Source organism: Phalacrocorax aristotelis, chromosome Z (assembly GCF_949628215.1).
Source record: "Phalacrocorax aristotelis chromosome Z, bGulAri2.1, whole genome shotgun sequence".
Classification (NCBI taxonomy): Eukaryota; Metazoa; Chordata; class Aves; order Suliformes; family Phalacrocoracidae; genus Phalacrocorax; species Phalacrocorax aristotelis.
The window spans coordinates 45,799,032-45,943,210 of record NC_134311.1 but is presented as its reverse complement, the minus strand read 5'-3'; the positions used below and the strand labels follow the sequence as shown (position 1 = coordinate 45,943,210).

General features: G+C 40.8%; 2 protein-coding genes across 8 annotated transcripts in view; both read left to right on the top strand.

Annotated features, from left to right (window-relative positions):
• Positions 1-2,625, top strand: part of CNTLN (centlein) — a 198,985-nt gene extending 196,360 nt beyond the window's left edge. For all 7 annotated transcript variants that reach the window (XM_075079219.1, XM_075079220.1, XM_075079218.1 and 4 more), the window contains one exon: positions 1-2,625. This exon is cut by the window's left edge and continues 2,873 nt beyond it. The gene's annotated coding sequence lies outside the window, so the exon portion shown is untranslated.
• A 24,628-nt stretch (positions 2,626-27,253) lies between these two features.
• On the top strand, positions 27,254-135,433 carry SH3GL2 (SH3 domain containing GRB2 like 2, endophilin A1). Its single transcript, XM_075078981.1, has 9 exons — positions 27,254-27,457; positions 113,878-113,946; positions 117,761-117,833; positions 122,830-122,973; positions 124,609-124,742; positions 126,048-126,206; positions 127,682-127,785; positions 131,104-131,234; positions 133,961-135,433. The coding sequence occupies exons 1-9, from the start codon at positions 27,413-27,415 to the stop codon at positions 134,158-134,160; spliced, it is 1,059 nt and encodes a 352-aa protein (XP_074935082.1). The 5' UTR covers positions 27,254-27,412; the 3' UTR covers positions 134,161-135,433.
• Positions 135,434-144,179: the final 8,746 nt, after the last annotated feature.

The following is a 144,179-nucleotide window of genomic DNA, read 5'->3' as shown; positions in this document are numbered from 1 at the left end:
ATACTGAGGAAGCATGTGGTTAAGTACTTGATTAAATGTTGGAAACAAAATTATACAGATTTGCAGGTTTTGCATTATTTTAGCTACCTTAGGTCTGCATGGCATTGCATACCCAGCTGCTGCTTCAGGATTTTGAATGGGGTTACAGTCTTTGGCCTCCTCTAGCAACTAGTCCTCAAAGAGCTGCTCTGGAGGTGTGGTTGCTTTCTTAGGCTGTAGGTCTTAATGCTTGCTCATCCAGTAGCAGAGTGAAATGAATTCTCAAAATAAATCATGGCCGCTATAGTGCTGCTTTTTCAGTTTCTAAATTTAGAATTAGAAAATACAGTCCATTTCTACCATTCCTGCTATTCTGCTCAGAGAAGCTGGTGCACATGAACTTTGTGAGCCAGCAAAAATGCAAAATGAACAGTTGCCAGGTCTGTTGCCTCAGTCCCTCAAGAGCTTGCTTCTGGCTGGTGCTTTCTCTCTAATGGAAATGTATGGAAAGATGCAGAAGAAATTTCTCACTACATTTTAGTTGCTACACCAACTTGTTCCTTCTAATGTAGAGTGGATTAACCTAAACAGTGTATTTTAAGAAATGGTTTTTAAAATCCTACTCCCAGCACTAATATCTTGTTACTTTGGCCCCTCTGAAATGTAAAAAGAAAACATTTTGAAAATAGGAGCACACAGACTAATGGACGTCTCCCCTCAGATTCTGGTGTGTTCAGTGTTTCTTCCACAGCATTTGTCACTTTCTTGGGTCAGTGATGGGTTGTTTATCTTACAGATCATCTTCCAGCCTCCAAGAGCATCAAGCTGGGGCACCAAGGCTCAGATTATAATTTACTGTCTCAGTTGTGCAGTGAAAATGCTTGATCAGCCCACTTAGATCTAGACTCAGCGTATACCCTGGGAGCTTGGTGTCTCCCTCGCTGTGCCTCGGGTGCCTTTGCTATGGGAGAGATGGGGCCTGGGCATCCGTGAAATGGCTCAAGCTGTGGCTTTTAACCTCCAGCTCAAACACCTGCCTATAGACAATGCAGTAGCACCCGCTGCAGCAAGACATAGGTTGCTATAGCAAACCAGTGTAGGTAGCAGTTGTGACACCAGCCTTTAAAGACCATGAGATGCCAGTCATCTTCTACTTAAGAAATTCAGCAGTAAGTAAGTTTATCTTTTCCTCTCTATACATGGTACTGAACAGGGTATTTTGAGTCACCAAGGAAAATGTTTCCAGGGGAAGAATACATGCATTGTCAGGTACCACTTTGTCCCTGTAAAAGCCTCTGGGGTGACTGGGCTGGGATGGGAGGGTGATTATACCTTAAGATAAAACCAATGTGTCTGCTGAATGCCTCATTACTCTCCTAAAATTTTCAGGCCTACTGTGACAAAGATTTTCTTTTTTCTTACATTTTAAATGGTGGTAGGTAGAGTTGCCTGCATTTTTGAAAGAGATTTTTAGCACAGGTTTTTTTAGGGTGAAAATGGAACCTAAGTATCCTAATAAGAAAAGGAGGGGGGGAAAAACCAAAACCATAAATTATATATTACAATGAAGAAATAAAAAAACTGTCACTACTTCCCAGGTGCTCCTGAAATTATAGCACTGCTAGTCTTTCTGCAAACTTTGCTGGAAAGATTGCCAAATATCTTTGAAGATGTTTCTTAATCTTTTAAAGGTATTTTAAAGGTATTTCCGTTCAACTTTTCTAATTTATTATAAATGAAAATGGAAACATCAGTCAACATTTTTCAGTGAAAAAATTCTCATCTAGTTGAGATATTTTTGTAATACTGGTAGTCTGAAGAAAAATTTTTACCTTTGTCATAAAGGTTGAAATCTGGCTCTGCAATTAACGCATTTGGTTTTACTGCTTATTTAATCATTGCTCCACCAGTGGAAGAAGAGAGAGCTTCTGAAACAATCTTTCTTATTGTAAAAATATTAAAAGTACTTATCTTGATTATGTTTTATAAATATTTAAAAAATCCTTTTTCACTGGAACCAGGCTCAGATTACACATGCATGTTAAAAATTTAGTGAAGAACTCATTCTGTTTTGGGAAGAATTATCAGCTTGACACTTTCAAGATTATATTGCCAACAAAGCTAAACATAGAAGATATTAAAGGCAGTGCTGTTTTGAACTAACTATACCTACTAACACCCAGAAAATTCACTTAATCTGTTCTTCTATTAAGGTAGTCATTGTATATCCTGGTGCTTCCTGATTCGGTCTCTAGATGGCAAACTTCAACAAAAAATGGGTTCAGTGCTGGCCTCTAAGGGCAGCCAGTGGGGGTTACCCGGTGCAGCCTTGATAGGACCATTGATTCCTGCAAGCCCTGAAATACTGTGTCAGACAGACCTGTCACTTGGGCAGCAATAGCTGATATCTCAACATGTGAAATATATTTGCTATTTACAGCCATTATGTACAGTGTCACAAGGGTGAGTCCCTAAAATATAACTTATATATGTATACACACACATGTGTGTGTGTATGCGCACAAGGATGTCTATATACATATATAAATACGAAAGCTTCAAAGTTGTTTAAATGTTCTAACCCTTTCAAAAATCTGCATTATGTACCCAAAAATGTCAAAATTAAAGACAAAGCATCTGTCAGTAGTGACTTCTCACACTATGTTTCTGTAGCGCCATCTGTTTAACCCACATAAATCATAATTTACCTTGATAGGAATCAAAGACATGAGTCTTCCAAAATGCAGATCTCTTATTACAAATGAGATCCATCTGCTTCTGTCCTGAGGATTCTCTGTTAAAGAAGGTACCGTGTATATCTCCCCATGTGTCTCAGCACTTCCTCATTGTCTGAATCGTCTGGTTATCTTCTAGGGTGCAGTTTTTAAGGCTAGGTATTCTTTACGTGAATGAGACTCTGGCTGGTAATTATCGTTATATGATATGACCTAATGGTCACAATAAAGAGGAGTTTGGAGGGGAATCAAAAACATTTCAAAGTGTTCATGTAGGCATCATGCAGTATCTCTATTTTTGGAAAAGAAGAAAACTCTTTACACCATTATTTTTTTTTCTCTAGTGCCTGGAAGTAAAATGCATTACATTCAGTAGAATAAAATATCATTCAAGGTCTACAATAACTTGAAGCCTCTTCTTTTACTTCCATGCTTCACTTTGTTTCATTATGCACTATTCTCATACATAAGATAAGGGTCTGTTTTTTGATATTTCCTGATTTCAGATTGGAGAATTCCCAGGGTATCATTATTTGAAATTTCCTGTGGCATAATGAATTATTGAGAGAGCTGGGAACAATCCCTGACTTCTGCTGTAACCACATATTTAGGAATCAATTCTGTTGTGTTGCTAGCTGTGTTAAGTTTTTGTGTTATCTGCAGGACTGCTGAGAGGCTATAGAGTCAGGGACGTCTGATTTTAATTTTGGCTCTCACTCCTTCAGTCAGGTTAATTGCCTTTTCTGCTTTGCCTCTACAATTTAGCTAAACTATGAACTGAAGTCAGAATAAGGAAAAAGAGACCTAATTTCAATAGCTGTGTGCCATTGTACACAGTTTATGCATCAGCATTGGATTGCTTCATATTATTAAAACTGGACATGAAACTAATATGTGAAAGGAATGTCTCCTAACAGCTCCAAAGGGGCCAGCTTGTTGAGGATATTGGCTCAGTATCTTGATTTTTTTAGGTTGAGATAACAACCCTTCTGAGATAAGTGGATAAGTATTTTCATCTTGCTTAGCTACATAGAAGTCTAGCTTTCTGTGAGGGCCCATGCCTTTGTGAAAGAATGAGCTTACCAGGGTAACAGCCTATTCTGATATCAGATGCTACAGAGAAGAGGCTCAAGTGACTCCAACCTATTGAACCTATTGCAGAGCACAGATTTGACATCTTCCTGAAACAGGATAACTCCCTTGATAAAGGAATCACACATCATTATCTCTAATGCAACCAATCCTAGATTTTGAAGGATGTCAGGTAGATTTCCTTCAAGGTTGGTTGTTGTTGAAAAAAAACAGAACTTCCAGCATAAAACTTTACAATTTGTATTTAAAAAGGTACTCAACCTCGGCTGAAGAATTGTTGTGATGGAGGATCCAGTACAGTAGCCCTATGATCAGTAACTCTCACAACTCCAGATTTCCCACTGAAATTGTCTAGAATCAATTTCAACGCCTGGCATCTATGGCTATCAAACAAATCCTCCCATGCAGGTAATCAAGGCCATGAGCTATACAGAACTTTAATTATAAGTCATGGTGTGAATGTGGGGAGGAGGTGTATGAGAGAACCAGAAGCCCTGTAATGCATCTTTGCTACATCTTTACACACAAAACATCATTCTGCAGAAAAACTGTTTCAAATATGTGCCAAGTAATGGCCTTGCTATGTGATTATTATTCAAAAGGTAGTGCTATGTCCCTATGGTATTTGATCTTTCTCTAGTTATACATGCAAGGAACACATTTATCCTCTTAGCTACAAGCTACAACTTTGGATTAGAAACTCATGTTGAACTGATTAACCCTCATTCTGTAAGTATGGCCAAGGTTTTTTTTCTTTTCTGTTTAAGACCACACCTCAGAAATAAATGTAGTCAACAGGAGCTCTACCTATAGCTTATCAATGTGAAAATCAGGGTTTACAGGTGTTGATTGAAAATACAATGATTTTCATTCTAAAAATATTGATTTTCTCTGTGGTCTATCTTTTACAAATATAAATGGGAGAATAATATTGACCTTACAGAAAAGCTAGGATGAATGGTTAGTTAAATGCTTATTTATGTCACTTACTATCTCTATTAAATTTAATTTAAGGTGTTCATATAGTAAAGCTGCTGATTCTGCACTTGTTTTTCAAAATTAGAGATTTAACTTCTGAAGAAAAATAATACATTAAAAATGAAAATTGCTTGCACTAGCAGAATATTGTATACATAAGGAATTTACTGATTTGGGAGTGCATTGCTGTGTTTTCCATACAGCCTACACTTGAGCAGCTGGCTTAAGACAGGAATTTCCCTTGTCAGTTTCTCTTATTGTCATGCATGTTTTCCCAGCACTTAAAAGCAAGTAAGGCTACTACCTGGCACAAGCAAGACATGAGCTAGCCCCAGGGACCTGTGATCTGTTTCAGACAGATCAGACCAGCTGAATGGCCTGAAAACCCAAAGACACTTTGAACTACGGCTCCACCCTATGGACTTCCCTGGGCCCTGGCATACCTGTGCCAGCTCCCGGTCCCAGACGTGGTGAGGTGGATCCCATAGCACATGCCAGAGAGCTGTGAGGGCAAGGTGCTGACAGCCACCAGTTGAGTGACAGGCCTGCAATCATCAGGCAAAGTGTTGACTCATGCCCAACATCAGACCAGGAAAGCGGAACAATTCAGCAGCAGCAGGAGACAGGACTAGAGATGGGCACTTCTACAGAGTAGCTCAGCTCAAGACTGGTGCCTGAGCCTGAGCTCAGGTGGGCTCTTGAACTGAGAGACTGGGAGTGCTGGGTGAAGGTTCCCATAAGAGCCTCATGGCTCTAAAAGCACTTTTCCTTGATTTTCCAGCAGAGCAGAGTTCAATTCCCAATTCAGCCTATGAGGGTCCCTTGTGTTGGTCCTCTCTTAGCTTTGCTTTGATTCCTTGCTCTTTCTTAGCTCCTGCTCTTGTCCTGATCTGGCTTTCCAAGCTTTCATAGGTAGGATTACATGTCTGTGAAGTTAATGAATGTTCATATGTCATTGACCTAGTTGTTGTCTTCATACACTATTTTAGAAGTAATGCATACTGGATAAGAATGCCCGTGAAGTGTGAGTCTGCACTACTAGAGCTCATTAAAAAAAAACCTAGTACACCAGTTCACCACTGACTAATAAATATAATCTTTTTAAAAAAAAGCAAAATGAAATGCCATGGTCTCTTCCTCTCTCTGTCAGCTCAAATGGAAATATAAGCAATGAAAATTTTCTTAAATATTCTGACAATAAAATATTCTGACAATAAAATATTCTCCTCCAGAGGAAGACCTTAGTGGGGCTTGCTATGGAAGGAAGTGGTTACAGAATAAATTCTCAGCTTTTTAGGATTGAAACAGCCTTGTCCTCCAGATAATATAGACCTCCCCTCCAAACAATGAATGAACAGGGAGCACATTGTTTGCAATTGATCTAAACTCCCACTAAGACAAACAGGATTCAAATGATCTTTTACTTTTTCAGGACATAGAATTGCTCAGATCACTGTGATCCTCTTCCTTTTCTGTATTTAACATTTGAAATTCTATAACTGAATTAAAAATCAAGTGTTTCTAAAAGATTTTAAAGTAGTAAGTTGGTTGGATATTGGACATATTTACTGTAAACTTGGAGAGATAAATCAGGAACTGGAGTATTAGAGATTACTTTTTATAGGTAAATAACCACTGGATGGCACTGAAGTACACACTATGAAGACAAGAAGGGTACAGTAAGTGGCTAAGTTCCATTACAAGGTTTCTTTTTGCATGGAATTATCTGGATAAGGGGTTTTCCTGGTATTAACCTCCCCCAAAATAGCATCTGTATTTAAGTTGCTATGCAAAGAGGATTTAGAAGTCATTTGTGAGATCTGATTCAGAATTAATCCTGGCATCAACAGAAACTCAGCAGATGCTTGGAATAGCGATTATTTAATAATTTAGATTGAGACTTCAAGGCAGAGCGCAAACTCTATCCTGATGCAATGCAGACTAACTTTCTGTGTGGTTTCATATGGCCCTGTCTTACCTACTGACTGACATATGCAGTTTGTTGAGAGCTGAATATATGCTCTCAGTTTAAGAGGGAGATTTCAGTATTCATCAGTGTGAGGGGTTTGCAGTGGTGCAATCCACATGAGGAGGGGAAATGAGCATGTGCAGAACTGTAAGCACACTAGAAGTCCCCTGGGTATTAAGTAGCCCCTTGAATCACTGCTGACTCTGTTGTGGGAAGAATGAGGAACCATGATGCAGTGCAAGCACCAGATGAGCGGCAATGCCTTCCTCTTGCCTTTACCTGTCTGCATCTGTTGTGTATTCTCCAGAAGGAAAATCTCAAAACAATCCATTTGGGAATATTTTTAATAAGTTGTGTTGCCTATATTTTAAGTTTTACTTTTTTGTTAGTCTTAGAACTCTCTTGGATCTTGGCATGCCTTGTGTTTAGCAGAGCAGTCATAGAATCATAGAATCATAGAATCATTAAGGTTGGAAAAGACCCTTAAGATCATCGAGTCCAACCCCTAACCTATCACTGCCAAGTCCACCACTAAACCATATCCTCAAGCACCACATCTACCCTTCTTTTAAATACCTCCAGGGATGGAGACTCAACCACCTGTCTGGGCAGCCTGTTCCAATGCCTGACAACCCTTTCGGTGAAGAAGTTTTTCCTAATATCCAACCTAATCTTCCCCTGGCACAGCTTGAAGCCACTCCCTCTTGTCCTATCGCTTGTTACTAGGGAGAAGAGACTGACCCCTGCCTCGCTACAACCTCCTTTCAGGTAGTTTTAGAGAGCAATAAGGTCTCCCCTCAGCCAGACTAAACAACCCCAATTCCCTCAGCCGTTCCTCATAAGACTTGTTCTCTAGACCCTTCACCAACTTTGTTGCCCTTCTCTGGACACGCTCCAGCACCCCGATGTCCTTCTTGTAGTGAGGGGCCCAAAACTGAACACAGTACTCGAGGTGCGGCCAGTGCCAAGTACAGGGGCACTATCACCTGCCTACTCCTGCTGGCCACACTATTCCTGATACAAGCCAGGATGCCATTGGCCTTCTTGGCCACCTGAGCACACTGCTGGCTCATGTTCAGCCAGCTGTCAACCAACACCCCCAGGTCCTTTTCCTCCAGGCAGCTCTCCAGCCACTCCTCCCCCAGCCTGTAGTGTTCCATGGGGTTGTTGTGACCCAAGTGCAGGACCCAGTGCTTAGCCTTGTTGAATCTCATACCGTTGGCTCCAGCCCATCGATCCAGCCTGTCCAGGTCCCTCTGTAGGGCCTTCCTGCCCTCCAGCAGATCGACACTTCCACACAGCTTGGTGTCATCTGCAAACTTACTGAGGGTGCACTCAATCCTCTCATTCAGATCATCAGTGAAGATATTGAACAGGACTGACCCCAACACTGAGCCCTGGGGAACACCACTCATGACCGGCCGCCAAGTGGATTTTACTCAATTCACCACCACTCTCTGGGCTCGGCCATCCAGCCAGTTTTTAACCCAGTGCAGAGTGCACTTGTCCAAGCCGTGAGCAGCCAGCTTCTCCAGGAGAATGCTGTGGGAGACAGTGTCAAAGGCCTTACTAAAGTCCAAGTAGACAACGTCCACAGCCTTCCCCTCATCCACTAAGCAGGTCAAACCTTATCATAGAAGGAGACCAGGCTAGTGAGGCAGGACCTCCCTTTCATAAACCTATGCTGGCTGAGCCCAATCCCCTGGTTGTCCCGCATATGCTGCGTAATGGTATTCAAGACGATCTGCTCCATGACCTTTCCTGGCACCGAGGCCAGGCTGACAGGCCTGTAGTTCCCCAGATACTCCTTCCAACCCTTCTTGTAGAGGGGCGTCACATTTGCTAGTTTCCAGTCATCTGGGACCTCCCATGTTAACCAGGACTGCTGATAAATGATGGAGAGTGGCTTGGTGAGCTCCTCTGCCAGCTCCCTCAGTATCTTTGGGTGGATCTCATCCGGCCCCATGGACTTGTGAACATCTAGGTGAAGGAGCAGGTCAGTGACTGCCACCTCTTCAACAACTGGGATTTCATTCTGCATACTATCTCCATTTCCCAGCGCAGGGGCCTGACAACCCTGAGGATGACTGGTCTGACTGTTAAAGACTGAGGCAAATAAAGCATTAAGTACCTCAGCCTTCTCCTCATCTTTCCTGGCAAGGTTACCTTCCGCATCCAACAAAGGAGGGAGATTCTATGTTGGCCCTCCTTTTGCCACTGATGAATTTATAAAAACGTTTTTTGTTATCTTTAATGGTGGTGGCCAGTTTAAGTTCCAGCTTGGCCTTTGCATTCCTAATCTTTTCCCTGCATAACCTCACAACATCCTGGTAGTCCTTCTGAGTCTGCCAATGAAAGGGCAGGATCGCTCCCATTCTGAACAAGTCTAAGACCTTGTCAAGTTACCTGTTTGCTATGACACAGAGTCTATTTGTAGGAGGTGGTGACTATCTTTTTTGGTTTGTTTGTTTTGTAAATTATAATAGACAGTATTTTCTTTGATTCATTGTTCTTTTCCAAACCATACTGGTTGATTATGGTTTATTTCTGCTCTTGTCCTTGGATGTGTGCTGTTAATTTTGATCCGTGCACTAACTTGGAATATGATCCTGTATGTAGTCAGAGATACACAAAGTACCAGAGACTGCTCAGTTCTTCAAAAAATCACTTTCCTTGAACAGTAAATATAGCCTACTAATAATTTTAATATTACAATTTTTATCACAACCACTACCTCAATGAAGTCTCCCAGCTTCCTGTACATGCAAAGTCTATTCATCAACAGCTTTCCAGGGGCCTCCAAAACACCTTATTAGTTATGACTTTGAACTGGAGGATGTTCTGTGTTGCAGGTGTAAGCCAATCAAAGCCTAATTCTGACACTCACAATCTAAGAAGCACCTTTGTCCACAAACTATTGAGATCAGTAAGTTTTCATCTACAGAGTTGTATGATGGAGACTGGCATATGGTGGCAGCATCTAGAACCAGACTAGCATCAGCATCTGGCTGGTAATTAATATTTTAACTCAGTGATAAAAAACAATACACAGATATGAGCTATCTAGTCTTACATGTGTCTTACATCCGAGGGACATTTTACACACAAGGAACTAAAATCTGGGGACAAGACAACTGTGTCAGTCCAGACATATGGAATGAATCAGTCATAGTCCAAGTCAGACATAAAAAAACAGAACTCTGTTTTCCAGTGCTGCACCATGCAGGTCACAGATCATAATCAGATATGACAACCTGTGGAGTTCATGTTTGTTTTAGCTGAGATGGGCACCCACACTGCTTTTGCTACATTTTACTACTTCTGTCATGCTGTTTGGCTGCACAGTGTCCTGTGTCAGTAGGTTGTACTTCAGACACCTAAACCTAAATGACTAGTGATTCTGTTTTGAACCTATGCTCAAAGAACTGGAAGTCTGTGCAGATACTACGATAAAGATGGGAAAACTCTGCAGCAAGGAGATAACCTGATAAGCTCTTTTTAGTAGTTAGATTATGTCTCTTACAAACAATTCTAAGAAAAAAAAGACAATGATATAGAACATAATTTTTAAAATATTTTAATCATTCATAAACTGAGATGCAAACCTGTCATAATTCTAACATAACTTTTACATTATCCAGTAATAAAATCTGACATCAGTGACTCACTCCTTCACTCCTTATTCCCTCCAAACTTTTAAGATACTGTGGCAGGGACAAATAATGGCTATTCACTTTTAAGCTCTATTCTGCTGAAACCTGCTGACTGAAAGAGAGTAGTGACTCATTGTTCTTGTGTGTGGCTCGTTACTGCATAACATTTGTTGATAATGTGTGAAATGCTGCACACATAAACCAAAAAGAGTATGCCTCTTGTTATGATCTGTAGTTTGGAGTCATAAATCCTAAAATACTGCTAAAAATACAGTGACTGTCCAAAAAGTGAATGAAAAGCGTCTCACCTTTTAATCAGTTGCTGACGTCCCTAAGTAATCAATTACTTGGTTTAAAAGGAAGTGTGGATGGATAGAAAAACAAACCTCCCTTCTTGTGAAAGATCCAATGGCACTTACTTTACGAGGGTTACACAGCAGTCTATCAAGATAGACAGAGGAAAATAAATCAATTGTAACACATCTATAGATGGTCCCACAAAAAAATCCTGATCGATGCCTATGAAATTTTCAGTAGCATTCAGAAGCAGTAAATTGCTTCTGACATTGCAGTGGTGTATATATCATTTTTATTGGCTTAATGAAATATACATGTGTATGTTCTCCTTTGTCTGCCCTTGACTCTTCCTAATGAGATCATCTTCTTGTAGCCTTCATTTGCCATAACAAACATCTTAATGCAAAAGGAAAATTATAAACCATTTGATAACTGCTGTGAGTTATTAAACTTGATATTAGATGTATTCTAGGTATTAGACATGTTCTAGGCCTCATACAGTTGCCCATTCAAACTACCTGCCCTAATTCTGTTTATGAAAAAATATCAGGTGTCATTGATAAAAAAACATTTTCTTAGAGAAAATTTTCTTACATTTCACTTTTATATAGAGTGCTATCCTCCCTGGTTTCATAGAATTCAGTTGCTGAAGCCCAACTTAACTAAAACACATTTAATTTATCATGTACTTCAAAACCAGCTACAGTCTTCTTTTCTGCTTGCAAAGTTGCAAAGTGAACTTTGGTTTAAAACTTCCAATACCCATCTCTACACACCTGAAATCTGTACCCATCTGCACAAATTTTAAACTATAGTGGGACTTTCAACTGCTCCATCTTCTCCATTAGGGTTTCTTTCATCTCTAAGTGGTGACCAGGCATTGCTCAGGTTGTAGTTCTGGTTACCCTAAACCAACAGAAATGCTGGCTGTCATTAAAAGTGATGATCTCTCCATCACTCCCTGCTTTGGCTGCATGTCCTGCTATTCCCTTTGGGCTAGTGCTAGTGGCTATGTAGGTAAATGCAAACTGAACCTCTTTTTCTTTGCTTTGGTTACTCACCCAGCTTGCTGTAGAGGTGCAGAAATACAGCCAGTCACAGCATGGAGGGGGAGGGAAGGAGGGCAGAAAAAATGCAAACTTGGGGAGGAGGAGGAAGAAGTGGCAGGATCCATATGGCTTATATAGGGCATATCCTCATGTCTTAATGTTTCTGCAAGAGATCTACTTACTTTGTGTTCACCTGTAATAGCCTTTCTATAAAAGGTGCCCTGTCCAGACCCAGATGCAATACTGGGCTTCTAAATTCAGGTTCCCCTATGCAGAAAGAATGAAGATATGAGTCTGATTCTTTTGGCATCAGATGTAAGATCCCCAGTTGATTTAAATAGAATAAAGTTTTCATCTCAGGGAACACAGAAATCAAAGTAGTCCATATTGGTTGCTGTGTGCTAAACATATCTTTCAATCTGCTTAAGCATGCTTAGAGTCCTACGGCTGGAGAAGATCCCAAAAGCAGAATTGATTTGAACTTGTTTTATATACTATGGGCAAAGTAGTATGGGCAAATAGGATAGTCCCACTGCTAAAACACTGAGCTTTATGAAGACAGCCCTCAGTTTTATCTTTGGGTGTACAGATGGTTTCAACTCTGACTCCAACCTTGTGGATATGTGTACACTGCAGATTTCGTCGGTTACCTCACAGCAGTGAAAAGGAAACAGTTTAGCAACTTTTCAGCAACCCCTGCATATTTACCCTCCTGTAGAAATGCCCTGTGAGGTCCTAAATACTGGCAGAAATATTCACAAAGGTACAAATTAGTCTTAAGTTCAACAGAAAAAATGTTGGCTGCAGGAAGCTTTGGATTAAACAGCACCTAAAGCCCAGTTTCAGTAAGTGCTAACAGCATTGCAGGCACTAAAATAGCGAGTGCCCAGTCCCACTTCAAAAACCAAACTGTTGTTACAGCAATGTTCAAAAATATTTTGTGACACTGTTTCACCATGGTAAATGAAAATTGTGTCTGAAGAACTTTTATTCTTTTCAGACCAGTTCTCGAAACACCTAAATAACAGTGCATCAATTTTTTTTCTTGAAGGAAGATCCTAGAGTGTCAGCATCTGTATGAACAGTTACAGTCCCTGCTGTAAAGGCACAAAGAAAGAGAGTGCCTTGAGGTTAGCTAGTGATGTTGAAGTTGCTCTTAATTCAGACAAGGTGTTTTAATTTGAAATCTAAACACAGGACACTGCTACAAAATTTGTAAAGATACAGGGAACAGAAATGAAGGAGAACAATGGCTCATATATTTGTTTTAAAAAGCAAATCCAAAGACTGCCTTTTTCTTTCTTTATTTCCAGCTGAAAAGCATAGGTGCTTATCCATTGATAACTAGATCATAAGGATTCAAAGCTGGCAAACTATTTTTCTGTTGTTCTCAATTTCTTCTCTGGAAAATCCATACAGGTTAAGATTACCGCACTCATCAAAGAGGAGACAGCTTTGGAAATCATCCTGTAATTCTGCCTCCCCTTTGGAAATTACTCTTCACATTTGAACAGATAATATGCCATTTCTTGTATTTGAGGCATCATTTTCAGTAATTGAAATCTCTCACTAATCTTGCCCTCGTCTACTCGGTAAGGCAATGTGTAAATGTCCATCTGAAGTTTCTTCATATATTGGCTTTTATATGTCAGATTAAAAAATATATTGGTAACCATTATCTGATAGAAAGGTACACATGAAAATCTACTCATGGGTTGAATGAGACCAGACACAACAGTAATCAACTTCTTTAAGATAATAATGTATTTGGATAATAAGATAATATCCCCCAGCTTTATCTCTAAAGGAACCCATAAGCACAGGCCGTTATTTTTAAACAAGTTTGTTTGAAGATTTGGACTAACTTCCTTTCTATCCACCGTGAGGAAGAAGGGTATCTTCCCACCAGATGCAGGTAACTTCCTACCACATCCTTGTGTCCAAAGGGAAAGAAATCTAAAGATTAAAGGGCAAAGATGGCATACAGATGCAGTCAAATCTAACTTGGAGAGCAAAAAAGATGTCAAGAGCTGTGAAGAGGAATCAAGGGAAAAGTATAACACGGCACCCAAAAGATAAAATATGCAGAGAAAGAATGATTATGAAACAATAAAAAAAACCAGTAAGAAATTAGTGAATGAGGGTCAGGATGAAATGTACAAGGAAAGACAGCTTTCATGGCTGTGAGTTTGTAAATAACTACTTTGAAAATTTATATGAAAGACTGCTCTTTGGATGATTAATACAAGCTGGATACCTTATCTGATGTACTACAGTTCTTTAGACTCCTTTTGTAGTGAAATAACTGGAACTATCTAAAGACATGATAAAAGTAGTGTTAAAAGCAACGTAATGGAGACAGCATACTCAATAGGAATTGGGAAGATTTGGATTTGGGTTTGGGACTTTTTGTAAATACTCCTTAGAATAACAATTGTGCTTAGCCCTTTCCCACATGCTGTGAATAACGCCAGAAAGCCCAATGCTGAGATTTTGGAAGTGATCTAAAATAAGAACCTGTTAAAAACTGTAAGAACAAGCTGTCTAAATTATAGCCTATTATTCTTTGAGCACAGAATCACAATATGCAGTTGACGGATTTAATTCCTTGGTGGCAGTTATTCTATACATTTTTGCTTTCTAAGCAGGTCCACTCATTGTGATGATGTAAGAGTTTAATGTATTAAAGATTGTTCACTGTTAATGCTAATTCACTGACCTTAAGCAGCTCGAGCTGAAGATATTTATAGTTTTGCACTGCCTGAAGTCTTGGATGTTGAATGGGAAAGCAGTAAGTGCTTCTTCCATTTGTTCATTTCTGACTATCATCTTGAACTCTTGGCATGCCACCAACATCTGGGAGCAGCTGGCCTGTTTTGTCTTGTACACACTAATGTTGACAGAGTATTTAAAATTATATTAGCAAGAATGGTCTGATGACAGTACTGTGCTACATGACCCATTATCCAAGGTCAGTTTCCAATTTTAAAGCATTATGGCAGAGGAAAGTGCAGCGCAGTACCACTTTGAGCAGTTGTGGAGATCCTAGTAGGCTCTCTAAGACCAAACACAGACGGAAAGGAGCATCTAAAGCATTTCTCTTCAGAGCAGGCCTAAGGCAAGTCATTGTCCTTCAGAAAAAGAAACTAAAGTAGGTTTTAATGCTTGGATCAGTTAATTGCAGAATCTGCCTCCTTTTTTTTTTTTTTTTACTTAGCTTCAAGAACCCAAATACAGTCTTGGAGGAAGAGGCTGATTCTTCACTGCTTTCGTCTCCTTTACAACAGGCCTGACTTTCTTATAAGGCTTAAAATACAATTTGAAAAGGAAAGTATGCACAAAAATAGGGATTCTTAAAATGGATTCTTTAATATGGACATTAATTTAAGAAACATAGACCAAGAAGTAATAGAAGCACAGTTCATGGCATGTTGTCGGTACTGTGTTTTACTTGATGTGCTGAGCAAGGACTGCACCCCTGAAAGTTTAAAACCACTTTTTAGAAAGTCCCTTAAGAATGCAGAGAGAGGTACTCCTTTTTATTAGCTAGCCAGACTGGCATATTTGGAAAAAGAAGTCTTCTGCACAAAGTCATTGAAGCTTCTAAATGTACCAAAAACCTGCCTGATTTTCCCAACCATATCCTTTGTTCTAATGACCTACCTATAAAATATGCTTTCTGTGCCTTTCAACAAAATATCGTGGGTACTCAGTTAAATACAGCTCACTTTTGCTGTTTACATACACAATGTTTATCTCTTACAGAAGTCTTGCTGGGACTTCAGCAAACCATATCTGCATTTGTTTAACTGGGATGGGAGACACCATCCATTTCCTAACACATTAACCAGATCTCTTTTTCCTTTTATTAATTCAGCTGCTCTCCCAAAGCATCATCAGCCTGCAATCTTTATTTCTCATTCCCACGCAATATTTCATTTTGAAAGTGAAACACTTTCCAGCATAAATGTAATTTAAAGATGTGGAATATTCTTATTGATTTTGAGAGATTGTTTTGGCAGTATAGAAGAACCTCAGTGTAAATTAGTGTTATATGTAAAAGACAAATCTACTGATCAGTAGTGAATGTGGCATCACTGGCAAAGAGCACAGAGATACATTGCACTGAGTACAAACACCCAAATCATATCTCTTTCAAGCCACACGGAAAGGCATGATTAGAAAGAGAGAGATTCCAAAGTTATCATACATTTTTAAGTTATTGATTTCTTATCTCAAGAACTTTTCTTCCAGATATGATGTAAGCAGCCCTCAGTTCAAGACTTGCCTCTTTAAACTTGCTGTTGGACAGAGTTTATAGATCACTTATAAGTTAAAAAAAAATCAAACATGAGTTTTTCAATAAGTAGCTGCAGTCTTAAAATGGTACATTAGACTAAAGAATATCTGAAATAGCTGCAAACTAAAAAAAAAAAATTAAAAGAGGAACTTACAAATTACAAGGATTCCCCAAATATTATAAAATATAAATTTATAAATATAAATTAAATATAAAATATTTGTATTATATAATAATATTCATTATTATATATAAAATATAAATTAAATATAAAAATTTAATTATAAAATTAAAATTACTCTGTCTCTAATTATTTCTCTAATTCGGTCTTCAGTGTCTCCTTTTCCCCTCCATCATTATGAGGTTTTAGGGTTATTTTTGTAATAATATCTTCATAGTAATTTGCAGAGTCTCTCTGGGGAAGGAATTGTGTCCTGTGGGCTTATCAGGTAAGCTGTGAAACCCTAAATTCTCTGTCTGTCTAGTTATCTTTTACAGGCCATTGAGGTACTGCAATTCATGTCATCTGAAAACAAACACATAAATCATGTATCTTCTGCTCTAGGGGTAAATATTTCTCTTTGTTAATTAAAAATAGAGTCTGTAGAGATAGCCTAGATGTACCCTCAGCAGTGTTTTGGATGACACCAAGCTGAGTGGTGTGGTTGATACTACAGGGCGAAGGGATGCCATCCAGATGGACCTTGACAGGCCAGAAAGGTGGGTCTGTGTGAACTTCATGAAGTTTAACAAGGCCAAGTACAGGGTCCTGCGCCTGGGTTGGGGCAATCACAAACATGGATATAGGCTGGGCAATGAATGGACTGAGAGCTGCCCTGCAGAGAAGGACCTGGGGGTATTGGTGGGTGCAAAACTGAATAAGATCCAGCAATGTGCACTTGTGGCCCAGAAAGCCAACCGTACCCTGGGCTGCCCCAAAAGAAGTGAGGCCAGCAGGTGGACAGTGGTGATCCTGTCCCTCTACTCTGCTCTGGTGAGACCTCACCTGGAGCATTGTGTTCAGCTCTGGAATCCCCAGCATAAGACAGACATGGACTTACTTGAGTGGGTCCAGAGGAGGGCCATGAAGCTGATCAGAAGGCTGGAGCACAACCTTTATCAAGGTAGACTAAGTGAGTTGGTTTTTTAGCCTAGAGAAGACAAGGTTCTGGGACACCTTATACCAGCCTTCCAGTACCTAAAGGTGGCCTACCGGCAAGAAAGGGAGGGACTCTTTATCATGGATTGTAGTGATAAGATGAGGCATAACAGTTTTAAACCAAAAGAGGGTAGATATCAATTAGATATAAGGAAGACATTCTTTACTGTGAGGGTGGTGAGACACTGGAACAGTTGCCCAGAGACATTGTGGATGCCCCATCCCTGGAAGTGTTCAAGGCTAGATTGGATGGGGCTTTGAGCAACCTGATCTAATGGACTTTATCACTGCCCATAGCAGGGGGGTTGGAACTAGATGATCTTCAAGGTCCCTTCCAAACCAAACCATTCTGTGATTGTATGATTCGATGTCTCTAGTGTGTATTTCTAAAGCCAGGTGAGAAGAGTATTGTTCCTCAGTGTTTACAATTTCTCTTTTTTTCTTTGTTTCAATGTGGTAAGTTTACATGAATTTAGAATGTCCTTTTCCTTCTACCTGACGGATTGCCATAGCCTCCAATACTGCAGCACCTTCACACAAATCAGAGTTGTACTTAGAACACAGTGTGGGTTTAGCCTTGTGATATCACACTTGAACACAAAGTAGAGGAAGGCTAGCCCACTGGGAAAACTGCGGAAATGTTTATGAGTTTGCTAAATATGGTGTCTTTGGACTGGATAGTAAAAGGGAGTTTTTTGCCTAATTTATTTCTTTTGTGCAAAGAGTTGTGGTTTGTGCTTCAAATATTACATGGATGACTATATAAGGATAAAGAAATGTGGTTATAGCATGTGGGAAAAAATGCATGGTTCTGAAATTACAGGTAGAAGTGGTTGTGAGTCCTTGATATAGTTGGATATTAAACCTCTGGCATAAGCAGATCCATGAGAACTAGCTTATTTCTTTATTCTCCTCAAAAGCATCACTATTTTACTTTGGAATAAGTAGGGTTTTTGTGGGTGTATATGCTGGAGGTGGGGCAGGAAACACAAAACTGTAATGTTTGGCTATAATCCAGATAGGAAGGAATGCAATGAGCTAGTCAGTGCTTCAAGAGACCATGTATCACAGAATCCTAGAGATGATGTTCTGTTGTAAAACAGAGGCTAGGCTGTAGTCAAAACCTCCTTAGGCTGCTCAGCAAAGAGTGGGTTGAAAAGTTTGCACCATGCTTAAGATTGACTGTTTTCTCAATGACTTTCTGTTCCTATTTCTTGTGGGGCATTTACATTTATTTTTGCAGACTCCTGAACACTTGCACTGCTATCTATTTTATTGCACTTCTGGAGTTAATGAAGTCTAAATACTGGAATTTTTCTAAAAAAACCCATTGTGCTTCGGCAGGAGACTGCTGCCTGCTTTTATGAGGCTCTGTCTCCTCTACAATGCAGTGCAAGCTCAGAGGAGGCATAGAGGAACATTGCCTGTTTCACCCTGCCTGCTCAGGTTGCATTCATTCTCTCATGCAGGAATAGAAAAGGTTATGAGCAAATACAGCTTGATAATACCACAACATTTTTGTGAGATGCTCTGTCATATTTTGGGGAAAAGTGCCTGAGAAGGCCTGTAGCAAAGGAGGGAGGCTGTAGGGAAGAGAGAAGTTATCTTTGTTTGCACAGGATACAAACAGAACTGTGTCTTGGTTTTTGTAGATATTGGAGGCGGAAGACTTGTTTGTTATCTGTTTTGTTCTTGTAGAAGCAGCAAAATCTATTCCTTTTTCTTTTTCTCTCTAGTTTAAGCCTTGAGGTTAGTTGAAACTGTGATTCCTAACCAATTATATAAATCAATTTTATTAATAGAATGACTTCACTGTAGCCACTGGAGATACATAGGTGGTCAATTCTTCACTTTATGTACATGCTCTGTTATAACTTGAGTCTGATCATACAAATGGGACCAAAAACCCTATAGTGGGATTCTGAAAGCTCCTCTTGTGCAGGGAAAAGATGGAATATTAATCATCCTGATAGCTGAGTAAGGGTACTGGTTACTTAATTAAAAGAAAGGAATCTATAAAGTGAAAGCTGTGTGGGTGATGCCAAACTCTGGTTTGGATGCTGTCCCTGTTGCAGCTTCTCTTACCCAGTGATCTGCGTAAGTTTGGTCACTAGAGAGAGAGTAACACAGGACTGAGAACCTGCGGCATCCTAGGCTTACATTAGCACAGGTGCTTTTACAGCACCAAACCAAGTGAGTGTAAGAACATTCCACTCAATGGGGACAGGATGTATGCTGCATAGCAAAGGCCTCTTTCTTCCCAACTTAAACATCGGCCCTAGAGAACTCAAGGCACATGTGTTCGTGGTCTAAGTACTGGGCCAGTACTTAGTTGGGACCTGTTACATAGTACAGCACGTAGCATTCCTAGATGATAATTACCACAAGATTTTTACTGGAGTTGGTAATCCTCACCTAACTAATGGAAAAAAGAAAGAAAAAGAAAAAAGTAAAAAGGAAAAGAAAAAGAGAAAAAGAGAAAAAGAGAAAGAGAAAGAGAAAGAGAAAGAGAAAGAGAAAGAGAAAGAGAAAGAGAAAGAGAAAGAGAAAGAAAAGGAAAAGGAAAAGGAAAAGGAAAAAGAAAAAGAAAAAGAAAAAGAAAGAGAAAGAAAAAGAAAAAGAAAAAGAAAAAGAAAAAGAAAAAGAAAAAGAAAAGAAAAAGAAAGAAAGAAAAAGAAAAAGCAAAAAAGAAAAAGAAAGAGCTCAGAAGGGAGGGAAAGCTGTCTGGGTGTTTCATCCACACTACTAAATATCCAGTATCCTGGGGTGCATCAAGCACTGCATTGCAGCTGGTCGAGGGAGGTGATTGTCCCGCTTTGCTCTGCACTTATGCAGCCTCACCTTGAGTACTGTGTGCAGTTTTGGGTGCCACAGTTCATTAAGGATCTAAAGCTACTTGAGAGTGTCCAGAGGAGGGCCATGAAGTTGGTGAAGGGTTTAGTGGAGAAACCATGTGAGGAGTGGCTAAAGTCACTTGGTTTGTTCAGCCTGGAGGAGGACTCGGACAACGCCCTTAGAGATATGGTGTGATTTTGGGGTTGTCCTGTGCAGGGACAGGAGTTAGACTTGGTGATCCTTGCGAGTCCCTTCCAACTCAGGACATTCTATAATTTAAAGCAGCAAGTCAAAATCAAGAGGTTCCAGGATCATCTTATTTCAGCTGAAGACTTTGAGTACACCAACTGCCCTTTCATTACTTCTCTGGCCTACTTGATGCAGATAAAAATCTCAGAAACACTCTTTCTGCAATCAGACAAAACTAATGTTAATTTTCAAGCTGTTGGGGCTATATGCTTGCATTAATGTCTTAACATCATTCTTGCATTAAGGACTGATGGGAATAGGTCATGACATCTGTGAAACTCATTACTAATCTGTGTCAAGGGTGGCAGATAATTTTTCTCAGTATATCAGATAGGCACAGATGGAATAGCCTCTGAACCTGTGGACAACAATACGAACAACTGGACACAATATTATTTTAATGCTGTCTGATTACAGTTATTATTGGACATTCAACAGTATAGAAGGACCAGTCTGTGGCCAAAACCTCACACAGATTTCCCTTAAGACCGTGAAATACAGATAGGTGGGGAAGAAATAGTGCATTTGGTTCTGACAGAGGTGAAGAGCTAATGGCACATCACTGAACCAGAATTCACTACTTCAGCTGTTGCTGCAGAGCTGTATGAGCTGTTTGTTCTTTAAATCTCATATTCTAACATAATTTGCTATGAAACTGGTTGCTTCATGCTGACTGCACTGGTATTTTGAATCTTGGAGAATATTTTCACCTCAATAATGTCCCTAAAAAAGAGTACATTGGAAGTTCCCCAGTATTTCTGTAATACCCTCCCACCCCACCTATGTGGAATGTTTTGTCCTTTACTAACCAAACTATGCTTTCACAAAAGAAAAGAAATTTGAAAGGTAAGAAGAAACTCTGGAAAAACTGGCCAGTCACTGATTCTCAGGGCTTGTAGTCTCAAGAGCCAGTAACTTCTTTAGAAGGTCCAGACTAGTTTGTATTAGCTGCACATGGATCACAGTGAGACAAAGGTAATAGGCTAAAAGTTTCTAAAGGGTAAAATACTTAAAAATACTTCAAATGGACTAAAAATAAAAGCAAATATAAACCAGTCACTTAGGTACAACTGGAACTATAGCACAGAAGTGAAAAACTGAGTAAGAACTTTGCAACATGTTAGTCCTTCCAAGCAAGTGTGATGGGTTCTCACTCTGCACAATCTCTCTCTGAACAGATCTTTATTTATCTATATGTAATGTAAGCTGTAATGAACCAAAGAGATGAAATATATCACTATGCATACATTAGATTAAGTTATCTGAAAGAATACTGTACCTGTTGCAGAGCTTTACTTATGATAGTCTTGCTGATACAGTACTGTGAGGGACTGCTCACCAATACAAGAGATCACAAGGAGCATTTATTTCATCAAGAATAAAAGATTATTACCTTTTATCTTTTATCTGTCCTCTGCCTCCTTGAAATTGAGGGGATGGCTGTCCTTACATCTGCGCAGCTTAGTAGCTGATAGTCTGTTGCAAATAGGAAAGTAACAGAATATAAGCAATTAAGCCTGGCTCTTCTGCTGATTAAATTTTTGTTTCAAAAAGGTAAGCTAGCTGCGCACCTAAGGCAGCTTACATACAGACACATGTATGCGTGTGCATGCCTCTTGTCTGCACAAGAAACAGCCTGAAGGTATCCAAAATCCACTCTCAGGATTTCTGGACCACTAAAACACATGTGTCTAGGCAATGCAACAAGTCTATAAGCAGAGCAGCTGTGTAAAATGCTCTGGCATCTCTGAAATTGAGCAAGGTTATTCTGTGCTGCTAGCTGCCCTACTTAAAAACTAGTGCTAGATCTGCTGGACAAAGGCCTGTGTCTTGTCTGCAGGCATTTTGCTGATATTCCTTAGCTGTTATGATGAAATGGCTGCTGCTGCAAAACATAGATAAAAACTCCTAGTCAAAAAATGAAGGCGGCAGAAAATTAATTTCACTTGTGTATCTTAAAGATCTATTTATTATCCAGACTAGCCAGCACCCAGTGAAGAAGGGACTTAACTCCTTATTTAATTACTGGCAAAGCTGAAATTAGAGGAGACTTGAAGCTTGAAAAGAACCAGTCCATGCTATCTCTTCATAACCAATGGAGTGATTCACACAAACTTTCTTGCTTACTGATGGTGGTAAACAGTAATGACAAGATTAATGACTGCACTGTTTTGCATTTTTCAAATATGGACTTAAAAGGGACAAGGCAAGACACTTGCAGAACATCAGGATTATTAACAGACCGCATTAACATAAAAGGGAAATACATAAGTATGTTTTGGAACAGACAGGACAGCACACAGCAATAATCTCATTAAAAAGGTGCTGTCAGAAAAAGCTCTCATCAGCTAAGGCAAACAAAGAAAAAAATGCTTGTTAGCAAGGTACTATGGAAAGAACACAGACCTTGTCTTCTGTTGAGCATGATGACAAAAAACCTGCAGTGCTTTAATAAACACATACTGATGAAGTATGCTATCAGAGTATTGGTACTGTGTCTAATTAAGCTTTGTGTACTTTATAAAGAAGAACTCTTGGACCTACAGTTTCCTCACAAGGGGAGAAGGAGGGGCAGGCGCTGATCTCTTCTCTCTGGCAACCAATGACAGGACCTGAGGGAACAGCAGGGAGATGTGCTGAAGAGGTTTAGGTTGGGTATTAGGAAAAGGTTCTTCATCCAGGGGGTGGTGGGGCACTGGAACAGGCTCCTCAGGGAGGCAGTCACGGCACCAAGCCTGATGCTATTCAAGAAGCACTTGGGCAACGCCCTTGGAGACATGGTGTGAATTTGGGGTTGTCCTGTGCAGGGACAGGAGTTGGACTTGATGATCCTTGTGATCCCTTCCAACTCAGGACATTCTGTGATTCTATGATTCTATGATTTATAGGAAACCTCATCTGTCAATCATCTACCAAGAAGGAAAACTGAAGTTATAAAACCATGAGACTGGAGATGAATGATTTGGAAGGGTAAATGTATTGGGACTGAACCTGGATAATCTATGTTATGCTTGAAACAGACATGAAAATTCACCTATTTGTCTACTGCTGTATTTGGAAGAACAATAACACTTAAGTCATAGGAACAATGCTGTTAATCCTGATTTATTTTATTGGTTTGTGTGAAGTGAAATGAAGTGGCTCCTGTAATTCAAACAAGAGGACGGGGTTTGTTGACATTTTTCTGTCCTCTTCCTTCCTTGTTATATGTTTCTATCTTCCCTTGCTTGGAACATACTGCCTATGTCTTTTGTACCTTCCTACCTTCAGAATCTGCCAAGATATTGCCTAATCAATGGAGGAATTAATTTTTTAAGAGATAATATAATAATGGATTTTTGTTTGTTTGTTCCCTTTATGTCTCACATTTACATGGCTGTGATGTTTAACCCTTTTACAAACTAAGCATTGGTTTTATGCTCATATAATTATTCAGCGCCTGCTGATTTAGCCTCTTTGGTGGCTATTTGCCTCATGCCACTGCTGAAAGGTTCCTAGTCTTCTACCTCTATCTCTGTTGCAAAGATGCTAGCAGACACAGCATCTGTAGAGGCTGAAGTTGTGTGGAGCTCTGCTACACCTCTTCATCTCCTGACAATGGAAAGTATACCAAACCCCAAATGATCTAGCTATGTTGCCCCTTTACTCTCTGTGTAAAATGGATTTACATTCCTTGGAGGAAAATATGAGGGAGAACTTGAGAAGTAAACTAAGAATGGCCAGACAATAAATAGGAGTGAAACATCACTGTAAAAGAATAAAATGAGGGTTTTGAGAAAAAATTTGCATGTTTAGTTTGTCTGAGCCCAAATTAAGTAACAGAAACTCACTGTGGTGAGCTGCAAATTGCTACAATGGCATTTATAAGGAATGTATTTACTATCTAGATAGCCATAAAAGATTTTTACAGCATATTTTGCTTAGTAGCACAGTTTAGATGAATCACATTTTCAAAAAGATTGTGAAATTTTGTACTATCTGCTAGAGAAAGCCAAGGCACGGTTTTCAAAAATGTTCTGTCCCAATAACTCTGACAATGCATACTTGTCAGAGGTTCTGAAAATCAGGCATCTTGAATCAGTAGCTTAACATATGAAGTACCTCAAACTAGTTGCTTCTTTGATGGCCAAATATGATGCTTTTTTTGCCTGTTTTCTTCTTTGCCTTCTTTAAAAAACTGAAGAGTTCATGACTGGGATATTGGCAGCATAGAGAATAATCTTGTTCTAAATTCTTTGGAATGATATTACTATGTAGGCTAATAAAAGCATTTCTCATATCATCTTTGCCAGCCTATCAGAATTTACAAGGTCACAGCACAGCTTTTTGGTGATCAAAACTGTAATTCTTTCTGTGACAGATGGGATATTTCCTGTGTATTACTCCCCATTGTACTTGCATGACAGGTTTAAGTTAGCAAAGTTTTTTGCTCTTAAAATCATCAGATAATGCAAACATATTGCTAGAAGTACCATACAGTTCTAAATTTGCAGAATCAACTATGTGTTATGTAAGAATAACAGTGGTTAACAACCTAAAGTCGTAAGTGTGGACAGAAGACAGAATTAGGGTTGCACCTATCAAAGTACTTACTGCATTTGGTTATTGCTTGGATATGCAACAATCTTTTTATTGGTAGAATTTTATTTTGCCACATGCAATAAGAAAAGTGCTAAGTCTATTACATTTATTCATGTTCAAATGGGATTTGGAGCTGGAATATGTATAGATACACATACATATATGTGGATCTCAAATATACATATAAATATTTTTGAATGAGATATGACACATTATAGGCAAATGTAATTTGTTATTGTTCACCGCAGTTTATTAGAAACAAAAGTCATCGCACTGAAGCTAATTTCAAAGCATTATTCACTTAGATTGCTCTAGGAGAAGAAGTCACAAATGACATGATATACTGAAGAGCAGAGGGTAAATTAATTTCTCTTTGGCCAACAAATGTCACCATTTAATTTACTCAAAGTAGTTTTAAGTCCATTGACACTGACACACATAAATTGTGTTTCATACAAGATAATACTTTCCGGTCCCAGGAATATAGATGTTCTGGAAAAAAAGAAAAAGAAGTGTGAGCACAAGTAAAAATGTTAAATTAAGTTGTGAGAATACAAGCATGCACAGCCAGTAATATAAGGTGACTCAGGGCATTCAACCAGCGTTTGGGCTGATTTATAGCGAGGCAGCATACTAGGAATTTCAATCAACCTGGAGTGGGAGCTGCAGGGGCATAAGACCCTTGAAAATGAGGCCCTGTATCTCCAGCTTATCACCTACAATTTGGTGAATTTGGTGGACTTTCTATGCACACACCGTCTCTTATTTATTCTTTTATTTATATTAATTTTCACATAAAATTTGTAGCAGACAGGAATGTACCTTTTTGAAATAGCCAGCAAATGCCAGATCCTGAAATGTAAACATTCAATTCCAGTTCTTTAGTAACAGAGAAACATATTCTTGGTTTTATACAAATAATTCAATTTCAGACATTAATAATTTTCTTTGGTCTACTTTCTACCTCTTACTGTGTTTGCAGACTACACAGCCCTTTCCCAAATACTTAGGTACAATGGGCATTTCCTGTGAGAAGCAAAATGGCTAGCACAAGAAACTCCCGCTTCTTGCCTGGAATCTCCATATGGTCTAATTTTTCATCCTTTAAAATAGTATTAATACTAAAGCGGATGGAAGCGTTTCTATGCAGACTTGGGACTAGGCTGGAAAGTGGTGCCTCCTGCTGTGCCCAGGACTAGGCTGTTATAACCTCCCTCTGTACAGTGAGCAGAGGTATGTTCTTGGTTTGTCATTCTTCACGATGAACAACTTTGGTAATACTTCCAAAAGCACTGATGTGAGTCGCGCTCAAGATCCTTTTCCTAATTGCAAGTTGCTTCCAAGAACTGCGTTAAGTCAGTAAAACTCGGTGATCTGGAGGCATTGCTCTGCCTCTGGATGCCCAGGCACGTGGTGTAGGTGCTTCCCCCATACCTTGTAGAGCTGAGGCCACATGTGGGCCTGGAAAGTGTGGCAGCGCAGCTTGGCTAGGTGCACCAAGCCTGTGTGATGCACCACAGCAAGTCCACATGGAGTTTTGAATCAGCTTTAGGTACTTCTGAAAATGCTGCCATAACTAGCTTGACTGTTGTTATGGAATTACAAAGCCAACACAGCATGGCTGCTTTCAGCCAGCTGGTACGAACTTTGTGTGAGTCTGTGTCTCGGTTGTGCTGATTTGCAGCACACATACGCAGGGACTGGTCCAGCCTGCAGAGAAGGATCATTGTATTTGGGTGACATTGCTCATGTTGTTTGTGCTTTTGCTGGCAGTGCCTAATAATGGTTAATTACTGTTCTGCTAGCGTTTATAACACTGAACTGCTGAAGTGTATGACTTTTATCTGGGTTCTAGGGTTTTACCTTCAAGCCAACAGCCACATGAGCAGGTTAGAACGGGCGGGCTTTAGATTTGCTTTTCTACACGTCACTAACATTGTGATAGGCGAAGAAAAAAAGTGCTTGTTGAGGGGTCCCAGTTAGCCAGGGCCCGACCACCACCTGTGGTCCGAGGCCAGCGAGGCCCGAAGAGGCCGGTACGTCTACAAGTCTTTCTGCAGGAAATGTGGACCACGTCGACTCTGCTTCCGCTTTCCTCCCTTTTTCTCGTAACGGCTCCGCCAATTCCTTCCCCTCGGGCCGGTTTCCGTGGGCGCTGTCCTGCGGGGACGGGCGCACCCCTCCGTGCGGGGATGCTGCCGGCGAGCGGAGGTGCGGCGGGGGCGCGTGGGAGGGGTCCCCCGGCCGCCGGAGGCGCTGCGGACTCCTGGGGGGACGCCGACACCGCGGGGGGGTGGGGTCGGGCGGTGGCGAGGGGCGGCCCCGCGCGCCCGGTGGAAGGCGGGGCGGGGCGTCCCGTCCTGACGTCACGGCTCCCTCGCACCGCCGCCGCCGTCTGACACCCTCCGCCGCGCGAGCGGGTGCGGACAGCGCGAGCGGCGCAGGCAGGCGTCGTGCCCCGGCTGGGCGGCGGTGGGAGCAGCGCATCGCCCCTCGGCCCCCCTCGCCCCCCTGCGGACCCCGGACCGCCCTCGCCATGTCGGTGGCCGGGCTCAAGAAGCAGTTCCACAAAGCTACCCAGGTACCACCCCCCCCCGCGCCGCTCTCCGCCCGTGCGTGGGGCGCACGCGTGGGAGCATGGTGGCCGGGCTGCGCCCGGGGTGCTTGGCGGTGCGCTGGACTGCGTGGGGCGGTCGGGTGCGCGGGGTTGAGCTGTGTCCGACTGTGCGTCGTGCGGCCGTGTGCGTGAGTTTGCACGGGTGTGCATGGGCACGCACGCGTGTGCACGGGTATGTGTTGTGCGTGAGTGTGCGAGGGTTTTCGTTCGTGTGCGCGGGTGTGCAAAGTGAGTGGTTTTGCACCGATCTTGTGCGCGGGTGCCCGCGCTGTGTGAGTGTGCACGGGAGCCCACAATGCACGCGTGTGCGGGGTGCGTGAGTGGCTCCCAGGTTTGCATGAACGCGCAGGAGCGTGTACGGTGCGTGAATGTGCACGGGTGTGGGTGGGTCTGCACGGCTGACCACGGTTTTGCGTGCGCGCGCGTGTTTCCGTGAGTGCGTGGGCCGCACGGTGCACGCGTGCGTTGTGCCGGGGGTCGCCGTCCGGCCGCATCTCCCCCCGGCCCCGCGCCGCCCCCGGCTCCGGCCGCGCTGCAGCAGGCGGGCAGGGGCTTCTGGGGTGCGGGCGCATGTCCTTGGCTGCCCCCACGGAGGGGTTTCGAGGTAACGGGGGTGTCCGCTGCGGCAGGTACCCAGCGTGGGCCTCGAACCTTTACCAAACGCCATGCACTGTGTTTCCATCGGCGTTTGCTTACCCTGACTTTGTAAATCAGCAATAAACACGACTTGTTTTTGTTATCTGGCTTCAGAGTACTGCTGAAATCTGAATAATTGAGGTTTGGTCCTGTTGCCTTAGGCATGGTGTGATATTGCAGGAAGGTCAGGGTGGATGTTTCACCAGTCTTTGAGTTGTTTCATAATACAAAATCTGTGTGTTACAGCCTGTAAGGTTAAATTTCTGAATCAGGTTCTGACTCAATGTGCTTTGGGAATTGATCTGAACTGCTTTTCATAGAAGTCAGGGGAATTTCTTTGGATTTAGAGATTTGAGACCAAGACCAGTGTAATGTGCCTTTTTTCTTTTTTTTGTTCGCAGCTAAATACAAAATCCCAAGTCATTTGCTACTAATCGTCATTGCAGGCGTCTTCAGGTAGCAGTCTTGGTCACTGTAAGCAGTCTGTAGGTGCAGGCATACAAGACACAGCAGCCGTTATGGTTTTCAACACCTGCGTTTTTCCCTTTCTCATCCATCTCATCTCTTTCATCTCATCTCTTCTTGCACTGTGGGGAAATATTCCTGAAAAAATGATCCCTAATACAAGCATTTGTACAAATTCTGATCCTTAATGCCTTGCATACACCAATACACTTTGTGACTCTGAATTGCAGTGGGATACGTCAAGTTCTGCATGGGCCCATGCAGGCATCGAATGACATTGTGTGTCACTTCTCATACCACATTGTGCTGCATCATTGGTAAAAACAGCTTCAGAAGAAACCTGCCGTACTCATGACGGATGTGGTAAGGAACAGCTTAGGGTGCCTGAATCCATCCTGCAGCACACATCTGCTGCTGCTACTTTGTTATTTCTCCCCCTGCTACCTGGAGTTCTATCAGAAGCCTAGGAATCATCATTGCTGTACTGGGTTCTGGTACTGAAAATAAGAATTACAGTGTCTGTCTCAACCATGTTTAAGAAGCAGGCAACCTAAAGTTCACTTTTTAATAATAGAAGCCTCAGTTCTCCGTTATCGTAAGCTGCAGCAGCAGAGGTAAACATCTTTTTTGGAGGGAGCATGGTGTGAAAGGTCTATGCATGCTGTTCTGTCCATCAGATGACATGCTTATATCGATTGTCAGCAATACTATCATTTGGAAGGAAAGAAGAGTTTTAGCTGTGAAGTTTCTGGTGCCAGATTTAGCTGCCTGACATCAGATGACCCAGGGATTTTTGGGCTCAGCCTTAACTTTCACAGATTGTTTGTATGCAGGCCACGAAGACACATTAATGTATGAGAATGACTCACAAGTAGGTTGCAAGACTGATCTGTTTATTGGCTTGTTTTCAGTATGAGAGAGAAATCCAGGACTTAGTCACGCCGACCTTACTCTAGGGAGTAATCCTTCTGGCTAGGGGTTAATCCCCAGGTGAAGGATGGATTGACATTGCCAGACATTGCCAGTATGAATGAAGCTTCCGAGATAGAACCAAATAAATTGGAGGTTTTAAAAAATCGAATTATTCTTTTGGTTCTTATTCAGGTAAGAACTTGTGTATGATGTGCTGTCATAATAGAGTCCTAAATCATACCAGGAACAATTTCAAGTCATTTCTCAGGTTGCCATGTCCTTTAACCCAGTTTAACATTGTGCAGCCTTGAAGTCTCTGGTTTAGTTTTCTATCTATCTTGAATGCTATTATACTTGTAACATTAGTACCCCTTATACACAGAGTTTATGATTATGACTGTACAATATTATTAATGCAAAATACAGTTCCAGTTAGAAGTGGCACAATTTGTGTCTTATAAAAAAGTTTTTCTCATATCCGGAATTCTACTTTCTATAGTGCAACTTAAAAACGTGTGACTTCCATGTCTGGATGGTTTTATACAATGTAAGCATTGTATTTTCATTCATCATTTTTTGACTTGTAAAATGTCAAACTAACTTGTATGAGATATTGCCATTCTGTTTTTTAGTAGAAGACGTGCTGAAGAACTTAATGCCTGTCAAATTCTGTGCACCAACTGCAACAGCAGTGAGTCATTGAAAAGCAGGGGAAACTTTGCTCCTTCTAGAAGGAATAGAGTGTTCACCCCTTTGCCTTTGAGAATAACTTTTAACAGTTTTAGCTCTATGCAGAATCATAAAGTTTAGAGGAAATATTCCAGAGTTTGTGAAAGGAGCATGAGTCTGGAGGTCATGACATCCATGCAGAATTACAAGATGTTAGATTGTCAGGTATGGAGCAGGTTAGAGTATTCATTTACTGCTATTACCCACAGAGCTCCTCCTAAGAAGGAGAAGTAGCCAAATTTGAATGCTAACTGTGCTGCTGCAAATCTGTCAGACATCCTGGGGCTAAGAAGATTGTTCCAAAGAGTGTTTTCCGAGAAATGGGCAACTAAGTGCTGTGCCACCAAATGGTCCCCTTTTATTTCGGCATGCAAACTCCTCTGCCATTAGCGCTATGTCAGTGTGACTGAGACACTATTACTTCCTACAGGTTTAGCTATGGTTTTAAAACCACCAGAATAATTTTGGGGGATCCAGATTTGACAGTCTGGGGCATTTGAACAGAGATGTTTTAAAGTAGCATGAGCTTTGTTTCCGCATGACTGCATTCATTGCATAATATGGCTCTTGTGAGGCACAGTCAAAACTAAGCTTTCAGAAAGTAATAATTTCATAGGGAAAGAAATGAACAAAAATGCTGTGAATGGCCACATCCGAAGTTCCCCTGGGAACCACTGAATAAATGTGACTGACATTTAAATAGCAGTCTGAATGTGGCGATTTGAACAAAACAGGCCTGTAATATGATTTATTTTCTAGCACTGTGTTCTGCTTTTATGGTACAACATGTTTTAATTTACCCTAATGCCAGGACAGAAGTCACCAGTTTATATAGTTTTGTAGAGAAACAGGTTTATTACTGAAGGAAGCAGCTGAAGAAACAGCTTCCACTCCACTCATAGCTGTCAGTGGCTTGTTACATGCCCTGGCTTTTAGGTGGAAAGTACCATGCTCCCCTCTTTAACAAGGCAGCCTGTGAAGTGCACAGTGAGAGACTGACCCTAGCGTGTAATAAGAAGCAAATGAGACTCCTGCCTTGCTATGCCGCTGTGCACATAGCACAAAATCCTGTGGGCTTCATAGGGATTCTGCATTGATTCAGATCTGTCTACGTAGGTTCATTTGCAAAAAAAGAGTACATTAGGGTTGAGGCAGAATTTGAAAATGTTGATCATCTGTTTTGAAAGTGTCCTGGAAGAGTGTCTCCTTATTAGCATAACCTGAGTGTGTGCAACACCATAAACTTGTGAGCAGTTCCACTGAAATCAGTGGGAATATGAGTATGATGGAAATTAATCTCCTTGTCAAATGGTTTTTGTATTGAGGTTCATCTAACTGAATGTTTTTTTAAACTCCTTGGTCAGAAGTGTGTAAGAGGTTTTTCACTGGAATGGGTGAAGCAATCCTCCTTTATATCCAACATGCTTTCTATCCTTGCTAAACTCTCAAACTGCAGCTAACCAATTGTTGCCATTCCTTCCATACTGATAGAGAATGTGGTCAGTGATGTGTTGGTATCAGTATTTTCCTAAATCCCCATCAAGCCCCATATTCATAATATGTTCCTGACTCTCCTGCACTGTTGAGTGGGCATGTGTGTACTTGCCAGCTAGGCTTTTCCAGTGAAAGCACCTCACCTGTCCTATCCAGCTGTGATTGAAGCTGGACTCCCACTGGGTCTACCTATCTCCTTCCATGTCTCCCCTCAGCCTTACCCACCAAATTATCATCACTTCCCATGTATGTAAAGGTATGTATGTGAGCTGTGGTCTGGGAAGCTGGGCAATGCTATATTTTTCCTGTGCGTTGCTTATGCTGGACTTAAAGAGCTCCCTCCTCCTGTGGTGTGGAAAATTGTGGGCAGGTGGAGGAAAGAGGAGAGCCATTTGCAAGGTGGTGTGGCTCTGAGGATACTGCCCAAACTGGCTGTTAGAAACCTCTCTTCAAGAGCCATGCACCACCGGCAGTCTGTTGGTTTCTGTCAGTGCGGAGTGGTACATTTTGACATTAAGGAAAGGGAGCAAATTTTTGATCCGGGAATAAAGACTATTTTTAGAAAAAATATTTACTTAGCTGTGGAAGGGATTATTTCCACAGCAGGTAGGGAAATTCCTTCTGTTTGTGCACTCTAGCTTGATTTCCAGATACTGTATTCACATTTGGCATCATTCCCATGTGTTCTTTTATTGATATTACATAATTGAAAGGGTGAAAAATTGACCTTAATGTAAATTGCCCTTTGGTTGTATACTGTGTAGCCCTGCTGAGTTGTTTATGGCTTAAATAGTCTGCTCCAGTTTCTAACCCTGTTGTTACTTCTAGTGGAAAGAACTGCTGCTTTGTGTACACAAAAGAAAATGGCTTGGTTTTGGGGGAGGATTTCTCAAGCGTCTGTCAATACATTAATCTTTCTACCTGATATATGCAGTTTCCATTTTTATGCATGTATGTATATAAAAAGCTGGAGCACCGATTGACACCCATCTGCAGTTTTTGTCCCAGTGATCTGTGGAGGCAAAGAATATCTGTGGAGGCTATACTCAAAACAGCCTCCATCAGATTTTTTGTTTTATATCTTGACTTTCATCTTCACTGGAAGTATTACTCAGCCAGGAAGAACTGGCTAGTCTTGGTCATTCTTGCAAAACGGTGTCTTTAAGATATAAATGTGCCCTCGTGACTAGCATACTGATTGACAGCATGCTTCATATAAGTGCTGAAGCAGCAAAACCAGGTTTAACTGCAGCAGATTTTGCAGAGGTTACTGTGCAGAAGATTCTGTAGTTTTACATAGACGTCAAGTGAAAATGTAAGTGATGTGCTGGGGTGGTCTTACATATTTGTTGTGGAGGGTGGAGGGTCGAGGATCTTGAATGCTGACTGTCATGACCTAGCAGCATGCCAGTGAAGTCTTTTACTTTTAAAAGCTCAACAGGAGGGAAGGAGTTGTGGCCTTGCTTTGCAGGCCACAAGGAGCTCTTGCCACTCTGAGTATATCTGAAGAGAAACTGTGAATGGACAGAGTTTGGTGGGCAGTGCCCTGATGAAGCAGGCCCCTGGCCCACTTCTCAGGGAGAGTCTGTGCTACCCTAAGGGGCAACCAAGGCATTCTTCCAACAACCTTTTCTCCTGGAACTAAAAAGTCTTACTTTATGCTTCTTTTTGGCAACTTCTGTGACTCTACTTCTCATTTTTTTCTCACTTAGTGGTCCCTGCTGGGCAGTAGTGGTGCTGATCCTCTCTTAAATAAATGGAGGTATGCAGAGAAAAGGAAACCGAGCTACAGCATGGTATTATTGTGATTATCTTTGCCACAGCAGAATTACGTAGCTTTCAGTGCTTATCTAATCCTGCACTTAATCTTGGAGACAAAAATCATAGCTTTTTTTAAACCTGAGGTTATAGCATATGTCACAGGAATCCATAGAAGGGATAGGAATTACAGTAACTTTTTTTCTTCCTCCTGAAGCAGAGAAAAAAGTTAGGAATTCATATTTACTGTGCTAATGTTTTTCACAAGCTTTTCCTTTATGGAGGCTCTATAGACCTGCATGGGAGAAAGTAAAAAGAAAGAAGTGGCTTTTTGAAGTTAACATAATTTCAATTTGTCTGTGGATGGAAAGCACTGTGCAGACCTGGACAGAATGATTCAGGGATATGTAATTGTAATTGGTGTAATACTGATGATGCTCTTGTACCCATGACAGAGGCCATATCTATATAACTAAATAGTGTTTTACAAAAAATTTCCTATTACGTAGACTGACATTGGGCTGAAGTAGTTGTTGCAACATTGCATGGGTCACACTGAGGGGCAGCAGTTTGCTTTCCCCATGACCATTCCCCCAGCAAAGAAGGTGTGTTATTTGATCCCAGCAAAGGTGCTGCTGAGGCAGCAGCAGTGTAACCTTGCTAGTGGCAGTCTATAACAGTGGCTCGCTGTGATGCCAGAGGGCCTCCTGAAAGAAAAAGAAATTCAACCACTGGTTTGGCTAATGGGACTGTCAGCAGGGAAGGGCTGGTGAAGTGAATCCACATCTACTTCAAAATAGGTAGATGCCACTAGCTGGGTTCATTGTCAGCAAAACAGCAGGTATCGTATTGACATAATATCTATTGGGTTGTGTTTTGATTACATGTTCCTTGGGATGTTGACACTTTGTCAGATGGGGTTACTATACTGAAACCTTTGTAAGCCAAAGTTCTAAAATAGAGAAAGATGTTGGTTTTTCAACCCCTTTTTTCGACTACTCTGATGGCAGAAAAGCACATCACACTGTTAAGATATTTACATCCTCCTCTGCTTTCTTCATCTTTTTGTGGATTTCAGTTTGATTTTTTTAATTAAATTGGTTATTTATTTATCAATTGGTTTTTTTTGATTGCCTAAATTCCAGTTTTTACTGGCTGCAAAAGTCTTTAAATTTGAAAACGACTTATCTAAACATTTTCAAATAGGGCTTGTTTTTCACCTTTATGTTAAGTAATTTGGTTTGCATTGGCAGTAACACTGAGGACACCATTTATTTTCCATTTTAAAGTATTCTTGATCACTGGACATCACTTCTGTTCTGCTGCTGTGAGGAAGAGTGTCACCACAACAAAATAGGGTGTTAACAGAGCATGTTCCAAAAGAGATGAAGGTTTGGGTTATTTTGCCTAGAAGGAAGCTTGTTTGTAAAGAGATCTGAGGACAAGATGGCAAGGCATTAGAGATAACCAGTTAGTTAGTATTTTTCTCAACTAATTCACAAGCTGAGTTTGTGTTTCTCTAGGAACGCTATCTTTGGCTTCGAAACAGAGTTAGTTAAACCTGGATCTTGTTCCAGTTGAAGTGAAAGGAGGTTTTAGTATTCAGGAGCAGGTCCTAATTGAGTTTTCTGTTGGTTGCTTCATCACATTTCTTGCATTGGCCTGGAACAGATAGAATTTGATTTTACTTTCTGTTGTTATGAAAGGAAATAAGAACTTTCAAAACAGAGCTTAAAACTGTTCCCTGGGTCCCAGTTTCTCTTTTTAATTCGCACTTTTCAAACCCCCGTCAGACGTTCCTCCATGTAGACTGAGAACCCATTGAGACACACACACACGAACTCATGCCAGTCGACTCCAAATCCTGGCTTTCGTGGGGTTTGCTGCAACCCATAAAACCAAACTTGCGTTTAAGACACACTCGTGCAAAAATTTAGCTGGGAACTTCAAGGTGTATTTTGTCCTGGTTTCTTGGTCTCGTTTTGGGTTTTGATTTTTTTTTTCTCTCTCACTGGAAATCAAAAGCTTGTTTTGGAATTGGACCTGCCTTTGCTGCACTTCTCCTCTGGGCTGGATAACACTGAAGCTCTTTGCTTTTCTACTTGGATAGTGTTCTCTTGTGGATCTGTTGGTTTTTCTTATCCTGTGTAGCAGACATGTTTTTTTCTTTTTGAGGGGAGGTAAACAAACAACAACGAAAAAACTTACCTCGTGCTGAGGCACGAGGAAGGTTCAGCAACGTGCAAATATTTTTAGGAACCAAAACATCTGAATGTGGAAATGTGCCTTGACTTGCACAATAACCACATGTATGCATGGTTTAGGTTCCATGATCCAAGGAACCTTCTACTAGCATTAATGAGTGGAAGTGTGTCTCTCAGGAAGGATGGCTGGATCTTCTGGTACCTCTAGTATTTATGATCTAAATTGGGTGTTTAAAATATGACCATGTTGCTCTGAGGCTGTTGGGGAAATCTTCCTTTTCCACAGAAGTGCTGAAAAACATCTTGCCATGTATGAGGCAAATCTGCCACTGTCATAATATGTATAATATGTGTGCCATACATTTGGCTTCTCTCTAAGTATAGACAGGTAAAATGTGAGTTTCTGGAGGAGAGGAAGACTTAATTGCTGAAAGCAGAGGCAAGCTTAGATAAATAATGTAGATCTTAAACTTTTTATGCAGAAGAATGTATTTTGCTCTGTCAGTTTTGTCTGGTTCATTTCACCTAGGTAAACTGCTACAAAACAGTCACATGGCAGCAAATGGTAAACTTTGCATGGTGAGAATGGGATTATCTTACTAAGGTAGGAGACGCAAATACTTGATAACAAAAGATAAATAACTTTTTTCTTTGTTTTCTTTGTTTTCTTTGTTTTGCAACATTGTAATTCAAAATAATTTAAGTCAGGGTGATTTGGGACCTGAGATTTTCACAGATGTCACATCCCTTCTCAAAGGTCTGGATTGGCATGTTTTGGAATGGGCTGTAGCTCTTGAAATAGACCGTAGAGCTTTTGGTGTTCTCTGGAGAATATTCTCGTTTTTCTTTAACTGTAAACATGGGTGGGAATAAGATGCCTGAAAGGAAGATGAATGAGGATGAAAGAGTGGGCAGGTCCTCAACAGGAATCCTTGAAAACTGAGCAGAGGCAAATTCTGTGTTCAGGTATGTATGGATTAATCTGACTAGGGGCAGAAGAAATGGCAGGCATTAGTGAATAAAGCCAGCACTTGTTATTTCTTGCTTCATTAGTCTACTATATCCAGGATATAGTGATTGGGAAAGCCAACATGGCTTCACTAAAGGCAGATCATGCTTGACAAACCTGGTGGCCTTCTATGACAAAGTGACTTGCCTGGTTGACATGGGGCAGGCAGTGGACATTGTCTACCTGGGCTTCTCCAAGGCCTTTGATACGGTCCTCCACATTTTCCTCCTGGAGAAATTAATGTGTTACGGTGTAGACAAGTGGTCTGTGCAGTGGGTGGGGAACTGGCTGACAGGCCGCACCCAAAGGGTGGTGGTAAATAGCTCCTTTTCCAAGTGGCAACCTGTCACTAGTGGAGTCCCCCAGGGATTGATATTGGGCCCAGTGTTATTCAATATCTTTATAAGTGATCTGGACAACGGCATCAAGTGTAGCCTGATGAAGTTTGCTGATGGCACCAAACTGAGTGGGGAAGTAGACACTCCAGAAGGGAGAACTGCTCTGCAGGGAGATCTGGATAGGCTGGAGAGTGGGCCAGCAAGAACCTTATGAAGTTCAACAAGAAGAAGTTTAAGGTCATGCACCTGGGAAAATACAATCCAGGAGTGCAGCACAGACTGGGATCCACCTGCCTGGAGAGCAGCTCTGTGGAAAGGGACCTCGGGGTCCTGGTGGTCAGAAAGCTCAACGTGAGCGAACAGTGTATTGCTGCGGCCAAGAAGGCCAACAGGATGCTGGGTTGCATCAGAAAGGGCATCACAAGCAGAGATAGAGAAGTCATTATCCCACTCTACTCAGCGCTTGTCAGGCCACACCTGGAGTACTATGTACAGTTCTGGTCCCTGCTATACAAAAAGGATGTGGACAGGCTGGAAGTGGTCCAGAGAAGGGCCACAAAGATGATCAAAGGACTGGGAAGCTGCCATACGAGGATAGGCCTGGAGAGCTGGGTTTGTTCAGCCTTGAGAAAAGGAGGCTTAGAGGGGATCTCATCACCATGTACCAGTACGTAAAGGGTAGTACAAAGAAGATGGAGACTCCCTTTTCACAAGGGGTCACATGGGGAGGACAAGGGGGAATGGACACAGTTTGCTCTTGGGGAGATTCCAATTTGACACAAGAGGAAAATTTTTCACAGTGAGGACAGTCAGTAATCTCCCCAGGGAAGTGGTTGACTTGGCCATGTTGGACACCTTCAAGAGTTGTCTGGACAGGGTGCTGGGCCATCTTGTCTAGACTGTGCTTTTCCTAGAAAGGTTGGACTAGATCCCTGAGGTCCCTTCCAACCTGTGAGTCTGTGATTCTCGGTTCCTGATCTGTACACTGTGAGAGCATGTGTTGTTCCAGTCCAGGAGAAAGGACAACCAGTGTTCCCAAATACAAACAGCCTAAATAACTCCAGTGGGTTAAAGAGGTCAGCATGGATTTAATGGTGTCTGCCAGTACACGTGGAATCAAATGTGACTAAGGAGGGGAAAAGCCAACATTGTTTCTAAGATGATGACCCCATCTGTCACAGATTTCCTGTCTCATGGGGAGAAAGAATAAGGGAAAGGAAATACTCCTCTGCTGTTCTGATTTGGGGAGTGTCTTTTAAATAAAAACTGTTGGACAGTCACTGGAAGATAAGCTCTCCATGACTTAGTGTTGTGGTTTAGCCCCAGTCAGCAACCAAGCACCATGCAGCCACTCACTCACTCCCCTGCGGTGGGATGGGGGAGAGAATTGGAAGACTAAAAGTGAGGAAACTCATGGGTTAAGATAGAGAGAGTTTAATAGGTAAAGCAAAAGCTGCCTGCGGAAGCAAAGCAAAACAAGGAATTCATTCACTACTTCCCATGGGCAGGCAGGTGTTCAGCCATCTCCAGGAAAGCAGACCTCCATCAAGCATTATGGTTACTTGGGAAGACAAATGCCATGACTACAAACATCACACACACACCCCCCTCCCCTGCCTTCCTTCTTTCCCCAGCTTTATATACTGACCATGATGTCATATGGTATGGAATATCCCTTTGGTCACTTGGGGTCAGCTGTCCTGTCTGTGTCCCCTCCCTTCCTGGCTTCTTATGTACCTGGCAGAGCATGGGAAGCTGAAAAAGTTCTTGACTAGTATAAGCACTACTTTGCAACAACTAAACCATCTCAGCATTATCACCACTGTTTCCAGCACAAATCCAAAACATAGCTCTATACTAGCTACTATGAAAAAAATTAACTTTATCCCAACTGAAACCAGGACACTCAGGTGCTTGTTGCTTCCCCTTGGAAGAGTTTGCTGTCCTCAGCAGGCTGGCAGAGTCATTATATTCTGCACATGGAAAGTTTCCGCAGCACTGACTGCCAAGTGTTCTGCTAGGTTTTCATCAGCAAAGTGCGTGCTTCAAATCATTGACTCATTCAGAGAGTTCAGTGAAGTTTAAAGCTGTCCTGGGCAAAAGCTGGGCTCTGTGTTAGCGTGTTCCTGGGGCTTTCTGCAATGCCATGACCTCTGTGCTGGGACCTGAGGTGCTGTCTGTGACTGAAAGTACCTGGCTAGGTTGCAAAGGCAAAATGAAGTAACAGATTTACTAGCCATACAGATATGTGGCTTTTCATGTTTAAAGGCAAGACTGTCCCACTTTGTCTTGCTTCTCTGTAACCCTGATGTAGGAGGATGACTGTTACTTTAATGTGAGAAAGCATTCGTGCAGACTCTAAGGTAAGAGTTGCAATATATCTTTAGGAAAGGAGCTATCCTGCTCTGTACTGCTCAGTGCTTAGCATAAGTGACTATATTATATATCCTGTTTCCCTACAGCACTGTTAATCTCTGGACATATGTGTGTTTGTGGCGCTTACGGTATAGAAAGCCTCAGCTCCAGGAGCTGTGGTTTTGGCTGTTGTGTTTCTCGATGTACAATCATGGTCATTCTTATCCTGGATGTACTGACCAAGAAAACAGCTGAACATGCTTGGGTTGAGTTTCTGACTGGGGCCTACTGGTACCACTGCAGAATTCAGTTTAATAATAAAATAAGTTCCTGAGACAAATTGGTATGTGGATGTACTTATATATGAAAATATATCTATGAAAAAAAATATGGAAATATCTGCCAGACTATAGGAGAAAATTGTGATGTCCAAGGGCTGGCCTTACTGTCATTTGTTGCTGTAATTTTGGCTCTGGTAGGGTAATTGCTGATCTACTCCTCTCATCTTGAGAAAAAGACAGTTTCCCAAATCATACATTAAAATCAGGTATATGGGATTTCTAGCAACTTTTATAAAACACAGGCAGTCTTCCCGAGCAGATTTGGAAGGCTCCCTAGAGACATGCAGACGTGGTGCTGTTATATCTTGTTCACTTGCATTCTGTGGATGACTTTTTCTCTCTCTTCTTGCACAGCACATTGGAGCAAGAGAGATTTGAAAATGTAATAAAGCTGCAATAAAACAGACGATTCTAGTTCTATATTTTTCTCGTTTGTGCTTGCAGATTAGCTATATTTGTGTCCAGGGAAACTTCTTCATCTACACGAACTTAAACAGATTCACTGCTGTAGCCTTTTTTTTTTTCCTTCTGATTTCCTCCTGATATTTCTTTCAAACCTTTGTAAAATACTGATAATTGTATTTCCCTTAAATACTATATTAATTTTCTTGCAATAAAAATTAAATTTTGGGAGGTAAATGAAGCAGCTGGGGGAGGAGCTGTGCATATCAAATGAGATTTTTGTTAAAGAATGAAGACCAGATCAAGAGTATGAGTAACAACCCTCTGGATGGCTAAGCCAGGGGCAAAACCTGCTTGAACCTTAGGGCATTCGAGAGCATGTGAAGGAGCAGGTAGCAGAGAGCAGGCAGGAGGGAAGAGTGGGACCACGCATTAACTTTGCATGCAGTGTTTTTGGAATTTTGTTAGCACCATACCAAAGTCATAACAGAAGAGCATGTGAGGAAGATTATGACTCTTACTTGTTGTGTTTTTTTTTTTTTTCTATCTCTAATGCAATGTCATGCAAGTAGTCATGGTAGGGCAGCACAGTGTGGCTGTATCACTGTCAGAAGTCAGCAGCTGTTTGGGATGTCCATTTTTTGGCTTAAAGTCTCTGTTGTTGCCCTTGAGAGTGATTGGGTTTGTGGTTATAGGTTTAAGATGTGCGATATTGAAACTTAGTGGCGTGAATAAGCGCAGGTGACCTAATGCCAGCTTGTTACTTAGTATTCCTAGGTGAGATCTGAGAATGCTTTGAAGTGTTGTTGCCCTATTTCAGCTTGCATGGGCTTGCCTTGGAGGTTACCTTCTGTGCGTTGAAGAGGGAAGTAGTAGCCAATGTGGCTGCCCTATGCTAAGCCATGGGGAAGCCTTGAGGGAAAGATATAGCAACTCAGTCCTATCCAGTCATAGATAAACCTACCTCCCTGACAAAAAAGCCTAGGGATGAGTGGGAGGGGGGAAAAGAAAAAGAAAAAGGAAACCGAGGCATACTTACAGCAACTTTGTCTCCTGCCACAACCCTCCTCAGCCTGTGTCAACAGGGAAAACCCTGCAGTGTACTGTTCTGCAATAATTTCTCTTCCCACATCTCTGCTGCAATTGACCAGGAGGGAGGAAAAAGTGACTTTTGCCTCTTTTTCTGTGCCATCCTTTGATATCTGAGGAATTTCGGCAGGATTTGTGGACCTAGTTTCCTCTGCACCATCTCAGTGTCACCTCGGAGCTGGGACTTGAGCAATTAATTCACTGTGACTATGATTGTGACTCCTTGGCTCTACTGAAATAATGTGCTTGTTTTGCAGGCTGGAAAGGTTGGGGTTTGTTCTGATACCTTATTTATTCGTAAACAGCAGGTGCTGTCATTAAGAACTGCTCTAAATTACAAAACAACATAGAATGGCTCTTAATTCTTAAACATACTATTTAAAAGGTAGATAAATCAGCTCACAAAAGCAGAAAGTTTTCTTGAAATATCAAACGTCATGCAAGCAAGCAATCAATAACCAAGACTTTCAAAAATTTTTGCAGAATTTTGTCTCCTGCTGACACTTGTTGCAAATGAGCAATGGAGTTAACCTGGTTGTTTGTAGGAGACATTCACTAATGTATGTGCTATATGCCTTTATTCAGCAATAAGAAAGCATTCAGCAAACTAAACCCTGCTGATTTGGGATATTTTGCTTATTTATTTTATTTTAAGTGTTCAGAGGTCATTTTTAACAAAGTTTTTTTTTTTTATATCAAGTATTTTTGCAGCATATAATCGCAAATATTAAGTAAACATTACAGAATCAAGATATTTTAAAAAGTAATAATGCTGTCTCCTTTTTCTTCTTTCTGAATTTTCTTGACTTCAGGGTTTAAATTATCTGTTCTTTTAAGGGTAAAAGCTAATGCTTTCTTATAACCATATGTTTATAAGACATAAGAGTTTTGAGAGGAAAACAACACACAGGAGAGAAATGACAGCCATTGCAAAGACCTGGCAGTAATTCCTCTGAGTCATTTTGTCTCCTTACAACTTACCTCCTTTGGCATCTATTCCAGTTTGAAATGTGTGCCAGATCTTTGACAGGTACATGGTTGTGTCCCTCCCTCTTGCTTTCTTTGAGATTGAGTGATGTAGCGGCTGACCTGAACTTCTGAGGCTATGTGTATGTTGGAATGTCATACAGTGCAAAAGGCATGGGTCTGTGGAACGAAAAAATTGGTGCAGAGGACACAGTTCCCCCAGTGGAGGTTTATGTTTTATTTATAGTTTGATTTTGGACTAACTCTCGTCTGGTCCTGTGGACTCATTGCCTGCTAGTGGTTGAAGCATATCAAGGGAACTATTGCAGATAAATTTCTGCTTCAGCTTCATTTAAAAGGAATCTGGTTCACATGCTACATACTGCTCTGCAATAAAAATCATAGTGGAGTAAGTGGGGATCACTATGAGATTTATTTTAAAAAGTTAACTCCTGATCTGCACTGAAGTGCTAAAATACCTGTAATCTGGAAAAGGTACTTGGTAGTTGCTAAGTATTTATCTTTTCAATTTATTTGCACTACTTAAAGTACTTTCACAAGCCAAATGCTTGTGAAAGCTGCAGGAAATAATCCAAGTCCAGGAGGGCTTCTCTGTGTCATATGAATATTTCAAGTCTTGTTTTCACACAGCTGTGAAAAGCTCTCTGTTCAGCGGGTAGGTTGACTTGAGTTTTAAATTTAGTAAATTGCTTGGCTACTACTGACTTCCTTTGCAAGCAAAGGTGCAGGTAGATAAAAGAAGAAAAGTAACATCATCCACAGGGAAGAGAAATAGTATAGATTTATGGACAGAGAGGGCTGTATTTTAAGAAACGGTGTAATAGTGAACAGATGTGGCACGGCAGGTAGCTTTGCTTTCAGCACCTCTTAAAGAACTAGGTTATATCTTCTGAGGCACAGACCTACATGGGGACTGCTACAGAGCCATGAAATACTAAGAAGCCATTGGCTTTTGAAAAGCAGCATGCCTTACTGTGACACTGCTGCCTTGCCATTGAGGAGTATCATCTTCAGCAAATCTGAGGTACTGAGTGAGGCACTGATTGTTTGCGTCTCCAAGGTCTGGACCACGCAAACCCAGGAGGCTGGTGAGGAACCACTTCTGTGCTCTGTTTTGAGCTCTGATATCTACCTTAGTTGGCCTAAGAAATAAAGGATCCTTAACCACTCCTTTTCTGTCCACCCAGATAAAAGCTGGGCAGTAGCCATTCCTAGTAACTAAGGGATGCCCACTGGCAGTGCAAGCTTTGCTGTGAATTCCCCTCCCTGTTTTACATCACTTGTCTCACCAGTATGGCAAAGCTGTGACGCTGAAAATCCACCTGCAAACTAGTGAGGAAACTCTTGTGAATTCTTGATCTCTTGGTATGCCAAGAAGGATGGCTACTGTAAATGTGGCCCTGAGGGCAAATGTCTATTTATCCTAGTTTTTATTGCTGTTACCTATGTCTTTGTTTATCACTGATGGGAGCCATTGCTCTCATGCAACCAGAGCCCAGTGAGTAGAGTGGAGTACACTCTTGCCTTATACTGGTCTTGCTGCAGAGGTGCGCTGTGTAGTTCCTGACTTGCTACATTGCCCAAGTGTGCAGGGTTGGTGACTAATAGTACTGCCATACCTACCTCTTGTCAGTGATAGTGTCAGTAATATGTTGTTATATAACTACGCTTTTCAGCTGGAGATAGAACTACTATTTCTCCATGAGATACCAGCTGAAATTTTGCCATTGATCAAGTATTCAGTGGTGCTGGAAGACCTGATGGATTTATTCCACACTCAATAGGCAAAGCATTTTGTAGGAACATCTTAGGTGAGTATAGGAAGTCCCTGGACTCTGCATCCCTCTGAAGAATCAAAAGCATGACGCCTTCTGGCCTCTGGAGGCTTAATCTTTCAAGATACTTCCAGTCAAGCAAGCACTTCATCACAGCCACATGGCAAGAATTTTAACTACCTTCCTATCCTTCATTTGCACTGCAGATAATTTGTTGTGTGTGGTAGGAGAAAGATGGGGTCATCCTCTACATTTATATTATTTTTAAGTCCTTATATTTAATTTCTTTGTAGAGTTGAAGATTTAGATGAAGAGAGATTATTTGGAGAGGTAAATTTTCTGCATTAAGAATGATTTAATCATAATTAATAATATTGTTAAAATTTGGGCTACACTTTCCCAAAGTTCTCACAAAAGCTTGACAAGTTGTAATTAGCACTGCTTTCATGAATAATACTTTAATCAACTGAGCAATTTACAGTTTTGTGAATATATGTGGTTAGAACAATTCTGTTTTCAAACAGATCGGTGTAGCTCCTATTTAATCATAGGTTTGCTCAAGATGTGGAGGTTAAAGGCTTTTCCACAGGGATGCTCCCTGATTTTGCTTTTTTGTGTGGACTTTCTTGACTTGCTAGACATCTAAGTGGAGCAGACTTGGCCCTGAGATGTACGAATATTACTTTCAGGTTTAAAAACAGAGAAAAAGAGCCCTTTATGGTGTCTTTTATCTTATCCATGCAAAAGCTATGTGTCAGCTAGTATGTAAAAGTGTGTTCTTGGTGAAAGAGTGGGAGATGCCCTGGAGCACCCCTAGGTGTGTCTGTCAGCTTCGGGGCTTGGAGAAACCCTGGGTAGTCAGGCTGTTTACAGTATTTGCTACAATGAAAGGAAGAAGTCATTCCTTGGTATGTAACCTTTTGTGCCTATCTTGCCGTGTACTATCAGGAGGCCTATGACACTCACAGAAATGAAGTTGCAGGAAGACTATGGGATATTTCTTCTACGCCTATGCTGGCCATAGCAGTTCAAATGCAGAAGTCCTATTGCTAGTATGTAAGTGAAGCAGTGCCAATCTGCAATTTTAACCATTGTACCTACCCAGAAGTATATTGTTCCTGATCCTGGAACTGGAGTTGTGGATTTTGAAAGGTTTGAAAGACCACTGGTGAGAGAGCAATTTGAACTAGCTTAGTGTTGTTTGTTTTGACCATGCAATTTTTGGGACCATTTTCTTTTTTCATCATCAATTGCTTTAAGAATTTGAAGAAGGTAAAATGATTTTTAATGTCAGAACTTCCTCTAATGCATGCAAGGTCTGAATGGTACCCTACAAATAATTTTGAGAACAAAAAAAGAGATTAAATTCAGGAGAAAAAAAAATAATTACTTTTTCTTCTTTTTTACCCCACCATCAGCATTTAATACTGCAGAAGAAGCTAAAGGAAAAAAAAATTAAAAACCAAATAACAGCTTGCTGCATGGCCCCAAAAGGACAAAAAAGACACTCCTCTTGACAATTCCCTGAATAGGGTTAGAGCCATGCTATTGTTCTTGATCCATTATCTTTCATGTCTGTGCTCCTTAGAGACAGATTTTATTAAGTTTTAATTAGGTTGCTTTTGTGTTTTCATTGAGACATGAGAATAGAACGGTGTGGTCATGTCAATGAAATATATAGGTAGCTAATATTTTCCGTGGATCAGTTAGATATCTTGTGTTTGGTTTAGCCTGTATTTGCTATTGATGATACTGACTCTCAGAGCTCAGCAAGCATTGAAGCCTGAATATATTGGTGAGTGGGGTGAAGAAACCATTAACAATGCTGTAGTTCCTTTTCCCTATGTGATGGGACACTTGTATCCCTCTAATAAAATGGTAGAGCATATAGGAGTAACTGCAGCAAATACACTACTTTACTATATATCTCATTGTATGTCTTGCTGATTCTGTAGTGTTGTTGTGGTCTCTGCAGTCTTGCTTGGCCAGGGCCTGTGGACAGCACATTTTAAAGGCTGTGTGGATCTTTGAAGTTTTTCATAAAGCCCTTTTTGTTACAGAATGCATTTATATAAAGTAGATATTTTTTTTCCTTTAAGTCTCTAAATCAAATGTCAGCTCTGTTGTATACTATACTGTCATTCTGCAGAAAAGAATGCTGATCTACACATGCAAATAGCCTTCATGAGAGCTCTGTTCCTTCCGTTTGCTTGTGTTTTCTGGTGCTATTATGATTTTCTGCACATAGACTTAATGGCATTGCTGAGCACCATTGCAAGTGATCTTGGTTCTTTAATATGAACATATGATATATGTGTCTTTGTATCTTGCAAGACAGTCCCCTCACTGATTTTCCTCCCTGATCCTCACTGATAAGTTCCAAATCCAGTGTCTCTCCTTTTTGCTACTGAGGCCACTGGCTGATTTGTCTTGTGGAGGTGGTTCTTGCTAATAAGTAATTATGTGATATAGGAGTAATGCTTTAACACCAGCTATAGAACAGAGCAGTTTTTGCTGAGAATTACAAATGTTCAAAGAATTCTTGTCAAGTGTTGATAGACTGCAACATCTATCCACGGGATGTAGAGGATGTAGACAGAAAGTCCTTATAAGCATTTCATTGGGGCACAGAAGTTTCAGTTTGTATTTGCAGGCATTTTTAGGGTCAGAGTTTCATTGATTGCCTGCTGTTCTTTCTTAAGCAGCTTCAGTTTCTTAGAGTAGATGATGTTATATAGAAGCGAAAGGCTCTGAAAGCAAGACAGACATCCAGTGACGCTGCAAACTACAGCCTGTTTGTGAGCAAGTAGTGTATAGCATTTTAAGAGCAAGGAAGTTTACCTGGTAAGAAATTCTGTCCCTCCTTTCATAGTGGCAGAGAGGACCAGGACCACATCCTCTGGGCCTTTCCCTGAAGTCCTGATGCTGCCTCAGTCAGCAAAGTCAGTTTTGATTTAGATGGCTAAGTGAGGGACCCCTCAGCATCAGGGATACAAGTGGTAGCCAAATTACTGTTGGCGGAAAAGAAAGAGAAGTCTTTGGTAGTGTGTCACTCTGGAAAACACTGTGTTCAGGAGAGAAAAACAGGTTAAAGATAAGCACACCAGTGAGGATTATGGGCGAGACTGGTAGATGCAGCCTCACTGACATTTTAAAGCAAATAAGGGTATTTATTATCCTTATTCTCAGAACCTCCTCTGGAAGCTCTCTAGTTGTGCAGATATGAGAACTGAGAATTTAATTTTCTTAAAAAAGGTTTATTGAGTAAGTCCTCGTATAAATAATGGATTTTTCATAGGAACAGTAAAAAAGACCTCTTGAAAATTTAAGTTTCCATTGTAAGCTGTCTGAAAGGGAGAAAAACATTCAAAACACAAATGCTGGGGTTAAAAATTACACATTTTTAGAGTTGTTCTGAGGGAGGAAAAATGCTGATGCATTTCTGGATGGGGATCCAGTCTTTATAAGAAATGCTGACACACCACAATAATCTCCTTTTTGTTCACAAAAGTAATTTTAGGAAATGGTGGTAAACAATTAGTTAAGAAATGAGTCATGTGTGGTAATATACAAATAGTCTTGACTGTACAGTTCAAGTTACAGCAATGACAATTGGTCTTTCAGTCTTGTTTAGTGGGATGAGAGCATCTTTGTGATGTGATGATGGCTAACAATCTGACACATCTCAGGCTCTGACACCTTCAGTGGTGTTTATTATCAAAGTCCACAGCACAGCTAAGCCACAGTAATTGATGTTGTGCTTGCTTTTAGTCTGCAGCAAGCACAAAGTCAACTTAATTTAGTAAATAATTTTTAACTGCTTTTGAGTATTAACCTCTGCAGAATCCGGCACTCTCAAAAGGATTATTCGTTGTTCAAGGCTTTTAAGTTTATTATGTTTTCTCTGCTTTTCTCCCCCACAAACTATGTGGAGGCCTAGAAGGGAGCCTGAATAGAGTGGAACTGTATGGAAGATTCAACATAACTGTGTTTTGTAGGAATAGCATATCTGATTGAAACAGGCAGATGATTTGCAGGGTATTTTGGAAGTTCAACAGCATCAATAAAATAATAACTTTGCAATCAAACTTTATGTAGAAAAGTCCATTTGACATTTTGGTCATGTTCAAAATACCCAAGTCTCAGTGTGCACGCTTCAGGTTTATTTACTTGCTGTGCCAAATAGATGAACTATCAGTGAACTAAGGGTTAAATGAGTTCTGATTTAATGCAGTCTATAGGTAGAGGAAAAGGAAAAAAGATCACACCATTTGTTTTCAAAAGAGACAGTAAAAATAAGTACATTGATTTCTTGGCTTTATGGATGAGACTACATAAACATATTTATTTTGAGTTTTGGCAATTCAGGAATCACAGAAGAAGATATCCAGCTGAAAAGCCAGTACTGACCTGAAGTTTGGATTGGTATGTTAGTGGTGCCTGCCTGTAGGGCATTACAAGGTCACCTTTCTTCTAGGCTTCCCCAGAACACTGCTGATTTGAAAATTGAGTCTTCCACTGTTTTGCCTTTGTGCTTACTTGCACAGAGATCTGTGACATTGGAATAGTGATGTCTGTTTCAGCTGGGAGGACTTTCAGTCAAATCTGTGATTTCCAGCGTAGAGTGTGCTATGTGTTGGTGTCCCAGAGCATATTGCTCTCCTGTGACCTCTCCTTAAAGGCAAGCTGCACGTACTCTCAACTTTTGCTTTTGTTTTATTTCAGCCTAAGAAAAAGCTCTCTGTAGAGATCCTTGACTGTAGTCTACTTTTACCTTTATTCTAGCAGAACACTATGTAGTTTACATCCCTTTTCCATTCAGAAATATTTCAAATGTCCACTGAAAGAGGGAGACTGAAGGAAATCTTGTCTAGTATTTCTGTGTTCTTTGCTTTGAACTATCCTGATACTGGTCTTGAAGAGGCATTGGAGAAAAAAAAGAACTACTTTGCGGGAATTAACAACACATGCTAAAAGAAGGAGTTCAGACTTTCTGAGAAGTCCATCTTGGCATAATCATGTTGCAGTAAGCTGGTGGAAGATACTGTTCATGTATCTGGTCTGGTGGTGTATAAAGACACAAGCACACATGAAAATATAGAGCATTCACAGAAGTATCAATATGACACCTGCTTTTCTCCAAAAATAATAATAGTAACCATATTGAAATAAACTAGTCACGGTAATAGTATGAAATAGTGGTATTATCATTTAAGATTAATTCTTGCTATGGTGGTGAGGTCCAATGAAATTTAATAGGAACTTGAATTCCTTCTATCATGTGGCATTCACTGTTTGGTTCTTCAGTCTTTTTATAGTACCTTCTGTAGAGCTTATTTTCATTTTTGATGGAATCATAAAATTCTCATAAACAAGTACACAGAGGAATAGTTTGCGTTTAACGACAAAACAAGAACTTAGCTAATTTGTACTGATGAACTAGTGGAAAATAGTCACCATTTCCAGAAGCAGAAAAAAATGTTTATTTTCTATTTTTTTTTTCCACTAAAAGATTTATTTTTTTTTAATAGCATTATTGGTTGCCTACTAGATGAACAAAATGATCTGTATTTCCAGCAGTGAGAAACACTTGTTTAAGTGGGCAAATGCAGAGCTTCAGCCAAGTACTTGCGGGTTGAATTTTTATTAATATTTGCTTTTGCAGAGTAAAAGGGGGAAAAAATGAAACAGAAATCTGCTTAATTGTTTATCCTCAGTTTTTTCTTGTCTGGAAGGCCACCACAGGGAGATCTGGAAGCTGGGAATAGGATTGTCATAGCTATACCAAAGGCCTGGCAGAGTTCTACTAATGGCAGTGTGGTTTAGCTTTTAGATAATTTCTCACTGGGAAAGGGGTGAAACTCTGATGTAATGGAAAAGGGAAGGGGCTGTTCTGAGTGCTTACATTATATATACCATCCCTCTTGACTTAGTTACCAGTGCAGAGTGTTGCCAGAAGCCCAAAGGGAATTGAAGACTTCACAACAGCCTGTTCTCTGTCTTGCTGCGTTGTGGCAGCTGGCTTTCAGGTGAGCTGGAAGCAGTGATGCATTGGACACATATCCCAGGATTTCTTTGCTGAGACTCTGCAGGGATCTTTAAGGCAAGTTGCGTGATCTCAGTGGTAACAGTGTCCCTGTCATTCTAGATTCTGCTAAGTCTCTTTGACAGAGATAGGTTGTCATTAGGACTTAAAAAATTCATAACCAGGAGTGTTATGGTGCTGAAATTAATTTTAGGCTGCTGATGGGTTGAAGTGGCAGGAGGCAGCAGTGAGATTTATCGCTTGTGGAAGTCTGTACTTACACACACTGTGCAAGGTACCAAGCATGTTTTTGCATATGGCCCATAGAAAGGTGCTCCCTCAGCTCAGCATGATCATGTATGGTATCTTGGGGTAAGTCAGACTTAAGCTTGGGCTGTGATTCTGGAAGACGTTGAGCTCTCAGTCCATAAAGTCTTTGTTCAAGATGTCAGCAGTATGTTGGCTGACGTTTCAGTGCATTCTTAGAACAAAGTATTCTGGGATCATCAGTTGGCTTCTTTCTTGTCACAAGAGACAAGAAATGGAAAAGGCTTTGTTACAGCCGTATAGTGCTGGATCCCTTCTGTAATTGAAAGTGGTGGGGAAAACTGCAGTTGTCTTCAATGACAGTGAGATCAGTCTTAGACTGAATGTGGGCTGGTTAGAAATGAAGGAATTTTCATTTCGTTACCAACTTACCCAGACACCTCATGCCATGGTCTGTCTTTCTTGTAACTTGAAAGCCTGATACAGATGCATAGTGTGGGGATCTGAATATCCACCGATAGGAGGAAAATGGCTTAGGGACAAAGTTTTTTAATTGGCATTTTATTACATTAGAAAATGTGTCCTAATATTTTGTGTATTCTCTGTGCTGACTAGAAGAGTGGTTAGCGCTTTGAATAGTGATGTGAATTGAGCCTGCCTGAGGGGAACAGTGACATCATCAGCGTAAGAGTATTGTTCAATATTCTTTTCCATTTAAACCCGAACTCTTGCAAAGGAATAAAAAGTTAATGACACTTTGCTGTCTGGACTTGGCATATTTAGGGTACAGAGAACACAGCTACAATTTCTTATGCTTGCTATTGCTTCACCTCACTATTAACAGCTTAGAAGCAAAAGCACTTGGGAACTCGCAGTCAAACACTGGTTCTTGCAAGGATTTACCAAGGAAAAAGATCTCTGCAATACTGTGCTTCTCTTTGCACTTCTGGCTATAAATGCACATGAACTTCTTATTCAAGACTAGATCTTGAAATGAAAAGTTCACTTTTTCAGAGTAAAGTAATCAATTAATTTTTAAATGGATGCAAACAGAGGAAGACTTGTTACAGTCTCAGCCAGAGACCTTGGCTCTAGCTCCTGCTTACATGGTGATTGCTATTGTGCCAGAATGTTGGGTGCTAAATGAGGCACATCTGTGACTAAAAGCGCAGGATGGTTCAGGTTAATCTTGAATCCGGGAGCTCCCTGGATGGGCTTATGGCAGGTTTACATCCTGCAGAGATAGAGGATAGGAAGGAGCTGTCATTAGTGGATCAGAGCTCAATCATTCTATCCATCCATTTTATTGGTGGTTGGCTCAAACAAGAATAAACCCTGGGACAATGACAGCAGAAAAAATTCTCCATAGTTGTTCGAAGAGACACAAGTCATTCAATTCCTCAGGAGCTGTACTTAGAATCTGATATTACTGTTAGAGGGTTTGTCACTGTCCTCACCTCCGAATAGTTGAATATGCTGTTGAGGCTGTTTCAGTAGCACTAACACATTCTCTCCTGCTAGGACTTAAAGCAACTATGCTGAACTGTTTTAAATTTATTCTTCAAAGAATTCTGCATTGGTTGTTTGAATCTGTCTGTTTTTAGGGTGTACAGCAGCATGTCAGTTTAAGAGTTTCAGCAGTTGTGAGGAAAATTTTAAAGCTGGCTCTTTTGATGCCTGCAATGCCTGTGCCTGTATGCAGTTTCTCTCTTGTGTCTTGCACTGTGAGCACCCTGTTAGACTGTGTTTGGTGTGATGTGGGGCAGCTCGGTGAGAGGGGTTTGTCACTGGGAAACCCTCTGGGCTCTGTGAGGGGGCGGTGCTGCGTCCCTCCTCAGAGAACACTGTGCTGTGGGAGCTACCAGGGCCAGACACCCTGAGCCCTGGGTGGGCAGCTGAGAGCTGCTTAGTGACTTCAGCACAGCATCAGGATGAGTGCTCACTTAACAAATTTCAGTTACCATCAGTTATGAACACTGAGGGGTGCAAGGGAGCTGCACTTTACCCTATGTCTGGCCTTTTCCAGTTGACTTAAGAGTATTACAGTACTTACATAATGCAGTGTCCCAGGAGATATGGGCAGCAGATCATGTGCCAGAGGTCGCCTGATCAGAAATTAAGGCTTATGAGCCTCTGTCAGACAGTCTTACCATCTACCCTCCTGAACTGATTTATTGCCAGTTTATAAAGCAGTGCAAGCTACTTCTCCCAGTTTGACTGATAGGAGGTAAGACTGTAGTCACGGGTTATGCATATGCATAGGTTACATAATGCCCCACAAACACAGGCTGGGGGCTCAGCTGGTCTTGGGCTGTGCTGGGCACGTGCTGTTGTGCTGTTGTTGTGACCTGTATTTACCCATTCATTTAGAAACATCTCTTCTACTTCATAAAGCCTTTTATGAGAGATGTTAAGGACAACTCTTAAGGAGCCAAGGCATCTAGAATAAAGCCCTTTTTTCTTTGATGATTTTCTATTTACAGTGCTGCATATGTGGAAAGTTTCCACTGTCTTGAATTTATTTACCAAGGTGGTATCGTGAAATAGTTGTTGTCAATGTTTGCCATTTCTAAACTTTCATGTACCTTGGTGAGACATGGATTTTGCCTGAAATGTCTCCAGCTCTATTTGCTTAAATATTAATAATAGTGAACTTAAATCAGGTAGTGCTGCAGGTATTTGTGACCCTTGTATCTTTTCTGCAGTTCATTTATCTTATTTCCTTTATTAAGCACTGTTTTTTTAAGGCAACTTTAGTGATGCTTTAAAGTGTTCAAAGGATGCTTACAAGACTTATAATTAAAAGAATGAGAACAATAGAAATTGAAAGATTCTTACAGTAGATATTATACTGCTTGGACGCTGTTTAAAGACATTTTTCCTGCAAGAAGCTTGTATGTGCAAACCTTTTTTTCTATATTTTTTTCTCCAACTTGCTATACAGTGGCTTATGATTGGCTTATGACCTACTGGCAAATTAACTGTGTTTCTGAAACACACTTCTCACAACTACAGCATCTTAAGACATAGCACTACTGTAATGACAATACAAAACAGGAATTATGTTTATCAGCCTTGACAATGTCCCTTTAAATCTGTGGGCTCTTGCTATTCCCTTGAGTCACTTCTCCTCATTCCTAATCTACTAGAATATGGTGCTTCAGAGACAGATCGTAATACCAGTGTGAATACTGTGAAGGATCAAGGAATCTGAGAATATATTACTGTAATAAAACCAGTTAACTGGTAGTCAGTAAGTTACCAGTGTACAGCAAATGTTACTTTCTCCCAGGATTATTTCCATTGCACTTATAAGCTAGGATAGACCTGTGGTCCTCCAGTAACTACTTATAGATGGTGAATAATGTTTTAAAAGCTTTCAGATCTTGTAGAAATTATTTTCTTCATGTTTTGAAAGATAAACTTTCAATGGCTGTAATATGAATGTGCATTGGGAAAGTACTATACTTAAATAGATGTGAATTACTTATCTTTGAAGGCTTATGCATGAGCTTTCACAAATTTAACTGTTTATTTATGTCATGAATATGCTTGCTTCTGTATGAAGGAGAATGTTCCAGTGTTGAAAAGCTTCTGTTATGCAGATGCTGTTAAACGCATTGTGTTACCAGGGAAATGCCACTAGAACTTAAACATGAAAAATAAGAACTTATGGCAAAAAATCATTATCATACTGTAATTTAACTGATTCTCAGATTCAGACCCAGAAACCAGTTAACATTGGAAAGATTGTTTCTATTCCTGAATATACGGAAACTCTGGAAGTCATTGCTGCACTGAAGTGATATTCTAACTTGTCATGGATGGACTTACAGCACTCTGATTCTGAAGATATTGACCTATTAATTGATGCTTTGAATACAAGTCATCAGTGTGCAAGCATGGAGATACACAGTTTACAGATGAGATATTTCAAAAGTAACTGTCAGGATTGCATGAAGAAATAAAAGAGGAGTAAGTAGTGAAGATATGAAAACACTTAAAGAAGAAGCTCAAGTTGTCACAAAAAGTTCTGACCATATAGGGAAAGATGTCATCACTTAGGCATGATTCAGGTTTCAGTCAAAAATATATTAGGGTACAGGTGCCCTATTTTTGTGTGGAACTGGTGCTTTAGCCATGGAATAGTTTTAGCCAGTGATTCCAAAACTGGTTAATATGTTCTAAAATAAATAAATCAAACTGTAATACAGCAGTTGGATACTTTTGCAACAGTAATGGTAATTTTCCTCTCTCTGCCTTGACAAGAGTTTCTGAGGAGTTACCTTTGACAGGATGAGGCCTATACCCTAAACTAGATTCTAAATACTTTAAAACATGTAGTGAAGTTATGTGTTAGGTACATGGAAAATGCTTGGAGTCAAATGTGAGTAATCGATGAACACTGTTCACCATAAGCTGTCATCAAGTATTTCAGCAAAATCTGGTGTCCAATTTCCTCTATTCAGATGGAAAACAAATAAAATAATCACTAAAATCAGAAATTGGCAAGTGATTACTTTGTACTAAAAACGAGATAGAGATTTTGATTCTGAGCCTATATGGAATCATATGAAGCCATAGGACTTGTACTTTGAATAAAGATCTCTTCAAATATCCCATGGAAAATATGACAGAGAATCTTTCAGTGCCGTTGTGCAAGTCAATGTATAACCAGTTGAGATTTTTGACAGGAAAGGAGTAGTTAGAAATTGAAACTGAGGGAGCTGGAAAATGAAAAATGCATAGACTCTACTGTAATGCATTTATGAGCTAAAGAAGAAAAAATATACCATTCTCTGTAATAATAGACCCTTCCCAAAGCCTTTCCCCCACAGGCAAAGATTTTATGCAGAAAATGACAAATCAGTTACAGAGTAAAATATAGGAGATGTGTGCAGAATGTTTTCAAAAAACTTGAAAATGTCAAAGTCCTGTGCTTCTGTGCTTTTGTGTTCTTAAATTTATACTCATCTGGAGTCATAAGAATAGTAGTTATTTTTGGGAAAGAATTGTCATTGTTTGGAAATTAAATTTGTGGGGGTTTTTTGGTGGTGGGGTTTTTTTTTTTTCCCCTCCTGGAAAATAGTAGCTTTTTCAAAATATTTCCTTAATGTCCTAAATAGAAAAAAGCTGGACATAGCTACTGGGTTCAGTAATAACAGCAGTGCTGGCTTTCACCAGCCTAACAGTAGTTATCTTTTTGAGTGAATGAATAATCTGTGACCTAAATTGAACCCAGCTGTCTTAGCTTGTTTTTTAACTGCTGCAGCTTCTGGAATAAGCATGTGTTCAGCAGAAGCTTCCTGGAGATTATCTGTGGCAGTGAATAGGAAATTGTAAAACTCTGATATGTGCTTAACAGTTCTGGAAAAATTAATTTGCAGTCTGATGATCTGGGCCAAATATGTGAAGTTGATTCAGCTGCCTTCTAATTTTGAAGTGTAATGATTATGTCACTGATCTTGAGACCTACCCTTTACATGTCAGCTTCATAGGTTTTTAGGGTTTTTTTCTCTTTTATTTTCTTTATTTCTTTAGCAGAGTACATGTAAAGCTGTGCTTCAAAAATGGAAGCTTATTTCTGAAAAACAGGAAGGATAAACTTTGAAATCTATGTGGCTAGCCAAGAGCAAAATCCCTGGAAAACCGACGTAAAGATTCTGTTCCCTTTCTGGTTCTCTGTGTCAACTTGTATCAAAATGGAAGGACACCAGTAATGTCCACTCCAAAGGATTTCTATGATTTGTTTTTAAATTAAAACGTATATTTTGGGGAACACGGGAAAGTGCACATCTTTGGAATAATTTTACATACTTTCTAGACTTAAAAAGATAAAAACGCTATTTTTATTTTTTATTTGTGAGTCTCTGAAGCCTTCTGTATGCATACCCAAAACATTTTTCCAGCTATCGAAAAAGATATATACACAATTTAAAACAACTTTCCTTTTGAATGGCTTTTGTAGTCCTCTAAGATCTTGCACGTTAATTTCCTGAAGGAATTATTCCCACTGTTCAATCTCCTTTCTAGATTTCTTAATGCAGCTTAATTTTTAAATTATGTTTTATGGCAGTAACTGCACGGATCTTACGTGAATCCCTTATCAGTTAGTGATGATGTCTAGTTGGTGATAAAGTCTTACTCTTCCACTCTCCTGTTTAATTTCCAGCTCGTGTGTGAATTGAGATGCCAAGAGGATGTTTCCCCTTCCTGTTTTCTTGGATTCTGAGTTGGTCTTCATCTTAGTTAAGTCCATAATTGATGGACATGTTAGGTGAAGAATGGGACCCATACAGTCTTGTCACTTCACACTAATACAGTCCTCTGCTCTCTACTGTGATGGTAGCTGGCATTCTTTATTTGATAAGTATACATAATGATCATGGAGCTTGGTACGTGTCTCTTGTCCAGACACAAATAACTGCATCCAAAAAAGATTGATTAATTTTTTTTTCAACATTTGAATAGGGGTTGTAGTTTTGGTTTTTTTTTTTGTAGGGTTGTGGGTTTTTTTTCCTTAGTGCAGGGTCAGTGATGTTCACTGGAAGTTAATTCACAGACCATGCAAAACCCATCTTCAGTGGAGCTGGTACATAGGAGTAAACAAGCAGAGATAAAATGTTGTCAGTAAAACTCCAGTTCTGCTTATGTTTTTTAGTTTTTGTAAAAATTAAACTTTCAGGTAAGCTTTACTTTCACATGAATTGTCAGCTTTTTAGGTAAAATTTAAACTCTTTTTATTAAATTTTAAAAAGTATGATTAGGAGAATTTTCCTCTGCTTGGGAGATGTATTTCAGGTGTATTTTCCCCTTTATGGGCTAAGCTCTCAAGCTCAACTACAGAGGTGTAAAAAGGGATATGGTCTGGCAGGCTATGCATTACTTTGCTTGTAAAGTATATCCTTTGCTTATAAAGTATATCCTAACAAACAAGGAAGGGCTGTTGAGGATGTGAGAGTTGGAGGTAGCTTTGGCTGCGGTGACCATAAGATGGTTGAGTTTAGGATACTGCAAGGTAGAAGCAGGGCTATGAGTCAGGTTGACCCTTGAAGAGGGTCAACTTTAGTCTCTTCAGAGACCTGCTAGAAGGAATCCCATGGGCTAGGGCTCTGGAAGGCAGTGGGGTCCAAGAGAGCTGGACAGTATTCAAGGACCACTTCCTCTGAGCTTAAGATTGGTGCATCCCCAGGAGGAAGAAGTCAGGCAGAGGAGCCGGGAGACCTGCGTAGATGACCAAAGAGCTTCTAGAGGAACTCAAACGGAAAAAAGGAGGTTCACAGTATGAGGAAAAAGGGACTGGCCACTAGGGAGGAATATAGGAATGTTGTCAGGGTGTATAGAGATATGATGAGGAAGGCCGAGGCCCACTTGGAATTAAATCTGGCAATGCAGGTCAAAGATAACAAGAAGGGCTTCTTTAAATACATCAGCAGTAAAAGGAAGACTGGGGATACAGTGAGCCCACTGATGAACAAGGAAAGGGCACTGGTGATGCAGGATGCAGAGAAGGCAGACTTACTGAATGCCTTCTTTGCCTCGGTCTTCACTGCGAAGGCTGGCCCTCAGGCATCTCAGCCCCCAGAGAAGAGAGGACAAATTGGGACAAAGGAAGATTTACCATCGGTTGAGAAAGATTGGGTCAGAGATCACCTATGCAAACTGGATCCTCACAAATACGTGGGCCCCGATGGGAGGCACCCATGGGTGATGAGGGAGCTGGCGGATGTTCTTGCTGAGCCACTCTTCATCATCTTTGAAAGGTAGTGGAGGACAGGAGAGGTGCCCGAGGACTGGAGGACAGCAAATGTCACTCCAAACTTCAAAAAGGGCAAGAAGGAGGACCTGGGGAACTATAGGTCAGTCAGCCTCACCTCCATCCCCAGAAAGGTGATGGAGCAGTTCATCCTGGAGGTCATCTCCAGGCATGTAGAGGACAAGAAGGTTATCAGAAGTATTCAACATGGGTTCACCAAGGGGAGATCATGCTTGACCAAACTGTTAGCCTTCTGTGATGGCGTGACTGGCTGGGTCAATGAAGGGAGAGCAGTGGATGTTGTCTATCTTGACCTCAGTAAGGCATTCGACAGTCTCCCGTAGCCTCCTTACAGGCAAGCTAAGGAAGTGTGGATTGGATGAGTGGACAGTGAAGTGGATTGAGAACGGGCTCAGCAACAGAACTCAGAGGGTCATGATCAATGGGGCAGAGTCTGGTTGGAGGCCTGTCACTAGTAGGTGTTCCCCAGGGGTCTGTGCTGGGTCCAGTCCTGTTTAACATATTCATCAATGACCTGGATGAAGAGACAGGGTGTAACCTCAGCAAGTTTGCAGATGATGCCAAACTGGGAGGAGTGGCTGATACACCAGAAGGCTGTGCTGCCATCCAATGAGACCTGGACAGGCTGGAGCACTGGGCTGAGGGTAACCTCATGAAATTCAACAAGAGCAAGTGCAAGGTCCTGCATGTGGGGAGGAACAACACCACGCGCCAGTATATGTTGGGGGCTGAACTACTGGAAAGCATCTCTGTTGAGAAGGTCCTGGGAGCGCTGGTGTACAACAAGCTGACCATGAGCCAACAATGTGTCCTTGTGGCCAAGAAAGCCAAGGGTATCATGGGGTGCATTAAAAGGAGTGTGGCCAGCAGATCAAGAGAGGTTATCCTCCCCCTCTACTCAGCCCTAGTGAGACCACATTTGGAGTACTGTGTCCAGTTTTGGGCCCCCAGTTTAAGAAGGATGTGGAACTCCTTGAGCAAGTCCAGCAGAGAGCTACGAAGATGGTCAGGGCACTGGAGCATCTCTCTCATGAGGAAAGGCTGAGAGACTTGGGTTTGTTTAGCCTGGAGAAGAGAAGACTGAGGGGGGATCTTATCAATACTTATAAATATCTAAAGGGTGGGTGTCAGGATGATGGGACTGGACTCTTCTCAGTGGTGCCCAAAGACACAACAAGGGACAATGGGCACAAGTTGGAACATAGAAAGTTCCACCTAAACATGAGGAAAAACTTCTTTACTGTGAGGGTGACAGAGCAGTGGAACAGGCTGCCTAGAGAGTTTGTGGAGTCTCCTTCCCTGGAGATATTCAAAACCCACCTGGATGCGTTCCTGTGCCCCTTGCTCTAGGTGTGCCTGCTCAAGCAGGGGGGTTGTAAAAGATGATCTCCAGAGGTCCCTTCCAGCCCCTACCATTCTGTGATTCTGTGACTCTGTAAAGCCTTCCAGAGAATGATGAGCTGTAGGAGGCTCTTAGAAAATAATTCTTAAGGACACTATAGTACCTTTGCTGAGTCATGTTTTTCTACCTGGCAAAGAGTGGATCAAGGTAAAGATAATGTATTATGACTAGATTTGATTTGATGCTATTAAGAACATTTTAAGATGATTATCTGAAAATAAAATCAGCTTCATTCAGCAAATCTACTAGTTCAGTTGAATGCAAGAGAGATGAAAATAATATCTTGAAAACCTAATGTGTAAATGTTACTTCTTAATGCAGTCCTTTCAGTTAAAGTACTAATGAAATGTTTGAGTTTCTCTTTGTAGAGTAAATCCTGATGCCTATATTTGGTCTTTACACAAGAAATACACCTATTGGCTTCAGTAAGACCTTGCCTTACTACTGACTGAGGACTTTTATTCATTTGAGGATGGAGATTTTAAATGAGCTGGTAAAGTGGTACAGACCCCACTTTTGTGACATAACATTTTACCTGTATTTTCTTTTCCTCACTGCTGATTTGTTTGTGAACATATGCAGACAAGCAAGTAATGTTCCTGTCAGCTGTGCTTTCCTACAACATAATAGCTGCTTAAATAGTATGTCATGTAGTTGTCTTTCAGTGGCTGCCATCCTATTGCTTCTGCACTTATCTTCACACACTTAATCTTTTTTTGTGTAAACAGGATCAGAGACTGAAAAAAAGACTCACTAGTCCATTTTTTTCCATGGTGGTTTTAGTTTTACCAGCAGAAGTCACAAAGTCAGTTTGTATCATTGTCATCTCAGTGTCTCCATACTTAGGTCAACTGTATTCCAGTACTTGGAAATCTGTTTGATTGTTGGAGCTTGGATATTTTGAAGGAATGTAGTGTTATTTTGAGTAAAGGTTATTTGAAGTGCCCAATTTTCAATGATTTAAAATCTGCTTGTATGCCACAAGCTATCTATCTCTGTTGCTTTATGCAGACATATGTAACAAAGAAACCCAGCTAATGGGAAAAAAGTTTGTTGAATCGTTAACATCATAATCTATTAATGGCATTCTACTGACTTTTATGTCTAAGAATTCTTCTTGAGGCTTGCAAAATTCAACACCCACATCTCCTATTTTTCTTAGCAGTCTTTCAGTCACCAAAATGGGGATCTTATACCTTATTCCTGAAGCAGGTCTAACAAATGAAAAGTGATCTTTTGAGTGACTGGGAACACAGCTGTGAGACGTGATGTTCCCCTACCTGGTTTGACCATATTGGATTTGGAAGTTTGCCATTCAGGGACTGCGGGGAGGGCCGGGAGTCAACATTTGTACATCTCTCCCTTAAATTATTTTACTGCCATATCATTTTCGTTATACCAAATTGTTATTTAATGCTAGCCAAGACTCTCCAAATAGTTTTAAACGTTAGTGTTGTAATGAAAACCTAACTGAAGCCATAGAAGTATGTAGTTACTGAAAGTATTTTTCTCTACTCCCTTCCCTTAACCATTCTCCAAGGGTTTAGAAAGCTTCTATTGGAACACAACCCCGGCTGTGGAAGGCAGGCGAAAAATGGGAAGAAGAACAAACAAGGCTGAAAATTGAGCTGGCTTTGGTGCATGTGTATTTGTGGAACATGCACGTGTGTTAACGGTCTCCAGATGAGTGGATTGGTACATTTTCCTTTTCAGCAAAACATCATGAACAATTCATTCCACAGGACACTAGGGTCTGCTGGCGTCTATAGGCGCAAAGTGGGTTTTAGGAGTAACTACAGTAAGAAGGAAGGGGGCGGGGGGGGAGGAAGGAAGTCTGATGTTTTGGCTTCCTCACAAGGTATTTAAATGCCTACTGTGTTCTGGGCCAGCTGGTTATAATTATTAACCCTGTGCATTTAGACAAATTGGGTCAAACAGGTCTGGAGATGTCTGCTGCAGTATAGCAGGAGGGGAGTGGGACTGGGAGGGAAATCAGTTTACAGAATATGCATCGATGTGTCCAGATATTGTGACCAAAAAGGTACACTGTCTGTCAAATCAGTCAAGCAAGAAATTTATATATTTGTTCTTATGTTCCTTATTACGCTGTTGTAGCTAGGCCCCACAAAGCAGAACCCAACAGCTGTTTGTCTTTTTCTGAGGAATATGTGTAGCTTAGCATCTGTTGAGTCTAACTTCACCCACGTTTTCCTTTACATTAAGAAGTTGCCTATAATTTGCACTGATTCTGTGAATATTTTCGGATGCAAAGTTCTTCTAGAAATCACATGCAATGATATTTGTAAAAGCTGCTTTCGAAAAGGGGAGAAGCATGTAGAGAAAATGGCCTCATAGAAGCTGGGAGATTTAGCTGAACAAATCCTCTTTCATACAGCAATAGCACTTTTCACTTGCAGTGCCTGCCTTGGCAGCATCTCAGAGATTTTTATCTATTTTTCACAGATGAGGACACTGAGGTAACAGGATAGGCAATTTACCTGGGTGAAATTGTAAGACATCTCTCCTGTGCAAGTATCATTTGTATGGGATGTGCATTTTACATTAGTAAAATCAAAGGCTGTTTTGTTATTGCTTTTGGTGGGAGAACGGATCACACAGAGCTCCCTCAGGAGTTTGGATGCAGCATTACTCTAGTCCATTTATATGCAAGCAGCAAAAAATCAACCCCAATAAGCACAGTTTGGTTGGCAAAGGTATATCATTGCTACTGATGTACAGGCAGAGAAAATCCTTCTTACACAGTTTTTGCTCTTACAGCTTGTGCTGGTTTTGGCTGAGAAGGGGTTAATTCTCCTCACTGTGGAGGGTCGGCTACCTTTCCAGCTTCCCTGCTCTGCTGCTTGCCAGGGGACTGGGAGGGGCGGGGCCATGGTGGGGGCAGCTGACCCCGACTGGCCAATGGCAGGTTCATTCCATACCATGTGACACCATGACCAGTATATCAATATATGGGGGGCAGGTTGTGGCTCAGGAGCGGCGCAGCGTCGGGTCGGTGGGCGGCTGAGGCGCGTACGGTTTGTTTCGGCGGTTCGTTCCCATCCTGCTCCCTTCCCCCCTCCCCCGGGGTTTTGCGCCTCTCGTTGTTCGCCTTTACATTGCAGTTCTGTTGATGTTTCTTTTAATTTTAATTATTAAACTGTTCTTATTCCAACCCACGAGCGTTACCCTTCTGATTCTCTCCCCCATCTACGGTGGGGGAGTGAGCGAGCGACTGTGTGGGGCTGAGCTGCCGGCTAAACCACGACAGTCTTTTTGGCGCCCAATGTGGGGCTGAAGGGTTGGGAGATAATAACAGCTGCTGGTCACAGCGCCATGTTGTCCTTTTTGCAGTTGGTGTTAAAGATCAGTGTTGGTTTGTTTAGTCTGCTGTGTTCTGCTGTGATTAGTAACGTTTTGCCTACAAGATTTGTTATACAAACACTCGTTTTCAGCTTTATCTGGTATTTGGGGTTTTTGCTGAAACCGTTACTGTACTTTGGATATCACATTGTTGAGGTGATTAGCAATTATACCTCCTCCTCTGAGAGATTTTATATGGAGGAAATACAGAATGGTATCTTTGCAACTTTGTTCTATGATGTCTCTGCTTCTGTTACAAGAACTTTTTTGTATCTTGAACATCCTTAGGTGGTTAAGATGCACTTATTGTTAGTTTTTGGGCATGTTGTTTTGGTTTTGACTAAGCAACTTAAGAATATCACCCAGAAATCTGCCCCAAGGCTTGATAATTACGAGTGGCAGGGCATGTGGGATAGCATGGACAAATACCTAGGGCAGTGGGCACCCCCAGTGTTTTGGAGTTTCACCCCTGAGCAAGTGCAGAATCCTAAAAAACTAGTAGAATATTTGGAGAAAGTATGTTGTTATGCTGGGAACTCCAGAGAGACACAGATAACTGCAACGTGCTGGGGTCTGGCCCATGCATACCGAGCCCTGCTCAACAGTATTCAGTCCTCTCAAGGGGAAGAGAATGTCTCTGGATTGAAATGCAAAGTGACTGGCACTGTAGTCACTCCAGCCCTGAGGACAGGCACTGCAGCCACTCAAAACCCCAGGACAAACTCTGCAGCCACTCAAACCCCCACAACAAGTACTGGAGCTGGCTTAGAGAATCAGCCCGTACCAGTATCAGTTGCCCCCATACACAAGATGAAATATTGGAAGTGGACATCAACTCGTTTAGAACGGGATGATGAAAAAGCAGGGTTGTCATGAGAAGAGGAGGAAGAAGTCATAAATGAAATAGAGACCACCCGATCCCTGTCCTTAAGCGAGTTGCAAGATGTGCGAAAAGATTATAGCCGTCGTTCAGGTGAGCACATTGTCACCTGTCCGTTTGATGCTGGGATAATGGGGCCAGTAGCCTGGAACTAGAGGGGAAAGGAGCCAAACAAGTGGGATCCCTTTCTGGGGAAGGGGGCGTTGACAAAGCAATCGGAAAAAAGAACACAAGGCCTCAGCCTCCGGAGGCAACTCCTGTCTGGAGTGAAGGAAAGTTATCCCTTTAAAGAAGATGTTACATATTGCCCAGGAAAATGGACAACTATGGAGAAAGGCATCCAGTATCTAAGGGAATTAGCTGTGCTTGAGGTCATTTATGGTGACCTAGATGATCAACGGCCATCCAAAGATGCAGATGAAGCAGAGTGCACACGACCCATGTGGCGGAAGTTTGTACGAAGCGCACGATCTTCACATGCAAGCTCATTGGCAGTGATGTCCTGGAAAGATGAGGAGACACCAACGGTGGCAGAGGTGATTGATAGACTCTGGGATTACGAAACAAATCCCTCTTCCTCGCTCGTCTCTGCTGTGGAGAAACTATCCCAAGAGGTCCAGCAACTCAAAGAAGATATGTCCTGCTCTCCACCTTTACAGAGTAGTGTCTCAGCTGTTATGAATAAGCGTCCTTGGCTCAAAGGAGGGGATATACACCACGGCCACCCTATGGTTCTACCTGCGTGGCCACGGAGAGGACATGATGAGGTGGGATGGCAAGCCTACCTCGTCCCTACAGGCATGAGTACATGAACTGCAAGGAAGAACAGTCACTCAGGGAGGCTCTTCCAGGAAAGCTGCTGCTCCAGTTTCCAGCGAGCAAGTCCCCAGACAGAGGAGTAGAAGCGCAGATTTTATTTCTAAGCGTAATAGAGGGACTCCTGATTCACATTTACAGGAAGTGAGTTGTGACTTCCAGGATCAAGACTAGAGGGGCACTGCCTCCAGCCCCGTGGAGGAAAGGGATAACCGGGCTTACTGGATTGTGTGGATCCGGTGGCCTGGCATGTCCGACCCACAGGAGTAGAAAGTTTTAGTGGACACCGGTGCACAGTGCACCTTAATGCCATCAAACTATATAGGGGCAGAACCCATCAGCACTGCTGGAGTGACAGGGGGATCCCAAGAGCTAACTGTATTGGAGGCTGAAAGGAGCCTAACTGGGAATGAGTGGCAAAAGCACCCCATTGTGACTGGCCCAGAGTCTCCGTGCATCCTTGGCCTAGATGTCAGGTCAGCGGGCAGTGAGCAGCTGTGTCGCATGCAGTTTGTTTCAGCGGTTCGTTCCCATCCCGCTCCCTTCCCCCCTCCCCCGGGGTTTTGCGCCTCTCATTGTTCTCCTTTACATTGCAGTTCTGTTGATGTTTCTTTTAATTATTAAACTGTTCTTATCCCAACCCACGAGCGTTACCCTTCTGATTCTCTCCCCCATCTACGGTGGGGGAGTGAGCGAGCGACTGCGTGGGGCTGAGCTGCCGGCTAAACCACGACACAGCTTCATCTGTAGAGTTAAAAAGCAGAATAAGTCCATGACATACAGATTACTAGCACTTTGGTTTTTTACCCTCCTGGACTTGTGAAGCCCTTAACAGAGAAAAAAATGTTGCTACTAATGTTTCAGACTTAAGTTTTAAAAGATTATGTGTTGAGAAAGAGAGGGAAGAGAAATACTCTTACTAATTCCTGGATTTGTTAGAAAGTTGAAGTTTTCCATTTTGATTCTATTGTCATGATCACATAGACACCTGCACATTTATTGCTATTTCAGTTAAGCCACATAGACTCAGCACCAGGCAGGGTCACTCTAACAGCAATTTTAGTTAGAGAATGTTGTGGGCATGATAAAATCTATTTCTGGAGGAATGGTGCGGAGACATAAGGCTAAAAGTGGAGGTGTGATTATCTCACAGCTACTTACATCTGTATTAGTCAAAATCCCTGGTAAACTATCCAAATGCATGTGTTCCCTTCCAGATAAACAGACACAGCATGTAAGTGAATGGCTTGTATTAAGAATGTCAGTCTGCTAATTAAACTCTGCATTAGTTTTCACATTTATTTCATTTATTCACTTGGTGAATATAATCCTTGTAAGTATCTTGCAAGAGGAAGTGTACTTTGTGAAACTCCAAATCCATGACAGATCCAGAACAGCTCATGACATCCAGGTATCTCTGGTTTAAAAAAAGAAAGTCTGCAAGCACGTGACCCTATATTTGATCATTCACTGTCAATCATAACAAAAGGAAGCAATAAATCATCTCCAACTCTGATGATCCTTTATAATACAGCTTAAGGAGCAAGTTCCTGTCTTAAAACTTTCTAAAAATAACCATTCAACAACTGACAGAGGGACTTCTGTCTCTTCTGTTTTGTTTTTCCTCTATGATCATCAACTATATCAGTGAATTTGAAATTAACTAATAGGTGGCACTGAGAACTCATTAAGAAATTAGTCTCTTAGAAATGGAACATGAATTACGTTCCCCACTTAAGAGCTTGCTTTGTGTCATTTGAACGTGGCAATGACAGACCATGATCACAGGAGTTACCTTATGATGGAGACACAATGCTATGTAATTAGTCTGTGTCTAGGTTTCTTCAGATGACTGAATAGTGTCAGCAGAAACTAACTTATTTTTACTTTATTTTTAAAGAGACTGAATATTCCAAAACAAGTCTGTCAAGTAACTTTAGCACATGGAATATCACAGGGGAGCATGGTGTGTAGCTAAAATTATGCAGACAGGGAGCCTTGAAAAGTAGTCCGTTTCTATTTTTGAGCTGTCTTTAGGAGAAAGATTGCATCTGTTCCATTTCAAGGAAAAATTAAATACTTATGTTGCAAAAAACACTGGGGACTAGTAAGTGGTGCTTTTTCACCTCCTGAGTCCACGCTGTCTGTCCTTAGAAGAGCTCATTTTTCCTCTAGTATACTGTCTTTTGATAGTGTTAATCCAGAAAAAAGAAAAATTAAACATTTATGTGGGAAATTTTAAAACTATGTTTCACCTAATCCTTTAAATGCAAGTGAACAGGTATGGAAAGAGCATCTGCTGTTGTGCTGTATGCCCAGCTTAGTTTGTATGCATCATATGACTAAGAATTGAATTTTTATTCTGCTGAATTTTTTTATGATTATAAACAAGAGGAGTGCACTACTTTGTACATTATTTTGTAAGTGAATTATATCTAAAGTTCCAACGCTGGCTTCCATTACTGCTGGCTACTATGGGGGATGGCATATTTCCATATGGAGCCACTAAGAAAGAATAACTAAGGCGTAAGCGACTTCATATTTGATCATTAATCCTTCAGTGAGGAGGTGATGACCTCAGCTAACCTTTTATTCAAGCTGAGTGAGACATCCTTGGGAGCTAAATGATAGCAGTGTAAGTATATGGTCCTGCTGCAGCCACAAGGCAAAATGCCGTGGACCTGCAGGCTGCAGAAGGCTTACATGGATGGCCAGGAAACATTTTAATATGTATTTCAAATGGCTGACTATGTGAAGACTCAGCTGAATGGTAGCCAGCATACCTGAAGCTGACTCTGGATTTAAATGTGGTGGACAGCAGTTTGCCTGGGATGCAGGTTGCTAGACCTTGAGCAGCAGCCTCCCTGCACCTAGCAGTGAGTGCCCGCCTGCTGCCCTGTTTTGCTTTAGGGTGGTGTTTTTTCTTTAATGAGGAAAGGGACCGTGGCCAAAACGATCTCTTTCTGAGGCAGGTTGACCTAGGTTGTATTCTTTGCATGGAAAATACTGTAGTAGGGTATATAGCATGAAAATGCATGTTTTGTGGACTAAGTGCAGACCTGCACAGCTTTACAGCAATAATGGCAGGTATGAACTGGCACATTTTTTTCTACTGATTAGTTCAATCTGGAATGAAAAACTATTTTGTTGATGGTGCCTCTTCTTAAGGACTTTCATGGCTAATTAAAACCCAAACTCCTCACATCTGTTATGTGATGCTATGTGTGTGGCTTAACTTCTGGTTCCCAAAGATGTGGGTTTGGCTTTGAGTGCTTTGTTCATGCTTTGTTAGTATCCTGAGAATCCCAGTTTCCTTATGTTGATATGTTCTTACCAGCATTAAAAAGCAGCTAAGATTATAATGCTGCAGTTAGACATTTGGGATAAGACCTAGTACCTCATATAGCACCTTACAGTACCACCAGTCCAGACAGTATAACAGGGCTTCGTAATGCAGATACTCTCGCTAGAATCAGGTGGAGCTGCGTAGACACATTACATGTGCCAGGGGTAAGTGCAGTAAAGATAAATTCAAAGACCAGAAGTATGAGTTCCCATCTTAGTATTCTCATGGAGTGTCTGGACCCAATTCCTCTGCTGTCCTCTTCCTACTGTAATCTATCACTCACTTTCTGTGCTGTATATTCTTACAGAGTAATGCTTAAATTCACTTTTGCGCTCCTTCACTAGTATCAATGGGGATTTTGCACTAATGCGAGTAGCAAATGCCAAATGATCATTTGAGATAATGGTTTATTAGCAGTTCATTCCCTTAAAACTCAGTCATGGAAGTGGGGAGAGTGTTATGGTCTTCAGAGCATGTTTCAATTCATGTAGGTCTCTGAAGGCTAAAGCGTTGTCTTGAACTTTACCTGAAAGAATATGGAACTGATTCAGATCTTGAAATTAGGCATCAAGCACTTACTGCAATGTACTCTATTTTTGTATGGGCATTTAAGTAAAAACATGCAATTTTTTTTTTTTTTTTTTTATTAAGCAGTGCCCTTTTTCAGTAACAGGTGCTACACATAGTTATGTAAGTCTTTGGTATGGGAGCTCCTCTATCTGCCAGGAGCATATAGGTGTAAGGTGTTTTCCCACTTGCTGCCATATTGGCCAAAAATAAGTGTATTTCCAATAAACCAAGGCCCCATAGGAATTTACATTTACATTGATTTTGCTAAGAAACAGTTTGGCTTAGCCATTAACTGTCTCTTTTTAATAATACTGCTTTTCCTTTTATATTGATACTGACAAGAATTGTTCTTGAAGAATTACTTAGAGGCCAAAGATTACTCAGAAAATACCAGAAAATATGCAGAGGAACATCAGTCTTGTTCAGCTATTACAGGTATCTTAGAATGTCATCCCTTTAGATTAGAATTACAACAATGTATCTTTTCATCTCCTAAAAGGACATATTTTTGGATGCACATTGAGTAGAAAAGTCCTAAATACTGCAGTTCAGATAGATACCTTCAGAAATAAACCAGTCTCTTCATTCTTGTTAATGTTAGGGTTTTCGGTGATAAAGTTTTGGGTTGATGTCTGTTCTTTTTTTTCCCCTTTTTTTTCAGGAGTACTTTTTTTTCCTGTCTTTTCTCTGGAGGTTAGTGGGTGTTACCTGGTCAGGGTGCTGTTGAAATTGTGCAGAACATTAGAGGTCAAAATCAGGTTTGCTTTGTACTCTTTGCCTACATCCAAAGTCAGAAGTGGCAGTTGAAGGTAGCCCTTAGGATTCTTGTTTGCTATTAGTATCAGGAGCATTTACAAGGTTAGCTTTTACTAAAGCTAATAAATTTGAAGCTAGATGGGTGCTAACTGCATCATCCTGATGAGAAATGAAAATGTGTAGACGTTACCATTCATTGAGATATAAGATGATAAAAGCCTTAAACCACTGAAGAAAGAGAGTCTTACTGCACCTTTATTTAATGTGTCTTTGATTCTGTGCTTTGGGGCATTGTCCACTAAATCTAAAATCACAGAATAAGAAAGAAGACATTGCTGCTGAATGTAATAGCATCAAGGCCGTCTGGCTTAAAAAGCAAAGATTTTAAAAAAGCATACTGCATCATCAGATTAATCTTTCCATATTCTGAAGTGTAGCTGACCTTTCAGCTCTTTAACTCTGAGGTGAGACAGTTCTGGTAGACCTTCATGTAAAGTCTGACAAGTAGTCTTAGTTGCTTGAGAGAGCCTCCGACTGAACCTGGCTTTGCCACTGGCAAAAATGCAGCAGGGACAAAATGCATCTACCACATTTTACAAAATCTTGACCCCAGGAGATAAGTTTTCACCTTAAAATGTTCATCTTTTTTGAGTGTGTCTCTGATGTTCTGTGTGCTGCTGTTCAGCGCCTTCCTAACAAAGATAATGGTTTTATTGCAGATAAAGGTGTCTAGCAGCCACCATATCCTAGCATATTTCTAGGACTGGGGTTTTTGTGCTATACCTCCATTAAGTAATAATTTATACTTATAATCTTTGCTGGAAATGATATTTTATATATATTTTTTTAATTTTAAGATTATTTTAAACTGTTTTTATAGAACCACAATGTTTCTGGAACAGGAACAAATTCTTGTTTAAGCAAGGCTTGTTTTGGTTTGGTTTAAATAATTGTAACTAGGTTGGTTTAAAATCACATTACACGTTATAAATAGTGCAGCTGCTTATGGTAGACATGCTTGTCTTACAGTCAGATAATCCATTTGATTTTAGTTTGGAAAGCTTACTGTAGACAGGGAAGAAGAGAAGAAAGATCTTGACCTTTCCTTTCATATTCAAAGAAAAACCCCAAAACTCACAGAGATGCTTCTGCAGAACCCTTACTCGCTGTTCTGCAGGCCACATCTGCGGCAGGTACGGAGAGGTGCAGCTTCAGCAAAGAAAAAGAAGAAATGCAGCATAAATAGTAACCGTCCTAACCAAAAAGTGGGTTTGGGTTCTCTCCAGTTGCCAGATTTCACTGATGAGGAAATGGTACAACTTAATCGATTTCACTGGAGATATATTCTCACGGAACTTCAGCTGGGAATTGAACTCTCAGATTCCAAAACCTCTCTTTACTAACTGTGTATGCCCTATTAATATCATTAAGAGGAAGAAATGTGAATTGACAAAAGAGTTGAAGGTAAATTAGGGTCAAGTCCTAGGGTAGAGTAAGGTACCTTATTTCTGTAGTAAGTAGCAACCTTTACATACATCATTAAAAAGTAATAAAGGCTCTGGAGTTGGCAGTTTCATCAGGGAGAAGCCCCCATGACTCGTCTTGCATAAGTAGAGCTGAGTCCTTATGCCCAAAATAGAAGAAAATACTTGCATTCCTTGAAATGAAAGCAACAGAGTTGTAGAAAATTAACCTTTTTCTTTTCTTTTGTAATTTAGATCTAATTCATTGTGATTTTGTGGCTCTTAATTAAGCAAGCCTTTCACAAATTCATAAAGTCTCCCCATGTTGTTAAAAAAACCCCCAAAATCAGTCAAATGTGCTTGCACCTGTAACAGATTGTTACTACAATGAGATCATACAGGAACAACTATTTAAAATGTGATAATTTTTCAAATTTTTGTGTGTTTTATTAAAAATGGTCTTTACCCTGTGTTCTATCATGCTTTTAGAAATGGTGTTTTTTAAAAGACATTAAGGAGTGCTTTTGCTAGATGTATGGAACAGCAATCCATGTAAGTTTTTGTTTTGTTTTTTTTTTAATGCAGTATGATTGTAAAGAGATTAGAGAAAAAAAAAAAAAGGGCCATCTTTTTACTGTGCTTGCATAGCACCATGCTGAGAAATGTCTTTTTTGTTTCTTATGTTTTGTCATTATACTATTCTTAAACATACAATGTTAGTCATAAAGGGTCAAGACTTTTGAAGTAGCAGTAGCCATGAAAACCTTCTGTCTTGGGGGTGCAGTACAAGGTCTTTCACTGTGTGACTGGACAGTGTATACCACAGGTGACTGGACAAAATGTTACTGTATATAGTAAAAAATAATTATGGCTTCATGAAAGACTACTTTACACAAGTAATGCAGGTTACACAACAAATGAACCACCAAACTGCAATTCAGAAAATTAGTTGGAAGTGCTATGCTTGTTCCATCAAACAGTAGAGAGACTGCTGTGCAAGCAAAGACTAGTGAAGGGGGCATGTTTTGTGGATTTCCTCCCTCCCTTCCTCCCTCCCTTCCTCCCTCCCTTCCTCCCTCCCTCCCTTTCTTCCTCCCTCCCTCCCTCCCTCCCTCCCTCCCTCCCTCCCTCCCTCCCTTCCTCCCTCCCTCCCTTCCTCCCTCCCTCCCTTCCTCCCTCCCTCCCTTCCTCCCTTCCTCCCTTCCTCCCTTCCTCCCTTCCTCCCTTCCTCCCTTCCTCCCTTCCTCCCTTCCTCCCTTCCTCCCTTCCTCCCTTCCTTCCTCCCTTCCTTCCTCCCTTCCTTCCTCCCTTCCGCCCTCCCTTCCGCCCTCCCTTCCGCCCTCCCTTCCGCCCTCCCTTCCGCCCTCCCTTCCTTCTTCCCTTCCGCCCTCCCTCCCTCCCTCCCTCCCTCCCTCCCTCCCTCCCTCCCGCCCTCCCTCCCTTCCTCCTTCCCTTCCTCCTTCCCTTCCTCCCTCCCTTCCTCCCTCCCTTCCTCCTTCCCTTCCTCCCTCCCTTCCTCCCTCCCTTCCACCCTCCCTCCCTCCCTTCCTCGCTCCCTCCCTTCCTCCCTCCCTCCCTTCCCTCCCTCCCTTCCCTCCCTCCCTTCCCTCCCTCCTTCCCTCCCTCCTTCCCTCCCTCCCTTCCTCCCTCCCTTCCTCCCTCCCTTCCTCCCTCCCTCCCTTCCTCCCTCCCTTCCTCCCTCCCTCCCTTCCTCCCTTCCTCCCTCCCTCCCTTCCTCCCTCCCTCCCTTCCTCCCTCCCTCCCTTCCTCCCTTCCTCCCTTCCTCCCTTCCTCCCTTCCTCCCTTCCTCCCTTCCTCCCTTCCTCCCTTCCTCCCTTCCTCCCTTCCTCCCTTCCTCCCTTCCTCCCTTCCTCCCTTCCTTCCTTCCTTCCTTCCTTCCTTCCTTCCTTCCTTCCTTCCTTCCTTCCTTCCTTCCTTCCTTCCTTCCTTCCTTCCTTCCTTCCTCCCTTCCTTCCTCCCTTCCTTCCTCCCTTCCTTCCTCCCTTCCTCCCTCCCTTCCTCCCTCCCTTCCTCCCTCCCTCCCTTCCTCCCTCCCTCCCTTCCTCCCTCCCCTCCTTCCTCCCCTCCTTCCTCCCCTCCGTCCTCCCCTCCGTCCTCCCCTCCGTCCTCCCCTCCGTCCTCCCTCCCTCCCTCCCTCCCTCCCTCCCTCCCTCCCTTCTGCCCTTCCTCCCTTCCGCCCTCCCTCCCCTCCCCTGTAAATTGAACTGATGCTTACATGTTTGAAGAAGTTGCTTCAGGAAAGCTGTGTTAAAAGGATGATTTTGGATTCAATGGAGCAACAGATGGACATATTAACAAAACAGTTAATGTATCCTAGGGTAACGTAAGATCTGTGAATATGTTTTTACATGATTTATTAAGGTCGTTAAGAGGCCTGTCTGAAGGTGGTTGAATAACTGGTAATTACTGGTGGTAATGATTTAATAGAGTTTGATCTTTCAGTCTCCAGCTTGCATCAAGATGAATTGTGTATGTGGAGCTGAAAGTAATGATGCTCTTAGTCTGCTGCAAAGCATTCTGCTCTCCTGGTTATCCTTACTCTGAGAATGATGAAACAAAACTGACCACGTATAGAAAATGAATTAGACTTTAAACTTCCAGGGATGTTGCTGTGAACAAAAAGTGAGACAGCACCTTATAGACAAGCTTCTGCTGTTACCAGTCTGGATGTATTGAGGCTGTTGTAGGGATTTCTCCCCCTGAAAAAGCAGTCTCTGTGACAGTTGATGTGACTCTTCAATTGAAAAAGAACAAAGTGTTATTTCTAACGGGCCCATTTGATAGCATCCTTGGGATTGTGGGGTTCTGGTGGGTCAAAAGTGTTAGAATTCGGTGCAGGGTTTTGGCTGTGCTGTATTAGAAGTGGAATCTGGTAATGTAGTATAATTTCCTGGCCCATTTGCTATTTGTGACATGGATTTGTTTGTGTGATGTATTAGAATGCAATTACATCAATATCCTGATTCAACACCTACAGAACGAGAGTATTGTTTTTCAGGTTATGTTCCCTGTGGGCCAGTTTCATAAATTGAAGTTGCTTGCTAATGAACTTGGCTTTTTGTGGTGGTTCCCCCCCCGCCCGCCCCCATATTGGTTATAGATTCAAGGTTTCTTTGATATTCAGATTGATTGGTATTGGCAGGAAGCATATTTTAAAGTTGTGTTTACAGTGCAGAATTCAGAATATATTGTTCTCTTTTGCACTCCACATAGACCTTCTGGTATTTCTACCTGTTGATAGAATTGACCCTGGCTGAATTGATTGGTATGTGAGCCAGCATTTACTAGACTTTCTCAAGGAAGTGTAAAGAACTGTACTAATTATTTTTGTTTCAGCAATCTGAGTACACAGGGCAGTTAGTTTCACATTCCTTTTATTCCATTAAGATATACTTATATATATATAGAATATATATATTCTATATCTATCTGTATATCTATATCTCTATAATCTATATGATATACATCTATATATAATACAGATTATATATATATAAGATACAGATATAGAATAAGATTTTAACTTTTGGAGACAGATCCTGCACTGCCCATTCATCTGTAAAGGCTCTTAGGGTCTTGTTCATGGGAATGGCAAATTTGGGAATCAAAAATCCCGGTTTAGTATTTTCAGTTATAGAAGTATTCTTGCACCTAGACAATTAATTCCCATTAAAGCTAATATAATTTAGAACAATTAATCCAACCTGTATATTTAGTTACCTAAATACCCAAACAAGTTTCAACCTTAATAGCTACAAAAATTCATGAGGTTCAATACCCACGAAACAGAAGCTATTCAGCTTTGAGTAATGAGATGCCATTAGAGACTTGCTAAATAGTAAAGAATGGGTACAGAATGCTAAGATGATAAAATTGTATGTTGTGACCTTTTGGTGGTGTTAGTAGATGTGATGTGTGGAGGCACTGCATCATTTTGTTACAAAGGCACCTTTTCACCTGTCTGGAGGTAAAAAGAGTGTTTATTGTGACCCTCACTTTCCCATTAATCTTTTACATTTGTGTAGTGTGGTGGGACTGCCGTGTTTACTTTCAGAGCTGAAACCCTATAGATTTACAAACTGCCCCAAAGTTTGCAGGTGTTTTCTACAGGACATGTTGTGCAACGTGTTGTGCATGTGGGATGTGGAGCATGGTAAGGGCCATTGTGTAGGTGATGCCTTGGAATTATTTAGTGGGTTGGCAGTCAGCTGTTTTGGGACACTGGAATTATCAAAAGGTTCTTTCACTTGTTTTATTCTTCTAGCAATTTCTCTTCAATTTTCTGCTTCTGTACTATTTAGTTTTCATCATTTGTTTGATAGCAGTTGCTTCTCTTTATCTTTTTCTCTGCAGCTTTGAATATTGTTTTTATTACCTTTACAGTTCTGTTCTGTGTGATTTTCACTTGTACTTTTAAATAGATTTCTCTTTCATTTCAGAAGTCAGAAAAAGTAAAATTTTAACCTGTATTTCTTGGAAACAATGTTATTGGCAACTTTATTGACAGTTTGATATTTCTAAAATGACATTGTAAGTTTGAGCAGTATTGCAGAACTATCCTGAACCTAGGTCAAGACATTGCTTAGGGAACTGACAAAGACAATACCTAACCTGAGGATTTAGCATCTGAAGAGAAGAGAGGATGTTAGAGTGAACGTCTTTGAACAGCAGTTTTCTCCAGAAGTGGGGCTAAAAGGCAGTCATAATCCATCATGGAGAAAAAAAGGAGAAAGGGAGAAAACAGCAATAAACCCTACACAAAGGAATATGTGCTTTGTTTCATTCTGCATCTAAGAGTCTCACCTGTCCCATTTTCTGATCCTCTCGAGCTCCCTGGCTGGTTTGTAGCTCTTGCACTGTCAAGATGACTCCCTGCTTTTCTTTTCCTCTTTTTCTCACTCTCCCCCTATTTTTTTTTAAAGGGCTTCCCCGTGGGAAAACCTAGCAATGCCTGGCAGGTCAGCTCTTAGTAACAGTGACCTGAAAATATCTAAGCCTTCGGGCTTTCAGATCACACCACCTCTGCTACATCAAGGGCACTGAGAGCATTCATCAGTGCATGTGAAGTCTTTGCCATGTCATGTGGTGATAGCACTAGATCATGACCACCAGCAGCTCCAGCAGCTGGAGCACCAGCAGCTCCATCTAAGCTAATGCACCTCAGCCATTCTGGGACCTTTCCTAGACAGAGATTATTAACCCTGGATAATGATTTCATTATATGAGCAGGTGGTCCCTAAAAGTAAGCTTGAAAGAAAACACATTTTTCTTTTTAGGCTTAAACAGGACGTTAAATGAAGCACTGAAGTGAAAGTGTAGTGTACACACATCAACTCTGCAAAAGTGAACCTAGGGAGAATTATTTTCATGCAGATGCTCTTTAATTGTCTATTACAGAATGACATTTAAGTATCTACTGCTGTTTTTAATTTTTGTATTATAGCTACTCTGTGAAAAGTCTTCATATAGCCTTTACAAAGTTCTAAAAAACCTTTTGGTTTAGTAGTGTTAGATGCTAGCAGCATTTTGAACTTGGAATAAATCAGTGGCATGTCCAAAAAGAAAAAAATACCACCACCATCTGTAACAAGAAAAGAGCTGTGTCCTGGTTATGAAACACAACTCAAAGATAGCATTCTCTGAGTCATAGCTCTACCATGGTTTATATAGCTGATGTAGGTGAAGGTAAACTGTGTACAGAGATTTTTCAAATGAAGGATTAGCTTGGCTAAGGTACAAATACAGCACCTTGCAAAATGAAGCTGGAGCATGGTTTATCCTGAACGGTTGTCAGACAAATGTAGCAACTTTTACCATGTCTCTAATAGCCGTGGCAGATAATAGCATAGTATGTTCTCTGTCTTTAAAATAATCAGTGTAAAGCTTCATGTGACGGTGGTATTCTCCAAGAAAATAAGATCTTCTGTATCATCATCTTGAATATCAAAGAATGGTTTTGAGTTATCCCTGTTGTCGCTAGTAGCTGGCTAAACTAACAACAGCAATTCCAGACTGTACACCCTTATTATGTGATTTAAAGTTTAACCAACACAGAGTTATTGTAAGGAACTGCCTGTAACATAGTTTCCTGGTAATGGTGCCCCCGTAAAGAAGGGGGGAAAGTATCTAATCCCAGTGTAAAAAGAAGAGAAAGCGTTCTACTGGAAACATTTTTTAAAAATCATTAAGAATATGTATTGTGAATATACATTGACTATATTTTTCATCTCAAAGTATAAATAGGATCCTGAATAAAGGAAGAAACACACTATAAATACATATATGTTTTACAAAGGAGAGTAGTATTATTCCCTTTTCTCTGAGAAACTAATATACCAACAGGTGAAATAATGTGCCCAAAGCAATGCAGCACTGGTGTCTGGCTGAGTCTTGAGACAGGTATTCAGATTTTTTTTTCACTGTCACTTTACAGGAGCTTTCCTGAATTTCTTCTGTATGCATGTTATATATGTAAAGCAATCAACTATAGTGACAATACTGTTAACTAAGGTTGCTGGTTGCACTATATGTTTGTTGCCTTGTGGTAAAAACCATTCTCTCATATGTCTTTGCAACTCTATACTTGATGCAAATCATGTATAAATATGACCAAACTGTGGAGCCAATCTGAGGCTTTCACTGCATCTTTTCCTTTTGTCTCACCAGAATAGCCAATTGCATATTTTATATATAGGAGCTTCAGTGTTTGTGATTTCTGTTTCTATAGTGTCACTCCTGCTACACACAGGTTAATCACCAGAGGTGTAGTTAGTAATATATTTCAATAGCTGGGATCACTGGCAGATAGTTTATCTTTTTTTACAGATATTTAAGGGAGAGAGACCTGTGAGAAGGTGGGAGAGTAGCATCTGCAGTACAGAGCAGCTGGGATTTGAAGAAGGGAAATGCAAGCATGTATAATGGCTGGGAAGAGCACTGGGTACCCTGCGGACAGAAAAAAAAACTTCAGGGGGAAGAACAGAGTTCAACAGTCATTGGACCTTGGATTATTATTTTACTGTAGGATAGTGGTGCAGTATGTCCAGATAAGGGAGCTGCCTATGGCTCAAAATTTTTGGGCCTGAACGGGGCTGATTATCAAATACTGCAGGTATCTGCAATCTTGCATCTTTTACAGAGACAGGTTTTAAAAATACCCATGCCTCCTAGCTGGAGTAAGACTAGGTGGCAGCAACTACTTATTTTTAAATTTTAATTTCAATTTTAATTACCAATAACAGTGGGGAAGTTTGTACACAAAAAACCCATGTCAGGATCCATTTTGCATCAGACCTGTGACTATTCTAAGATGCTTCAAAAGTTTTCCACAGAGATTAAGCCTTTTGTTCTTTCTCCTTGCATCCTGTTGTTATTGTTCATGGCATCCTATAATGGCTCTCTTGTGACTTGTGTTTTACCTGACATCTTCCTAAACAAAACTAAAACAGCTGTGGCTGACTTGATAATAAATTGGAAGCTACTAATCAATGCTACTTGGTGGGAAGAGAGAGCAAGATTGTTTGTATTAGACTGAATTACGATACCTCAGAGAATGCCCCTCAAATACAAACACTGGGGAAAAAGCCACGTCAGCATGGATATATGGCTGAGAGCATACCTGGGACTTCTCTGCTCTTCAGCTGCCATTGTGAGTAGTTGCAGAAAAACAGACCCAAGCTGTGATGGGGATAGTGGTTTTAAACTTTTCTACTGCTATATTGGCAGTATATTTCTTTTCTGACAGAGAAATTCTTATAAAGCCTAAAATGTACGATTGTAATAAAAAAGTGAAGAAATTTTGAATGAAGACACATTTTACTTCTGAGTTGCCACAATAAACCTATATCTATGCTGATTTCTGTTCAGTAATGGTTATTAAAGATGTTGTACAGATCTCTGTATGGTGAATACTGTTTCTGTGCAATCCAAATTTAGGTGTTACACAGGAGTGGGTTTTTTTTGTATGTGAAATTGGTGACATGTAGATTTTAAAGATAATGTGTATGTTCACTGCTTTGCTTGAATAAGTGTGTTTGTATGACTTGGTGACCTTTCTTCATGTTAATTCACTATTTCTTCAAATAATTAGTGCTCTTTTAAGAAAAACAACAAAATTTGCTCTTCGCTGATTTGAGGGACCTGTCTTATCTCCCAGTGTTTTCATCAGGCATCAATACTGGAGAGTACAACTTTTAAAAAGGTGGTTGTTTGTTTTTTTTCCTTTGAATGTGTGTAATTTTGGATCCTAGCACTCTCTTTTCAATTTTTCTTCTATCCATACTCACAGTTTATAAATTAGTACAAGAAGAAACTTTATATTAACCTTATGGTGCTTATATATATATGGTGCTTAGTGATTATCAGCCTTGAAGCCAGCAGATTTCCTTTTCTGCATATATTTTGAGATGACGCATCTGTAGTTCTGCACCGCAATTGTGGCTTAGTGACGCCCTGCTGTCTTAAAAGCTTTTCTTCCCTAAATATTTAATTTAAGCCAAGCTAATTTAGGAAACCTGTGCTACTGGCATTGCTACTGAAATTGGCCTAAAGCAGAAGTTAGGAAGTTAATTAGAAGTTTGGTTAGCAATGACCCACACAGTGAAAATGTTATCCTTCATCTCTTTAACAATATTTTTTTAAATAAAAATGGTAGTAAATGTGTGCAGTGTAAGGATGTATTTGTATATTTGCGCACACTTTTTTTACATGCAGATATAAACCAAAGGAAAGTCCTCAGTACATGCTACAGTAATAAGTAATAATTCTATCTCATACTGTATAAAATGTTATATGATTTGGTATGCTGCATTTCAGTACATAGTGCTCAGCTGAACTCTTTACAGGGAATGGAGTCTGAAGCTTAAATACAATTTGTGGTATGTTTTCTAGAACAATAGCCATACTTTTCATCACGAGAGTATCCATCTGTGCCGATGGGTTTTACTACAGATTACCACAAACTGCTGTTGCCTTCACAGCTTACAAGTTCATTGCATTGGACAAAATTTTGTTTCTGTAGAAGAAAGGCTTGGTCTGTACCCTTAAAGGAAATTGATTTATACATTGCTTATGATTTTCAAATGCAAATTTCATTTACAGTTTCTAACTTAAGTTTTAGAGTATTTACATATTCTGCAAGATGATGTTGGCATTTCCTTTTTTATGCCAGAACATCAGCTACTTAGCCATTGCATTTTCTAAACAAATAAGCTGTTCTTGTAGTAATTACACAGTAATGATAATTTAAATTCAGATCTTTCCAATTTGCTTCCTATACCAAAACATTCTTAAACTTCCCTGAGCTTTCTTCTCATGCCAATGCATCCTATTCTTGTTTTAGGGAGAGATCATGTAATACATCCAGCCTGTTAGAACTGGATGGAATATATCCAGACATAAGCAAAAAATGAGGGACAGTACCACTTAGCCTGATGCTGTACTGTATATGAGTATGCTGTAAGTTTGGAAACTCAGGAAGAGGGAAGGTTATGACTGGACTTTAAAAGGCTTGCCTTCATCTCTCACAAGGCACCTTCCAAGTACCCCTTTTATACATACAATAGCTTGGCCTTGCTAGTTCTCACAGCTGCTAGTAGGAGGGCCCATAGCACTGTTACAAGCTTCGCTAACAGCCCAAAGGCAGGTCAGAAAGCCAGGAAAACTGGCTATAGATGGGACATGACACAGGAACTGGCAATGCTAAAGACAAGCCATTGCTAAAGCTTCTCAAGTCATAAAGAAAATTCTTTGTGGGGTAGAACCTCCAGTAATGCCAGTGACGGTCTGGAGCAAAAGCAAAATGGCTCAATAGAACTACTTCTCCCCAAGAAGGATAAAAAAGAGATCAGGATCCCAACCTCCAGTATTCTTGCAGTGTAAGAAATACTCATGGTGAGCTTGTCCTGTGTTCTTACTCTCCTTATTTAGAATCAAACTCTAATTTGCCTTTTTTCCATTTTAGTTTTCAACTAAAGCTGTCAAAGGGGAGGGAAAAAAAGGTGTCTGGATCAATCCTTTCTTTGACTAATCTGATCTAGCATTTTGCTTTCTTACTGCTAGCAAGGACCACACTGTAGAATTCCTGCAACTCCAGCATCACAGGGGAGGCCGTTCACATTCAGCACCAGTCCACGATATGAAAGTATGCTGCAAGCTTCTGCAGTGATAGGAGTTACTGCAGAGCCTCTGCTGCAATGCCACTGCATTACATTGGAGGTTGTCCACTGCTAAGTGAAACACAGCAGTGTGAGAACAGGGGAGGAACTGCTGAGGAAGTGCTGGTGTAGTAGTGCCCAACGTTTTATCCCTGTTTGGAAAGTCCCTGCATAGAGGCACCCACCATGACAGATGAGATAAGTACTACCCTAGGGCAGAAAAAATTTAAATCAATTTTATGCATTCCAGTGACACAGGTGTGCTGACAGCTGAGACACTGCAGTGCATCCACAATAACCAAAAGAATCCATTTCACAAACTTAAACTTATTACTGAAGTTTCGTGTGTTTACCAAACACACCCTTTAGGAGGTTGGTTCTCTGCAAAAGTTTCAGTTCAGCCAGAAAGATGGTCACAACCCCAGCATCTCTGCAGTCTAGAATGGCTGCAAGAGCTGGTGAAGAGAAGCTGGCAAAAGCTCAAAAGCTGCCAGAGAGCTGAGGACAGTCAGAGCACTGTGTGCTTTTTTAACACTCTCTGTCCCCAGCAGGCTACCGATACGAGGAACAGAGAAGAAACTGGCATTAAAAAGGTAGCTGTATTAGCTAGAAGATGTGCCTATCTCTGCTTTTTTTTCAGTAGAGAAAAGGAGCAGAGAATCTATTCCCATATGTTATCTACTCCCACATGGTCTTTCTACTTTGGATGACAACAGTACCATGACCCAGACCCTTTAGTGGACCTGTGGGCAACAAAATGCTCACTGGTATTTTACTCCTGTGCAAAGGGATCTGGATTCAGACTCACAATCCTTTCGAGTTCTCCACGCAGCAGTAGTGGGAGTTCTGCCCAATACTGCACTGCCACCGAGAAAGAGAACATCTGTGCTCTATTTCCCAATGTGCCAAAAAATGTGGTAGCTGCCCGAGTGTTTCTTCAGTGTAAGTGGCTCACTCAGCTGGGTGATGAGGGGCAAAACTAAACCAAGAACACTAACACTTTTGGGGGTTTTCAGATTTATTGTCTAAAGGGGTGCACAGCACCACCTTTCTCATCTGGAATGCTATTAGTTGACAGCTACTGACCTATCACGCTCTGTTACCATAAATAGATACTGGTTTTGTATTTTAGAAGGAGTGTGTAAACCATGAAATTACACATTCATTCAAACTTTAATACTTCTCTCATGCCCCCAAAGCAATTTTCATGAAGCATTAGGGGGAAGATGCTTCCTCTGGGTAGGTAGAATTGCAGCTTTAAATTTTGTTGCTGCACTTTCAGGCAAGTGAGCTGTGATTCTTAAAACCATATACAGAGGTGTACAACAGCACACAGAGCGAAAAAGAGGGAAAGAGAACAGAGAGCATGTATCCGTCCAGCTAGCATCCTAATCTGGAGCCCAGGTACAGCATGATTATGGATCATGATCGATCTTATCTCAACTACATACATTAACACACGCTTGCTCTGTCCACATAGCTTCTAAATTCAGCAGAAACAATGGTCTCTTCCTTCCCACTGCTTCCGTTGGGACATGCATACCTCACCACATAGCAGACCCAGTCTGGGTACAGGTGACAGGTGCCTTAAACCATCTCACAGTTTCTTAAACCACATCACCGGACTGCTTGAGCTCACCTACCCCATTTCAGCACAAAACTGTTTCCTGCAGCAGTGGTTTAAGCTGCCAGCTGGGAGGCAGAGTTCACATTCACTCCTCATGATGAATTAATGTTTTGTCTTGGTTACTGATTCAGCTAAATTACATTCACTAAATATCAAATTTGAAAAACACTAGAATACTTCACATGCAGGCACAGCAGGTGAAGAGTGCTGGGGCACAGTCTAGACCTTGCTAAGATGTCCATGAAACATGGAGTCCAAATATCTGATCACCATTTTGCAAGCAGTGACACAACAATGTACTGTTGATCGGTAGAGCAGGCTCTACTACACATGACTTTGTTAGGTAAATCAACTACTCATTCTTAGAAGAGTATTAAAGCTTTGGGGGAGTTGTAATTTCTTTCTATCGGTACAGGAATGAATTAAGGTTTAGCAGAAATAAACAGGACATACTCAGGCCAAAAAAAAATGGGCAAAATAACAGCACGAGAAATTTACATCAATTAAATCCCAATTAAGGCATATTTTATAACTCTGCATAATGTACACCAGTCTACATGCCGTCTGCTGGGTGAAAGTCAGCCTAGTCCTTAACATCTGGAAACGTGAGAATGCCGGGAACATTCAGAAGGTGCTAGAAGCCAAGAGAACAAAACATGGCTTAAATATCATTCATCAATTTAACAGCTGCACGAACTATTGTGAATTCGTCCCTTCTACATTTTAAAGTGCATTTGCTGGAATCTGTCAGTGAATTAATTGTTATCTGTCAAAGACAAGACGTTAAAGAGAGTTTGTGAAGGAAAGCATGTCTACAAGCTGTTGCTGGCACTGATGTACATTTTATTTCTGGTGTTCCTATTACCACATTATCTAAAAAGTTGCAGCCTACAGAGCACAACAAAGTGCCAGTCCAAACTATTCATATATTTTCTTAAGCTCTTGGCAGTGTTGATAATTTATTAAGTACAAGCAGAGCAATCCAAAGCCATATACCACTTTCAGTTTGGTAACAGCATTTTTAGATATTGCCGAGATCTGCCTTAAGCTTTAACTTCTTTATATAAGCACTATATACATTAAGCTGAATGCCCTTTCCTTAAATCCATGTCCTGTGTTCACACTCACTGTGTAAGAGTAATATGTGGAAAGCACTGGCCTGTTGTTATCAGGGGCAGGAGAGCACTACAGTACAACAGTATTGCCCAGTCAAGGTCTGGATATTTTTGGGGTGACACCCTTGATTGATTGAAATGGTGGTGTTATTTGTTGTGCTTCTGAGATGTATGCAAGTGAAAAAGGAGAAGAGGAAGGGGATTGGATGAGTTAGAACTGGATGGAATATATCCAGACATAAGAAAAAAATGATGGACAGCACCACTTAGCCTGATGCTGTACTGTATATGAGTATGCTGTACAGCACAATGGCCAGGAGCAGATGCAGCTTTGCTTCTGCAGCTGCAGCAAGGTCAGCAAGGGGATTCTGTCAGAACCTCTACTGGAGAGAAGGAGCATCACCTTCCTACCAAAATGAATGTATAGCCACAGGCCTAGAGGATTAATATTTAAATTTGAAGATTATAATTTTCCTTCTTTCACCACTGTGTGTATCAGCTACGAGTGACAAAAGATATTGTAAAACGGAAGGTAACAAAACCTGCATAAGCAAACACGGACACAAGGCTCAGCTCTGACCTAAACTCTACTACAATTCACCAGCAGCACCCCTGAAGTCCAGGCAATTACACAAACATACCTGCATTAAGCAAAAGCAGAGCTGAGCCCACTGCTCTCTCATATTTACTTGGAAATGCTGAGGGGTACCGAAGAACTGAGAAACATTACCTTAAAGTCCCCCTGGAAACAAATTATACTATAACAATGATCTCACTAACTGGCTCATGACCACTGTCAGGACTGATCCTAATACAACATGGATCAATGCAAAAAACACTGCTTTAGATGCATTAATGCTATGTGTCTGCGGTTTTAGCTTGTATTTGAGAAGCTGACGCACTAAGAAGGCTCCTGTGACAAAGGGAAATGAAAACCTTTTGCTAGGTTTTTACCTACTTTACGAAGCAGTGCCTTATTACCAGGAGGCACATAGAAAATTTTGAGAGACAGCAATTAAATAGGCATTTTTTTGCTAATGTTACCTCACAATTTGTTTGAATGATGGAATCCAGATGAAAATACAATAAAAAAGAATGGCGGGCTTGGTAAAAGGACATGCAGCCAGCTCAAAAATTGTAAATAATTACACCTTTGAAATCTCAAGATATTTACAATCTTTCAGCCTTTTACAGAAGCTGAAGCTCTGAGCCATTGTGGGTCAATTTACATATATACCTGAAGTTTCACAGAAAAGAAATGAGAAATGTTCCTCTTAAAGTGCAAATTCAGTTGCTGTTTTTTGCAACATTATATCCCCCATAATTTTGACATGGTATGAGAATAAACTGTTGCAATGATTAAGTTCAGCTTTATAAAGCTATTACATTCCATTAACTTTTCCTAAAAATATTATGAAGTCTTCATGAAATGAGTGTGCAGGTGCATTTACAGCCCTTAAATTCTAAAAACAGATTAGGAAGATGCAGAAACAGAACTACTTACATTCTTGCTTAATACAAAAATACAAAATGTGAAAACATATTCTTTTCTGAATTGCCTTCTGAGAGTTAATCCATTGTTACCTCCCTCCCTGCCCTCAATGTCTGGAAGTCCTCTGCAAGTATTGCAGATTGAAGTATTTTCACATGCAGAAAGCAAAACAGGCAGCACAGTGTATGCACATGTGGATACTTCCAGAGATAAACCAAGACTGAAATATACTGAAGCCTCCATAAAAAACAAAGGGAAGACTTTATCAATTCTGGCATTTCATCCTTCCTAAACTGCACCATAGGCATGTCCCATATGAAAAAAGGCAATCATCTTTTAGACAGCACACTACAAAATAAAACCATAGCTATGTAAAGGGAGTAATATTCACAGCTTAGAGTGCAGAAATGTACGCATGGGAATATACTACTTGGTACTAAAACCCCACCTGATTCTTTCAGCAGGTTAATGCAGGTGAAGGACCATCCCTTTTTAGAAAGACAGCTGCATATTCTTGTCAAGTACAGTTACATAGCAACAGTTTAAACCTGTCTCATCCTATTTAGAAAGACCACATCTGTCTTTGACAGACTAGGAAAGGCAGCCCTTGTGGCCCACTCCCACAGATCACGCCTGCCTGTACATCCACAGCCATCTCACTGACACCTATTTCCTGTGGACTGAACCTATTTTGCAGTACGCAGCTGACCCAGGTATGCTATACAGTCCTTGCCACATGCACAGGGACTTCCCAGATTCTGTAAAACACATGGAGGTTACTACCTGCAAAAGAGTACTACCTGGCAGGATGAGAGAGGGGATGCAGAAGGAGCAAGGAAAGCAGAGTATAAAGGAGATACGATCTTTGGTTGGTGTAACACACATGAATTGGCTTCCATTTTATTACACAAGTAATCCTAACAGATGCTCTATGCTGCCCCTGTCAGTGAAAGCCCCATCTCTTCTTCTTTCATCTGTTTTCTTAAAAACATTTATATCGTGTTGCCAGATGCTGGTCTGTTCTGTGCCAGGTTCTATCCCAGAGGTACCACATTTCATCAGAAGCTATGCATGTACTTTACAGAATGAGATGTAAGGGACATGTAAAATACAGCTTTCAAATGCTTAGGATTTCTCTTCCATTTGAAATAATCTAATGGAAAATATTTTTAAAGACAATCACCTTACACTACAGGAGAAAATAACACTCTTTCTTCCCTCTCTCCTCCCCATATTTCCCACACTGGCAAGTATTTTTCTCGAATTTTAGGATGTAAATTTTAGGATGTAAATATCTTGCAGTCTGCATAGGATATTAAAGCATGTATAATCCTTTATGACAATCTGCTAATTAAATTTAGTAGAATATTTATATTCAGTTATCCTGAGGTGGTGTAAAAGCAAAAAATAATAAAATAACAAAAAATGCAGACCAGGTGAGATTTTCAAATGTCTAAATTCAAACTTTGCAACCACAAACAAAAATACAGCAGTAGCCTCATGATGCAATTAGTTAATGAGCCTAATTAGCCTAACTACCCATGTGTTCAGAATTACTGTCGATTGTGCAGACAACTACACCACTAACATGTTCATTATACCCAAGCAGTTTTATCTTGGAGGCGTGGGGGGAAGAGTAAGTTGGACTCTATATTCTTTCACGGCCATCAGACCTGTAGCTGGTTGTAAAAGAAACACAAGACAGAAATGCTACTAAATAATTCACTGCCTTACTCTGCCTTGAAAGCTGCTTAGCAGTGTACTCAGTCTGAGGTAAAAAGTAATTCCTAAGAAATCCTAAATCTTTTACGCTGTTGTTTCTTGCTTTAAAATGCTGTGTTTGAATTAGTTTCCAAAGGCAACACACAAGCAGAAATTATACACATAGTTGGTCAGCTTGAAATGTATAAATATGCTTTGCTCGTCTTAAGCTGTCTTAATGCACTTTCCAATCTAGAGAAGATCCTAGACTAGTCTGCAAAAACAATCAGTGACAAGCAGAAGCTCCTGGCATTCAACACAGTACCACCTGCAGGTTAATGACACTCTGAGGAGCACAGATTTTCAACTGTTACCTGCTTATGATAGTGCCTCACATTTACATAGTTTTAAAAATATTTTAAACTCATTTATCTCCACAGCCTTCTAGAAAGCCAGAAAACAAGGAAACCCTGTATTACAACTGACACTGTAGCCCTATAGACAGCTTCAGACACCACTTCTGCTCATATGTGAGTGGGTCTTTGTTATGCCACTGGCTTTACAGCTTTTTTCCAGGGACGTATCTCATTGTCTGAGTGTGACCTATGCTAAGTCATTTAATCACCTGTGATCAGGTTTCAGCATATATGCATTCTTCCCTACAGAAGGGTGGATTAATTAGCTAGGATCCCAGTTTCCACCACGTCTTGGAGTTAGAATGTTTGGAAAGTACAAATTTTCTTAGCGGAAAAGCAGCAAAACTTGCTTCCTAGCAAACATACTTCCAGAGCTGACCTTTTCATACAGAGATCAGCAGAAAATTTCTCACTGACTTTACTGATACAGGATCAAGCAAAGAAGCAGAAGTGATGGGGTTTAAAACATTTGACCTGCTCAGTGAATGAGGGAAAGGCCATGGATGTTGTTTACCTGGAATTTAGTAAAGCCTTTCACACCATTTTCCACAGCATTCTCCTGGAGAAATTGGCTACTCGTGGCTTGGAGGGGTGTACCCTTTGCTGGGTAAAAACTGCCTGGATGGCCAAGCCCAGAGAGTTGTGGTGAACAGAGCTAAATTCAGCTGGTGGCTGGTCACAACTGGTGTTCCCCAGGGCTCAGTGTTGGGGCCAGTTCTGTTTCATATCTTTGTCAATGGTCTAGACAAGGGGATTGAGTGCACCCTCAGTAAGATTGCAGATAATACCAGGTTGGGTGAGAGTGTTGATCTGCCTGAGGGTAGGAAGGCTCTGCAGAGGGACCTGGACAGGCTGGATCAATGGGCCAACTGTACGAGCTTCAATGAGGCCAAGTGCCAGGTCCTGCACTTGGGTCACAACAACCCTGTGCAACTCTACAGGCTTGGGCAAGAGTGGCTGCAGAGCTGCCTGCCAGAAATGGAACTGGGGGTGTTGGTTGACAGCTGCCTCAGTATGAGCCAGCAGTGTGCCCAGGTAGCCAAGAAGGCCAAACAGCATCCTGGCTTGTGTCAGAAAACCTGTGGCCCGTAGGAGTAGGGAAGTGATCATGCCCCTGTGCTTGGCACTGGTGAGGTGTGGGATATCTGGAAAGCAAAGGACACGTAGTGAACAATCCAGGCTCAGACTGTGTGGACTTAATCTGCCTGTGAACAAGAAGGCCTCAAGGATGTTGCAAGTTAAAAACCAATGTATGTAGCTATTACTAACAAATGTGATTCTGTATTTTCCAAGGCTTACAAGGTGGCATTGTACAAACTTACTGTGGGGACGTGCAGGATGGCATTACATCTTCCTAATAAGTTGCAGATTCCAAGGTTGGCCACAGGCGCTACTCTGTCAACAGGGACCGCATCCCATATCACCGGCGGGAGTGTCTCGTTACAGTGTAGCAAAACCAGGACAATCCACATTCAGGAGTTGCTGATGCTGCTAGTGGCTATCCTTATGATGAAGCCCAAGGCTTGTGTACAATTAACAATAGGCCTGCGTATAATAAACAATAGGCTTGTGTGTAATAAGGTGATTACAGAGCTATATTAACCGTGCTGTGTCTGTAATAAACTGGCATTTGCTTGATCATATTGGTCGTGTGCAGTGTCCGTGACTTCCGCGTCAGCAGTGAGGCCACGCCTCAAATAGGGTGCTCAGTTTTGGGCCCCTCAACACAAGAAGGTCATTGAGGTGCTGGAGTGTGTCCAGAGAAGGGCAACGAAGCTGGTGAAGGGTCTGGAGAGCAGGTCTTATGAGGAGCAGCTGATGGAACTGGGGTCGTTTAGCCTGGAGAAGAGGAGGCCGAGGGGAGACCTTACCGTGCTCTACAACTACCTGAAAGGAGGTTGTAGCAAGGTGGGTGTTGGTCTCTTTTCCCAAGTGACCAGCAACAGGATGAGAGGAAACGGCCTCAAGCTGTGTCAGGGGACATTTAGATTGGATATTAAGAAAAATCTCTTCACTGAAACGGTTGTCAAGCACTGGAACAGGCTGCCCAAGAAGTGATTGAGTGACTGTCCCCGGAGGTATTTAAAAGACATGTAGATGTGATGCTTTAGGGACATGGTTTAGTAGTGGACTTGGCAGTGTTAGGTTTATGGTTGGACTCAATGATCTTAAGACTGTTTTCCAACCTAAATGGTTGGATGGATTCAATGTTTCTATGATTATGGCACAAAATTTGAAGCACAGATTTCAGCGAAATTTAAGCACACTTACACTCACTGTAGTAAAGCCTGTTTAGCCTGAGGAATCTAAATTTTAGCTCCATAAATGACTTCAGCACAAGTCCCAGGAAAAATAAAACTTCCGAACTCTGGGTTTAAGCAACTCCTGCTCAGAAGGACCAGTTGTCCCTGTCAATGTAGTGAAATTGTTATACTGTTTCATGTTCCATCTCCAGCCCATGACAGACCTGCTTTGGTAGGTCTCTAGTCCAGGGCTCTGTGTTGGCTCCACTGCTGGCAATGCTCCTGGGGAAAAGGCTTCCCTCTATTTTCAGCCTGAGCCCCTTGTTTTTCAGATTGTGCCACTGGGCTCACAGGGCCATGCCATGCTAACACTACCCTGGGTGCTCATGATCCCTATTGCTGCCCAGGTGCACGTGTGGCCCTGGCTCAGCTCACGACCCACCAGCACTAAGGACTGTCCCCTTGAGCTGCCAGGTCCCTGATAGGGATTATGAACAGTTGATGAGATTCCAGGGCAGACCTTTGAGGAACTCCGGTTGTTACCAGCATGTTCATAGAGTATGAACCGTTAGTGGTGACGCCGTGAGACTGATGATCCGGCCATTTTTTCACTCACCTACTTGTTCATGCAGACTGTAGCATCTCAGCCTGGTTACTGGGATGCTCTCAAAAGCCTTGGTAAAATCACTGTACGTGACACCTGCTGTGCTTTCTTCATGCCCAGATTTAGTCATTCTGCCACTGAAACCGATCAGGTTGGTTGCCTTTGATAAATCTATGCAGGCTATTTCCAAGCACCTTCTTCTCCTTCATGTGCCCAGAAATGACTACTGAGTGGACTTGCTGTATGATTTTCTGAAGGACTAAAATGGGGCTGTGGTTCCCTGATTTTCCTTCCTGCCTTGTCTGGAGATGGGTGCAATATTTGCACTGCTGCACCAAAGGGTTCTCCCCCCGGTCTTCACGACCTTTTGAAAATGATAGAGTGCATCCTTGCTAAGACATTGGCCAACTTGCTCAGCAGCAACGGTTGCAGCTCAGCTGGTCGCATGGATTCATAGGAATCATGGTTTCTCAAGACAGCCCTTACTTACGGCTCTTCCATGCCCAGTAGCTCCTCTCCTCTTTGAACAGTGGAATGAAGGATGGAAGACATTACTGGTGAACACCAAGGCAACGAATGCACCAACTATCTTGGTCTTATCCACACCCGTTGCAATAATTCCTACCCCATTCAGCAAGGGGCCTTCATTTGTCTTGTTTATTCTTTTAATACCATGGTAGAAGCTCTTCCTGTATCTCTTGGTGTCCCTTGCCAGTTCTGGCTCCAGCTGAGCTTTCAAGATTTCCAGAGTTGTCCCTGCAGACCCAGGCAAGGTTCCTGTATTCCTTCTTTGTAGCCTCTCATTGCTGATGTCTCCTGTGTACTGCAGCTCAGCTGTGAGTGCCTTGCTTAGCCAAGCCGACCTCCTGATGTGTTTGCCTTGTTCTTCTGAGTATGGAGACCATACTTGTGCTCAGAGCTGGCTGCCCTTCAAGGCCTGCCAGGCTTGCTGCACTCCTCTGCCTTCCTTTAGTGCCTCCCATGGGACCACATTTACCATTTCTTTGAACAAGCTGAGGTCACTTGCTCCCCACAGCACTGTGCTATGCTCTTGTTAATAAGCCAGCTTTCCCAGAAGTAGCTGGGTGTCTTTGATGCAGGGCTGCATTATGCAGTACAGGAATGCACATGTGCCTCAGTAGTGTCAAACAAGATTTTTTTGATACTAATCGCAATTTTGCAGTTTTGTCAACATCCTTAACATCAGCAAGTTTTGTTGCCTCTGTTGGTGAAAGTATTTCCATAAGGTAATTAGGCATATAGAATTGAAGACAAAGCATGAGAGTGGGATGTCTAGATACCAAGGTTTCACTTCCTGACACTGTCCTTAAAAAATTTTACATACCACCGGGGGTAAAACCCAGCAATCCTATGCACTGCATTGATGCATTTGTCTAAAATCTCCACAAAGCAGGAAAACCTGTCTGAAAACCCTTACCATTTTCTCCATTGGAAAGACTGACAGAAGTAATGGAAAATTATAATTCTGCTGCGAATAATTGGCATTTATTTCATCCTTTTTAAAAGCCGATGATTTAAAAGTAAAACCTTTTATTAGGTTCAGTAGGCTACCATGAAGTAATTAAAACACCTCATTATAGTGCAATCAAAATACGTAGTTTATAACTTGTGGTTACATACAAAAGAAAGGAAGATTTGCTGTCTTAGCAGCAGCAAACTCTGTAATGAGTGCCAGAATGCCTTTTGCCTGGGTAAGCACAGTTGATCATTTAACTTCTCAAGAGCAATAGATGAATGGATTTTTAATGGGTAATTAAGAAATGTTGTATAATTAAGTTCACGGATCATGGAGAATTTTCCTTGATATTTTTGCTGTGTAAACAAATTGTTTCTCTCCTGTGTATTTAGTTATTCTAGCTCTTTCTGGTACCTTTTTAAGTGGGAATCACCCAATGAAACCTCAGTGATGCTATGATAATGCAAGGCCTGGTGTCTTTTATTTAGATATATGAAGGGATTCACACATTCGGCATTTGTAATGTTATCTTCTACCCTTCTCACCTGACTTTGTAATCTGCACATATATTAACTGCTGACTTAGTTCTCAGCACTGTCAATGTCATGATAGAAAAGGGATTGGCAAACCAACTTGTCATCAACCTCCAGAACAAGGTATCTTCCATAGGTCTGTTAAAAACATCACTTACCTAGGAACTCTGTAAGGTACAAATACATCAAATGAGGAAGAGCATGATTTTGTTGCCCTGTGCAGCTTTTTAAGATTACAGAAATTTTCTTAGCTTGCATGATGCTGAGAATGGTAGCAGAGAATTTTTGTGGAAAAAGCTAAGAGCAGCCTACTTAAATATCTACTGTTCTGTTCACACAAATTTCTCCCGTGAGCTGGATGATCTTAATCTCTCCTTTTGGACCTCCTCCACTTTGTGTGAGTGAGTTCCTCTCCCCTCTCCTCCAAATGTTAACTTGGCCAAGCATAACTTTTTTACTGAATGGTTAAGGCGTGAGATGTGAGAGACCCACACTTTAGTCTTTTTTGTAAAAGACTCTGATTGAGCTTACAGGGTCACTTGTTACGTCCAGTTTTGAATAGAATTTCTATCCTGGCATGGAGAAAACTTTTTTCAGGTCATAGTGAAACTGGTAGATTCCTGTTAGAAAAAGACTCTTTTTGGCCAATTGCATTATCTGTCAAACTGTTCAAGAAATTCTTAAACACCTCTAAATTTACTCTATAGTGTACTGGTAGTTTCTGTTTCTGGTTATCATTCACATACCCTAAACTATAAAAATATTTCTGCAGTTATTAAAGGTTGATCTTGTAGGTTCCCAACTCTCTTTACAAAGGGCATCTGAATGATCAGAAGCTACTAGTTAGAAGAGGACAGGGAAGAACAAGACATCATCATGCTGTATCATTTGAGCTGTTTAAACAGAGCTCGGATCAGTGATCTCCTTGATGGTCTTACATGAGATGCCCAGTGTCATATTAGCTTCAGTTTTATTGCTTTTGTCTGCAGTTTACAGGAGGCTATAAAACTCATGTGTAATAAGGAATGTGAGAAGTTTGTAGATTTTAGATATATCCTTGGGCAGCTTGATGCTGGGAAAGTTTTGCTGTATTTAGCCTGTCAAAATGAAGGTATACATCTCAGCACTAGTGCCTAGGGAGCATCAAGCCTATACTCTTGATAGACTGAATTAGCATGATGATGATACTCTGCATAAAAATAATCTTGGCTTTTCCCAGGCAGGCTTATAGCTAAAATATGCAAGAGAAAGAAAAGTTGAGGAAAATGTAGATACTAGTCTTCACACAAAGAACCACAACATAGAAACTTTAGCAGTCTCATAGAAATGGCTAGCTCTGTCAGGTTGTATGGTTAGTGCATCTGGTCCAAATCCTGCAGTCTTTTAGAGGTAAAATTTCTCTGAATTTTAAATAGGACTTTTTCCTGTGTCAGGACAATTGGAACTTTTAATTGGTTTGTGTTGATTTATTTTTTCAGCTTCAAATTTTATGATGATTGTACAATTTATTGTTGTTAAGCTATTTAGGGCATAGTGTCCTTATTTTAAACTGTTTTTTTTCACTGATGTTCCCACAGTATAAGACAAGGAAACACTAATTTGCAATTCTAATTGTTCATTTTGCATTGTTTGACAGAAGCAATTACATATGTTAAAAGAAAATTGAACTGGAAAAAAAAAAAGCTTCACAAAAAAAACATTATACAGCAAATAAGAATTAGAAACTTATCAGTTACTCCTAAATATAAGTACAATGTTTGTTGTAGGAGCAAATTACATGTTCTTTTGCATTAAGCACAGTAATTCTTTCTCAATTTCCTCAGTAATTTCAAGTAGCATTATCCTTCAGAGTGGCTGTGCTTGGTAAGATAAGCTTGAGAATGAAATGGAAACGGCAGAGCAGCAAAGGCTTCTCATCCTCCCACTTTATGCTAAATAAAATAGGTCATCAGTCATGAGAGTGGAGTGTGCTTCCAGGTTATCTCAGAAAAGAAGTCCAGTTTGTACTGATGCTGAAACCATAAAAATACAAAGTCAGGGTGGCTTGTGGTGGAACTGATGCAGGAACAGATTAAAGTGTGGTATGTGGTGACTGGAAGTGAAAGCAAATGGTTGGGTAGCCACCAGGGCACGGGAGCTTGTAATAATTTTTCTGACAGCTCCACCACTAGACACTGCCTCATGTTCATGATAAAGAGCAGGAGATGGTATATAGATGGGTGTTGCCTTTCTGCCCTTACAAAGAAGACTTTGGCCTGTGCATTTCTGGCATCTTTAAAAGGAGATGCTGTTGACCTTAGTTTTCCTAATCTCCCCAACATGCTGTCGCCTTTCAGGAGTGTAGTGGCAGTACCAGTTGTATTATTGAACATTTCTGTGGTGCTGGAAGGCAGTATTCTCCAGGCTTCTGTTTCCCCACTATAGCTAAGGCCACAGCTGGCTTTCCCATGTGGCTTTTTTTGAAAGTCCTAACACAGACATGATTCAATGGGTTACAGCCCACCTTGTCATGACCCACATATTGGTAAAGGAGAACCTAAGGCTTGAAGAATAGGAAGTGGATAATAAGTCTTGAGAGCACCACTAGTATATGTACCCATACAGTTTTCTTAATCTACCCTGATATGTCAGATTCCATATACCAAGCTTATTTTCATAGATCACGTGTGTGTGGTATTCTTCTAGCCTTCGAAAAGTGCTACTAAATTTATATGTCAAGAATCTTTTCTTTTTGTAGCTCTTGTTTTGCATTTGTTCATATTTATGTTGGCATAGGGTGGCTGGCATATGAGATTATCAGATCATAATCAGAAGGCAGAACATGGCTGATTTGTAGGTCCCACTGCAGCTCATGCATACTTTAAGGAGAAGATATAAAAATGGTTTATTCTTCTGGGTATTATCATTGCACAGTAGCTAAGAAACTGGGACACAGAGAAAATGTTATTCACAGGTTCATGCATATTCACAACATGGCTTATTTATTGTCCATCAGTTTAAAAAACTTCAAAATGAGTGGCATATTCAGCATAAATGAAGTATGAAAAACAAGATATTGCAACAGCCAGTATGACTTCTGTCTCTATACTCCCTAGCTTCAGTTCTAGATACTTCCTAACCACTAAAATCCTTGGTTTTGCATTGCCATTATCTAATGGTGAAAGAGAGAAATACTAGCACTTACATGTCTACATTTATATATGTCTATTAAATATACTTAAATATCTTTTATTATTTTATAAAAACCTCACCTTTACTCATGTATTGTAATGTATATATTAGGGTTGGCTACATGATGAACTGCAAATTTCACACCAAATTCTTCTTGGCAGCATAGAAGCTCAAGACAGAAATATTTCTTTATTCCTAAGAAAAAGGAACAAGTTTACTTTTTTTTTTGGATTCTGTCATCCCATTATCCTATAGAGCTGAGTATTAAGGATGATTCACCTGGGAAACAGGCAACATACTGTCACAGTTCTTGGTAGCACTGGGTTTTGTGTAAAAAATTTTCTGACCTTCCACATTTGCATTTAACCTAGAGGACCAAAATGCTTTCATTTGCATATTTAGGATGTTCATAGTTAAAGTGTAGCTATATTTTCACTCGTTCTTTCTTTCCCATCTTCTGTGTGCAACGGTAGGAGTAATTCAGCATGGCACTGCTTTTTTAAATTCCAGCAGCCATCTTCAAGTCTAAGTTGTCCTTACTATGTCTTATCTAACAAAAGTGTTAACTGGTTAAGTTTCACCTTTGCTGACTGGATTGGGAGTCCAGGTGTAGGTAGGTTACCTGGCTTTACATAGTGAAAACCTATTCTGAGCAGGGCTGGAAGTAGCATTGTTCCAACTGGCAGCAGTGTACTGCCAGCATCTGAAGATCTGCTGGAGCCAGGGTACTTCTAGCCGTAAAGGAGGTGTTTTTGCAAGAGAGAACCTAAAGCAGGCAAAGCTTATATGTATTCATATTAGTTAGTTAAATGGTGCTTAAAGCAAAGAGTCTAATGGTTTAACTGTGGACTACCGCACTAAGCTCTTAAATACTGATTGCATTATATCAAACAACAGCAGTCAGATACTAATTAATCGCAAAACCATTGTAAGTTTCACATTTCTTTAAGTTTCTCTTTGCTTTTGAGTTGGTATTTCCAAAATGTGGTTAGTACAATATTTCCAACTCCAGTTGGATTTATTTCTAACATAAGAGACTCAAGAACTCAAGGAAGAAGTACTTTATAGATCAGTGGCTTGTGGGGAGAACCTTGACACTGATAAGACAAACTTAAAAATTAGATTACTGATGAGCAGAATGCAGTATTTGTTACAGAATCATAGAGTTACAGAACCCATAAATTGTGTGTAGGGACAACTCTGGAAATCTTGAAAGCTCAGCTGGAGCCAGAACTGGCAAGGGACACCAAGAGATACAGGAAGAGCTTCTACCATGGTATTAAAAGAATAAACAAGACAAATGAAGGCCCCTTGCTGAATGGGGTAGGAATTATTGCAACGGGTGTGGATAAGACCAAGATAGTTGGTGCATTCGTTGCCTTGGTGTTCACCAGTAATGTCTTCCATCCTTCATTCCACTGTTCAAAGAGGAGAGGAGCTACTGGGCATGGAAGAGCCGTAAGTAAGGGCTGTCTTGAGAAACCATGATTCCTATGAATCCATGCGACCAGCTGAGCTGCAACCGTTGCTGCTGAGCAAGTTGGCCAATGTCTTAGCAAGGATGCACTCTATCATTTTCAAAAGGTCGTGAAGACCGGGGGGAGAACCCTTTGGTGCAGCAGTGCAAATATTGCACCCATCTCCAGACAAGGCAGGAAGGAAAATCAGGGAACCACAGCCCCATTTTAGTCCTTCAGAAAATCATACAGCAAGTCCACTCAGTAGTCATTTCTGGGCACATGAAGGAGAAGAAGGTGCTTGGAAATAGCCTGCATAGATTTATCAAAGGCAACCAACCTGATCGGTTTCAGTGGCAGAATGACTAAATCTGGGCATGAAGAAAGCACAGCAGGTGTCACGTACAGTGATTTTACCAAGGCTTTTGAGAGCATCCCAGTAACCAGGCTGAGATGCTACAGTCTGCATGAACAAGTAGGTGAGTGAAAAAATGGCCGGATCATCAGTCTCACGGCGTCACCACTAACGGTTCATACTCTATGAACATGCTGGTAACAACCGGAGTTCCTCAAAGGTCTGCCCTGGAATCTCATCAACTGTTCATAATCCCTATCAGGGACCTGGCAGCTCAAGGGGACAGTCCTTAGTGCTGGTGGGTCGTGAGCTGAGCCAGGGCCACACGTGCACCTGGGCAGCAATAGGGATCATGAGCACCCAGGGTAGTGTTAGCATGGCATGGCCCTGTGAGCCCAGTGGCACAATCTGAAAAACAAGGGGCTCAGGCTGAAAATAGAGGGAAGCCTTTTCCCCAGGAGCATTGCCAGCAGTGGAGCCAACACAGAGCCCTGGACTAGAGACCTACCAAAGCAGGTCTGTCATGGGCTGGAGATGGAACATGAAACAGTATAACAATTTCACTACATTGACAGGGACAACTGGTCCTTCTGAGCAGGAGTTGCTTAAACCCAGAGTTCGGAAGTTTTATTTTTCCTGGGACTTGTGCTGAAGTCATTTATGGAGCTAAAATTTAGATTCCTCAGGCTAAACAGGCTTTACTACAGTGAGTGTAAGTGTGCTTAAATTTCGCTGAAATCTGTGCTTCAAATTTTGTGCCATAATCATAGAAACATTGAATCCATCCAACCATTTAGGTTGGAAAACAGTCTTAAGATCATTGAGTCCAACCATAAACCTAACACTGCCAAGTCCACTACTAAACCATGTCCCTAAAGCATCACATCTACATGTCTTTTAAATACCTCCGGGGACAGTCACTCAATCACTTCTTGGGCAGCCTGTTCCAGTGCTTGACAACCGTTTCAGTGAAGAGATTTTTCTTAATATCCAATCTAAATGTCCCCTGACACAGCTTGAGGCCGTTTCCTCTCATCCTGTTGCTGGTCACTTGGGAAAAGAGACCAACACCCACCTTGCTACAACCTCCTTTCAGGTAGTTGTAGAGCACGGTAAGGTCTCCCCTCGGCCTCCTCTTCTCCAGGCTAAACGACCCCAGTTCCATCAGCTGCTCCTCATAAGACCTGCTCTCCAGACCCTTCACCAGCTTCGTTGCCCTTCTCTGGACACACTCCAGCACCTCAATGACCTTCTTGTGTTGAGGGGCCCAAAACTGAGCACCCTATTTGAGGCGTGGCCTCACTGCTGACGCGGAAGTCACGGACACTGCACACGACCAATATGATCAAGCAAATGCCAGTTTATTACAGACACAGCACGGTTAATATAGCTCTGTAATCACCTTATTACACACAAGCCTATTGTTTATTATACGCAGGCCTATTGTTAATTGTACACAAGCCTTGGGCTTCATCATAAGGATAGCCACTAGCAGCATCAGCAACTCCTGAATGTGGATTGTCCTGGTTTTGCTACACTGTAACGAGACGCTCCCGCCGGTGATATGGGATGTGGTCCCTGTTGACAGAGTAGCGCCTGTGGCCAACCTTGGAATCTGCAACTTATTAGGAAGATGTAATGCCATCCTGCACGTCCCCACAGTAAGTTTGTACAATGCCACCTTGTAAGCCTTGGAAAATACAGAATCACATTTGTTAGTAATAGCTACATACATTGGTTTTTAACTTGCAACATCCTTGAGGCCTTCTTGTTCACAGGCAGATTAAGTCCACACAGTCTGAGCCTGGATTGTTCACTACGTGTCCTTTGCTTTCCAGATATCCCACACCTCACCAGTGCCAAGCACAGGGGCATGATCACTTCCCTACTCCTACGGGCCACAGGTTTTCTGACACAAGCCAGGATGCTGTTTGGCCTTCTTGGCTACCTGGGCACACTGCTGGCTCATACTGAGGCAGCTGTCAACCAACACCCCCAGTTCCATTTCTGGCAGGCAGCTCTGCAGCCACTCTTGCCCAAGCCTGTAGAGTTGCACAGGGTTGTTGTGACCCAAGTGCAGGACCTGGCACTTGGCCTCATTGAAGCTCGTACAGTTGGCCCATTGATCCAGCCTGTCCAGGTCCCTCTGCAGAGCCTTCCTACCCTCAGGCAGATCAACACTCTCACCCAACCTGGTATTATCTGCAATCTTACTGAGGGTGCACTCAATCCCCTTGTCTAGACCATTGACAAAGATATGAAACAGAACTGGCCCCAACACTGAGCCCTGGGGAACACCAGTTGTGACCAGCCACCAGCTGAATTTAGCTCTGTTCACCACAACTCTCTGGGCTTGGCCATCCAGGCAGTTTTTACCCAGCAAAGGGTACACCCCTCCAAGCCACGAGTAGCCAATTTCTCCAGGAGAATGCTGTGGAAAATGGTGTGAAAGGCTTTACTAAATTCCAGGTAAACAACATCCATGGCCTTTCCCTCATTCACTGAGCAGGTCAAATGTTTTAAACCCCATCACTTCTGCTTCTTTGCTTGATCCTGTATCAGTAAAGTCAGTGAGAAATTTTCTGCTGATCTCTGTATGAAAAGGTCAGCTCTGGAAGTATGTTTGCTAGGAAGCAAGTTTTGCTGCTTTTCCGCTAAGAAAATTTGTACTTTCCAAACATTCTAACTCCAAGACGTGGTGGAAACTGGGATCCTAGCTAATTAATCCACCCTTCTGTAGGGAAGAATGCATATATGCTGAAACCTGATCACAGGTGATTAAATGACTTAGCATAGGTCACACTCAGACAATGAGATACGTCCCTGGAAAAAAGCTGTAAAGCCAGTGGCATAACAAAGACCCACTCACATATGAGCAGAAGTGGTGTCTGAAGCTGTCTATAGGGCTACAGTGTCAGTTGTAATACAGGGTTTCCTTGTTTTCTGGCTTTCTAGAAGGCTGTGGAGATAAATGAGTTTAAAATATTTTTAAAACTATGTAAATGTGAGGCACTATCATAAGCAGGTAACAGTTGAAAATCTGTGCTCCTCAGAGTGTCATTAACCTGCAGGTGGTACTGTGTTGAATGCCAGGAGCTTCTGCTTGTCACTGATTGTTTTTGCAGACTAGTCTAGGATCTTCTCTAGATTGGAAAGTGCATTAAGACAGCTTAAGACGAGCAAAGCATATTTATACATTTCAAGCTGACCAACTATGTGTATAATTTCTGCTTGTGTGTTGCCTTTGGAAACTAATTCAAACACAGCATTTTAAAGCAAGAAACAACAGCGTAAAAGATTTAGGATTTCTTAGGAATTACTTTTTACCTCAGACTGAGTACACTGCTAAGCAGCTTTCAAGGCAGAGTAAGGCAGTGAATTATTTAGTAGCATTTCTGTCTTGTGTTTCTTTTACAACCAGCTACAGGTCTGATGGCCGTGAAAGAATATAGAGTCCAACTTACTCTTCCCCCCACGCCTCCAAGATAAAACTGCTTGGGTATAATGAACATGTTAGTGGTGTAGTTGTCTGCACAATCGACAGTAATTCTGAACACATGGGTAGTTAGGCTAATTAGGCTCATTAACTAATTGCATCATGAGGCTACTGCTGTATTTTTGTTTGTGGTTGCAAAGTTTGAATTTAGACATTTGAAAATCTCACCTGGTCTGCATTTTTTGTTATTTTATTATTTTTTGCTTTTACACCACCTCAGGATAACTGAATATAAATATTCTACTAAATTTAATTAGCAGATTGTCATAAAGGATTATACATGCTTTAATATCCTATGCAGACTGCAAGATATTTACATCCTAAAATTTACATCCTAAAATTCGAGAAAAATACTTGCCAGTGTGGGAAATATGGGGAGGAGAGAGGGAAGAAAGAGTGTTATTTTCTCCTGTAGTGTAAGGTGATTGTCTTTAAAAATATTTTCCATTAGATTATTTCAAATGGAAGAGAAATCCTAAGCATTTGAAAGCTGTATTTTACATGTCCCTTACATCTCATTCTGTAAAGTACATGCATAGCTTCTGATGAAATGTGGTACCTCTGGGATAGAACCTGGCACAGAACAGACCAGCATCTGGCAACACGATATAAATGTTTTTAAGAAAACAGATGAAAGAAGAAGAGATGGGGCTTTCACTGACAGGGGCAGCATAGAGCATCTGTTAGGATTACTTGTGTAATAAAATGGAAGCCAATTCATGTGTGTTACACCAACCAAAGATCGTATCTCCTTTATACTCTGCTTTCCTTGCTCCTTCTGCATCCCCTCTCTCATCCTGCCAGGTAGTACTCTTTTGCAGGTAGTAACCTCCATGTGTTTTACAGAATCTGGGAAGTCCCTGTGCATGTGGCAAGGACTGTATAGCATACCTGGGTCAGCTGCGTACTGCAAAATAGGTTCAGTCCACAGGAAATAGGTGTCAGTGAGATGGCTGTGGATGTACAGGCAGGCGTGATCTGTGGGAGTGGGCCACAAGGGCTGCCTTTCCTAGTCTGTCAAAGACAGATGTGGTCTTTCTAAATAGGATGAGACAGGTTTAAACTGTTGCTATGTAACTGTACTTGACAAGAATATGCAGCTGTCTTTCTAAAAAGGGATGGTCCTTCACCTGCATTAACCTGCTGAAAGAATCAGGTGGGGTTTTAGTACCAAGTAGTATATTCCCATGCGTACATTTCTGCACTCTAAGCTGTGAATATTACTCCCTTTACATAGCTATGGTTTTATTTTGTAGTGTGCTGTCTAAAAGATGATTGCCTTTTTTCATATGGGACATGCCTATGGTGCAGTTTAGGAAGGATGAAATGCCAGAATTGATAAAGTCTTCCCTTTGTTTTTTATGGAGGCTTCAGTATATTTCAGTCTTGGTTTATCTCTGGAAGTATCCACATGTGCATACACTGTGCTGCCTGTTTTGCTTTCTGCATGTGAAAATACTTCAATCTGCAATACTTGCAGAGGACTTCCAGACATTGAGGGCAGGGAGGGAGGTAACAATGGATTAACTCTCAGAAGGCAATTCAGAAAAGAATATGTTTTCACATTTTGTATTTTTGTATTAAGCAAGAATGTAAGTAGTTCTGTTTCTGCATCTTCCTAATCTGTTTTTAGAATTTAAGGGCTGTAAATGCACCTGCACACTCATTTCATGAAGACTTCATAATATTTTTAGGAAAAGTTAATGGAATGTAATAGCTTTATAAAGCTGAACTTAATCATTGCAACAGTTTATTCTCATACCATGTCAAAATTATGGGGGATATAATGTTGCAAAAAACAGCAACTGAATTTGCACTTTAAGAGGAACATTTCTCATTTCTTTTCTGTGAAACTTCAGGTATATATGTAAATTGACCCACAATGGCTCAGAGCTTCAGCTTCTGTAAAAGGCTGAAAGATTGTAAATATCTTGAGATTTCAAAGGTGTAATTATTTACAATTTTTGAGCTGGCTGCATGTCCTTTTACCAAGCCCGCCATTCTTTTTTATTGTATTTTCATCTGGATTCCATCATTCAAACAAATTGTGAGGTAACATTAGCAAAAAAATGCCTATTTAATTGCTGTCTCTCAAAATTTTCTATGTGCCTCCTGGTAATAAGGCACTGCTTCGTAAAGTAGGTAAAAACCTAGCAAAAGGTTTTCATTTCCCTTTGTCACAGGAGCCTTCTTAGTGCGTCAGCTTCTCAAATACAAGCTAAAACCGCAGACACATAGCATTAATGCATCTAAAGCAGTGTTTTTTGCATTGATCCATGTTGTATTAGGATCAGTCCTGACAGTGGTCATGAGCCAGTTAGTGAGATCATTGTTATAGTATAATTTGTTTCCAGGGGGACTTTAAGGTAATGTTTCTCAGTTCTTCGGTACCCCTCAGCATTTCCAAGTAAATATGAGAGAGCAGTGGGCTCAGCTCTGCTTTTGCTTAATGCAGGTATGTTTGTGTAATTGCCTGGACTTCAGGGGTGCTGCTGGTGAATTGTAGTAGAGTTTAGGTCAGAGCTGAGCCTTGTGTCCGTGTTTGCTTATGCAGGTTTTGTTACCTTCCGTTTTACAATATCTTTTGTCACTCGTAGCTGATACACACAGTGGTGAAAGAAGGAAAATTATAATCTTCAAATTTAAATATTAATCCTCTAGGCCTGTGGCTATACATTCATTTTGGTAGGAAGGTGATGCTCCTTCTCTCCAGTAGAGGTTCTGACAGAATCCCCTTGCTGACCTTGCTGCAGCTGCAGAAGCAAAGCTGCATCTGCTCCTGGCCATTGTGCTGTACAGCATACTCATATACAGTACAGCATCAGGCTAAGTGGTGCTGTCCATCATTTTTTTCTTATGTCTGGATATATTCCATCCAGTTCTAACTCATCCAATCCCCTTCCTCTTCTCCTTTTTCACTTGCATACATCTCAGAAGCACAACAAATAACACCACCATTTCAATCAATCAAGGGTGTCACCCCAAAAATATCCAGACCTTGACTGGGCAATACTGTTGTACTGTAGTGCTCTCCTGCCCCTGATAACAACAGGCCAGTGCTTTCCACATATTACTCTTACACAGTGAGTGTGAACACAGGACATGGATTTAAGGAAAGGGCATTCAGCTTAATGTATATAGTGCTTATATAAAGAAGTTAAAGCTTAAGGCAGATCTCGGCAATATCTAAAAATGCTGTTACCAAACTGAAAGTGGTATATGGCTTTGGATTGCTCTGCTTGTACTTAATAAATTATCAACACTGCCAAGAGCTTAAGAAAATATATGAATAGTTTGGACTGGCACTTTGTTGTGCTCTGTAGGCTGCAACTTTTTAGATAATGTGGTAATAGGAACACCAGAAATAAAATGTACATCAGTGCCAGCAACAGCTTGTAGACATGCTTTCCTTCACAAACTCTCTTTAACGTCTTGTCTTTGACAGATAACAATTAATTCACTGACAGATTCCAGCAAATGCACTTTAAAATGTAGAAGGGACGAATTCACAATAGTTCGTGCAGCTGTTAAATTGATGAATGATATTTAAGCCATGTTTTGTTCTCTTGGCTTCTAGCACCTTCTGAATGTTCCCGGCATTCTCACGTTTCCAGATGTTAAGGACTAGGCTGACTTTCACCCAGCAGACGGCATGTAGACTGGTGTACATTATGCAGAGTTATAAAATATGCCTTAATTGGGATTTAATTGATGTAAATTTCTCGTGCTGTTATTTTGCCCATTTTTTTTTGGCCTGAGTATGTCCTGTTTATTTCTGCTAAACCTTAATTCATTCCTGTACCGATAGAAAGAAATTACAACTCCCCCAAAGCTTTAATACTCTTCTAAGAATGAGTAGTTGATTTACCTAACAAAGTCATGTGTAGTAGAGCCTGCTCTACCGATCAACAGTACATTGTTGTGTCACTGCTTGCAAAATGGTGATCAGATATTTGGACTCCATGTTTCATGGACATCTTAGCAAGGTCTAGACTGTGCCCCAGCACTCTTCACCTGCTGTGCCTGCATGTGAAGTATTCTAGTGTTTTTCAAATTTGATATTTAGTGAATGTAATTTAGCTGAATCAGTAACCAAGACAAAACATTAATTCATCATGAGGAGTGAATGTGAACTCTGCCTCCCAGCTGGCAGCTTAAACCACTGCTGCAGGAAACAGTTTTGTGCTGAAATGGGGTAGGTGAGCTCAAGCAGTCCGGTGATGTGGTTTAAGAAACTGTGAGATGGTTTAAGGCACCTGTCACCTGTACCCAGACTGGGTCTGCTATGTGGTGAGGTATGCATGTCCCAACGGAAGCAGTGGGAAGGAAGAGACCATTGTTTCTGCTGAATTTAGAAGCTATGTGGACAGAGCAAGCGTGTGTTAATGTATGTAGTTGAGATAAGATCGATCATGATCCATAATCATGCTGTACCTGGGCTCCAGATTAGGATGCTAGCTGGACGGATACATGCTCTCTGTTCTCTTTCCCTCTTTTTCGCTCTGTGTGCTGTTGTACACCTCTGTATATGGTTTTAAGAATCACAGCTCACTTGCCTGAAAGTGCAGCAACAAAATTTAAAGCTGCAATTCTACCTACCCAGAGGAAGCATCTTCCCCCTAATGCTTCATGAAAATTGCTTTGGGGGCATGAGAGAAGTATTAAAGTTTGAATGAATGTGTAATTTCATGGTTTACACACTCCTTCTAAAATACAAAACCAGTATCTATTTATGGTAACAGAGCGTGATAGGTCAGTAGCTGTCAACTAATAGCATTCCAGATGAGAAAGGTGGTGCTGTGCACCCCTTTAGACAATAAATCTGAAAACCCCCAAAAGTGTTAGTGTTCTTGGTTTAGTTTTGCCCCTCATCACCCAGCTGAGTGAGCCACTTACACTGAAGAAACACTCGGGCAGCTACCACATTTTTTGGCACATTGGGAAATAGAGCACAGATGTTCTCTTTCTCGGTGGCAGTGCAGTATTGGGCAGAACTCCCACTACTGCTGCGTGGAGAACTCGAAAGGATTGTGAGTCTGAATCCAGATCCCTTTGCACAGGAGTAAAATACCAGTGAGCATTTTGTTGCCCACAGGTCCACTAAAGGGTCTGGGTCATGGTACTGTTGTCATCCAAAGTAGAAAGACCATGTGGGAGTAGATAACATATGGGAATAGATTCTCTGCTCCTTTTCTCTACTGAAAAAAAAGCAGAGATAGGCACATCTTCTAGCTAATACAGCTACCTTTTTAATGCCAGTTTCTTCTCTGTTCCTCGTATCGGTAGCCTGCTGGGGACAGAGAGTGTTAAAAAAGCACACAGTGCTCTGACTGTCCTCAGCTCTCTGGCAGCTTTTGAGCTTTTGCCAGCTTCTCTTCACCAGCTCTTGCAGCCATTCTAGACTGCAGAGATGCTGGGGTTGTGACCATCTTTCTGGCTGAACTGAAACTTTTGCAGAGAACCAACCTCCTAAAGGGTGTGTTTGGTAAACACACGAAACTTCAGTAATAAGTTTAAGTTTGTGAAATGGATTCTTTTGGTTATTGTGGATGCACTGCAGTGTCTCAGCTGTCAGCACACCTGTGTCACTGGAATGCATAAAATTGATTTAAATTTTTTCTGCCCTAGGGTAGTACTTATCTCATCTGTCATGGTGGGTGCCTCTATGCAGGGACTTTCCAAACAGGGATAAAACGTTGGGCACTACTACACCAGCACTTCCTCAGCAGTTCCTCCCCTGTTCTCACACTGCTGTGTTTCACTTAGCAGTGGACAACCTCCAATGTAATGCAGTGGCATTGCAGCAGAGGCTCTGCAGTAACTCCTATCACTGCAGAAGCTTGCAGCATACTTTCATATCGTGGACTGGTGCTGAATGTGAACGGCCTCCCCTGTGATGCTGGAGTTGCAGGAATTCTACAGTGTGGTCCTTGCTAGCAGTAAGAAAGCAAAATGCTAGATCAGATTAGTCAAAGAAAGGATTGATCCAGACACCTTTTTTTCCCTCCCCTTTGACAGCTTTAGTTGAAAACTAAAATGGAAAAAAGGCAAATTAGAGTTTGATTCTAAATAAGGAGAGTAAGAACACAGGACAAGCTCACCATGAGTATTTCTTACACTGCAAGAATACTGGAGGTTGGGATCCTGATCTCTTTTTTATCCTTCTTGGGGAGAAGTAGTTCTATTGAGCCATTTTGCTTTTGCTCCAGACCGTCACTGGCATTACTGGAGGTTCTACCCCACAAAGAATTTTCTTTATGACTTGAGAAGCTTTAGCAATGGCTTGTCTTTAGCATTGCCAGTTCCTGTGTCATGTCCCATCTATAGCCAGTTTTCCTGGCTTTCTGACCTGCCTTTGGGCTGTTAGCGAAGCTTGTAACAGTGCTATGGGCCCTCCTACTAGCAGCTGTGAGAACTAGCAAGGCCAAGCTATTGTATGTATAAAAGGGGTACTTGGAAGGTGCCTTGTGAGAGATGAAGGCAAGCCTTTTAAAGTCCAGTCATAGCCTTCCCTCTTCCTGAGTTTCCAAACTTCAGGTCACTTGCTGATCTTTAAATAGTGAACTTTATTGTTGACGTTCTTCATTCAACAGCAAAGACAAGGGAACTTTTAAGTGAGGATAAACCTACCCAGCCTATGGCTAGTGTGGTGTTGTGGTGGAACAGGCCAGCAAAGAAGGATTTCTAGCAGGGAGAAAGTTATTTCAGTTCTATCAGGGAAGGGAGTATATTATTTTCCGGTTAAATATACCTGCTGAGTGACAGAAGGTAAAAGGTAAAGATAATCTCAGACTTGTCTGGCAGTTGCTTACCTTAACTACATCACAAACATTTCTGTTAGATATGATCCCGATGGCAAGCAAGTAGCAGGTGCAAATGATTTTCCCATGTGGTAGGCAAGTGTATTTCTTCATCTTGCCAAGGAGAAAGCAAAGCTTCAGTAGCATAATCAAAGTCTCAGTGCAAACAGGACATAAACAATGAAGTTCCTTGGGTATTCTTGGATCTATTATTTGTTTCCTTTTTGTCTTTCTTGCTGTCTTCATGGCTTACAGCTTCTGTGGTTGCAGTGCTCCTCAGTTCTGCAAGGGAAGGATATTCTGCAGATGAGCTCCAGCTGGTGTTGTAGATGGCCCGTGTAGACATCCCAGCTGAAGAAGAGAAATTTACCAATGAAATGTAAATGGGCATTACTGTTTCTTAAATGTGTACTAAGTTGGGATACTCTTTCTGTTTTATTACTGAAGAGGCTTGTTCTACATTCTGATGCCATGTCCTGTAGACAGTCCCTGTTTTGCACAAGATGTTTACAAATTAAAAGAAAAACAGGATAAAATTCAAAGATTTTAAATGCAAGGGAGAGAGTGATAAGCTTTCCTCTCTTGTCAAATCTTTTGTGTTCAATGAAAGTGTGGGTTTTGCTCAGTTTCTCTAACAAGTAAGTGTATAAGACCACTTCTGGCTTCTGGTGGGATTTATCGCATCTGTTGAGTTTCCTGAAACTTTCCAAGATCCTTTGGCTTCTAAATCAGGACTTCCCTCATCTAGATGGCTGTTCTGGAAAAGATTGAGCAAGACCGCTCTACCTCAATTGAAATCAGATGCTAATTTCCTTTCCAGCACAGGATAAGGTGCTGTGGACCAACACTGACTTTTTTCTACAGCCTCTTAACGTTTCTGAATATAAGCTATCTCCAGACTAGTCTGGAAAAGGTCCTTATTTTCTTTCATATTCTTTAATTTTCTTTCATATTCTGATGTCAATTGGAGAAGTCTAAAATACAGCTAATTAATTTACACATGCTTTTCAGGTTTTTTTTAGTCCCTGTTCTAGTTTATCTGAAATTACCAGAAAGTCTCTCTTGCTTACCTTTATTGCTGAGAGTGTGATTTGCCACAAGGAAGTATGCTTCATTATCTGCAGAGAAGCATGGCCATGACCATAAATTTGAATTGTAGATGTCACATGTTTTCTGTGGTAACAAATTCTGATACCATAAATGCCGAACTGTGCCGAATCAAACAGACTGAAAAATCAGCCTGCAAATGCCAGTTTTGTCTTACTCTAGCATATGAAGTGTCAGAGAGAATAAAAAAATATCTTGATTAGAGACTATGCTTTTTATAAATGTTCTTTTTCAAATGTTTTCTCCTTCTGAAAAGCCTACAGTGTTGGCAAACCCTCACCATGTGTACAGACTTCTTCCCATTAAAATGTGTATTTCTCATTGCTTTCTTTTGTAAGTCAACTATGCCTTCCTTATGTTTGCAAAGCTAACAGAGCATCACTGCATTTTAGAGCCTGTTTGAAAATCTTTAACAAACCTGAAGATACTTCTGTCACTGTGCTTCCAGAACACAAACCTTTACAGTGACAGGCAAAAATCAAAAAGGCAAAAACTGAATGGAAGAACTATAGAAGGAGGAACTCTAAAGGAAGAACCTGTGGAACAGAAACTAATCAATCAGGAATGAGAAATCAACAGGGTGACTTCACTTTACAAGCATGAACTACAGAGAGCTTTATTTTACTCCGTCATGAATTCGTAAGCTCCATTCATTACTGCTTCCTGTAGCTTTCATATTAATAAAATTTTTGTTCCTGTCACCCCATCCACTGTGTGGCCATTTGATAGGACTGTAGTGTCAACAGCCTTCCTTTTATGGATAGAAAAGTTGTGCCATGATGACTGAACTACACAGTAGATAAGAAGCATCGTCAGAGCACATTCTCCAAAATATCTCAATGCAGAAACCAGTCTAGGCTGGCAGTAATGATAAAAGGTATAACAAAGAAGATCAGAGTTTGCTGTGTGCTTTGAGTAAAAATGTTGTCATGCTCTGTATTTGGAGCTATGAATGCATGCCATAGAGCTTTTTTTTTACTTTTTCAGTCTTACTGTGGTGTGACTGCTTTGCAAACAGGTCATTCAGTTTGCATCATAGGCAAAGGCAGTGTATTGTGGTGTAATCTATTCAAAGATGGTTTTCTGATCCTGTATAGAAGCAAAGCTGCCTTCTGTAGATGCTGCCAAACTAGTATTTCATGACATTAATAGAGCTGCAAACTCAGGTAACTGCTATTGTAGTTTAATGCTGATCTTGCTGCATTTTTAAATTTGGGTAATGATATCATAATGTGCAAGGATTTCTGGTAGCAGTTCTGTGAACTGTGAATTGTTCAGAAGGCACTCTAGTACGATGCAGTGTCATAGCACTGAAGAAAATAATTCTCGTGGTATATCTATCTAATGCATATTTGATTTACATTAATATTTTGTGAGTAGTGAGAGATGACAGTATCGGATTCATCGTGTCATTTGTTAGAGGACTGCTGTATGGAATATTGTACAAGTGATCATCTATGTATTCTAGAAAAGGCAGCTGGAATTTTCAGCATACTAACTGCACAAGCCTTTTTTTTTTCCTGCACAACAATGCTGCATCATGACAAAGTAATACAAAAAAAAGGTTAATTGAACAACTATATGAAATATGGAACAAATGCCTCCATAACTAAGACCAAATAAGTTTTGTTGTTTCACATTAAATCCCCCTACCAAACACACTGCTATCACTATGGCTTATATTCCAAATCCTGTTAGCATTTACCAAAACCCTGCATTTTTATTATTATCTGCCAGGCAGAAAGCAATTTTTTCCCCCCTAAGTGTAGGATTCATTCCACTTTTGTTATGCCTATTGAAACCAATCTGACCAGCATATGTTAAGTTAGTATTCTGCCTGAGTGGAAATGGGATCTTTATAAAATTGGAATTTGCTCTAAGGCACATAGCACTTTGTTTTCAGTCATACAAAATATAGAGATCATGACTGTAAATCATGATGTTGTTAGGTGTAGAAAAGGTCTGTGTATACTTGATTCACAGAAATGTTTTCATGTCATTTTTCCCCCACCCAGAAAATGTTTGTATGTTGAATCTGTTATTTTTCATGAAAATATATTGATTTTTTAGTATATGAAAATATTTTAATATATGTCAATAAAAGTAATTTTAATTTTATTGTAAAGGCTTTTTGGAGGCAAGATGTAGGTAATGAACATTAGAAAGGAGTCACAGTCACAAAATAACTAAATAATGTTCGCTGGGTATCAGTTTAGGTCTTGATTCTTCCATATGATGGACTAAGGAAGAGATGTAATATTACCATTTGTAAAGACAACTTAAAGGGTCTAATTTTCATTCTGTTGTAAAGCAAGAATCAAAATGTTGAAACCTTGACTCAAATGGCATGGCAAAGGAGACTTTTGTTTTCTGGCCAGCGGTAGCTGATGGCTGGTGATGTTTCTGACTGTTTCTGGATCTTTAGCATGACAGCTGATGCAAGCTGGCATAGCTTCATGACCTAAGATAATTAAATCAAACATTCTTAGAGAATGGTGGAGCAGGACCCCTAATGAAATGCTTTAACAGTTGATTTGGAGGATGGAAATAAACAGACTGAAGAATCTCTCTACATGTAGTCAATACAGTGATGACATAGATATCGGCTCTTTTGCAAATGCTTAGTCTGCCTTTCTCAGGACCACTGCTCCCACCCGACCACTTTAGATTATAGCCTTGCAAGGCAGGCTTAATATCCTCTTCTGAGTAGAATTCCCCCTTCTGCTCTAAGGGGCAAGGGCTTTTGAGGGTTTAATTTTTTAATTTTCTTTTTCTTAAATTTGAATCCTTAATTTGAGTTCTCATCTATGACTGCTGAGTGGCTGTGGTCTTAAAGAAAAAAAACAGTATTTAAATTTTCAAGTGGGATTTTGGTTCAGGTGCTCTTTTCACGTGGTCTCTCAGTGCTTTTCCAAACCACATTTTTGTCTGGATAATGGAGGTGAAGGTAATTCCTTGAGGGCCTATGATATAACTATCCTGAAAGAAGAGTCACCCAGCTGCAGAAGGGCAGGAGACACAATTCATCTCTCTCCTTTGACTCGTCTCTGTTGTCTGTAACAGTACTTGACCCAGAGCTTTACAAATACATTTTTTACTTGGTACATAGTTTTGTTACTCACCTTAAATGAGTGACTCATGATGGTGATTGTGATGCTAATATTGACAAAGTGACCAAAAATAGAAAGCATGTTTAGAAGAGAGGGATGACCTGTCTTTTTGACTTAGCAGACTACAGAGCTGCACTATTAAGAGTGTCATATTCTTCAGTAGGACTAATGGTGAATATGACAGGCAGAAGCAATTGCTATGGCTTGTACAAGTGAGATGGGATCTCTAAGAGCATCTGTGAGGATTATCAGCCATGTTTTTGCAAATCCTCATCAAGTATGAAAATATCTCAAAGATATGAAAAGTAAAGCTAAAAAGGGCTGGAATGTTAATTACCTTCGGGTACTTTGTATCCTTAGAGTTGAACTTCAGTTATTCAAAATCTGTTTTGACTATTCAAGTGCTAGCATTTTGCATACTGTTGTTTTCAGGGACCTGAAATCTTTGTGGTAGAAAGCCGTATAATCTGTAGTAGGAGTTCCATTTGCAGAAGATTCATTTGTGGATTGGTGGAGAAAGCTTCTGGTGTTTTATGCTTCCTTTTCTACTGTTTTTCACAGAAACTGCAAATGAATAGCACCTTTTAGGACATTGAATCTATCCCTTGTCCATTGCAGAATTGTTCCTTACAGCACCAAGTTTGAAATCTATTATTTTTTTGTGGTACTTCACTAATCTCTGTAAGGCACAAATTCAGTAATACAGACCACCCAAACTCATCTGCATTCGGATTAATGACAAGAGAGTGTCTGCACAGATTTGCACACCTCTTCTGTATAGGAAAGAAGGAATAAGTAAAGTTCTTTGTTTCTTCAGGATGTTTCATAGTATAGAAGCCTCATTAATGCACCATTTTGGGTACTAACTTGCAAGGAGCTGACAGAAAACAAACAGAACTTATAGCCATTTCCTATTGCACAGATAATTATAGCCTCCATCAGTAAGTACTTGGTCATGCTGTGCTTGCAGCTTTGTTGGAGTGAACTGGAGTGAATCTGAAATAAGTCAAATGTCTGGATTTTCTTAATGGCAGGTACATGGTTGTGAGTCTTCTTCCTCTTTATACTAGAAGAAAGCTATAGAAGAGTTAACACAGTGGTCAAAACCAAGAGGAAAAAAAAGTGCAATTTTTCTTTTGTCTCTCCTTGTTTATTGCAGGAATCTCTTCACTGAAATCAGTAGTTACACTTAGTCTAAAGATGATTCAATCTAACTGATCATAACTAACATGATACTAACAGTCCAAAGATGATTCAGAGGCACCTAGGAAAGTTCATAAATTAAATGGTGAAATTAGTAGAAAACAGAAAGTCATATGTCTGGTGAAGTTCTTATGACAAATACCAACCCAGTGAGAGATTAGTACATCCACTGGATCATATACTCCTGACTTAGTTGTGGAATTAGACCACTAAAACACTTTGTGACTGACAATGTGATTTCTAAAATCCATTTTGAATGGTGCTGCATAGTAGTTACTGTTCAAATCTGTTACTGTCACTTTTACTGGCATTAAAGACAAACGCAGTTCAATGTGTTCCACTGAATCTGGGAAATAAAACGGTAGCACAAAATCATCTTCCAATTAGTTTTCAAACCGAGTATTTTCTAAAAAAAAAGGTATTTGCTAAAGGCATGACACCAAAGCTCCCTTTTGTCCTTTCTAATGGATCTGTAGGGGGTTTTGTAACTATACATTACTTTTATTTATAAACTTGATTTTTAATGGTGAAGTTCTGTTTGTGGCTTGAATCGGTATTTTTCTGGGAGTTCTCAGGCATGGATGCCTTGTTGCCTTCTGAGAGGCTAGAGTCAGGCCTTGGGGGCTTCTTCTTGCTCTGTGCTTAGGCAAGGTTATTACCCTTGGTTTGCACTGATACACATTGGACAAAGCAGGTTGGGCCATTTTTCAGCTCTGATAAGAAACTTCTTAGTGCTCTGGTTCCTTCCCCACTTCATTCTATCAAGTGACCTCCTTTTTCATTCAGCACACACAACTATAAATATTTCTGTCTACTGAATACAGATCTGTTTTTGTTGATTAATTGCTTGATAAGTTCCAAGATAGAGACATTCATTCAACAGAAATAGAGGTGTCATCTTGCAAAGACATGATGTATGTACTTCTGACACCAGCAGAAGATTGGATCTCTGAGACTTAAGCAGTAACATATTGTTTTCTGATTGTTTAACTTAAGTTAAAGTGTGTTTGAAATAAGTGTTTTGGAAAGAACAGTATGTCTGAATGTTGTACCAACTAACAGAGAAAAAAACATTTCCCCTGGAAAACAAGGTGGCTATGTTTTTCAGTTATTGCTGAATCTGTTTGTTGTTTTTTTTAACTGCAGAAAGTGAGTGAAAAAGTAGGAGGTGCAGAAGGAACCAAGCTAGATGATGACTTCAAAGAAATGGAAAGGGTAAGTCTAAATACAGATGCCTATGTTCATTATTACTATGCACTTTTCCTTTCTATGGAAGGCATTTCAAAGCTTTTGTCCCTGAATCACTCAAATAATTTTGAAAGACTTAACTTTTATTCAGCAGGACTGAGCTTTCAATTTCTTATTTCTTTTTGTTTTCTAAGCAATGCATACGTAATATATGGCACTTTTTATAATGCCAATATTTCATTCAGAAACTGAGGCTGATGTCAGCTACAAATTAGTTTCAGTAAAACCATTGTAGAGGATCTCTGAAGGGAATCACAAAGTCATAGGACACCAGGTTGGAAGGGGCCTCAAGGATCATCTGGTCCAACCTTTCTTGGTAAAAGCATTGTCTAGAGGAGATAGGCCAGCACCCTATCCAGCCAAATCTTAATTATCCAGTGTTGGAGAATCCACCACTTCTCTGGGAGGATTATTCCAGTGGCTGATTGTTCTCACTGTTAAAAATTTTCCTCATGTGTCCAATTAGAATTGCCCCAGGATTAACTGGTAGCCATTACCCCTTGTCTTTTCCTTGTGACCCCTTACAAAAAGGGAGTTTCCATCTTCTTTGTAACCACCCTTTACGTACTGGAACGTGGTTGTGAAGTTTCTCCTAAACCTTCTTTTCTCAAGGCTGAGCAAACCCACTTCTCTTAGCCTTTCCTCATACGGCAGGCTTCCTAGTCCTTTGATCACCTTTGCAGCCCTTCTCTGGACCCTCTCCAGCCTGTCCCCATCTTTTTTGCATAGTGGGCACCAAAACTGATCACAGTATTGCAGGTGTGGCCTGGTAAACACTGTGTAGAGTGGGATAATGACTTTATCTCTGCTGGTGATGCTCTTGTTGATGCAACCCAGCATCCTGTTGGCTTTCTTTGCTGCAGTAGTAGCAGCACATTGTTCACTCATATTGAGCTTGTTGTCCACAGAGCTGCTCCCCAGCTAGTTAGATCCCAGCCTGTGCTGCACTCCTGGATTATGTTTTCCCAGGTGCATGACCTCACACTTGTCCTTGTTGAACTTTATAACATTCTCGTTAGCCCACTCTTCCAGCCTATCCAGGTCTTCCTGCAGGGTGGTTCTCCCAAAGTGTCTGCTTCCCTGCTCAGTTTGGTATCATTGACAAAATTCTTCAGGGTACGCTTGATCCCATCATCCAGATCACTTATGAAGACATTGAACAGTGTTGGGCCCCACATAGGTCCCTGGGGGACTCCACTTGTGAGAGGCTGCCAGTTTGAAAAGGAGCTATTTACCACCACCCTCTAGGTAGGGCCTGTCAGCCAGTTCCCTACCCACCACACAGACCACTTGTCTAGACTATAATGCATCAGCTTCTCTAGGCTGTGGGAATATTTTACTTCTGTATCTGCTTGTTGTTTATATACCTGAAGAACAAGTTCTTGTAGTTTTCAACATCTCTGGCCAATTTCAATTCGAGCTGAGCTTTTGTTTCTAACTGCACCTCCTTGTACCCCAGCAATACCCTTGTGGTTCTCAATGGGTGTTTGTCTGCTTTTCTGTCTCTGGTATGCTTCTCTCTTGGTTTTGAGCAGACTCAGAAGCTCGTAGTTAAGCTAAGCGGGGGATCTTGCTCCACCTAATTCCCTTACCTTTAAAGGGGATGAACTAATTTTGTGCTTCCAGGAGAGTGGTCTTGAAAAACTCCCAGCATTCACTTTCTCCTTTATCATCCATGGAGGCTTGGCATGGAATCCCTCCCAACTGCACTCTGAGTGAGCTGAAGTTTGCTCTTCTAAAATCGAAAACCTTTGCCTTAGTACTAACCTTCAGTATGCTCAGCACGATTCCAAACTCCACAATATTGTGATCACTGCAGCCAAGACAATCACTGAGTGAGATACTACAGCTGAGAAAGTCCATCTACAAGATGGTCATTTCAGTGGCAAAGGGTGCCTGTAATTCTCAGCTGCTTGAGCATCAGTCAAGAGGAGCAAGAACTGTCTGCTAAAGGGGTTGACAGTGCACTGGAATATTCATTCATGGATCCAGAGATCCTGTTAGGCAACCTCCACTGGCAAAGTGCCTTGGGTAGATGGGGCAAATGCCCCAGCAGACTGCTTGGTGAGGTTGGCAGAAACACTGAATGTTTCTATGAATGGGGAACAAAAAAGCCATAGCTCTGTGTGTGGTGATAATATTTCAGTTGGAAGGGTCAGTAGGGACAGGTTTTTTCCTGGTTTTGACTTTGAAAGGTACTATCAAATCCTGTAACACAAGCTACTGCTAGGTGATTTGTAGGGTACATATCTGATATATAACTCTGTTCAAGAGAAATAGAAGCTATTTATATGTCCATTTGTATAGTGAGATGGGGAAAAAAACCTTGGATGGAAAATAAAGGAGAAGGACGTATCCTTTGTACTTCTTACAGTGAAGTACTGCAGAGTTGGTTTGTCCCCTTCTGCCCACCTTCCCTTTCAATGTACCACAAGCATAGGCACTGCCATCAAAACTGGAAGATGTTAACCAAGAGTCAGAAAACTGATGCAAGGTTTAGAGTGGAAAATAGGACATTGCAGCAGCCAGGAGGGTTGGCAACCCAGGAGATAAGAGCACTGAGAGTTGATAAGAGAATGGAGTACACTCATTGGTTGCCTCCACGCTTCCACACTTCCTGCCTGGCCCCATGTCCCTTGCCAGTTTTTCTGCGGGCAGGGACATGCTCCTTCTGCCTATCCCGGCCTTCTCTTCCCTAGCACTCACTCTCCTTTGTGGCCTTCTAGCCGTCTCTGGGCTTCCTACCAGGCAGTTCAGTTACTTACTCACCAGGGCTGTCAGACCTCTTCTCCTTGTTTGTGTAAAGCGTAGAGCAAGACCTGGCAGATGGCAGTGGCAACAGGAAACAGGAAAGAGGTTAGTCACAGCGTGCTGCAACCAAGCTATTTCAGGTGTTCTTTTCTAAAACAGAAACTTGCCATTATGGTAAAGGGGTTCACTCTGTGGGACACAGGCTACCCTGCAGAGAAATGCAATGTATCTTCATAAATGCAGAGTACAGGATAGGTTATGGGGATTCCCAAATCTGCCAAAGCAGCATTTTTTCCTTTGAGATGTGATTCTGAAAGGGAGAGTAGTTGTGTACTTTGCTATATGCCGCTTAGGAAGCTGTTGTGGAGTACTTCGTAAGAAAGCAAGAATTTGTGTTACAGTAGAAGAAAGTAATGCTGTTCAGTTCTAAGTATTTTAAATTCCTAAATATAAAAGAATTCTTCACTGAGTCGGCCAGGGAAAATAAATGGTCGGTGTGTCCATGCTGATAGGTTTCTTGAAATTGTAAACTGAGTAATACCTAGTCTTCGTTACCCCAATTTTAACAGACCTCACTCTGAAAGAGGTAGACAGCCCATTTTATCATTGGTAGTTGGTTTTGATTAACATCTGCTTTCCCCTCATTTTGCCGGTTATTCGGGCATCAAAGATGGCTAATTCTTCAAACAGGTTTCAGTGACCATTCTATGAAAAAGTTTTCCCTATTGTGGACACTTCCCAGGGTGATGTGAAGTATCAGCATGGTACAATGAGTTGTATCAAATTCCTAACAAACTGAGGTACTCTGGACTAATGGCCTCACTTGAGAATCGGTGGTGGACTCATGCTGTGACCAGTTTTCCAGGTATTATCACCATACTGGTACCAGGGCTGTTCTCAGGGACACAAAAATAAAATTATAAGAAGAGATAAAAGAATTTATAAGAACAAAAAGAAAAGGGAAATACATCTGCCTTTTTTCTAACATCTTTTTTTGATGTTTCTTTTTGTTTAACTCTTTGTCCTTTAGAAAGTGGATGTTACCAGCAGGGCAGTTATGGAAATAATGGCAAAGACAATAGAGTATCTTCAGCCCAATCCAGGTAATGTAATTTCACAGTCTTGCAGTAGTTGTAGTAGCACGTTTTGAAAATACTCTTTCTCACCAATATATAGTTTGACAGATCTCATCCTCACTGGTGCAGTTAAGATTAACACAAAAATTGGTTAAGTTATGGTGAAGTAAAAGAGCTGAGTACAGGGTTCTGTGTTAGGCTGTCAGGGGGAATGGAGCCTGCTGTTGGGAGGCTTGTTTTCCTTTTGTGTGTTCTTGCTTTAGATAAGGGCACAGCAAATGCCTAGAAAACAGGTGTATTTACTTGCAGACACCTGAATGTCAGCACTGTGAGCATGGGGGGCTCCCTGGGAGCTGGAGATGGCTGTGGACTCCCCAGGGGCGGCAGGGCAGGCTGTGGCAGCCGGGGCCTATTCCACTGCTCCAGCCAGGAGCAGGGTGGCCAAGGGGCACTGGATCAGCAGCAGCCCTGGGCATCAGCACCTCCATGGGTATGGATGGGATGGGCTGAGGCGAGGCAGTCAGGCTACAGGTGGGGATCAGGATCAGGCACAATGAGGGTGTCTGCATGAGACATCTCTTTCTTCTAAGAGATGTCATTCTAAGAAATGTCCCAGTCATTCACCCTCTGTAAGGGAAAAGGACCAGGCAGTCCTTGCAGACCATGGGAAGAAAGGCAAAGTTCTGAAGCAGCCTCCTCCAGGGCACAGGAAGAGATGTAACAACACCTTTCACTCATTAGAGTTACTACAAAAGGGATGGTGCAAAAGGGCTGTTGATGCCAAACTGGAGGAAGGGCAGATGAATGGACGTAATCAGAGGTGACTAAATTGAACCTTCAAAATAGGAATAAATTATTTGTTTCTATGGGGAGATGAAAGAGAGGTTTTGTGATTGTGCTGATGGAGACCTGCATGCTCCTTTCTTGCCAAAGAATCCTCACAAGGGGCAAGATCTGGAGCTGTTACAATCAAGTAAACCATTCAGTTGAAGAACTTGAAGATTTCCATACTGATCTAGGAACGTAAGAGTTTTAATACTAGCATAAATCAATGCCAGCTTCACTCATGGGTTCAACAGAGTTATGCTCGTGCAAAATTAGAATAAAGGTAAAAGGAGGCCCTCTACCTCCCGTAAGTATCTTAGAGTTTCATGGAAGTACAGACCACATTCACTCACCCACTGTAAGGAATTTGCTTCCTAATAGCTGGAAACAAATTTGAACCAGTGGGAAATATTTTAACTCCAGTCTGCTGGGATGAAAGACCATTGCTGGTATAGCTTAGTTGGTGGTATTTTTGTCAGACCACAGAGGAAAGACTCATAGAATCATTAAGGTTGGAAAAGACTCTTAAGATCATCGAGTCCAACTGCTAACCTATCACTGCCAAGTCCACCACTAAACCATATCCTCAAGCACCACATCTACCCTTCTTTTAAATACCTCCAGGGATGGAGACTCCACCACCTGTCTGGGCAGCCTGTTCCAATGCCTGACAACCCTTTTGGTGAAGAAGTTTTTCCTAATATCCAACGTAAACTTCCCCTGGCACAGCTTGAGGCCATTTCCTCTCGTTCTACCACTTGTTACTAGGGAGAAGAGACCGACCCCCACCTCGCTACAACCTCCTTTCAGGTAGTTTTAGAGAGCAATAAGGTCTCCCGTCAGCCTCCTCCAGACATAACAACCCCAATTCCTTCAGCCGCTCCTCATAAGACTTGTTCTCTAGACCCTTCACCAACTTTGTTGCCCTTCTCTGGACACGCTCCAGCACCCCGATGTCCTTCTTGTAGTGAGGGGCCCAAAACTGCACACAGATAATTTGATGATGCTGCCAGTAGATTGAAAAAAGGAGGAATAATATTTACAAGTTCAAGAACTCATAGAGAGAAAATAATGATGACTAGAACAGTTTCTTTGTCAACAGATGAAATACTGTTTATGACTTGAGTCCACAACTTCATTGCTCATCATGAGCAAGCACTCTGCAGGAAAAGCAATAGGATTGACAAACATGGGGCTAGTGATAAAATTGTTAACTGCTGTCAAGCTGTTGTTGTGCAACATTGTATAGACTGAGTAATAAGCTTTGGTAGTTTACTGCTTCTCTGGCTGCCTTCCTGACACATTTGAGGGATTATGATTGCTGCGAGTCATGGAAAAGGCTCACAGCAATGGCAGAGAGCAAAATTTCTGGAAGTAGCTAGGGGTGTGATTTCAGGCGGTTCAGGCTGATGTAAGCTTGCAGTGCTGCAGGAAAGAGCAGTTCCCATGCACCAGCTGCACGTCCCTTCATCTACTTATGGCATGTGTGAGTAGGATCAGGAAATTAAAATTGTAATAGGCAGGAGAAAGATGTACTTTCTTGCATAGCAAACAAGATTATTTTGTTCATTCCATAGCTGGGCAACCATAGCAGATGGAGTGAGAGGAAAGGAGGACTGACTCTTTTCAGCTTCCACCTGATCTTAGATTGTTTTATGGCAATTGGAAAAGGCTTCCTATAGTGAGAAGAATTGGATGGAAAATTACTTCTTTTTTCAATAAAATATAAAATTTCCTCTTTAAAATTCTCCCTACAACTAAATTACTATTTACCTGGGGCACCAAAAATGCTGACTGGGAGGGGAGGGAATGGAAGGGAAGGAGAAAGGATATTAAAGACAAAGGTGAATTTATTAAAAGAGATGTTGGGCTGAGGTTAGTGCAAATGAAAATGATAGCTTTGTAGACTTCCCAGTTATGAAAAAATCTGAAGAATAGCTGAAAATAACTAAAATTGAACTTGATGAATGCTCAAAGACTTTTCATGCAGATGTACATGACCATAATTTCAAGAAAAAGAGGTGCAGGATGAACAAGATTGAAAATACAGAGAATGAACAATTGCCCCCACTGCTGAAGTTTCTTTTGAACTCCTTTGGCAGTATTATTATGATTTGCCATGGCTGTGTTAACACTTAATATTAAGGTGAATCATTAGTGACACCAAGAAAGTCAGTGTAAAGGAGAGGGGGTGCAAGTGGGAAAAGAATCAAGCATTCATGTGGTGTTTTGTACATCTCTGCCTGACCTCACTCAGGTTGAAACATGGCTTAGAGAAAAAAGCATGTGGCACTAGCACAGTAAAGCAATAGTTATGAAAGGGCTCAGGGTGGGTTTTTGAGATTGGCTGACCACAAACCTACCTCTGCTCCCATGGAAGTTACTGGAATCAACCTTAAAAGAAGTGGAATCGGACCACTGGTGAATGTATTCTAAGATTTCCTACTAAATGGGATAAAGGATTCTAGGATTCATGCTTACCTTTCTTCTCTGTATGATTTATTTCTTGCCTTTCCCTTATTGTTCTTTCATCTATTTCATTTTTTCCTGTACCTTTTGCTTTTATCTCCTACCTGCCTGTCCAGAATATAGCCGCTTCATTTTGTTATATTCCCTTCTTATATTTTTCTTTTATTTCTGAAAATACTCTCATTTGTTCCTGTTTTAATTCAACTTGCTGCCTCCATTCCCCTGACTGATTTTGTTTGTGCCTTAGTTTCTTTTGTGCTTCTGTATTTTGCCATTGCCACCATCATTTTGAGGCCATTTTTAAGGGCCAGACATTTCATTAAAATGCAGTTTCTTATACTGAAGAGTCAGCCAGTCTGCTGACTGTTGTTTCGTAGTGAGCAGAAACAGAAGGCATCAGGAAATTCAGATGCTGAAATTCAGATCTGGTGGCACTCAAGGATAGTGAGAAAGCTTACAAAATCATAATTACTATATGTTAAAAATTTGTTGTCCTTTCATAGCTTCTTCTCAAGCAAAGTAAGTACTATGACACTTGCCTGAATTTTCCTGTGTCTGTTTCTGTGTCTGTGCATACATTAGTATGCCACAAAGTGAAACATATTCAGCAGCAAGAACCATCTCTTGATATGCACTTTCAACAATAAATTAAGAGCAAAACACTTCTTGACTCCAGTTTGCAAATGTTTTGTTTTGTTGCAGAAATGTGTGCAAGGTTGAGTTTTGAGCAATGAATTCAGCACACAATAGTGTGAGCTACTAATATTTTGTACACAGAAATACTAACTCATAAGAGCAACTGAAAAAGTCAAGCCTTTGCAAGGAGGAAGGCAAAGCATTCATAGCTGCCCTCCTGTGGTATGCACAATAATGTAGATAGAAACACCCACTGAATCAGTTTGTTGGCGACAGGATTTAGCTGGCAAATTTGAAGTCAAGTGCCATTAATTAATTCACTCTCTGCAGGCCATTCACATTCTGTTGTTGCAAAAATTCACCAAAGCACATCATCAAACAAATTAGTTCTTTTACGTTGTCTGTCTTTGTTTTCATCAATTACAGTAATTGTGTGCTTTCTTCTGATCTGCAGTTGTGTATCTAAAATAAAATACAAGCTAAACTATGGTTGAAAACCGTATTGAAGTAGGGGTTTTGCCAAAGCCCCATAAAAAGCAAAAAGTGTTTCAAAGGTTGTTGGACATCATGTTTGGGGACATGGGTTTTTATTCCATATTCTACAAGAGAAAAACTTTCAAACATTTAAAAAATGTGGGACACCACAGTTTAATCTTGAGTGTACCTAGTCTGGACTTTTCTTTGAGAGGAAGGCTGGCTCAGTCTGTGATCCCTCTGGTACCTAAGGATTTTAAGATTAAGAATTTGGGGTTAGCTTGAAGATTTTTCTACCTGTGTTGTAACACATGTCAAACATGCTATCTTGGGATTGTCCCTGGGCTGTCTTTTGTCCATGTTATTTCAAGGGAAGCTTTGACTTAAAGTTCAGGACAGAGCCTCCTCTCTTGACTACCAGCAGAAGAAAAAAGTCAATGACCAGCAACATTTCATTCCTTTGCTCTAAAAATAATTGATGAAAACCGGAGCTTAGACCTAAACTTAGATAATGTCCATCAAATACATTGTAGTTAGCTCAGATAAATTTAAAGAGTGCATTCCTGTCTATATAATCAACTATTACATGTTCGTAACCTCTGTCACTTGCCTGCTTCAGCTTCCAGAGCTAAACTCAGCATGATCAACACTATGTCAAAAATTCGAGGCCAGGAAAAGGGACCAGGTTACCCTCAGGCTGAAGCCTTGCTGGCAGATGCGATGCTGAAATTTGGCCGAGAACTTGGAGAAGAATGCAACTTTGGTAAATTGATTACTTCCCTTTCTGTTATAATGCAGTAAAAATGGTGGTAAGATTTAGTATAACTTTCATTATTAAAGTGTTGCGCTCTTATAAAGGAAGAACTTCTGCAAGAAGCATCAGAGTTCTGCTTCATAAAACTTCATTAAGTTCAGTCTAGGCCTGTTGAGTATCTTTTGTGGATTTGGACTAAAGAATTTTTTCTTGTGGATGAAAGTAAAATTGTTTCCATTTGGACCTATATCCATATAGGCTTTAGGCTGTCTGTCATAGATTATGTTACTGGGGATGTGTTAGGCTTGAAGATGTACATGTCAGAGATCATGTTATCGTCTATGCATGTGTGAAATAACACCCTTTTTTCCTCAGAATATGTACAATAAATGATATTGTCTTCATAACAGGCAAGGAATAAAGGCTTACAGATTTTTAAGAGACTTTCACCTTTTTTTTCTGACCGAATTCCACATTTTAAGGCACTAGTGAATACTCCTGTCTTATCCGTCAACTGCTCTTCCCTCCAAGCCCCAAATGAGTTTACAGCTGCCTGAGTTAGAAATGTTAAACAAAGACAAAACATTGTGTTCTTCAGCAGTAGAGGTGTAACTAAAAGATATGACATTCACGACAGGATCATTTGTCTTTCTGTTCTATTTGTGTGGGCTTCTCTGTGGCCATTTTCATATGGCAAAACACAGGACCCTCCAATAGGACTGTGAAAATTGTCTGTGAAATCCTATTTGAATCTTCATAAAATGTTGTTCCTGGCATAAAGACATCTGCAATTGAAAAGGGTAATTTCTTGTTTGTTTTATATAATTTACTGGCTAGCTTGGCAGGTGTAGGTTTATTTGTGCTAAAGACTACTGGATTGTTTCTTTAATTGGTTGCCTCTCATTTGCTAAATTTCGAACACAGTTTTAAAGGGAAAATGAAGAACTAATAGAATTTAGTTTGTGCAAATTGCTGTATATTCCCTGATGATTGCAGTAGCACACAGTAGAATAGATATGGCAATTATTTTCAAATTCTCAACTAATAGCAGCTATTATGGCTGTTTGTCACTCTTCATCTGGGTCTGGCAGGCTCTCTAGTTTTGCAGTGCATTGCTGGCCTCCCCTGCTTGGGAGACAAAGCTCCTTCTGATTTCTCACATCTCTAGGTTTTCAGACCCTTTGTGTTCTTTGAAAGAGGATTTTTTTTCCACCAACCTACACCTCAAACCAGGACGGTATTTTTGAGTGGCTTGCTTTTGTTTTTATGCAGAACCAGAGTGGTAAATTTTCTGGTCCTCAAGTTAATCTTGGAGAAAATCTCAGAAAGTAGCTAATTCTTATTGAAGTTTATGAACCTGAGTAGGTGTATGAAGTCAATAGTTTAATCAGAAAATGTGTGTGGAGGAGGCTGTCTTGACACAGCATGGATTCTCAAGTTCAGCTGTGTTACAAGACAAAAACTCTGGGGGCTGCAGAAGTGTAAAATCCATGTTGTCCTTTCACATAGTGAGTCATACTCTGCCTCTTTCCTAAAATTGAGACTTAAAATGAAATGTTAATTGAAAATTCCATGACTCAGTTTCACTCTACAGTGATTTGGAACTAAGTTATTCTGAGATAAACTGGACATCTTTTCTTTCAGGACCAGCACTTGCAGATGTGGGAGAAGCTATGAAGGAGCTTTCTGAGGTCAAGGACTCTTTAGACATGGAAGTTAAACAAAACTTCATTGACCCACTTCAGAATCTTCATGACAAAGATCTGAGAGAAATACAGGTATTGCCCTTGATGTGGTATTTTAATAATGCTAGTTGTGCCGATTGTGTATATGTCCAAAGTTTATGTTAGTTGTGTAGTTTAAAATGGGCTTTCAGAGCTGCATATGATCTGGTTTTAGTCCCTTTTGGCTTGAGTTTTGATTTTCAGTTCTGTCTGTCTTGTTGATGGTTTAGAAAGGGAAGTATCAAAATTATTATCTTTTTTTTTGGCAGTAGCATCGTCAAGCTTATGCAGGCATGAACACGGTACTCCTACCATTTGAAAGCTAATTTCACTAAATAGATGAACACATGTTTAGATTCAGTCTTGTAGTGTATGGCATGTGGGGGCATTTCAATAATTTCCTCTAGACTGGCACTACTCTTGTCTGTATGAAGACTGTTTGAAACCTTTCCAAGAATTTTGAACACAAACACTGTTTTCTTGCATGAATTATGTAATTGGTAATCCCAAGAACTAGCCAGCATTTACAGAGAAGAATCTGTTTGCAAACATACTTTTGCGGACACAACCTAATTTATGATTGTGGAAGTAAAAGTACCTCCCAATTCAGCTAATTCTTATCTGTAGAAGTAACTGTTGTTCTGAGCTCAGTAAGCTTTTATATTATTAAATATATGTGGATGAAAGATGTCTTAGGTATTTTGATATAATTTACAAAGTTGAAAAAGTTATAAATGCCATAATAGACGACAAATTGATTTTTCTGAGGGAAAGTAAACACCTAAAGTATTCATGCTTATGCTGGTAGCATTAACTTTTGGCCAGCTTAATGTGGCAGCTGCTGAACAGATTGACATGAATGTTATGTCAGTTAATGAACTAGAAAATCTTTTTGTAAAAGATAACATCAAGATCCTTTGGTGGTCTGATGGAAATGATAAAAATATTTTCTGTGCTGCTTTGTTTATGAGAACTGTTACACAGGCAAAAATGTACTAACTTGTGCTTTTAATAGAGTTGTCTCTTAAACCATAGTGTTCAGGTAATTCTGCATCAGAGTTAAAAAGCTAGAAACTTAGGTATCTTTTATAGAGGCGGCAATTGCAGTTATCCATTCTATGTGGGCTTTTTTTAATGTTGAAGGTCTGTCATTTAGAGAACAGCACACTATGGGTTCTTAAATGATAGGTAAACCCACCTACTTCATTGTTCTGTATTTCTCCCCTCCGGGGAAGTGTTGATATACAGCAAACAGCACATGCTTACAAGTGTACATGGACTACCTGATTACAGTGCAGTATAAGGAGAGTTGGGGAATATCCTTTACTCAGTGCTTGCATTTGCATTTTTGGTTTTTAGCATCACCTAAAGAAAATGGAGGGTCGACGCCTGGATTTTGATTACAAAAAGAAAAGGCAGGGCAAGCTCCCTGATGAAGAACTTCGCCAAGCTCTGGAGAAATTTGATGAATCGAAAGAAATTGCTGAGTCAAGCATGTTCAACCTCCTGGAGATGGATGTGAGATATTCCTTGTTAAACTTTAAGCTGAATCTTAAAAAAAGGAAGATAGTAGTTCAGCACTGAAGGCAGTCTAAAGCAATCTAAGTCTTGAAAGCCTTCTTAAATCCACGACGCCATAGATTCCTGTCACTGTACAGTTGGGAAGCACTAGCCTTCTTGGTGGACTCAGTCAGAGGCTCAGAAGCTATAAAAATGTCCAGCATGCACATGTAGGACTAATTTTATAGGTATTTTATAGGTAACTGAGCTAAAGAATATAAATCTTATGTAGTATCGTTGTGCTTCCTAACTGCATAGTGTTACTTACAAAACCAAAATATCTTCCCTCCTAGAATTATGTAAATGTAAGTCATGACTTTCACTTAGCTGTGGTTTTAGGGTTTGAGCCAAGGCTTTTGCTCAAGTGTGTGGGCTGCTGGCAGGATTGGTAAAGATCAGAGATGATGAACTCACAACTCCAAGGTCTCTGCTATAATCAGACAAGTTAATGTGACTGCTCAAATCTGACTTTGCAGCATATTTTTTTGCTGGTTAGGATTGAGCATCTATTAGGGTTTTTAAATCTTCTATTTAAAATTAATATTGAAACTGTAAAAAACAAGAAAAATTTATCTCTTTTGGAGGAAAATAACATTTCAGTGAAATCTGTCTTACAGAATATATGGTCAAAGGAAATTCAGTTTAAATATTTCTGTTGAAGTAAATGATTGGATTGATATAAAGTTTAAATACATACCTAATTTAATTCTTTGTTACCAGATTGCTGTAGAGGAGTGAAAACAAACCTGAAAATATTTACATGTTAGAAATTAAATATAGCTGTGCTGAAATAAAAGAAGTATAGGAACTTTGTAGTTTTAACCCTTGTAGTAACACCCAACCCCATGTGGTCAGATGGTGCTGGCCTGCATTACACCACTGTGGGATTGTGTATTATGGAAACTGCTAGCAATTGCATTGCCCACACAAGAGTTTTGTATGTTTTTTCTCTCATGAATTAGAATGCTATCTGCCTTCACTACAAATATTCTGCATCGAAAAGTACATAGTACCTTCCTGTTTGGGTCTGCTTCACAGGACAGAATACAACAGAAGCACAGCCATAGTCCCTATGGTTTTCTGCCCCTCAAAGGCAGGGAGGGAGAAGTTGTATTATGCTCTCATTACAGTCTCATTTTTACTTTCACAGTGTTTGCTGAAAGACGTATGTCTGTAGGCTGCTGTTCATGCAAATCAACCAAGGAGATGATCAGCAGAAAAGAGTTGACATACCATTCCACATCAGGTCATAACCAGACGTGGTAATGAGTAAAGACTGATATGTAAATATTTATGAACTACAAAGATTAATGAAATTTTTAGAGGGAGAAGTAAAACTGCCTTTGCAGCGTCAGTGTGACAGTGGTCTTTACTTGCTGTTGCTGAGCTGTTAGTACTCACCTAAGATCTGATGTTCTAATGTCAATCCTCAGATTGAACAAGTGAGCCAGCTTTCTGCTCTTGTACAAGCCCAGCTGGAGTACCACAAGCAAGCCACACAGATTCTACAGCGAGTTACTTCTAAGCTGGAAGATAGGTAATGCAATTTTGCAAGTTGTTGAATTAGTTTTTTGGTTTACAGAGTCAGAAAACCTATGAGTAGAATGCAACACTGTTATCTTTTGCAACTTTGTATGAAAACAAGGAACATTTCATTAGACAGTTGCAAGCTGAGGTTTATATGTTTTGGAAGTACATATATTTCTGTGTATGACTGAATGAGGACTGTGTTCAGGAAATCATCTCATCTCAGTAAAGCTGTTAAATGTGATTTAACTGAAAGCAAATGTTTATAAATATTGGAAATCAGTGGGACATAAAACTTTGGATTTCTTACCGTTTCTGCATGTATTCACCAAGTAGTCTTTCTGAGAGAAGACGTTAATGATTGCTATTGAAAAAGAATATCTTGTTACATTCCCATCTACCTGAAGATCTTCCTGAGCCAGGTAGTTAGATCCCCATCATTTGCCACCTTATTAAATACTCCTTTTTTCCAGCTTTATTATCAGGTCAAACTTGATCTTAACTGAGTTTCCTCTTCTATCCCTTTTTCTGTAACTGTGAATGCTATCTCAGAATGGATACAATATCTTCTTAGTAGAATTTTAGAACTTTTAGAGTTTTTGTTTCTATCAACACAAAACAGATTGTACCCCGTTAAAATGAGGAAAATAGTGTTTGTGAAGTTTATCACCTTCATACACACACGCCCTTCTTCAAGGAGACAACATACATGAAAGATTTATTTAGTCCATGTGGTTCTGGAAGACTCTTCCTAAAAGTTGCATGTAATTCCCAGGAGCAGATGATGTTCACATACTGTGTGAAGGTAGCTTTGTAACTGTGCATGATTCTCTCCTGTTTTCTGATGTCATTAGTATAGATCTAGTTTCTGGTACTATTGGGTCTGTCAGTGTTTTCTCAGAGCACACAGTCTGTAAGCCTCATCCAGTTCTAAGTGTTAAAATTTCTTTGCGATCAGGAGCAGCACTTGTTTTGGTAGGTAGGCTGTCCAGCAGGCTGTTTCTGGATACAGTTTGCAGTACTGTCTATACAGCTAACAGAATGATTTTCAGCAGTTCCAAGTGAATACTGCAATTCACTTATTTTACAGAAGCATTAATCTTCAGGACCAGGTGGGTTGTTCTGTAGTCCATAAATTATGCCATAAAGTGAATATACCTTTCTCTGCAACAGATCTCTCTTCCTGTATCAATTCAGATAACCCTTTGCCCTTTTGAAAATTCTGCTAAATGGTCAGTATCTTTGCTTCAAGTTTCAGCTCTGAGTGATTTTGGCTTTTCAAGAACCTTGCATCAGACTGCTGTTATAGATCAGCTGAAGTAAATCTTTTGCATAAACTTACTGTGCATCCCTAATTGTAAAGAGTCTGCTGGATAAATCAACCTTTGTCCACAACTGGACACAAAGTAGAGCACTGTGATATGCTCATGCCTGGGATTAAGCAGGGCTGTAGAGCTGTATCTATTTGAGCTACTTTACTTCTCCTGCTGGTGATATGCAGGCAGCAAAGTATGCATGGCCCTGAGTTTTGAGGGTTGATTTTTTGACCATATGGACCGGAAAATAAATAATGCTTTACTTTTAAGCTGAGAAAATTTGTTACTGTTCACTCTCAGTGATATCTACAGCACATACTGCCTGTTTCCTAAATACTTTTTCAAAGATGTGAATGGAACTTGATTGTGCTGCTGTTTGGCCAGGGCAACCTCTTCCAACTGCTAAGACCATCCTGTTTAAAATATTGCCCAAAGAATTAAAAAAAAAAAAAAGAGTTAGACTGCAAATCTCATGAAAAATTTAAAAATGCACTCAAGTCTACTATTCTTTCTGGGACCTTTTGATTAGGCTTCAAAACTTTCTTCAGGAACTGCAAGTGCAAGAATTTTCATTTTTCTTCCACACATTAATGGAAGGCATAAACTTCCTTAAAATATGATGATTCCAGGAACTGGGACTTCAGAAACTTGGCAAACATTGGGAGACTTGCAATAAAATTAATAAAATCTGGAAGGTCATCAAAGGCTTTTCCTTTTAAACTCTCTTTTTCATCAAGCAAAAGGAGGCTGCAGTTTTCAAGATAGAGTATTGTGATAGAGCAACAGGGAAACAGGAATGGTTTCCTTGGAGATGGTTCTTTTCATAAGAAACATCGCTCATACTGAGCTTTCGGGTAATTTTTAGCAAGTGACTAGAACTGTTGCCTTCCAGTTCATAATCTGTAAAAAATGGTCTTTGTTTTGTGGAAGTATTAAGTGTAATAGAACTACTTTAATTATTTCTTTCTTCAAAACTTTACTGTTTTGAAAAAGTATCTTCTATTAATGAGTGAAACACAGCAAAGCCTTTGTATTTCAGTTTATCTTGACATCTTCATTAATTTATGCTTTTAATATATTTATGTTTTTGTTTATGAAGAAGAAAAGTAGTCTCTGGGGACCAAATATATTGAAAATACTTTGTATGGTGAGGAAACCCTTGTTATCAGGACCAAAACTGGTTAAGTTAGATGCAGATCTTTTCAATAGGTAAATCAAAATGTGCTTCAACATCAAGTCTGGGCAGATCTAAAGAAGGTTAGAGAAACCAAATTGTCCTTTAGATACAGAGGTCTTGACTCAAGTATTCTTCCATATACAGTATTAGAAATGTATGTGGCAGTGGTTTTGCATAAGCTGCTCTGATTCTGTCATCATCCCATCCCTGGATTTTACCCTGGAATCTGAAAATGTACCCTTTCCTAGAAATTCTAGATTCCTCAACTAGAAGAGTAAGTTGAAATGAACGATGCATAATATTTTTATTTTGAGAGTCAGGAAAACTGGAGCTATGTGCCTTTGTGAAACAAGTATTCCAAATTACAAATGAACTAAGTCAGCAACTGAAGTCAGTGCATTCCATACAGTCTCCTCACAAAATGACAAGAGTTGTCATTGACCAACTAAATACTTAAGGCTTGCCAGGGATAGAAGCAAACATCATGCTAAAAATGGGGGCAGAGATCTTTGTACAGCCTCCTGTAAGCATTGCTAATCATGTTAAAAGTTTTTCTCCATTATAAGCTCTTTGTTATTTTTAGACAAAAGGAAGTCAGACAAAATGCTAGGTTCCTAGAAGGAAATAAAAATTAACAATCTCATGGCATAGTCATATCCGGTAGTACTTAGTAACTTAAACTAATATTGTAAACAAAACATTACTCCAAATGCCAAAACTTGTTTAATTTGGATGATTGGTGGATGAAAACTTCAGCCATGGAAATAAAGAAGTTTGTGTATCTCATCTGTTAACAAAAAACTAACTCTTGACATTTAACTTCATGTTTTGGTAGAATAAAAGAGGCATCATCTCAGCCCAGGAGAGAATACCAGCCCAAACCCCGTATGAGCCTGGATTTCACAACTGGTGACAATACTCAGCATAATGGAGGAATATCCCATGCCACCACACCCAAACCGTCAGGTAATGGCAGTAGCAATGTGAGAATAAAAGCCAACTCTGAAGTTTTGCTACAATGCAGAAGTTCCATGCTTTCTTCTAGATATTAATTTTTCCATAGTGAGGGAAAATGAGAATGAAGGTTTTATAGGAGAAAGCTGTTTGAACTCTTGTTTCTTTGTAAAGTGTTCACATCCCCAGGCAGGAGGACAAGGATGGCTCATCCACTGCTTTAAGTGTATCTTTGGGTCAAAAATTTCCTTAGTCTTACAAGCTCAAAGAGCTGCTGCCATACTAAATTCACCTTGAAATATAGGTCTTTACAAAATGGGCATTTAGAAAACCAAAAGAACAACAGGAAGTTTTCCATGAAAATGCAGGACCCTGAGCCCCCACCCTAAAACCTGTATAACATTAACCTGCTTTTTAAAACCAGGTATTACAACACAAAGAGCCTGAAAGTGAAAATCACTAGAAGGAAAAACAAAGCCATTTGGGTTATTTTCTCTGTCCAGCTGGGAGCAGCAGAAGCAAGATTAAGCATTTATATGACTGTGCGTAATTACTATATTAAAAGAAGTGTTTATTTCATGTCAGCACATACTAAGAAAGCCTTATTATTTGTCTGTCATAGTAATGATCTGTTGTCCCATGTTATGGTGAGGGCTTTCCTCTGTCCAAACCTTTACCTCAGTTATTCCTGTTTACCTGAGTGACAATTGCTAGCATCTTGCAAGACTGGATTTTTTTCACTAGATCATTAATCAGGATTTCCTTCCTTCCTGTCACATCCTTGTCATGGTTTAGCTGGCAGCTCAACCCCACACAGTTGCTCGCTCACTCCCCCACCGGTAGATGTGGGAGAGAATCAGAAGGGTAATGCTCATGGGTTGGAATAAGAACAGTTTAGTAATTAAAATTAAAAGAAACAACAACAGAACTGCAATGTAAAGGCCAACAACGAGAGGCGCAAAGCCCCAGGGGAGGGGGGAAGGGAGGGGAGAGGGGGAACGAACCGCTGAAACAAACTGCACATGCCGCAGCTGCACGCCGCAGCCGCTCACCGCCCGCTGACCCAATGCCGCGCTGCTCCCGAGCTGCAACTGCCCCCCCTCAATATACTGGTCATGGTGTCACATGGCATGGAATGAACCTGCCATTGGCCAGTCGGGGTCAGCTGCCCCCACCATGGCCCTGGCCCTCCCAGCCCCCCCCGCCCCACGGCAGAGCTCAGGAAGCTGGAAAGGTAGCCGACCCCCACAGTGAAGAGAATTAACCCCTTCTCAGCCAAAACCAGCACATCCTGATGTGAACGTTTGATGTTCTCCCAGATATAGGCAGCAGCAGTATAGAATCATAGAATCATAGAATCGTTAAGGTTGGAAAAGATTCTTAAGATCATCGAGTCCAACTGCTAACCTATCACTGCCAAGTCCACCACTAAACCATATCCTCAAGCACCACATCTACCCTTCTTTTAAATACCTCCAGGGATGGAGACTCTGCCACCTGTCTGGGCAGCCTGTTCCAGCAAACTAGTCTTCATGACAAATAAAGCAAAATACACTGTAAACAATATGTAAAGAAATTAAAGGTTTCACTACAGAATTAAATAAATTAAATCTGGTATTTGAAAAACTTGCTGTATTGGTATCTATAGAAATGGAATCTTTTTTGTCCTGAAATAGCTCAAGCATGGGCCTTCTAGCCATAGTGAGTGGTTGAAATGAATATGCAAAAAGTTTCAGTCTGAAACTGTTTCATACTGAAGGTAGCATAGATGAAAAAGCTGAAATACGTATTCTTAGAAGTGTCCCTAGGGTGGAGTGGCATGTGTCAGTTCATTCTGACCACTAGAAGTGAGTGAACTTTTACTATGGAAAGTAGGGATATAAGGTTCCTTACCATTTAGTGCTGCTAAATCCTAAATATTTTGACCAGTAACGATTTTGCTTTTGGTAGGCTTGAAGCTATAGAGATTTTGGGGGTGGGGGGAATGCAGGGGATGGGAGGAATATTTATTAATTTCATATAACATATGAAAATCTAATCTAGCTAATGTTGTATAATAATACTTATTAGCCATCCTAGGGGATTTATGGTCAGATCATCATGAACTAGCATATTAGAAAGCTTCCAGTTTCAAACTTGTTCTGAATCCGTCCTGGTGGATCGGCAACAAGTGTTTTGTGGGAATGGGGAGAAAAGGTCTCCGGAAACCTCATGTTAAAATTCAGATGATTAGGAGCATATTCAGTGGTTTACAGCATAGCTGTACCAGTGAAGTTTCCAAATAAAGGACAAAGACACAGTTATATCTTTGCTGTTGTTTTAAGTTACCCTTTACATTACTTACCTGACAAAAATAGACAAAGCATCTCTGTGCCAGTAAAACTGGAAATACATTAGGGATTTTGCGTCATTTTTTTTTGTGTTTTGTAAACAGATAAAAATTAGATTCTAAACTGATTGTATCCATGCTTTTAGGTGTGAGCTTGACTGTAGCTTGGTTCTTTTAGGATTCCTAGACATTTACTAGCAGTCACATATGAAAACTGAAGGCTGCAAAAAGCTGATAGTTGTCTTCTAATGAAGTTTAGCTGTCCAAATTTAGGTGTTATTGAAGAACTGTCATCAGCATATGAGTGATACCAGAAACAGCAAAATCTGTAGTAGGTACAATGGTAAAAAGGATACCATAACTGTTGAGATTTTTAAGCACATTGTTTCTTTGTGTTTCTTCTCCTTAGGTGTTCACATGGATCAGCCATGCTGCCGAGCTCTGTATGACTTTGAACCAGAAAATGAAGGAGAGCTGGGATTTAAAGAGGGTGATATAATTACCCTCACTAACCAGATTGATGAAAACTGGTATGAGGGGATGCTTCATGGCCAGTCAGGTTTCTTCCCTATCAATTATGTCGATATTCTAGTTCCGTTACCCAATTAGAATGGCTGATCCACCACCTCTGACCTGGATAGTTGTGTCAGTACCACTGCTTTCAAAATGCTGCTTCTTACACCTTACAAGTATGAACTGCAGTGGTTAGAGTCATCAATTCCCATTGAGCATCTTTGGTTTACGTGTTGTCACACTGGGTGGTGGTGATGCGTGGTATCTTCTGAACTAGCATAGTGTGGGTTAGTTTATTGGCCATGCTGGCCTGGTGGCAACCAGAACAATTACTGAGATGACGCTGGGAAGGTGATGGTAAACAAAGCAGGTAACTCATAGTGACCTATCAAGAAGTGAAGGTGGTGTTGGGAAGATAATACCTATCACCACTGTATTATTTTTCAGTCTTAGTTCTCTATAAAAAGAGGGAAAAGTTCTTGCCATTCCATCTTTCTTTTCCTAATGATAGAGTTAACACAGGTCTAACATTGACTAACCAGAATTCTAACTTCCAACAAAATTGGCTTGCTGGTCTCACTGAGACAGTGCATGTGTAGACTGGTTTCTCAGAAAGTGTACTGTGTATCCTGCTGCTCTCTGCTCATTTTTATATTATTAATTCTTGTTAAAAGGCCTATTTCCATCCAGAGGTAAACTGTAAACCATAAAATGGGGATTCCTGTAGTAAAAACCTTGGACCACAAATGACCTGAACTTGCCCTTCAGGAACTTTGAGCATGCTCACCAAAATGCCAGTAAGAGGGCAAGATGGGGAATAAAACTGGCATTTGTTAGCTGTTTCTTGTCAAGTCTTAGCACAAAATCATGCTGCTTAAGCACCAGATACCCTTTGTATCTTGACTGAGGAATACAATAACCAACCAAACATGAACCTCACTTCATTTGTTTCTGTCTACCGTGTGTTCTTCGAACATCATTTGTGCATATTCTGCCCTCAATGAGGACTAAATAAAACTTGTTATCTTTTTGTGTTGAGCAATTAAAGACATGTGGCTGTATATGCAAAAACATCTTCCATATGTTTAGTTGGTTCTCTTGTGTTCCTCCTTCCTGCACTTTGTGTGTACAGTGCTGTGCCTAGCTTCTTGACATTCCTTTGGTAACAGTTGCAGAAGTTCTGTTAGTTTAGTTATCCAGAGTACTATTTATGTAAATTGTACAGACTGTTTCAGAGGTTTAATGTGCTGCTTCGAATGTGCCACTTCAGTACTGGATGATGTGAAATTAAGACAATTCCCTACTGCTTAATGTATATCATGGAAAGTATTGATATTTCAAATAAATGCTGAGATAATAACTAGAATAATGTTGTGGATTATTACTTTGCTGCTTTCAAATATGTTGTGCTAACTTCAGCTAACAATTTTATTTCAAAAACCATATTCCTCATTTCCTGCAAATGTGAAAATACTTTTTTTTGTCATTATCATATTGCTTCAGTCAATTAAAACTCATACATAACAGGATACATACATAAACAGGATAAACTGAACACTAAGCACATTAAATTAATGTCATGATAACCAGTATGCAATCTGTGGATAGGGTTGTTTCTCACTGAAGAATGCTAGTGTTCACAGACTGCCTGGTAAAGCTTAAAGACATGGTAATTTACAATTTATTTTTTCTTTCATATGATGCAGCTTTTTATTTCATTTAATATTCTTTGTTGTACATATATTGTGGTGGTTAGCTCTGGCAAAGAGTCCACACCCACCCACCCATCCATTGGGAGATTGCTTACTAGTCACTGTCACAAGCAAAACATACTTGACTTGGAGAAAACTAATTTATTACCAATTAAATTAGATTTGTGTAGTGAGAAACAAAAAAACCCAGACATTAAAATAGCATCATTCCTGCCCCATTTCCCAAGCTCAAATTCACTCCTTCACTTCTGACTTCTCCCCACCAGAAGCACAGGGGGATATGGAATGGGAGGTTTATGGTCAGTCCATAACAGCTCCTCTCTGCTGCTCCGTCCTCCTCATGGTTTTCCCCTGTTCCACTGGTAGGTCCCTGCACAGGCTGCAGGTGTGTCATGGACCACCTCCTCCTCATCCTTCTTTGATCTGGGTGTTCCCTCTGCTGTTTCTCACTCTTATTTTTCCCCTCCTCCTCTCTCTGACAGTATGTTTCACTCTTAAGTATGTTTTCTCTGAGGCACGACCATCTTGCTTGAGGGGCTCAGCCATGTCCCGCAGTGGGTCCATTGGAGCTGGCTGGAACCAACTGTGTCTGCCATGAAGCAGCTCCAGCCTCTCACAAAGGCTGCCCTGCAGCCCCCCACTGCCAGCACCTTATCACATAAACCCATAGGCATAGGGCTAAGGGATGCCCCTACACATATTGACAGAGACTCTGACAGAGTAGGACAAGACAGAGTCCACCAGAGATGGAGCCTCATTCAAGGCTCAGTTCAAGGTCAGTTTGGACAGGGCTGTGAGCAACATGATAGAGTTGAGGATATCCCTGCTCATTGCAGGGGCCATTGGTCTAGATGACCTTTAAAGGTCTCTTCTAACACAACCTATTAAAAAAAATATATGTATAACCTCTGCTACTTTTTACTATAGTTCTGGCCTAAATCCTAGGACTGGCCTCTAAGTAAGTTTCTGTCAGTGATTGGAAGGAATCTGCTTCAAACCCAATGGCTCTGAAACTTTTAACAGATGCATTAATGGTGAGGTACTACAGTTAAGAACTATGTTGCAGTTAATTATATTAATTATCAAGGCCTGGCAGTCACAGGTAGGGCTGCTAGATCTGAAAGACATGTTTCTGGCTCTGGCATGCCCCTATTTTATCAGATCATTATTTGGTTGTGTTAGTGGAGGGCATGCAAACATAAGGCAATGATCTTAGAGATAGTTTTACATGATTTAGAGCAAAAGGATAATTGGTCCCACACTGCTCAGGGCACCTATTTTTTAAAGTGTAGGGAAATGTTGTGTCTTTCAACAAGTGGGGCCAGAAGGAACGTACAAGAGTATTAAAAAAAAAAAATCTGTTACACGCCAACACTTGATGACATGGGCCTGGTCTTGACATTACAAAATTCGTGGCAGTTCTGTATTGCTTTGTTCTCTGTCTCGTACAGGTAATCCCTGAAGAATGCTTTATTGTTCAGGTGGTAAGATTAAAATCCGACTTGGCCAAGAGATTGATTAGCAGGGCTGACAAAAGTTTGCATCTAAAGCTTCAGTGCTAGGATGAAGGGTGTGATCCAGGGACTGGAATAAAGCAGGAGGCTGTTTGCTCTTACGTCGCAGGTACTTCAAAGCTTTGCTTATGGAGCCCTGTGACTCCATTCCCTTCTGGAAGTGCAAAAGACATTGTGCTGATGGAGGCAACATCTTTTTTTCACTGGCAGACTTATAACTTCTGTCATCCTGCTTCCTAAAGTGTATGTTTTCAGAAACATTTCAAATATGTGACATAGGTTCCTAATTACCAAATTTAGCTGTAGAACTGCTGCTCCTCACAGAGGAAATTAGGAAGTCTTCCAGCACTGAGGTATCAGCCACCGAATATAGCTAAATGTTTTGTGTTTGATATTGGGGTTTTTTTTGGTGGTGAACCCTAAAGATTCATGAAGCTTTTACCTTCTTACTTTCTCATTTATTGCAAAGCGAAACTTTGTGAAAACTATAGCAAACAAACACCACAGTTCCCTGAAAAGTTCTATTTAAATAAATAAAAGTTCTATTCTATTTAAATAAAAAGGTGCTTGAACCAAATGAGGGTGGGTTTTCTTCCCCTTTTAAAATATCCTCTTCCCTCCAGAAAGAAAGAAGATTGTAGTCACACCCAGACTTTTTGTGTTTGAATCTTGGCTTAGTCGTTATACAGACAACTCTCCCTTTACAGGTAATCATACTGCTTTTCTCACATGAACTACATGGACAAGACTTGAAAACTGCTATGAGGACTTATTTCCTGGTTTCATGTTTTTAGGTCTTTCAGCTCTTTGTAGTTACCACTATGCTGAGAAATAGTTCTGCTCCAGAATGTGTCATAGGCATGCCATATATACAGGCTGAGGAAAGTGGCTAGACTCATGAATGCAGGGAACAGGGTGCATGTAGGTAAGTGTACAGATGGGTCTTCTTCCCAGCATAGGAGTAAGCTGAGTTTGAGATGGGCAAAAGAAGTAATGAATTAGGGCACATTCCCAGTTAACACTGTATAAAACTGAGTGCATTATATATAAATTAACTTGATTTTAATTTTCTGTAAAGCACCAGTACGTTGTATTAGACTTAGGCTCAGCATTTCTAGAATGCTCTGTTATTATTTTACTATTTTTAAACTCAGCACTCTGGTATCTCAAACACAGACTTGGAATTTCCAGAAGGCTTTGCTGTGTTTCCTTACCATTTGGCCTAAAATGTTGCAGAAGACAGGAGCAGCTTTGTGATATATTCTTGCTGTGCACTGTAAAGCACAGATAAATTCTAAGCTACTTAACCTTTAATAGTATCTCCTTGGAGATAAAGCCCATGGGAACAGTCGAAGAAGCAGCAGCTTCTGCCATGCCTTCCTAGAGCGGCTGGCTCTAGAAAACCCCTGCAGCTCTGGGAGTCAGAGAACATTTCCCTTTCAGATGCTGCTGGGGCAGACGGATGAGCTGAAGTCCCTGCAGTAAGAGCCATCTCCTGGCCTGCAGCTCATTTGGAGGGGTAGTGGCAGCCAGCCTCATGCTACTTGCACTCACTTGCATAGTGCTCAGGGCTTGTGCCTTTCAGTCTCTCTTCACCTTTTGTGAAACCTGGAGTTGAAAGGAAGCACTAACAAAGCCGGGAGAGAAAATCGGGCTTAGGCTCCTGTGACTCTGGCTGTCTACGAGTGGGGAGGCTCCAGGAGGGGCTGGGTAGCTCTTTGAAAAGATCTGCTTTCCCAGTGCAGTCCAGAACACACTGGTTCTTCTCTGGGTCACTGCCTGAGACTGGAAGATTCAGCGATTTACCCAGACACCATCAACAGTGCTCATCTATAGGACTTTCCTGTCCTTAGCACTGACGTGTGGCACGTCCTTTGCTCAGAGCACCCACACAGGCAGTGGGGTCCTGAAGTAGGGACCAGCTGTAACTCACATCACCCAGAGAGTTATTTTACTAGCTTTTCTATAATGCCCATAGTCATTCTATCTCCTCCCACACCAGAGTGACAAGAAGTTCACTGAGGACATGGAGAACTGGTGCAGAGAGAGGCTGTGCCTTCAAATGGGGACCCTTTCCCTGGGCCTTGGATGTCTTCACATCTCTGGACTATGGGCATGCTTGGCAACCCACCGATACTTCCCATTTCTTCTCCCTGCTGTGGTGAGCACCAATACCAGGCTCTACAGGCTGTGAGACAGACCTCTCATAGGCCCCTGTCAGGTGTTCTCTAGGTGGTGTTCTCTCGCCCGCAAGGATCCTATAACTTTGGTCTGAAACCATGTAATACCTACACCCAAATCCAATGTAATGCATAAACTCTCTCACCCCACTTATGGACCTCTGTTGTGACATGTAATCTTCACCGTCTAACATTTCTCCTTAGGGATAGGACTTGGCATTTTCCTTTGATGAACTCCAAGAAATTCTTGTCAGCCCATTTTTCCAGCCCGTCCAGGTCTCTGTGGATGCCAGCACAACCCTCTCTATCAGCCACTCCTCCCTGTTTTGTATCATCTACAAAGTTATTACGAGTGTATTCTGCCTGGTCTTCCAGATCATTAACCATAGAATCATAGTGTCATAGAATGGTTTGGCTTGGAAGGAACCTTTGAGTATCATCTAGTTCCAACCCCCTACCCTGACACGGGCAGGGACACGTCTCACTGTATCAGGACACTCAAAGCCCTGTCCAATCTGAGTTTGAAAGTTCCAGTAATGAGGCACCCACAACTTCTCTGGGCAACCTGTTCCAGTGGCCAACCACCCTTATCATAAAAATATTTCTTTCTTATGTCCAATCTCTATACACCTTTTTCCAGTTCAAACTGTTGCCCCTTGTCCTGTCACTACAGGCCCTGATAAAAAGTCTCTCTCTGTGTTGCTTATAAGCCTCTTTTATATATTGAAAGGCTGTAATAAGGTCTCCCCAGAGACATCTCCAAGCTGAAGAACCTCAGCTCTCTCAGCCTCTCTTAATAGGATCGATGTTCCAGCCCTGTGGCCATTTTCATAGCTCTCCTCTAGACCCACTTTAGTGAAGATGTCGAACAAGATTGTACCCACTATTGACTGCTGGTGTACACCATTCATGGCCGGCCTTCAGCTGGTCATTGTGCTGCTGAACACAACCCTCTGGGCCCAGTCATTCAGTCAGTTTTTGATCTACCTCACTGTCCACTCACCCAACTTATACTTTATCAGTTTGTCTATTAGGATGTTGAACCACGGGACTCTCAAAATAATAAATATAAATATCAAATACTTATAATCAAATACTTATAATACTTATTATTATTATTATTATAATACTTATCAAATACTTATAAATATCAAATACTTACAAATATTTATATAAATATAAATATCTAATAAAAATAAATATCAAATACTTTAAGTCTGGTATTTATTTTCATGTTAGTTGGTGAAACAGATTTTCATAGAACCAAAGAAAAATTTAGATTTGGGGAATCATCTGTGGAATCTAGTCCAACCTCCTGCTCAGAAGAGGTATGATTTGATCATCTGCTCAGGACCATGTCCAGTTAAGTCTTGAACACATCCAAGATGGAGGTGCAGATTTCCCAAACTTTTTTTTACAGAGAGGTAGAATATCCTTAGTTTCCACTGAAAATAGTGAAGTCACAGCACTGTAAAAGTTAGCTGGTATATGCTATGCATCAGAATACTTGGATATCCACAGGCCTTCAGTGCTTGCTGTAGTGGCTGCTTCCAAAGCTTGTATGTTATGTGTAGTGAGAAGGAGGCTAGTTACACTCTGTGCAACAGTCATGGCTATAATGGTTGACAATATGAAGTACTTGACGGGTACTGAGGCATCTAATGGTGGAAGGCACAATACACAACTTGCATAATTACACTGAATTAATTGCATAAGGAGAATTCCACAAAACTTTGGCTTGGTTTCAAAGATTTAACATGCATTCTAAGTGACTGTGTCTAAGGTTCAGTTTCTCAACATGCCCATTGAGCTGCCACTTAGCACAGTGGTCATTACAGGTTTTGTCTGTAAAGTTCCTCAGGTGTCTGTATTTCTCACCCAGGACTGAAGCCTTAGCAAAACCCACCTGTGACCCTTTGCAACTGATGAGCTAGATGATCCTCTGCCAACACTGCAAGCAGAGGTCAGTCCAGTATGCAGTCATATTTTCTAAATTTATGTCAAGACCTGCTGGTTATTGTATTTTTAAAACCTGTCAGCACAAATTGTAGCAGTAACTCTAGCTGAGTAATCCCAGTCAAATATTTTATATCCCCGTCTGCCTGGACCTTCTGGAGGGCACAAGAACAGGAACAAGTACAGAAGCTCCTGCAGAAATGCAGGATGTATCATATGTCTAAAGCTTCAGCCCATGTATGGGGTTGCATGACGAACAAGGCAACTTTAGAAGTGGCAGAAAGGATGTTCAGTCTGCTAATAGGAAGCTTCAGAGCCAGAACCATCCTCTCCTCTTCTCTTGCTGGCTTTTCAGGTGGTACTGGGAAATGAATACTTTCTAAATCATGAGGGAACAAATTTTATTTATTACAAGACAAATTTTATTTGTCTTCTCCTATTCTTCTAGAGATGGGACTTAATGTTCCTGGAGTTTCTCTTATTTTAGCCTTTAAGTGAAATGTGATCAGAGCTGCTTCTAAAACAAATACTGACATGAAGAGAAAAACAGAGTAATAACTAGAAAACCTTGTAAGCACGCTTTATTTCTTCAGCTTGAGAGGAGGTGGCCTCTGACCATCCTTTTGCAGTAGGCTGAAACATCTTGTTAGCAGCCTACAGTTACTGTAATGCAAACTTGAACCATCAGGAAAAGATATAGTGTGATGATAGACACCAAGACACATCAGTGGTGATGTCCAAAGGAAACTGCAGATGCATCAGATTCATCAATCCTACAGTGATCTTCTGATCCAATGTTGTACCCAGTTCCTGTATTGAGTGGGGTAGAGGGAAGTGTAATGCTAAGGCAGCTGATCAGCTCCTGCAAGTCCCGTACGCAGGTGCCTTAAAGCTTGATCTTCGAGAGCAGAATGAATTGCAGACATAAAGTAAATAGAAGGTAGCTGGACTGTTCATAGGATCATTTTAACCCTTCTAAGCAGGAGGATAAAAAGCATGGTACACCACATGAAAGTAAATTGGACTCACAGTGTCCACTACAAAAGAGCAGCAGCTGCTCAGCTCAGCTGTGTGTAAAGCTCAGATACTTGTTTAAAATGTGGAAGCTTCCAGACACATGGAACATTATAAATAATTTTGCCATGTCCTCAACATTCTTTCTCCCAGAAATTGCTCCTTTTTTTCACTTCGAAGCATAATGAAGTTACTATTTGCTTTATTCTGGAAGTCTAGCAGGGTTTCATGGAGTTCCCAAAGTCACTGAGGTCATATCATATCTGTTTTGAGATTGTTTAACAGTTCCAGACTGTTTAAGTTCGTAGATGGGACTCAGCATAAATTTGATTTCCAGTGCTGGCAGAGAATTGTTGCCAGAAACTGGGCAGGGAATTTAACCTTAATTCTCCAACTGTACAAAAGGGCCGATAATAATTCCAAGTTTCACAGAGCTGTTGAGAATACATATTAATGTGCATAAACCTCTTAGACTACACTGTAGACTCAAGGGAAAATCTGTTCAGTTTGCTCTGTACAACTATGGTACTAATTCAGCAAAATGAAAATTTCTGGTCTTCCTCAAAAGTTTTACTTTTGATGGTTTAAGGATATTTACTAAGCATTAATGCTCTAACCTTCAGAGGCTGAAAATGAAATTAAGCTGAAGGTATCTTCCCCTGAATACTGGGATGATGGTTGGCAACTAGAAGTATTAATGTGCTGCAATTTCATCGGTAGATATCTGGAGGTCACAACTTCAGCACTTCACTAGACTGTGAAGTGAACTGTAGTCTCCACACCCTCATGTGAGAGTGCCTATCAAGCAATAGTGCAACCAGCATCAGCGGTTCTTTTTCTATTCTTATTCTCAGCCTCCAAAAGTAATAAATAATCCCATTATTTTATATATTTTTCATTTCTTTATGTCTAACGGAAGTTGGTGGAATTCCAAAATTCCCTATAGCCCAAGAAAAGCTCTCAGTTCCTGCTGCTCTCTGCAATATTTCAGTATGAAGAGGTATGAAGAAACAAGTCTGCTGATCTGGCTTGTAGCACTGTATGTACACTTCTAGAGATTACTAGGAGGCAAAGGTGAAAGCACATACAGTTGTTAGATGTTCCTCCTGTGTGGGACACCGCTTGCTGAAGGTTGGCAATCACCTGCTGCATCTGCTGAGCAAGTATTTCCAGTTTGCTCATGAAGCTTCTTACTTGATGTCTAAGACAAGAAAGTCCTTCTTGCTAGTATGTAACTATCAATCTTGTTTCTAAACGTAACACAGGCCAGCAGCCCACTTTTGTCATAGCTCATGAGGAGAGCTAGGCCAGGGAAGGACTGTGCAACAGCAGGGATTTCACAATCCCTGCTGAACTTTTAAGCTCTGATGAGCTGTAGAAAATGTAACAAAGCATACTTTGTTCCTATCTTCATACCCTGGAAAGCATTTTTTCAGTTAATGATGCGTAACATTGCAGCATGTGAGCATGGTTTGCTCTACCATGCAGTCAGCAGCCACTAGATTAGCCAGTCAATTTCTCCAAGGTGCATACAGGGTATGCTGCCACCACCTTTTCAAGACACAGGAGGGACCCAAATCTGTTTTTAACAAGTCCAGTGTGTTTCAAATTAAATGCAGCTGGCAATCTTTTTTTACATTTTGGACCATGGATCCTGCTAGGTTACAAATACTTGGTTTTTGTTATTGTTTAGTGTTAATATTGTGAGCCAGTAGAGGGCACTCTGGCATTTAAATTTG

Excerpts from the sequence above, each read along its gene's own strand:
- SH3GL2 (XM_075078981.1), top strand. The coding sequence starts at position 27,413 with ATGTCGGTGGCCGGGCTCAAGAAGCAGTTCCACAAAGCTACCCAG. Across the intron at positions 122,974-124,608 it reads TGGAGAAGAATGCAACTTTG|GACCAGCACTTGCAGATGTG; the intron begins GTAAATTGATTA and ends CTTTTCTTTCAG. Across the intron at positions 124,743-126,047 it reads AAGATCTGAGAGAAATACAG|CATCACCTAAAGAAAATGGA; the intron begins GTATTGCCCTTG and ends TTTGGTTTTTAG.